We start from the raw sequence: 144,179 nt of genomic DNA, 5'->3' as shown, positions 1-144,179 counted from the left end.
CTTATTCGTTCAAAATTATTAAAGATTATATAAGCTTTTAGTGTCAAGTTAATACATTACAGAGTTCTAGGTTGTTATATAAGGATATCTACAAAAGTGTACTAACCATTCTAAGTTGTATGTGAATATCTCTATAATAATTGAATATTAGAACCCGATACTAATTAAGAAGTCTATCAGACTTTCTTAACATACAAGAAGACATACTTTTCATGTTTAGTTTAAGACTTTTTTTTCCATGTTTTGTATTTTTTTTGTTTTACTAGGGTTAGCAAGCATGCACACATACACTTGTAATGTATCAAAAACACATCAATTCTAATTTAAATACTCATAGCAAAAAAACAAAATATTTTCTATCGAATTATCCTTCTTCTTTTTTCTCCTTCTTATTGTTCTTTCAATTTCCTTGATCTTATATGGTATCAGAGCTTTTTCTTAACAATATTCTTGACTTCCTCATATGATCTCTCTTGCACATTTTAGTAATCAAGAACAAAACCCTACCTCTCCCTACTAATCGACCACCAAACTACAATAACATTCTCATTGTTGTCACTTCAAAATGCTAACCATTATATTTCTCTAAAACTAATGAATGAAATCTACTTGTTCTAAAAGGCTCAAATCAAGTGTGTATTTATTGGACAAGGCTTGTATGACTTTATTGATGGACCAAAACCATGCCTACCAACCCCTTTATCATAGAGCCCAATATTGATGAGGAGGCCTAGTAGACTTCCTAATCATAGAAAGAGATATGCTTTTCTTATTTTGTATTTTTATAGTTCTAATTTGAAATATATTTTTTATGTTTTGTATTTTTATTGTCTGTACTAGAGGTAGCAGATATATATAGACTTGTAATGTATTAAAAACACATCAAATCTAATGCATATCTCTTATTGGGATTAAAGATTAAAATGAAGCTGAGCTTGTAGATGTGATTAAAGTTTTTGAACTATCTTCTCCATGAGATGACTGTTGTTACTTATTTTTGGGTTCCCACACAAAAAATGAAAAAAATAAAAAAAAAATAATATATATATATATATATATATATATATAAAATAATATTCGGAAGGAATCCAAAAATAATAGGAGTGAAAAAAGGATGCTGGAACGCCCATAAAATGGCTAGGAATTGGTTGAGGAGGTTCAAAAATACAAGAATTGAAATTTGACATTATATTTGAGAGCCCTGTTGACAAGAAAAATTCAATTTGAGGAAGAAAAGTCCAAAATCAAATATTTATGGACTCAATTAAATTTTATCTAAGGTTTAATTGAATTTATGAAGGGTTTGATTGCAAGAAAATTTAATTTTGAAGTTAATTTAGGTTTTTATTTGAAGAAATTAAAGTTATAGGGTCCAATTATAATTTTGAAGAGTTGATTTGGTCAAATCAGGGGTTTAATTGCATAATTATTGAAGTTTAATAGCCGATTAAGGACTTAATTGAAACAATCCGAAACCAAGGATCAAACCGGAAAAGACGCTAAAATCAAGGGATCCAATTACAATTTTTCTGGGAGGCTTGATTACAAAATTGAAAAACATTCAATGACCAAATCAGAAGTATTTATTTGAATTTTGAAACGGCACCGTTTCTTGGACACAATTCATTGTCTCTTCCATGCAGCCGTTTTCAGCAGTAATGGCTGAGGCATTTTTTGCAGCATGGCGTCCGTTATGGAGCATGCTTTAAGGTTGTGATCCCTCTACATGCAGTTGACAAGCCGGCCATTACCAGCACAAGGCTCTCTCTTGCCTATAAAAGCAGGAGAAGAAGACTGAACCGAAGGGGGAAGAAAAGGAGAGGGAACGAGACAGTGAGGGGGGAAAAGGAAGAAAACAGAGGGGGAAGAGGGCAAAAAGAAAAAAGAAAAAAAAACACAAAAAAAGGATAAGAGAAAGAGTGGGAAGAATCCAGAAAGAGCATAGGGGAAAAGAGCAGGGGAGAATCCAGAAAGGGACGAACGAAGAGAAGTGAAAAACAAAAGGCACACCCTCGGCTTCTTCTTCAGTAGCAGTTCCAAAGCTTCATCGACTACTTTAATATAAACCGAGCATTTAAGAGAGAAAACCAGAGGCAGAAGCTAAAGAGAATAACGAACAGCTGACAGAAGGAAACACCAGAGATCAAAAGGAGAAGAACCAAAAAGAAGCAAACGAGGAAGGAAAACAGAGGCTGGTGCCTCTGCACGGGGAAGAAAAAGAAAAACTGCAGCAAACACTGCCCGCCACCGTCATAACCACCGTGAGCCATCGTCGGCTTCCTCTCCACTGCCACCAGCATCACTGTGAGCGTACGCCATTACCATCGTCTTCGACATCGTTTCTGCCACCAGGTTTGTTCTCCTCGGCTCTGATCATGCAATTCCATTTTTGCATTTTACTGTTCAAGTGAATTATAATTCACTTGAACAGTACCATTTGCATATATTATTGAGCATGCACGCGTGAGGAAGCTCACGCGTGCCTTTTGTTTTTGCAGTCGGGTCACTGGCTGGTTAGGTCTTCTGGGTCCAGCCTAGCTACATGGGCCGAGCTAGACCCAGTCTCAAAAAAATTTCCAAAAGTTTTTTTAAATTTTTTTATGATTTTCTCGTATATTTTTACTGCATTTTGATCGATATTGGTTTATATTTTTATACTGTAAAAATACAAATCCGGTATTAAAATACCTGGTTTTCATCAAAACAAAAAACAAAAAACAAAAAAAATAAAATGTTTTGTTTTCATACATACGGCTAAGTCTCTCAAAAAATAAAAAAAATTATATTGTACTTTCATACAACAAAAAAAATTTCAAAAAATATGTATTAGCATGCATTTTGGCTTTAATAACTAGTTTATTAAAGTCACGAGAACAAGGCCAATATTTCAAAAATTCCAAAAAAATTATTTTGTTTTCTTTTAGTATCTGGGATTACGATATTATACGTAAGACGTATTCCGGATATTAAATTCTTTTGTTGATGTTCGAACGGTTAAGTTTTATCCGATAAGATAAGGATCTCCTTACCGAAAAGGACTTTTCTTAAACCATAGACGGACCAACAACTAGAAAACACGACCAGACCTTAGATTTTTGCACACAATAAAACAATACAGCTTACCTTAGGTAGGGCGTATTTGAGGTGCTAATACCTTCCCTTTACGCAACTAGTTCCCGTACCCGATCTTTGAGACCAGTTAGGGTTCCTAATTATCAAAATACTAGGTGGCGACTCCCATTCTATTTTTCCACTAATAAAAAATAAGAATTCCATGTCTCCCAGTATTTGCCAGATAAATAGATAAGATAAGATATGAGGGGGATGTTTTCGCCAGCGATGCCGCACACATGTAACAATGATTTTATTAGAGCCATGTTCATCTTTGAATTTGACTCAAATATTATGGTTAACTAGATAGATATGCCATCTAATAGGCCATGGATATTTCACGAACTTTTCATCATTGCATTTAGATTTTCTTCACATTTAGGTTGTGTCTTTCTCTCATGTTTTGCACGATGCAAACCATATGGCTGATGGTTTTGAAAAATAAGATGTGACTAAAAGTTATAAATGTGTGAGATAGATTTTGAAGTTTATTTACTCCATAATCAATTCCTCTCTTCTCAATTTTGAGTTGTTCTCATTGATGTTGTTTAGGTTGTTGGTTTGCTTGATAATAGCTATTAGTATAGAAAACTTTATAGCAACTGCATCCTTTGTTATTGTGTTTTTTATTATGCATTTTCCATTGGTTCAGAATAACTACTGACCTATATAGATTCATAGATTTGTTATTGTCACTTTCTCGCCTCTCTTTTTGACTTTGTAATGAAATTTATTGCTCATAAAGAAAAATGGTACTTAGAAAAAATAATTTAAATTCAAAGTTATTAATTTAAGGGAAAACTACTCTAACTCTCCTGATATTTGAGCATGATAACACTTTATCTTTGTCTTTTTAAAAGTAACATTTTACATCCTACTATTTATGTAATTGATAACACTTTATATACCGAGTCAGATGCATGCACGAACTCATTCAATGAAAAAAATTCAAAAATATTATAAATATACTGGTATAATTAATCTAATGTCAAAAGAAACTGTATAAGTGAGATATTATAGATTTACGACTTCACTTTCAAGAATTTTACCAAATACTACAAATATCAATTTCTACAGATATTCTACAAATTGGTGCGGATGGAAATTGGTGCTAGGAAGTAAGGGCACTAAAGTTTTCTTTTACTTAATTCTTTCTCCTTTATGTTTCATCTCCATTTTCTCTATGAAACTGAGCAGGGTATGAATATAACTTCTTATTCTTTTTGTATTATCCCAAACAAATTTGTATTTGGCTAATGAAAACCCGCATTGGAAAATCCTTTAATTTTTTTTTCTTTGGATATTTCAATGATTGAGGTAGCACCATTGCTTGATTTGGCCATAAAAATAAAATAGACAGGAGGAGAACAACATAGGTAAGCTATTCTTGATCAACTTCAGTTTTTTTTTTTTTTTTGTAGAGTTAGCATTATAATATTTCTATAAAACAAATATTTAAAACTAATTAGTTCATGACATATATCATTTTATTTTAAAAATAAATATGTTTGAATAAGAATACAACAAAACTATAAACTAAGTTAATAAGAGCAACTTTTTTAAATTACATCATTCACAAAAGATAATTTAAACATCTAAATTCTTAAACACAAAAGTATATAACAATAAAGTATTAATTCTTCCAAATACATAATTTACTTAACAACAAAAAACACCTATCCATGCAATTACTTCCCGAATCAAGGGTGCGAGATATCCAGAAACACACACACACACTAGGTATGATTAAAATTTACTCTTTATGGTAAACAAACAAATTAAGAACTATAATCATTTAATGGAGTAGCTTATCTATAATATATTAATGTCTTTGTCAATCCTTAACTATGCATTATTTTCATTAACCATGAAATAATCTTCTCGACTCGCCTATTAGTTAGGACATTATTTTCATTGACCAGGAAATAATTTTTTGACTTGCTGATTCGATGGCACATTATTTTCATTAACCGGGAAATAATCTTTCGACTTGCCCATTCAACAAAACATTAATTCCAATAACCAGAAAAAAAATCTTTCAACTCTCCGATTCAACAGGGCATTATATCCATTATTTAGGAAATAATCTTTCGACTCACCCATTTAACAAGGCATCATTCCACCTTTTTATCTATAATTTTACACTAAAACTACAATAAAAAAAAATTCCTTCTAAGAATTATTTGAAATAACTATTAGGTTACTTCAAAGTGTTGAACACCTACTTGGTGTCTGTGTGTGCAAAGAGATCCTCAATTGTTGATTAAGTCCTGCAGTCTTCTCTGTACCAACACAAACAACATGTCATTTATCATTCGTAACCAAATGATAAAAATCTCATTTTATTTTTAAATCGGTATGACTTAATGTTAATCACATATTCCTTGATTTAATTAAGTCCCATACCCTTTTAATAAGCTTGATTGAATTCCTTTGTCAAGAAGAATAAAATTCTCTGTTTTTGATTTTTTATCTATATTAACTCCTTAATTATCCAACAATCCACTCAATTCGTTTAAAACTACCCACTCATACTAATAAAGTCCAAGTTGAAACCCTTTCTTCTTCTTTTTTCCCTCTTTTCTTGCAAAAATCATTATCCATATAATCTATCAACATCAATTATCTATAGTTTCATATAGTTTCTAAACAATTTTTATCAAAACTCTAGTGCCCCAATTTTCTTTTTTCTTTTTAGCCGACACCTATATATACAAGAAAACAAAAAAAAAATTCTTCTTCTTTTTTTGTAAATACCTTATCCATTCTATCTATTAATATTTATGAGCTTATAATTCCACACAATTTTCTAAACAGACGTATCAATTTTCAAAATACATAAATTTTTCCTCTTGGCCGAAACCAACAATAAAGGGGGAGGGGTTTTTGTTTCTTCCATTTTGAGATTAGATAATTAACCAATCATAGTTCATAGTTCTAAACATGGTTCAATCATAATTTGTATAATTTAAGTGATTAATACTACAAATCCCCAATTTTGCATAATAACAACAATTGAATTTCTTCTTCAAAACACATAATAATAACAATTTATCACTTTGAACATGCTTATTACCTTGGTTGGATAATGATTTAAGGAATGGTTGCAAGAAGAACCCAATTTCTCTTTTCCTCCTCATTCAAACATGCTTATTATCTTCATCGAAACAACCCTCCAACACTAAAATCACCTCTTGATTGACTAACTAGGTTTTAATCACCTTTAGGACAACTCTTTTGGTGTATTTTGCAAGAAATTAAGTAGAAAATCAATTAAACTCCCCCTCTCTCTTGATTCAAACCGCGGGCCAAAGAGAGAAGAAATGAGTTATTTATAGTCTAATTTGTCATATATTTGTACATTGGCCACTTATATTTTTCTATTTCTCTTTTTGCCCTAGTAATCCCCCTTCTTATAAATTTATAACATAACACCTTTTATTTTATTCAATTTCATCCTCCTTACATTACTTAGAATTGTTTTATTTAATCTATCCTCTATTTATTTTTGGATTAATAAAATAAAAATCTCTTTTATTTTCGCTCAGGTTATATTTTAACCAGGTTTTTACAAGTTAATTATAGGTTTTTATTTCTCACTCTCCAACTCCAATACCATTCTAATTGACAAAGGTCTATCCTTTCTCTTTATTTTTATTTCCCCTTAAAGTTTCTTACCTTTCTTGCATTTTAAATTTTGGTTTTATCTTTTTCTTCATTAGATTTCCAATTACCTAATATAAAAGAGCATAAATCTACTAGAGTATTATCTGCCACTTAATATGAACCTCATCACCACGTGGTCACGTAACTCACAACAAGATTGACAATGAATCCTGAAAAGCTGAAACAAGTTTGATAGAAGTATGAAACAATAGAACCCTGTTCTAAGGCACCAACACTAGTGGAATAAGAATCTTCACTCTACAAATACTAATTTTAGATAAAATTAGACACAAGACATGATTAAATGAACAATATTATTATTTTGTTGTCGTTGTTTAACTTATTAGCTTGTTTAGTTGAATAAGACTTGTATACATTTTGCTTATGTTAAGATTTTCTTATTGGCATTCTTTAGTGAATCGTGAAAATTAGGATAAGTGGCTGTTGATTTTTTGATAAAGAAGCATGTGAAGTTTGTCGATGCACATATTATATCTTTTCTTAGTAGTACGAGGATTCACTACATATAAGATACCTATTATTTTGTGTTGTGTCACATGTTTTGTTTCTTGGTTTAATTTAGTTTCCATTTATGTTTTGTTATATTGTTATTTCAAATTTATGATACATTATGAAATAGATAATGCCAATATGATCACCATCACCATCACCATGCAACAATCATTACTGCATCTAATTCATTTGTTTCTGCCAGTTCCATTGATAGAACATTATGGCACTAATAGAAGCATTGTTGCTATGATCATCACCAGTGGCGGCGGTAGGGGGCTGGCAGGGGCCCAGACCCCTGCAAGGAAATGTTTTTCCCAGCCCTTCCCTTGTAAATATTAATAATTTTAGTAAAAATAACTAAAATTTTAACTTTTTTAAAATAATTTTTTTAATTTGGCCCCCTAATTTGTTGTTCTTGCTCCGCCCCTGAATTCATCGCTACCATTTATTCTAAGCAGCAGCAGTAGCAGCTTGTCAACCCACGCCTACACTATTAAATTTGTCACTACTAGTCATAAGTGCGTATAATCTTCAATGTAGAGCTCATCTCAACCTGCCAGTTATATTATTGTTGAATGTTTTCACTTTATCATTGACCTATTCCTTTCTCTTATTAATAATTTTATGTTGATTGTTTATCTCAATTTTATTCTTATTGAATACTAAATAAATTCTTGAACTTGTGATATTTTCTCTTTTAGTAATTATTATTATTGCGTAATGAAATTTGTATTCAATAAACTGAAACTAACCTCAAATGAGTTTAGTTAGCAATCAAAAATTGAAATATTTTCTTCTTTTTCTAAAATGATTATGCATCTTCGCATTCTTGGTTTTTGTTTGTTTTATCCTTATTTCTGTGTGTTTTGCTTGGATGGTGTTGGGTAATGGGATGAAATTTTAATACCCATGTTGGGATCAACTTATATAGTTTCAGATGATAATGAAAAACTTGCAATCTTTGGTGGCACTAAGCGCAACTAATAGTGTGAAACTACTTTAACCTGCTAGACTAGTTGGCCTTGGCCACATATATGGACATTGTATTTCAATATCTCAGGGGTGTGTCAGTGGTTATGGACCTTGCAAATAACTATAGGTTTTCAAAGTTCAAGAATTTGGGCATGGTTGCAAAGGACTGAAGCATATGTCTTCTTATGGGTTGTTATTTCCTTATAGTGATTTATTATTAAAGTATGGAGTCATGGAGATTGGAAACCATGCAAGATTGGAGATGGTATAACAATTTGCTCAGAATGAACATCCCTTGTCAAGGTTGCGGTGATGTCTAGGCTACCATGTTAATTGTTTCGTAAGTTTCAGGTTGTTTTGTAAAAGAATGAACTGCTAGTTGAAAAGCGTTAAGAGCCTAATTGAGAAGAGAAGAGAAGAGAAGAGAAGAGAGAGAGAGAGAGAGATTGGTGTGTCTCCATGCTGGCTATAACCCGTAATTATTAAACTTATCAATGCTGATTTGAACCCACTTACTTAAAATATGAGATGATGTGAAACTACTTGTAATGAGACCTAAAACTTAATTGAAATAAACCTAAATAATATTGAATGAACCCCAAACATTTAAAAATAAAGGTTTTTTATGCTGTCACAAATAACTAAAGGGAAATAAAAGAGATAAGTCTGATTTCCCTAGTATAAAAAGATGTTATAACTGAAATAAATCTTCATTGTAACTTTAAGAAGAGTTTTCACCTCTAGATGTCTCAAATAGACTAGGAAAATCTGATATGAATGTGGAATTAATTATGTCGCCTCTTGCTTTTCCTTGTAATACTTGGACAATAATAAATACAAATATCTTTATTTGTTGCTGCCTTATTAGTTTCCTTCTTAGATTAGAAGAATCATTAAATAATCTTTCATAGCTTAGGAATCAGACCTGACCGAAATCTTCCCTTGAATTAATTAGAGATTATTTGCTGACATTGAATCCTTATAACATTAAAAAATATTGCCCAAACAAGGCTGCCATAGAGGCGGATATATCATGCATATGGTTAACATGGATTAGGCCTTTCCTGCACTTAGATTAGATGGACTAAAACCTTCTTTTGATGCTACAATGAACCTTCAAAACCAGCCTTAGCCAAAAACTTTGTAACAAACTCATTCATTGTCTTTTTTAATGCTTTTATCTTCGACCTTGTGATTGAACCAATTGAAACATGTTATGGATCCTTGATGGTGTTTTTCGGCAAAATTGCATCACCACTAATAAGGAAGCTCAATCTTAGAAGGATGATATAATCAAAATGTCATTTAAACCACTAATCAGAAAGAGGAGCAGAGTCAGATAGACATTTAAGTTGATTAGGAAAGCCACCATGTACATTTGATTTAATTTTCCTTTTCCTTTTATTATTTTTTTTGTTGTTTTTTTACATGATGTGAGAATATATGCATATACAAAAAGTCCTTGGTAGCTCTTTTTTTGAGTCCGATATTTTCTTATCATGTTCATTATTTGTTTTTAAAGCTTGATCTTTGGTGACATTTTTAGAGTCTTATATTCTATTATCATATTCATGATTTGTTTTTAAAGCTTGGTATACTCTAATGTTTACTCAAAAGGCTCTTAGTTCCTCTTCAATTTTTTTTTCCCAATTGTGTGTAAGCCTAGCTTTCTATTTGCCTTCTTGGTTTGTCTAAGTGTTTTGTTTCATGGGTTTGTAAATCAATTTAAGATTAAGAAAATTTGACATATTTGAGGTGGTTGATGCCATAATGTTTATTATTATCTAACTGGTAACATAGCACAAAAACATGACTAGTTTAATCTATTAGAATAAACCAAAAAATTAGTTTGGTTGATTAAGATGAATACAATTGATGTTTTATATACAACTATGAAGATTTCTGATTCAAACTATGCATGATCACTAAAGAAGTGGAATGATTCAAACTAAGTTGTAGAATTAAATTGAAAGAGAGAAAAAGAAAGAAAAAGAAAATTCCGCCACACACCACCACTAATGGAGGCAATCTTTGGTGGCCGAAAGAAACTGCACAAGCCATCATATTATAGTTGGTCCTCTCACACAATGGCACGTGTTCTCCGTGTGCCCGATATTTTTGTCCACTTTATTCATTTTAGTCCCTACTTCTATAATAACCTTTCAATTGAGTCCCATATTTTATCCCACTCGAGCTTAAGCCATTTTCTTTCAATTTAGTCCTTGAATTCCATCCAACCCTAGCCCAATGAAAATCCGATCGAGAAGAGAATAAGGGAAAGGGAAATAAAATGACAGACGACCAACCAAATTAACGCATTGTGATAGTGCTCATAGCTCGGGTTGTGAATTTGGCCTTTAACTCGAGTAGATCACGGGCGTCCAATATATCATCCTAATTTTTTAAAGTTAACCCACTTTTTATTGGTGATTTGGGTTGCTTTTGGCATATTAAATTGACTTGGTTACATTATGGCAACTCCAACCTGATTAATTTGAAGCTTAAGTTATGTAAGTAATCAGGCTTAAACAAGGTTTCAAAATTGAGTCACTGAACCAAATTCATACCCGCATCTAAACACGGGTAACGGAACTATTACTCCCTAATTAAGATGATGAATGCATGCATGGCAAACATCGCATAGATCAGCTGCGTTTGCCCAACACAAATCTTAATTTCATGTCAACAAGCGAGACTCCCATTTCATATCTCCATGAACGGTTCTCGACCACCGACGCCCGCGGGACATGAGATGAAAAGGTCCACACCGAAAGATTTTTTATGGCTGGTCTCTAAAATCAAATGACATAATTGGCAGGTGATTTGATATCACGACCCGCTAGCTAGCGATCTGCTGTAAATTTAAGCATATTTTTATGATTTGAGTTTCATTCTCTAGGCAAGATCGAGCCCTAAGACATTGTGATCCAGTGATTTGCCGGAAGCAACTCAATCTCGTGTGCCCTAGTACTGTTGGACCCGCTCCCATCAGTCTCATTGTCTTGTCCAGCAAAAAGGAAACATGTGCTCGGTTGTGAAGGAACATCTCTCTTTTAACTATTAGTTTCTGAATCAGTCACCTGCCATACATGTATACGCCGTATATACATGTATAATACACGACGTGGTATCAAGTGCAACGACAACATTTGACTGGTAAAAAAAATAGTCTACCAGTTCTCCATATTATATCAACTTCGATCCGCTATGGAATTTTTTTTTCTTTTATTAATACACCAATTAAAATATGGATAATTTTTTTAATAAAAAAATATTGAGCTCAAATAGACTTTTTTTTTTTTACTCAAAAAAATTGGGCCAAAAGTATCTGTTAAAAAAATGGCATAAGCTGGACATCTATTCATGTATAGGCAGTTCCAATAGGATAAAAATATATATTTACATAACAACTTTTCTTAGCAAAAACAATTAATGAATACACTCAAGAATTAAATAATTAAAAAGTTCAACAAAATTTCTATCCATGCCGTTGTGTCTATCAGTGAAGAATTCGTAAACTTTTTTCTTTAATTTGTGACGAAACTTGTTTAATAATGTACTACAATGTGGCCTATACATAATTGGTGTATCAAAATGGTTACACAGTTTAGTTTATTAGATAATAATATAAATTATATTTTAAATTTCACTTGATAGTTTAAATTTTTATGTTGAGATGATTTTTTAATATAGTATCAGAGTTTTAATAGCTAAACGGTCACGAGTTCGAATCTCACCATCTTCATTAGGTTTATTAGACAATAATATAAATCATATTTTGGGATCTTATTTAATTAACAACTTAAGTTTTTACATTGAGATGATTTTTTTACACGGTATTAAAGTCTTGATAACTAAATAGTCAAAGCAATTGTGTGAATATATAAAAATTTAAAATTTAAAAAACTTTCATTTAAAAAATTATATTAAAAAATAATATAAATCATATTTTTTGTATGTTATCTTGCAGCTTACGTTTAAGAAATAAATTCTGCGATATTGCCATAAATCTTTATAATATTGATGGCACGGAGTTCAGGTTTAAAACCTCTCTAGCTAAATCTTTTCAATGATTCACCATGAAAGCAAAACCGATTCCTGTCTAAACACAATCACCTAAATCTTATATTTTACTACTTTTTTACCAGCATATATATGTCACCCCAAACTTCAGAATCTTCTTTTCATCATAAACCCTAAGGAAATATTGATCTAGTTGACTCTTTTTTTAAAAAAAAATTTATAACGAGTCTAGTTCACTCGTTCACATCTGATTTAAGTCGGATATTTGTATGCTTTCCAGCTGAACCAAGTATCTGATACTGTCCCTCCCTCTTAACACAACTTATCTCTTGTTTCTTGCTGCATATCATGATGTAGTTGGAGTAGCTTGCTCTTGCACATGTGTGTGTTATTTTTGTTTCCTTCGTTACTTAGGCCTCTGACCCTCAGTCCCATAATTATTTTCATCATAAAAAAGAAAAGAAGAAGAAGAAGAAGAAGAAAGTCTCAATTATATGTCACGGCATGAGTTTCTACATAAGCACAAATTGAGTCATATGTTTGTGATGAACTCTTTATAATTATGAAGATAACGTTGGCAACTCAAGAGAAACCGTTGTCTACAGTCATGCCATTAATTTAATCTGCTGTAGTTCTCTGTTGTTTGAAATTTATTCTAGAATAAAACCTAGTTTAAACAAATATCCTACTTATATTAAGCCTCTATGATCAGTGTATGTAATCTCTTAATACTATGTTAGGGTAAATTTATTCATTGAAAACACATCAGATCAAATCTCTTTACTCTTTTCCTAAGGTTAGGTGTTCCCTGGCTGTTTGGGCAACACCAGGCGTCTTTTATATATGTAGGGCATCAATGTTGGACATGATTTATACGCATGCTGATATACTTTTCTTTTTCTAATAACTGTTTCGCGTGCTCCATTTTTCCCCTAAAAAGCTTCAATCACCACTTAAAGCATGACAGAAGACATGTAAAATGATGTTCTTCTGGTTTTGAAACAGATGGTCCAATGATTAAATTCAAAACTTTAAAATTGCAGGTCTCGGCTTTAAATGTTGGGGTGGATTAGAGAGTAGTATTCGTTATACTAGCATACCACTCCCACAGGTACTGCAGAAGAAAATAAACCTTTGGTTTTATTTTTTTTATTTTTTTGGTAAGCCATTGATTAAACAAAAGATGAATCTACTTACATTCTGGTTTGCCTTCACTAATGGAGCCTCTTTTTAATGAATTTACTTGACTTATCAGAAAAAACTAAAAATCACTGGATAATATTCATCATGTGTTATAGAAAAACTTTTATTTTTTTTAACATAATTATATGACATTAATATCTTTTTATGAGTAATAATTTAAATTTCATGACAATATAATTTGCTAGTAAAATCTTTTTTTATCTTAATAATATCTTTGATTTTAAAAAAATATATAATAGTTTTTTCAATGTTGATTATTTAATAAAAACTAAAAGCATTTATAAGACATCAAGTCGAGGTGACAGAGGAAGTGACATGGTGATAGGTGGCGACAACAGCATAATATTTAATACACTCATTTAATCTAAAAGAATCACTAAAAGCATTTCTTTTTACAACACGGTCTCGTATAAGGAAAGGAAAAAAATATAATAAAGAAAAAGAAAAAGAAAACAGAAAATCCTAGCCGTAGCATCAGTCGAGGTGACAGAGGAAGTTCCATGGTGAGAGGTGGCGACAACAGCGGAGGAGGATAGGCAATCAGCCACGACACGACGGAGCAACTTCTTTTAAAGAGGAAGATCTAAGCCTAGAAACAGCACCAAACTGGAGTTGCAGCTTGGAGCTACCGGGACCATTTCGTGAGGGACTGAACGTTAACAAGTCTCTGGGAAACCATCAGCAGAGTCTATAATTTAAATTAATAATTAAAAAGAGTGAGTCTTCTTCTGCCATCGTGAAGTAGTCTTCTCCGCATTTGTTTCTGGTGTGAGTGAATGGAGAAGGGAAAAGAGAGATGGGGAAAGGAATTAATTAGAGGGAGAAGGAAGGGAAGGATTGATTAATTAATTAATTTTTAATAATAATCTGGATTGATGAGGAAAAGCTTTATGAGGTGATATATGTATAATTAGCTGGCCTGTAAACAACATGTATTATTAGCTCTTTGTTCTGTTTCCTAGGTTGTCATACTCTTATCTACCATCGATATCAACAGATGAAGATTCATATCTAGAGACATAACTAGACCCACGAGCAACTAATTATTTGAAACCATTTTTAGACGGTGAAGGAGAGGCTTTGCTGTTTGAAGAAAAAACCTTGCGGGGATTTTTGGGTGATTTTTCTAGTGAGGACTTTGTTAAAATAACTAAGATTAAACATAAACAGAAGCTAGAATTTTTAATAATCTGTTTATTATGAAAGCTTTAATCTGTTTATTATGAATGCTTAGAGTTAACCTAAATACAAAGAAATTATATATAGGTTAAACCGAAAATACTATCTACCTTTAATAAATAAGACTAAATAAATATTATTTAATATCTCCCCTCAAATTCACGATGCAGCAGCTAGAAGCATCGAGAGTTTGCCAATTAGAAAACGAAAACGAGAAACCTTGTTAAAGAAATCTGCAATCTGCACGGAAGAAGAAACAAAAGGCAAAGTAATGGTGTCATGCTTGAGATGATGACGAGTACGATGACAATCAATCTCATTGTGCTTAGTTCGCTAATGAAAAACCGAGTTGTGAGCAATCTAAATAGAACTCTGGTTGTCACAATACATAAGAGTAGGATGAGAAAATGAAACTCCCACATCAGCAAATAACCAACGTAACCAAACAATCTCTTTGTTAGTAGATGTCATGACATGATATTCTGCTTCAGTGAATGATTGAGAAACAATAAAAATTTTTTGTTCTTCCAAGAAATAAGAGAATCACCTAAAAAGATATAGAACTCGGTAACAGACTTGCGATATGTGGGATCACTACCATGATCAGCATCAGAGTATGCACGCAGCTCCAACAAAGAGGTGGATGAAAGTAAAAGACTCTGAAAAACTGTACCTGAAGATATCGTAAAATACAAAGAACAGCTGCCCAGTGAATAGTAGTAGGAGAAGCAACAAACTGACTAACAACATGAACAACATATGCAATATCTAGACAAGTAATGGTGAGATATACCAAACTCCCAACAGTAGTACGGTATAAGGTAGAATATATCAAAGGTAAACCATCAGAAGAAGAGTACCTTGCGTTAACCTCAATAGGAGTATCTACAGTCTTGTTATCAGTAAGTCTAGCCCGCTCAAGAATATCTGCAACATATTTCGATTGAGAAAAATGGTAACCTCTATAGGTGAGTATGCTACCTCAATACCCAGGAAATATCGAAGAGAACCCAAATCCTTCATTTCAAATCATCTAGCCAATTCTGTCTTTAAAATTGAAATATCATCAATGTCATCACCAATAATAATCATGTTATAAACATATAAAGACAGAATGATACGACCTGCATTAGTGCACTTAATAAAAAGAGCAAATCATGACTACTAGAAACAAAGCCAAGAGACGAGATCACAATAGAGAATTTCTCAAACCAAGCATGGAGTGCTTGTTTGAGACCATATAATGCTTTCTTAAGCTTACCAACATATCCAGAGTCATGTGAAATACCAAGAGGGGGTGCCATATAAACTTCTTCTTGAAGATCTCTATTCAAGAAGGCATTTTTAACATCAAGCTGAGAGATATGCCATTGACGAATTGAAGCTATGACAATAAGAATATGAATAGTAGTTATTTTTGCAACAGGGGTAAATGTCTCCTCATAGTCCATACCATACTGTTGAGAGTATCATTTTGCAACCAGCCTAGCTTTGTATTACCCAATAGACCCATCAGAATTAGTTTGATCTTATACACCCAACGACAACCAACAACACTCTTACTAGGAGGTAGAGGAACTAGATCCCAAGTATCTATCTTATGCAAAGCAGAAAGTTCCTCATTCATAGCTTGTTGCCAAAGCGGATCAATAATTGTCTCTTTATAAGAAGATGGCTTAAAGAGACAATGAATAGAAGCTAAAACAGAAGTAAATGATGAAGAATAACAAAAATAAGCAAAATCTAGTAGTTTTGTGGACTTATGAATACGGATGGACTGACGGAGAGGTGGATCTACAATCTCAGATGAAGCTTGAGGGGCTGTAGTTGAGAATGGAGCTTCAGTTGTGCCAGAAATACTGAATGGAAGCGGCTTATTACTTATGCTTGGTTTGAAAAGTTCAAAGTTAGTATATACATATATAATTATTTTTTTAATATGTAATTTGATTAGTTTTTTAATTTTAATAAACTAATTATTTTTTGAAATTAACATGTAAGAAAAAATTTTATTAGGAGGAGGCTGACAACGATGTGGCCAGGAGAGTTTAAGAGAATCAAAGCATCATTAGGTAAGGTTGCGTGATTTCTTGTACAATGCCTAAAAAAAAGCAAGGAAATATACAAAATATAAAAGTCTTACAAGCTGGAAAGACATAGCCGTGTAGAGGGATTTAAAAACCTCTGTACATCATGAAGGGTATATGGAATGCTTATCTCTAGCATATGATGTCAGAGAGTTTCTTGAGGCAATCATAATCCGGTTCATAGAATTGGACCAAGAAGGTTCATGGTTCTATAACCACGTACACCAGCGAATCCATTTTGTTTGTTTCACTTGTAAAACGGATGGTATGATTTTGTTTTATATGATAGTTTTTTTTAAAAAAAAAATGTTATATTATATGAAAATATTTAACTAACAATAGCTTTCATTTGCAGACTATGGTGCTTAGGCACAATGCAAGACCAGTTGAGTTTTTTGTTGAAACCTACATGCGGAAGGAGAACAAATAGAAAGGAGTGCAACAACTTGTGGGTAGCCGAGCTGAGAATTTCATGGTAAATAGGATTTGAAGATTTTTTTTAGTTATTATTTTTTTATTTGATGACTTGTTTATTTCTTTTAGGAAACATATAACACCTAGTTGCATGAGAGATATGAAGACAATCCTTCGACCCATCCGAAACTCAATCCAAATTTATAGTTGGAGGCCACTACCAGAAATTCGTTTAATACCAATGGCATTACCGATGAAATAATTTTATCGATAATTTGCAGTCATAATTACCGACGGAATATTTTTTTTCTGTAATTCAGTCGGTATATACCGACGGAATACTTCGGTCGGTATATACCGATGGAATTACAGACAGAATATTCAGAATAAAAAAAAGACGGTTTGCTGACGTGGAAGTTTTTGCGGGCGATTTTACAGACGGAATCACCGAGGGATTCAAACCGGAAGCTCCGTACAGTGACATGATCAATTTACCATTAGAATTGCCGATAGAATAACAGAAAGATTCGAACCGGGATATCCTTACAGTGACGTGATCGATTCACCGTCAGAATTACCGACGGAATCTCCGACAGAAGTAGTCCGTCGGTGATTCCATCGGCAAAAGTTAATATATGACCACTCTGTCGACCCTCTCCTCTCCTATTTCTCCTTCTTCTTCCCCATCCCAACTCTCCCTTCCCAAACTGCAAGCAACCAGCCCCCCCCCCCCAAAAAAAAAAATCTCCCTCTTCTCAGCACAAGTCATATTTCTTTAAGTTTTGTGGTCACAACATCCGTGTTCTGATTTACCGACAAATTTTATCATTTTTTATAAGTAATTCTATCTTTTTTAATTTTAACATTTAAATGTCAATTTTATTGTTTTTTTAGTATATGTATTTTGTTAGTATATGTACTTGTTTTATTGTTATTTCTCAAACAAACTTGTAGTATATGAATGTATAATTTTGTACTTATTATGTTTTGTTAGATTTTGTAAAATTGTATTTGTTTGTAAATTGTTGAAACTTTATTGAATTACCGAATTACATGTGTTGTGGTGAAATAATTAATAGCTTATTTAACGGGTCCGTTTTAATTTTTATCAATACTATTGCAGAGTTGTAATTTCCATAAATTTATATGTTTAAATTTGTATAGATGTTTATAATTGATAATGAATATTTAATATTTATGAGAAGTTGTAATTAGTTTGTTAGATAATCTCGAGGTAAACCAATATTTTTGCAAATTTATTTACCTAACATAGTTAATTAATACATGTTGTCATCATAATTTTATAGAGGTTCGATAGAAGTCATGGATGATCGTTCATGGATGTATTGAGATTCACCCCAAGGATTGCAAAAATTTTACTGGAGGCGATATTAGGTATCCATGCAGGAAGTGTCAAAATAAAAAGTATCTGCATCCAGATGTTGTAATGATGCATCTTCTACATAAAAGGGTTTATGGAGAATTACCAGTGTTGGTATGCACACGAAGAAGTATTTGTTCGTAATAAGAGCATGGGAGAAAAGGTGGTTGGGTCAACTTCTAGTGCTAGCAACGTGCATGAAGTTGCAAATGACACACTAATCCTTACAGGAATATGGTTATGGATGCAATAGAATGAATCAAGGTAATGTCAATCAATGTCTAATCATAGAAGAGGAACCTAATGCAGATGCAGCTAGGTTTTTTGATTTGTTGAAAGATTCTGACGAACCATTATAGGATGGCTACACGAACCACAGTAAATTATCGGCCGTAGCACAGGTGTTCACCATCAAGTCAGATCACGGGTTGAGTGAGGCCGGGTGTCACAAGATTATTGAATGGGCGAGAAGCATTTTACCTGAAGGGAACAGGCTGAAAGAGAACTTCTATGCTGCGAAGTCCATGATGAAACCCCTCAATTTAGGATACCAGAAAATTGACATGTGCCCTAACTTCTGCATGTTATACTACCTTGAAAATGCTGAGATGACCGAGTGCATGACATACGGGCATTCCCGTTACAAACCTAGAACTGGCAGGGGAAAGACTTTAGTAGCATATAAAAAACTTAGATACTTCCCGATCACACCTAGACTGCAGATGTTATTCATGTCACCAAGGACTGCTGAGCATATGACATGGCACCAAGCACATGATGCGGTTGATGGAGTGATGGTGCATCCTTCTAACGGCGAAGCGTGGAAACGCTTTAACAGTGTTCATCCTCACTTTTCAGCTGACTCAAGGAATGTGCGTCTTGGGTTGTGTACAGATGGATTCAACCTATTTGGGTCATTTGTTGCTCTTTATTTTTGTTTGTCGGTCATACTCACAGTTTATAACTTGCCACCGGGAATGTGTATGAGGCCAGAGTTCATGTTTTTATCTACTGTCATACCCGGTCCAAGCAGCCCGGGGCGGAAAATAGATGTTTGTCTTCGACCGTTGATTGATGAGTTGGCGCAGTTGTGGTCCTCCGGAGCTCTGACTTATGATATATCGAGGAAACAAAATTTCTTTATGAGGGCAGCTTTGATATGGACTATCAATGATTTTCCAGCTTATGGAATGCTTTCTGGTTGGAGCACGCATGGGAAACTCGCATGTCCATACTACATGGAAAACAACAAGGCATTCACGCTAGCAAACGGAGGTAAAGCTTCTTTTTTTTACTATCAACGTCACTTCTTACCACTTAATCACAGGTATAGAAAGAACAGAAAAGATTTTTTTGTTGGCAAAGTTTAAAAAGATGTTGCATCCCCGCGTCTTTCTGGTGAAGAATTGCATGATGTTGTATCAGAGTACGGTGACATTGTGTTTGGCCTTCAATCAGGTAAGGAAAAGTTTCCTGATTTTGGTTTGACCCACAATTGGGTAAAGTGAAGTATCTTTTGGGAGCTTCCTTATCGGAAGACCAATCTGCTCCGCCAAAACCTTGATGTCATGCACATCGAAAATAACGTGTTTGAGAACATTTTCAACACCGTCATGGATGTGAAGGGGAAGACAAAGGACAATATCAAGGCTAGATTGGATATAGCTTTATACTGTAACCATAAAAATATGGAGTTGGTTTATGATGAGTCACGGGTCGCAAAACCAAGAGCAAGCTTCGTGTTAGAGAAAAACGCACAACTGCTAGTCTACAAATGGCTTAAGAGTCTGTGTTTTCCGGATGGATATGCATCGAACATATCAAGACTGGTTAATATAGAGGACTGCAAATTGTATGGAATGAAGAGTCATGACTGCCACGTGTTTATGCAAACACTCATCCCATTAGCTTATCGTGATTTGTTGCCAAAAGGAATATGGGATGCACTCACGGAGATCAGTCATTTCTTCAGAGATATATGCTCCAGCAAGTTGAATGTTGAGCACATTGAGAAGCTTCAAACGAATATCGTCGAGACACTATGCAAACTTGAGATGATATTTCCTCCATCATTTTTTGACTCATTGGAGCATCTCCCTATACATCTACCGTTCGAGGCAAAAGCTGGAGGACCGGTCCAATATAGATGGATATACCCATTCGAACGGTTAGATATTACAGTTGCAATGTAATTCATATATAAAAGTATTTTCTTTGTTTTTCTTAATTGAAAATATTTGATTAATTCAATGTAGGTACTTGTTCAATCTCAATAAAAAGGTTAAGAACAAGGCATATGTTGAGGCTTCGATATGTGAGGCCTATATTGTTGAGGAGATCTCAACATTTATCTCATACTATTTCGAACCTCATCTGAGAACGAGAATGAATCGCGTTCCACGGCATGATGATGGCGGTGAAGTGCCTTCCAGTGGGAACTTGTTAATATTCTTCAATCCTGGACGACCAACACCTAAAAATGTAGTAAGGGAAAGATATTTGTCAGAAATAGAGTTCAGACAAGCACACAATTATGTGCTATTTAATTGTGATGAGTTGAAACCTTTTATTCAGTAAGTATATATATGTACTACTAATTAAACTTTGTTAATAATATACTATTTATATATTGTAATATCATAAACTCATTATCACTTGCAGGCAACATCAACAATATTTGCTGTCCAATAAATCACAGCTGATCGAATCCCAGATCTTTCAATTACAAGATAAACAATTTGCCACGTGGTTCAGAACACATGTAAGTATGATCACAAACTCATTATCACTTGCAAAATTACTGTTTGCATGTCATTACGAAATTCTCGTTTACTGTTCATTAATGTACATTACATACAAGGTTTATCAAATTAGATGGAGTGCTGCTAAGTCATTGTCTTCACTAAGCCTGAACCCTGAAAGAAAAGTTAAGTGCTACAACGGGTATTTTGTCAATGGATATGTGTTCCATACTGAAGAATATGGGCATGGAAGAAAGACATACAACATCGATGTTTGTGTTAAGGGATCGACTAGTAGTGAGTTAGAAGTTGACTATTATTATAGATTAGAAGAGGTTGTCGAACTGTAATATCATAGCGAGCAAAATAAAGTATTTTTATTCAGATACTATTGGTATGACACGACTGATAGAGGAATCAGAGTTGATCCTCACTATAGTCTGGTCGAAATTAACTCAAAAGCTAGACTCTGCAACATAAACGATGTCTTTGTTTTCACAAAGCAATAGCAACAAGTTTATTACTCAAACACCCCTTCCTTTAAAAAGGATCGATCAAGAGTTGATTGGTTATCCGTTATAAAAACGAAACCCAGGGGTCGTGTCGAGGTTGTTCATGATGAGAACGAAGACACAAGTGTACGAGATGAAGTCTTTCAAGTTAGTGAGTTGGTTGAACCATATCGAGTTGCTCCTTTGATTGACTTGGAAGACAATTTAAATTTTCGTGTTTTCGATGATAGTCTTGTTGATGTTGACGCAGAGGAGTTGAATGTTGTTTTGAGCTCTAGTGGACAAGCAAATGTCGATGAAGATGATGATGATATCCATACTGAAGATTGCGATGAAGGTGATGATTGTTCAATTAACGACGAAGAAGAAGAAAATTTTGACTAACTATCAGAATGAAGCAATGTGTAAAACATTTTTTTTTCATGTAATATATATTATGGATGATATATTTTGTAACACAAAATATTTATTTTATAAGTTTGTATTGTTTAAACATTGTTGTTATTGTTTTGTGCGATGGACAATTTGTAATTTAAGTGTTTGCAGGAAGGTAAATAGGCAAAACAAACATAATCTTTCTTGTACACTGCACTATCACCGACGTCCATCCCGACGGATTACCGTCCGTCGGCATTTCTCAGTAGCCTCACTGGAAATGACACAATAATCACCGACGACTTTGCAGATGGTTTACCGTCCATCGGCCTTTCATAGTAGCCTCACTGAAAATGACACAATCATCATCGATGACTTTGCAAACGGATTTAGTCTGTCGGCATTTCATAAAGGGTGGTGGAAATGGCATAATCACCGACAACTTGGCAGACAGAATCCCGTCCGTCGGCATTTGTCGGCAATTCATGATCACCGACAAGTTCACCAACGGACAGTGCGAATTCCAAAGGGCGGGGCATTAGATGCATCTCTGACCGCGTACGTTTGCCGACGGACCGCAAAAAATATGAAGGGTAATTAAAAATTCTGGTGCGAAATTCAATATTTACCGATGGATTTTCGAAACATCACCGACGGAATAAATACAATTTACTATTATTTAAATGTCCGTCGATAAAACTACGCTATAAATCCCAGTGACCGCCCTTTCCATTCATTTTTTCGTCTCTTCATTTCAGAGTTTTGTTTTTTCCTTTCATTTCCTTCAAAATTTTTGTGTTTTTGGAATTAGAACTTTATTTGGTATGTATGTATATATTAAAAACCTTAGAACTTTTAGCAATTTTATTTGTTCTTTGTTGAATTTACAATTGTGGTGGTCAAACAAACATATAATTACTTCTTCAATGCTCTATGAAGTGGAGATATTGAAGGTTAGAGTTTTAGATATTGTCCTTAGATTTGCCATCAAATATTAATTTGAATATTGTTTATAGAGTACTAAAGGACTTGGATATCCTGATAAACTCGCGACCCATATTATGAGATAAGAATAACCCAATAGAGAAAAATTAGAACTTTAGAACTTTTAGCAATAACCTTGTTTTCAATTGGTTGTGGCTATTGTCAATATTTGCAGGTTTGAAAAGTTTGGGTAGTCTCTAGTATAGAGGAGGTGCTGCCGAATTTTTTTTAACAATCGAATTTAATTATATAATTATTCATATAAAATTGTGTAGATGCGTAGAACGAAATCAACAGCTCGTCGCTTACGTATGGTCGTAGCTAGTTCTTCTAGCAGCGAGGATGACATGTCCTTAGGTGCCAATCAAGAAGAGACACCTGCGCCGTCACCCGATGCTGCCTCTTCTAGCGCGGTTTCACAGCGCAGAGGTGACGTGCCTTCGTAGTGGAATGAATTCACCCATAAGTTTGAGGCACAGTGGAAGGACGACCTTTCAATGTAAGTTTGTTTCTGTTTTAGTTTTTTTTTTTAATTATAACATAATTTATGAACAACTAATCAATATTTCATTAATTTAATTTATTTTTAGGTTCACAAACATTGAGGCCGCCCGAGTAATATCATCGGCGTTTAAATCATCGATGGAGATTCCATTATTTCAATGGAGTCAGGTATCCAGACATCCTGAATGGATACCTCAAATCGATGCATGCTTTGACAGATTTGAGGTTGGTGTTAATTTCTAATTTCCAACTTATTTCTAATAAATTATCAATATAATTATAAATAAATTATTATTTTTATTTAAAATTAATTATTTATACACAGGACAAATTCAGCTGGGACAGTGCGCATGACACTGTTGTGAGAGGAGGGTGTAGGATAATCACGCGGCAACTAGGTAACATAAAAAAATACAATATTTTTTTTAAAAAAATTTATGTTTCAAAATCTAATCTCTTGCTATGGAAGTAGGTTGCATGATTTTTGGTATGAAGTACAAAAAAAGGCAAAAAACAAACGCGAGAGATAACGGTCTCCAAGGCTGGAACGACGTGACGATTTTGAGGGATTTCAAACCGCTATACATCCTGGAAGATATATGGCCTTAATATCTTGCGCACATGATATCTGAGCAGTTCACATGACGCTCACAGTCCGGTGCTGGCAACCGGAACCAGTCAATTCATGGTTCGGTGACAACGCACACCGGCGACTCCGTTCTATTTGCTGTACATGCAAAACGGATGGTAAGATTAATTTATATGAAATATATCGTTAAATAATTTGTTGTTACTTAATTAATTATTTTCCTTACAAGCTACGTCTCTTGGACGTGAGCTGAGCCCAATGGAGCTGTTTGTTGAGACGCACATACGGAGTCAAGACCGCCAAAAGAGGGTGAAAGAGTTCGTTGACAACCGCGCTCAACACTTTGTGGTATGTTTGTTCAAACATTTTATTTCGTAAGTTATTATTTTTATTGAATTGAATATGATAATTTCTTTTTTCATTTTCAGGAGACCTATAATAGCCGGTTGAGGGAGAGATATAGGGACGATCCTTCAACCCATCTGGATTTCGATCTGGATTTGTTGATGGAGGTAGGATCGTCCGGTGGACCCAATAAAATCAGGTGTACAGGCTCTCCAACACTACGGCCGAAAACTTGCAGCCGGCCCGTGGTGTCTCAATTGTTAGGAGCTCCCAATCAGTATCGAGCATCCAATCTAAGGAGTTCTTGGACTTGCAGCAACACACGACTCAGCTCTTCGAAAAATACAAGCACCTATCGGTGACTTATGAACAACACACGGCTCATCTCACCGAGAAATACGAGCAACTCTCGGCGAATTATGAACAGCTTCGCCAAATGGTCATGAACATGGCATCACAGAGTGGTGATACACATGCGCCTCCTTTTTTGTCGTATAACAACCAGCCTCCTCCTCCTCCAGCTCCGCCATTATGTTAATTTAATATTTTTTTTAAAACACATTCAATTTGTAATGAATATTATTTAACTTTATTTTTTTGTTTTTGATGTTTAATAAAAAAAATTATTTGCATAATTGGTTTTTTTTACTATTAATTTATATTATTTTATATTATTTATTCTAAATAATTTTAAAAACAATATTTAAAAATAATCACCGAGGGATTTACAGACGGATTGTATCTATTGGCATTTGACAGAGAGCGGGAAATGCCAATATCACCGACGACTTTATAGACTGAATATTTATGTCGGCATTTCACAGTAGCTTGGTGCAAATGCCACAATCACCGATGAATTTACAGACAAATAAATTATGTCGGCATTTCACAAAGTGGTGGAAATGCCACACTTACCGACAAATTTACAGAGGGAAACCGTCCGTCGGCATTTAACCGGGAGCTGAAAAATATTTACTGGATATGCCACTATCACCGATGGAATAAATCCGTTGGTATATTTCAAGCAGGAATATTTTTTTTGGCGCGCAATTTCTGTCTGTAAAACCATCGGCAATTGTTTTTTTTACCGACCGACTTAGCAATGGAATTAGGTATTACCGACAAAAGGTAAGCCGATGGACGTTGTCCGTCGGTAAAAAAAATACCGACGAACTCTGAATCACAGACCGACAGAATATTTCCATCAGTAAAACTGTGAAATCTTGTAGTGGGCTGGATCTATCAGTGGACCCTATACAAATTGAGTTTACAATATCTCTAACACTATGGCCAAAGATATGGGAAGGGGTCATAATGTCTTGACCATCGGGACCCCATAATTTGGACCGGGCCAGCAATCATTGGTCGTCCATACAATTATTTGAGAATAGGTTAAAGCTAAGACGGGCCAACTTAGAGTTTAGATGACTTAACTAAGGGATAAATTGAATATCATCTGGCAGTTGCTGGAAACTCTCCCTGGTACATGTACTACACCTCGTTGCCCTTTTGGTTTCGGTGAAGATCCGCCTTCGTCTCCTCCTCCATCTTTTATTACCTACATAAATTGTGTTTAATAATATTTTTTAAATTAATAATACATATAATACCAATGTTTAATTTTGTTATGTTTAAATTTTCTTTTTTTATTTTATTTCAATTTTGTTTTAATTTTTTTGTATTGTTTGTTTTAATTTTTTTTTAAATAATTACATATAATACCGATGGAATTACTATCAGTTTATTCCATTGGTAAAATACATATAAATGTAATTCTCTGATAGATTAATTTTATGGGTAATATGCTTATAATCACTGATGTATTTACTGACGGTTTATTATGTCGGTAACATACATATAAATGTAATTCTTTGACGGATTAATTATGTCAGTAATATACCATAATCACCAATGAATTTACTGATGAAATTATTGCCTATAAGTATTCTTGTTTGGCGCAATAATTTTGTTGGTAAATCTATGATGATTATATTCCTGATAGAATAACCAACGGAATAAAAATCACCGACGATATATTTTTTTGACAATATTTTTATATCCATTATTTCTTCAATAATTGTCCTTCTAACGGAATCAAGCTTTAAACACCAACATAATATTTCCTCCATATTTTGTTATTTTTTGGTAGTGTCTGTTAATTATAATCTTTTACACATAATAAGAAACGGCTTCCATTTGAAAAATGAAGAAATCACATGGAAAATGCAATTATCCGGGTCCTCGGCATATTTGTGTCCATGTCCTAGCATGATTATGGTTTTGTCGATCTTAAGCGATTATCTATGAGATTTTTCCGTAATGCAACCAGATTTCCCGAATTCCACCACATCTCGTTTCGATTTGAGACCTCTGCTTTTTGGCAACTACTCCAACATCGGACCTATAAGAAAGATGCCACGTTAAAATAAAATATCTGAATTGGTTCTGAGTTTAAAGATTCAAGAATAATACTCCAACGATCAATTATATTATAGGTTGATCACTCTTCTGATATTGTTTTCTCTTCTTTATTCACAAGCATAATTGACTATCAATGGTGATGATGCGACTGTCCCATATCAACTAGAAAATAAGGATCTTGAACACTTGTAAATACAAGATTCAATTTCTTTTTAAAAAACCTCTTTTCAGAACAAAATTCACTATATAATTCTAGTGGGACAATATTTCTTAGAAAACCTACCATGTATGGGTGTTGATATACATCATTATTAACGTTGTTTATAGAAACATTAGTTATGTATGACTATCGAAACCCCTTGCCTGGAGACTATAATGATATAACTATCCTACATTAACTAGAAGACGAGGATCTTAGTCGTTTATGAACATAAAATTCACCCGTTTATTTTTAGAACAAAACTTACTATATAGTTCGAGTGAAACAATACTTTTTAGGAGACCTACTATACTGGGTCGAGCATACATCATAAAATAGCAACATTAGATGGACATGAGTGTTGCAAAACAAGCTCCCCTTGTATCATGCTGAGAATTTGCTGTACATTTTTCGTAATTTATTGCATAAACCCCCTCAATAAGGCAGATCACATGGTCTGTTTTCCTTTCACCAAATCAGACGGCTGAGGCAAATCCTACGAAATCACCTAATACCCAACAGCCATACGATCTGTCCCATATCCAACTTATGGTGCTGGCCTTTAATTCTGTTTTTAGGAGGCAGAGTCCCCACTTGTGCCTCTCATGTGACCGACCACTAAGCCTTGTTTGACCTGTCATTGCACCCACTCTGTCCTTCCTTTGCTTTCTTCTCTATGTTTGTATTAAAAAAAATGATTATATATACAAATAAACCTTTTTGGTCACCGAAAATTATAGAGTTAACAAACACTATATAACACACTGAAACCGTCGAGCAAAACCTAACCAAAGTTCCAAAGACGAATATTGCAACCCTTGCCCATCACCAAGAAAAACAAAATGGCACAACCTCTTGGACTAGAAATCACAGAGCTAAGGTTGGGTCCACCGGGCAGCGAAAATGGACCAAAAAATGAAAAGAAAAGGGTTTTCTCAGAGTTGTCCGGCGAAGCAAACAGCACAACCGATGGGCGAAAAACCCAAACAACGAGTCAAGTTGTGGGGTGGCCACCAGTATGTTCCTATCGAAAGAAGAATAGTTTCAATGAGAAAGATAGCCATGAAACTTCAAAAATTTACGTGAAAGTTAGTATGGACGGAGCTCCTTTTCTCAGAAAAGTTGATTTGGGCATGCACAAGGAGTATTCGGATCTTGTTGTCGCGTTGGAGAAGTTGTTTGGCTGTTTTGGAATCGGTAAGTCCTCTACAGTGCTATTAATATCTAGTTTTTATGCATGGTATACACATTAAGCTTCCTTAATTATACCTAGCTAGCATTAACTACTGTGAACGTTTAGCTAGAAGACAAGGTAGGCCAGAGTTTCACATCCATAGACCATGCAACATTATATGTATGTATGTATGTGAAAGAAATACATACATTGAAAAAATCCATCATTTATGTGTCATGCGCTAAAATTCACACAAGAAACATAAGGACCTTTGCCGAGCAGGCAGTCATTATGGTAGTATAGACAAACTGTAGTGGAAATAACTCAGATAATAATAGCTTGAGAGGTCGTACAATATATGTGAAAACCAGCTGGAGTACTACAAATATGTACATGCACACTTTCTACAGTATATATATATATATATATATATATATATATATATATATATATAAGATTGCTCACAAGAAATTTGAAAGTAAATAAGGGAACAAGGTTTATTATTTTATGATCCTTTAAAGAAAAAAAGGTAAATGGCCATTATAATTATTTGTAAAATAATATTATTGGCAGGCAAAGCCTTGAAGGATACAGACGACTGCGAATACGTTCCCATATATGAAGACAAGGATGGAGACTGGATGCTAGTGGGAGACGTGCCTTGGGAGTAAGTCTCTTATCCAACCAGTAGTAACACCGCCCTTTCTTTTTTTTATTTACTTGAAGAACGACATATAGTAGCGTTCAATCAATTGTTAGAGGAGCTGATTGCCTGGTGGCCGGAGCATATATGCTCACTAGGGATGAAAATCAATTTTTCAAATTATTGATGGGAAAGGATAGTGCTGATATTAGGGTTTGTAAGAGGTTGCTTGATATTGAGTTTGAACTTGTTTTTTTGTTAAAATTTTAAAAAATCATTTTTTCAAATTAATTTTTTTAATATTTTTATATCGTTTTGATGTGTTGATATCAAAAATAAATTTTAAAAAAGTATATATTTTAATGTATTTTCAAACGAAAAATATTTTAAAAAGAAATTATATCATATTCTCAAACACCCTCTTGGTAAAACAGTTGCGGTGAGGTAAATTTAGAAGTATTTTTGGATCATTTTGATACTCTAATATCAAGAATAAATTTTAAAAAATAAAAAATATATTTTCAAGTAAAAAACACTTTAAAAAACAGACATTAACGTATTTCTAAATACTCTAAAAGCTGAAACTGCTATGGTAAGGTAAATTTCTAACATTTGTTAAAATATTAAGGGAAAAAAAAAAAGAAAAATCACCACGCCAATATATTCCCTTCAAACAGGTGTGTCGGAAGTAATTAAAAGGTTCATCATGACCAATATTTTCTTTCATTCCATAGCTTTGACTCCAACCAAGTGATGTGGTACTGTTCTCCCTCTCCTCCTATATATGATTTCGCATCCTAATTATCCCCTTAAGAGTCACATGTCCATTGTTTTGCTTCTGGAAGATGCGTCCCAATGTTCCTTCTCTGTCTCAACATTTGCGTGAATTACAAGCCAAATTGACCCTGTAATTTGATTTTTACTCTTGACTTCAACCTTCCTTCCTACACTCACTGCTCTTTTCTGTCTACTGTGTCCAAAGCAGACGACAACATGTTTGTAATGATACTTTCTTGAACGTAAGCTCCGCGTGAGAATTTGTATTAATCAACGCCATCAAACTTGACTCCGTGAAATTCACATGTTACCCTACTGTACTACAGCACTTAGGAAAGTAAATGGAGCCTCATTATTCATTTCAAGCTTTTTCTTCTTTCTTCTTTTTTAATTAAGCCTTCCTTTTTCTTTTCTCACATTATTTTTTTAATAATAGTTTGTGTTATCTTTAGACCAGTCAAATTGACTGGATAATATCTAAATAATTTTTACATGATTTAATTTTAAATTCGAGTTATGTAAGGAGTCAAGTTGAGAGATTTTTTCTGTCAGTTTCATTTTTTTTTCTTAATTTCATCCTTAAATTTTTTTACTAGTCGCTCGGGTTGTTTTTGGACTGTCCAAGTCCACTGGGTTATGTCGGGGCTACTCTTACATGGTTTAATTTTAAACCCGGGTTAGACAAGAAATTAGATCGAGAGATGTTTTTTTATCATTTTTATCCTCTAAATTAGGTTTAATAACAATACTAAATAGTTCTTCGGAGTTTATATTTGTTTGTTAAGTTCAAGAAAAATGTATTTCGACCATAAGATTTTACATAATTTTACATAAGATTTTGCATCACTGCTGGTCATAATTTTACTAAAATTATAATTACCCTTACTTATTGCTTTAGAAAAGAGATGAACAGAAGGAAGAGAGAAAAACGAGAAATATTTTTTTTTTTCATTTTCTTGGTGTGATTGTGATTCTCTGTCTTATTTCTCTATTTTACTCTTCTTTATCTCTCTTCTAATATCGTAAATATTGATAGTTACACTATAAAATTAATTTGCATTGAACTATATATTTAAGTAAAACTCTTGTTGCCATTGGAATCTTTGACTCTGAATAATTTCTTAATTAAGTGGATTGTTTATGGTTAACTACTGTGAGCAATGTAGGGTTTTTCTTTTGAAATTGTTGGGCCACATACTGCCGACAAACGCAACTTCCTTATAATTGTGTTGGGTAGATGGCGATGATGTCCATAATGTCAAGGCATCGGTCATTATTATGGAGTGGTTCTTGCAACATTTTCTTTCAATCATGATAATTTATTCTTAAAGTTGTACAATAATTTGTTCTTCGCTTGGTTTATCGATCTATGTCAATTTTATGCCAATGTATTAGACATATTCCAAGAGAATATACCAATTAATCACGAATAATTAAATTAAGGAAGCTGCTCTATCGAAGGATGGTGGGATTAATTTATTTTTCCTGCGATTTATTTATTTATTTATTTATTTTACAGGATGTTTATTGAGTCTTGCAAGAGGCTAAGGATAATGAAGAGGTCAGAAGCCAAGGGTTTTGGACTGCAGCCAAGAGGTGCTCTTCAGCAGGGAAATATTTCAAAAGATGATCGTGACTGAGAAACCACACAAAATATTGAATTCGGAAGAATTTGACTGGACTGCCTTCTTCGTAAAGAAAATTATTTCTGTTTAATTAGTGATGGTCGATTAAGATCAAATCACGGTTCATCATCCAGTTATAACTGTGAGGCCTATTTTTATATATGTTTAAATCCGGAGATAAAGAACTCTAGATAGGAAAGACAATCTGCTTGTTTATGATCATAAATTCATGCTGTTATATTTGCTGCTGACATTTTTTCTTAAATCATGAATTGCTGCTTCCAGGGGGACTTTCCTTTTCTGCTATTATTTATAATTAACTTTGTCGCCTATCAATCCCATTGTTCATATCTTCCCACGGGCACTCATTTTCATCAAAATCAATCATAAAACTAAATTAGATATGCTAGAATTGTAATAATTCATGGGTTTTAGGCACATTTTCATCAAAATCAATCATGAAATTTAATTAGATATCCTAGAATTGTAATTATACATGGGTTTTAGGTACTCATTTTCATCAAAATCAATCATGAAATTTAATTAGATATGCTAGAATTGTAATAATTCATGGGTTTTAGGTACTCATTTTCATCAAAATCAATCATAAAATTTAATTAGATATGCTAGAATTGTAATAATTCATGGGTTTTATAGTTTTGTAATCATACCAGTAATTTCTCATCATTCAGGCATCAAACATCATTTGATTTATATGTTGTGATTAAAGAACTGGTCAGCATAATCCAGGACAGAAATTCAAGCTCAATAGCATAACTGAAAAGAACCTCATGCAACTAAGCTAATTAAGGGGAGCATTTCTAGAACAAAGGCCCATGTTCTCATGTTCCGATACATGAATTAGTTGCCTTCGAGAAGATTAAAGCACATGATTATGTTTCTTGTCCATCCACCAATATAATATAATCTTTGTTCTGGGTACAGAATATATCTAATATATCCATTCTCACATAACTAGATTCTCTTAATACAGTTAATTACTAAATTAACTTACTAATTAATTATGGTTCGATTCCGACACATATAAAACATTCAAATGTGGACCATGTGGAGGTGATCAGTTTGGTTAAGGAAGTTGAGGGTCTTGGATATTAGTTAACTACTACACTTATATATATATAGACACACACACACACCCGTTGTCTGTTCCTATACTTTTCCTTGCACTTGTGAGTTCTTAATCGACTGCGCAGAGATGGTTTTTTGCTGGGGCTTTGACCGTCTCCTTGCAATGAATTTAGCTTTCCAATATATGAAAAGAAGGAAACAAGGAGTAGCTTTTTAAGGCTTTCGTGCGATACTTTGCATGAAGTCTCCTGTAGTTGATTAAAAGAATAGTTGATGCCTGCCAATTTGTAAAGTGTGTTGCTTGAAGTAATGGGTAACGTTCACTTTGCAATTTCCAAAAAAAGAAGATGAAGACGCTCGCATTGTTTATTATAACAGCTTAATAAATTATGGAGGAGGTATGTATAACAGTTTCATGACTAATTAAGTGACCAGGAGAACTGAAAGACATGACAGAACTAAACAAAATGATGAATCAAGTTAAAAACAGTGAGATCACAATGTTTACGAGGAAGATGGAGTGGGGGGGGGCAGAAACTGGTCTGGGTGCCCATGCAACTTGCGGGCAGATCAAAAATTGATTCAATCATTAAAAAAAAAATGGGTGATGTGAATTTGTTTTTTTTTTTTTTTTTTTATGATGATGAAAAATATGGAGTGTTCATTAAAAGATTAGTCAGTAAATTCAATAAAATTAATTAATCATCATATACATTAATAATTGTTAGAAAAATAGACTAATGATAAATAAAAACTAAACTAGGACTCCAGACGACATATGCATGCAAAGAAACATGATATATATATATGGCTGTTGCATTTCCCTCCCTCTCCTTTTATATATATATTTCCAAATTACTCCATGGATGTCTTTCTTCTTTAAAAGGGTCTCTTCTTGGCACAAAATTGTCTATATTAAAAGAGTTTAAAAAAAATTAATTTTTTTGTATTTTTTTTATTTTAAATTAATTTTTTTTATTTTTATATCGTTTTGATGTACTTATATATAAAATAAAATAAATATTATTTTAATGTATTTTCAAGTAAAATTTACTTTAAAAAACAACTATAAACACAATATCAAATGAGCAACATCAAATTCAGTGAACAAGCAATCACAAAATGTAGCCTTTCTATTTCTGATCGATACTCTGTCGATTTATCCTTAAATAATAAATATAAGATACCATGTGATGATTGTTTTTTCAATAAATCAGGTTGGATTTGATTTTCTCACATAAGATTATTTTTGTCAATTTGAATATGAATATTTAATGAAAAAAGAATAATCTAAAATAAAATAACAGAATAAATCGAGAGGAATTAGACATATGAGAACATAATGGAAATAAAACTAAAATATGAAGATAAATTGAGCTAATTCATCCCCTAATGATAAAACTTGTGTGCAAAACAGGGTTATGAGTCATGACCAAATTGATTTGATCCAAGTAGCATTGTCCATTTTTATTTTTTACCAATATAAGAAATTTCATTGTTAAACAAGAAATATAAAGTGGGTTTTATAGCCCAAAAAATAAAGCGAGGATTATAGTAAATAAAAGAAAAAATTGGAGCAAAACAATTATACATGATACAATAGAAAAGAGTCGTGTATTAATCTCATATCTAGCTCAATAATTATGCTAACTTGTAGATATTTCTTTGTCTGGTTTGAGCGTTCTTGTCAATCTAATTACTTTCATTTCTGTTTAGTATTGCGTTTTAAATAAAAATTAAATAATTTTTTAAAAAATAATTTTTTTATTTTTTATATTATTTTAGTATGCTGATATCAAAAATAATTTTTAAAAAATAAAAATATATTATTTTAATATATTTTCAAATAAAATTTACATTAAAAACAATCACTCCTCAAATATCAACCTTGAGGGATAACTTAACTGATCAGACTTTCAGTTTATTCTTCAATTGTCACGAATTCGAGTTCACTCATAGTCATTAGAGATTTATATAGTCGTTAAATTTAGAATCTATAAAATTAATCATGATAAACACAAACTAATCCAAACACTCATAATAATAATAATAATAATAATAATAATAATAAAATCTCAAATTCCACTGCAATCATCTATAGACTAGATGTATGAATCTAACAAAGAAAAAGAAAAGGAAAATGGGGCCCAGTATCAACAAAGAAAAACATGACCACATGGTTGTTTGCGGGACCCACATCCTAATTTTGATATTTTTGGGCGGGTCTTTCTTTCATTTCTTTTCCGGTGGGCAGCACATGGACTTCTCTCGAAGAAAAGTTGGCTTCAACTTTAAGAACCCAGACATATGGGTCCCATGTTCCTCCTTTTAAACGACCTTCCTCGCACGAGCGAGCGAGCGAGAGCTCAGCCCTGAAGGTGTTGCTTCTGTACATGCAGATTAATGACGTCTTCCACTTACAAACACCTTTTTTTTTAGTGCTAAAGGCTAAAGAGCTTTAAATTCTGCCTCTCCTTCATCTGTGCCTCGCCAATACCATATATACCCTCGATGGTGGTAAAATTAATACAAGATTAGCTTGTGTGAGAAATTTGTTCTTAAGAATTATTATTTTTCTATGATAAAAATATTATTAGATTAGTTTAAAAACGTGTTTCTTGCATTGGTTTAGTTTATCACATTTAATAAATATTTCTGAATACCAACTCAAAATTCGAATCCAAAAGAAATTATTCTTAAAAAAGTCAAATGGTGGTTTGTAAAATTTAAATTGAACATTTCTGGGAAGGAAGTGAATTACCAGGATCCCAATAAAATTAATAATTAAAAGTCAAATCTAAATAAAATTAAATAGCATAATTCAAAATGATTGATTAAAACTAGTCTTCCAATTGTTGAGAATCACGAGGTTTGAGGAGGGTATTCTTGTGCTAAGAATTTCTTTTTTATTTAATCATAGGTTAAAAAACTCTTAATAACACAATTATGACGAGATTAAGCTTTAACTATTTGACCAATATTGAGTGAAGAGAGGGATTAGATTCCATTAACGAAGGGAAAGGAGAGGGAAGGAGTTGAACCGTAAATTCAACGTTTTAATCAAGTAAACCACAATCAACATTTATATATAAAAAAAACCTGAACTTGACAAATGAAAACGACCCGGTCGGACCAACCGACCACACGGCCCAAACTTTAATGCACTCAAAATCACAGGCAATCAACTCGTATATATTCTGTCACCTACATATATGGACAAATCGCAACCGCTCCTTCTTAATACACGTGTCCATAAGAGAGTGGTTAGATAATCGTGCCGGCCAGCTTCCTATATTAACCCACAAGTGCCAAAGTTGTTGAGTCACATAATTTAGAAGTGCCTCCCCTTTTCATTTCAACACGTTAAGTGCCCTCCTAGAATTCATCGTCGCGGATAGTAGCGTACAGAAAATGTCACCGGAAAATGGTTCAAACTTGCTGGAATCCGATGCGGCCAACGTGAGTTTCAAGGAGACAGAGTTGACCTTAGGGCTGCCTGGTGAGTCTCGTGGGCTAGCATTAATAGAGAAAACAAGTGGCAAGCGTGGGTTTTTGGAGACTGTTGATCTAAATCTTGGAAGGTCATCTAATGTTGATTCTGATCATAACAAATATTCTGGGGAGTCCGAAACGGATGTGCCAAACACGGCTAAGCCTCCGGCAGCAAAGTAAGATATAAAGATTATTCATTATTACATCTCTTCTTACAGTCATATTATAAAGTAAATCAGAGCTAATTCATTTTTGTCCCGTGGAATCAATAAAATCATGTAAATCCATTTTTTTTAGCTGCATATAATGATGGCCGTGTTTTTTTCCTTAATATTTTTGAATTCTTTCTCGATTGCACCTCATAAATCCCTGAAGTCACCGAACTATTTAGAGACAAATATATATATATGGTAAATAATTAAGAGTAATTAAGTCTTGAATTGATTATGGGTTGATTTAATTATAGAGCACAAGTGGTGGGGTGGCCACCGGTGAGGGCGTATAGGAAGAACGCAATGAAGAGCTGTAAATACGTAAAGGTGGCTGTAGATGGAGCTCCATATTTGAGAAAGGTTGACCTGGAGATGTACAACAGTTATCAGCAGCTCTTGAATGCCCTCCAGGACATGTTCTCTTGCTTCAGCTTCACCATCCGTATGTGCTCCATGAATTAATAATTAAGATTCAGTATTTTTTTTTTTTCATTTGCAAAGGGCATTTTAGTCATTTACTTTTTATTGAATTATTGTTGCAGGCAACTATTTGAATGAGAGGACAATTATGGAACAGGAAGTGAATAATGGAGTAGAGTATGTCCCTACTTATGAGGACAAGGATGGCGACTGGATGATGCTGGGGGATGTACCATGGAAGTAAGTTTCCCAAAGTGCCCTTGAAAATTCATAGCAATTTTTTAGAATAGTTTGCTTTTGGATTTTGAATATTTTTTTTATATATTTTTAAATTATTTTATTGTGTTAATATTAAAATATTTTTTAAAAATAAAAAGATATAATTTTAATATATTTTCTGATAAAAAAAAAAACTCTCAAACACCCTAAAATAACCGTAGATAATCAAGATTTTTTTTTAACAATCAATGCTTGAATTTCCATGTATTTATGTTTAACAATTTTTTTTATTAATATTATTCACAGAATGTTTGTTGAATCATGCAAGCGTCTACGGTTGATGAAAAGCTCAGAAGCAACTGGATTTGGTAATTTATGAATTTCCTTGTCTTTCTAGTTGCATCTATTAATTATTTTGTGCATTGAGAGTATACTTCATGATTTTGGAGCACGCGTGATCAACATGATTTATTTACTTTTTATTGATGAATAAAATCATAATTTATAATTGTTAAAAACTAAATCAAAATAATTTTTTTGACATAATAAGATCGCGTGATATATATATATATAAGTAAATAAATTATTGATGTAGAAAAACATTATTAATAATCGAAGCGAGATTAACCCATGTTTTGTCATAATCTTATAGTAAACCTGTAAAGTAATCCTTTCTTTTTATTATTGTTACAGCTCCAAGAACACCTTCAAAATGCTCAAGCTCGAGTTGATGATGAAGCCAGTTTTTATAAGAACATCCTTTGGAACCATGATATAATTGCTGTACAGAGGCTTTTTGTCTTCGTTTTTACCTTATACCATTAGGTTCTAGTTGGAGGTTTTCATTAGAAATAGAGAAATAAGAGAGACCAGCCAATACATGAATTGCATTATAGTCTTGGTGCATGAAATTGATGATGTGGACTCTCCCAATTTTCAATATTTTGATATACCTTTTCGTTGAATGCATATAATAATATAATATGGTGTTTTTTTAGATCAATTTGGATTCTTGCTACTGCTGTTGCTGTGTTTCTGGTTAATAAAATGAAAAATAATTTTTTTAAAAAATTGCCCATCAATTTATATGAAACCTTTGTATGATCTACTATTTTAAATATATTTTATTTTATGAGAGAAGCTTGATAATGATGACTTTTCCCTGCAAAAATATTTGAAAAAAAACATGAATTTTGTCTTATTTTTTAGGTTTGAATGATTTTGATTTTTTTGGATGATTTTGAGGTATTTGGAGATTAGTAGGTGGTATAGAAAGATTTATGGTTTTTATTAGGTGTTTTTGAGTGAAAATAAATTTTCAACTCAAAGAACTCTACCTCATAATTTTTTAACCATCACTATAGTGGTTGAATTCTAAGTTTGAACATAGCAAGGAACTAGTTTTTTTGCAATATATCACATGTTTCTTTATTTTTAAAAAATTAACGAGCCGACAATATGGCCATGCATGCAAGCCTAAGTGGCCTAGCCTTAAAAAAGCCTCGGTTGTGTGGGTCTAGATCAGGCATGCACTACAATTACTCCCCTCAAAACACACACACACACTAACTGAAATTGATTTAATATGTTAGCGTCAAAATATTTTGCTATACCTTTCGTTGAATACATATAATAATATAATATGATGTTTTTTAGATCAATTTGGATTCTTGTTACTGCTATTGCTGTTTCTGGTGAATAAAATGAAAAATAATTTTTAAAAAAATTGCCCATCAATTTATATGAAACCTTTGTATGATCTACTATTTTAAACATATTTTATTTGACGAGAGAAGCTTGATAATGATGACTTTTCCCTGTAAAAATATTTGAAAAAAGACATGAGTTTTGTCTGATTTTTTGGGTTTGAATGATTTTCGTTTTTTTGGATGATTTTGAGGTATTTGGAGGTTAGTAGGTGGTATAGAAAGATTTATGGTTTTTATTAGGTGTTTTTGAGTGAAAATAAATTTTCAACTCAAAGAACTCTACCTCATAATATTTTAACCATCACTATAGTGGTTGAATTCTAAGTTTGAACATAGCAAGGAACTAGTTTTTTTGTAATATATCACATGTTTCTTTATTTTTAAAAAATTAACGAGCCGACAATATGGCCATGCATGCAAGCCTAAGTGGCCTAGCCTTAAAAAAGCCTCGGTTGTGTGGGTCTAGATCAGGCATGCACTACAATTACCCCCCCTCAAAACACGCACACACTAACCGAAATTAATTTAATATGTTATCGTCAAAATATTTCTAAAAAACAAATGTCAACTTCAATTTAAAAGAAAAACAAAATATCATTTTTTTCCGGCCATTCAAGTTGCTTAACCTAAGCTCACATGCTTGAGTTTTTTTAAGACCTGGATACGCTGGGCACTCAAGTATGTGATGAATTGGCACATAACGGAGGCTTTTTTAATTCACCAAACTTGATACGCTGGGCACTCAAGTACGCTGGGCACTCAAGTATGTGATCAATTATATGGCCATGCTTGATACGCTGGGCACTCAAGTATGCTTGAGTTTTTTTAAAACCTTCAAAATTGAGTTTTTGATGGATTTTTTTGTTTTTTATTTCAATTATATCATTTAATATTGGAGTGATGGTCTTTATCTTTTATCATATAATTAAAATAAAAACTTTTATTGAACCTATTGGAATCCATAACCCAGGACACAAGTTTGGTGAATTAACCCAGATTAGCTAGAATTGATCCAATACATCATCGTCTCAATATTAAAAAAAATATTTCAGTTTCAATTTTTTTAAGTTAAACCCCTTTTTAATGATCGTCTATGTTACCTTTAAACTCGCATATCTAGTCTTTGTTTTATATGTCATTTTTTGTCCTTTGATTTTTATTTTTGTTTTTATTTTTGAACTCCCCCAAGTCGACTGGATCACTTTAAAGCAACTTCCATTTGATTTAATTAGAAACCCGGATTTGGCAAGAACTTGAGTTAGGAGTTTTAAAGTTTGATTTGTTGAACTAGATTTAATAATAATATCAAATAACTCCCCGCAACTTAGATATGTTTTTTTATTTTATGTTCAAGAAATTTTTAGTCCAACTCACGAGACATAATGCTTGAACTAAAGTAGTCTAATCTAAAAGACTAAAACTACCTCTTTTTTAATATGACATTCTATACATGTGAATTCTATTGAAAAACTACCCTTTCTCTTTCCGTTTCATGTTAGCTATTAATTGATCATTCAAAAAAAAATTATTTTCGATTGAAACAATTGATCCACATTTGAGTATTCTTGAATGCAATCGACCAAACTTAAGATATATAAGTTGTGAGTTAACTTTTTGGTATGAATATCAGGACCAAAAGGATCAATTTTATATTCAATTCGCATTCACATAATAGCTTAATTACTAGGTTATTTTTTTGTGCTACGCGGCATGTGGAACCAAAAGTTTTTTTTACGCAAAAATAATATCTAGATCATGAAAAACTATTTAGCATTATTATTAATTTCAATTTAATGTAACTTGTTGACACTAATAACAACAACTTTCATCTCTTAAAAGTGGTCAAACCAAACACCTTCTCTCTCTTCACCATTTAAAGTTGGCTTTCTCTCTCCTCTACTTCACCTATATAATGAAATGTTAAGAAAATTGATTTTTAAACCAAAATTGAAGTTACATAAACTATAAAGATCACGAATGAAGAAAAATGAAAGTTAGAGGATGAAGAATAACTTTTCCCCTGAATTTTAGATTGGTCATAAGTTTTCTCTTTATTTCACACTTTGATCCTTTATTGTTGAATTTTTATTTTCTTAACAAATTTTGATAAATTGGTCATAAAATTTGGCATCTAAAGCTAAAATAAAAAAGAAGAAGTTGAAGGCTAAAAAAATAATATCATTCACTAGTATAGTGAATTCCCTATGTGTTTTAGTTTTTGTTACTAGGTTACTTCTCACGCTATGCTCAAGTTAGACTAGAATCTTTTTTATTTAAAAAAATAATCGGTAAAAATATGGTTTGATATTTTTAAAAAAAATTAAAATTCCATCTTTTTTTAAAAAACACATTGAGAGAACTTGATATTGGATTGACTTGTATCAACTTGAGTTACCTCACCAAATATATAATATGAGTTATGAACCTCAATGATCACTAACTTTTTTTTATTTAATTTTATAATAAAAAATAAAAAATAATTTAAAATTAACCAAATATTAAAGAATAAATACAAATACACGGCTTGGTCTTGAGGTCAACTCAAAGACAGAATTGGAAGATTACGAACATACAAAGCGTCTTTTCCTGCTCCCTAAGATATATGATATCACTATCGAAATCCAAAAGGACTTTAAATTGGAGTAATCTGTGGATTCATCTACTACTGGTAACCACGAAATGAATGAATGCAGCTTCATAGGTTAAGCTCTACAAGACTACAAACAAAGCATAGTTTCACACCATACACTTGGAAAATGCCTGGTCAGTGATCACCCTCATTTCATTATCATGTTGTTTAGAAAGGATTTTTAAAGAAAGGCAATCGTGCACGCGTCTGCTTAGGTTTGGGTCTTTTAGCTACGAGGATAATCTTATAAGAAAAAAACCTGAAAAAATCATGAAATTAAAGGTTTAACAGTTTAATATCGAAGAATTAATTTAATTTTTTTTAAAAAAACCTAAAATAAATCAAAGTTAAATTAGACTAATTTTTTAAAATTATGATTTAAGTTATGAGATCAGATTATCTCATAAAAACAAATTCAAAAACAAAATTTCAACAAAATACCAATATTAAAAAACAAAATTAAAAAAAAACAAAAATAGATTAGGCGAGCGCGCCTAGACCTTAAGAAATCCCAGGCACATGGTCCTGGGGCAGGCATAGAATCCTTGAAAGTATTTAGTTTTTTTTTAAAGGATGGATGACATGTTACTCGTCTCTAAATTTTTTTAAAAAAAAAACTAGCGTGTCGCCTACTACTACCCAACCAAGAATTTGGTCACCATTATGGTGGTTGAAGAATTGAGGGGTGAGGTTTTTTGGGTTGAAAATTTGTTTTTCAATCTATCTTTATCTAAAAACACATAATTAAATACCATAAAAACCTTCAGAAACCACCTATCAACTTTAAAAAAACTCAAAATCACCAGAAAATAAAAATCAATCAATTCAAAAAAATGAAAATTAATGGATTCAAAAAACTCAATTTACTTTTTCAAGCATGTTTATAGAAAATAAATCAAATATTAAATAATAGAATTTTTTTTTAAAAAAAAGCAGACATGCATGCCTAATCCTCAAAGAATCCTAGGCACATGAGCCTAGGGCAGGCTTGCAGTCATGGACAATATTTTATTGTTCTCTTTTGAGCATGTCATTTGCTTCTTTTTTTTCAAAACAAGAAAAAGAAAAAGAAAAAGAAGAAATAATTGACGCATCGCCTACTACTACTATCCAGCCCAAAATCTGGCCACTACTTTGGCGGGGGGATTTGGGTTGAAAATTTATTTTTCAACCTATTTTTACCCAAAAACATGTAATAAACACCAAAAACAAAAATCAATTAATTAAAAAAAATCAAAATAGAACTCGATCTCCTTTTCCAAGCATGTTTATAGAAGAAAAAAATCACCACCATCGAATTCTCCTCGTCGAATAGAACATATTGACACTAAAAACGACAGGTTTCATCACTGAAAAGTGCAAAAACTGATGACTTTCTCTCTCGTAGCCTTTTTCAAACGACTTTCTCACTCTTCTCTCTAATTCAGGGATTAAAATATTAAGAAAATGAACTTTCAAACCAAAGTTGGAATTTAGAAAATATAGGGACTCTAGAGGAAGAAAAAGAAAAGTATGAGAGGGAAGAATAACTTTTCCCCTTAATTTTAGATTGTCCATGGTTTGTTTTTTAAACATTTTGATCTCCTTGTTTTGAATTTTGTTCATTCTTAAACAAATTAATTATCAAATTGGATATAAAAAACTTCAATCAAAAAATAAAAAACAAAAAGCCAAGGACTGAAAAAAAAAAAGTTTCTCAGATTGAGGGGGAATTAATCAGTGCCTGACAACCATTGGCATATCAACATTGACCCTGCGGGATAGAACATTAAACATTATCATGTGGAAGACAGCTCTTCTAAGAAGATGGACTAATATAGCTGGATTTTTTTGAGATTATTATTAGAAAAATATTGAAGAGGGGCCGTCCAAATTCGCAGTCCCTTCCAAATTCGCAGAATTGTGTGTTCTTCTTCATCCAATCATCAGCACATAAGAGATCAGCACTGTAGAAATGGATGCACCATCACAGCAAGAGATGTCATACTATGATCACGTTAAGAGACGCCACGAGGACAAAGGCTGCCTCTATGCCTTGTCAGTATATCCATCTTCTTTCGTTTTCTTTCTAGCACCTTTTTTTTTTCTTTTGTTCTCTTGACTGGTTCATATCCAGTGTACTGTTTGATTGGTTTTTTTGTCAGTATATCTTTACTTATTCATGGATTTTGATGATGATGCTGTTGTGCTTGTGATACAGCTTCTTCGCTCTATGTTGCTGCTGTTGCTGCAGTGAAACTTGTGACGGTAAAACTTGTGAGCTCTGTTGCCTCAGTGGTTGTGAGTGCTGTGTGCATCTGTGTGCAGTGTCGCTGCTGTGCTTAGATCACTAGTCCAAGAAATGGAAGTAGTATGAATTTTTTCCCCTGAATTTTAGATTGGCAATGGTTTTTTTTTTTTAACATTTTGATCTCCTTGTTTTGAATTTTGTTCGTTCTTAAACAAATTAATTATCAAATTAGATATAAAAAACTGCAATTAAAAAATAAAATGTCAAGGACTGAAAAAAAAAAAAAACTTTAGCTTTTGTTATAATAACTATTACTATAATTTGTCATTTTAATTACTTGTTAAGCAAATAGGGCAAGAATGAATGAAGAACCTCCCTTCAATTCATGTGAAATGGAGAGCAAGTGGAGCTTCTTCACCAAACGAGTTGGAAGCTCATTCTCATTCTAGTAAATCTTATATTTCTCATGTTGATCCTCCTCTGCAAAATTTAACTTTGAAATGCCTTGATCAGCCACTAATCTATCAAGCAGGCATAGTATAAGCTCTCTCTTTTTTAATAATTAATTGGAAAACATTTTTCCCTCTCTAAATGCTAATTTCTTATCCGTTAATTGGTATTCTAAAGTGATGCTCAACATTAAAAAGTCGGGGAATTAATCAGTGCCTGACAAGCGTTGGCATATTAACGTTGACATATAACTGCCTGCGGGCTAGAACATTAAACATTATCACGTGGAAGAAGGCTCTAAGGCTTTTTTTTGAGAAATTATTTTCTAAATTTTTCTGTGTTTGTTTGCCATTAAAAAAGTTGGTTAACGAAAAACACTTTTCAGTCGAAGAAAAATTTAACTTGGTTTCCATGAAAGTGTTTCCCTGAAAAATTTGGGCGGAAAATACTTTCTAGAAGTTGTGAAAAATTTAGAAATGTCATATTATTTGCTAATTATATCAAATTTGGTCATCAAACTTTTGATTGATATATATATATATATATTGTTTTGAATATTTATTTTTCAATTTCATCTTTTAAAATTTAATTTTTATATTAACTTTGGTCCTTATTTTTATAATTGTTATTTGTTTTTTCCTTATCATTTTTTTATTGAAATTTTTTATGTATCAAATTTGGTCCTCGTTCTTTTGATTGTTACTTATTTTATTTGAAATAATTTATGAAATGTTAATTATTATTATTTTAATTTCTTCATCTTTCATTTTTTTTTTAGATTTGATCTCTATTATTTTGATTATTATTTATTTTATTTGAGATAATTTATGAAAGTATATTTTTTTTCAATTTCACTCTCATTCAACTTTTTAATTTGTAAGATTTGTTCCTCATTATTTTAATAAACTTGAGAAAAATAAAACATTAATAAGTTATTTTCTATCTCATTTTCCATGATATAACCAAACACTGGAAAGTGTTTTCCAACTTATTTTTTTATTACACTGTCAAATATCAGAAAATAATTCACTTTTATGAAATTTGCTTTTCAAAAAAAAAAATTTCAAGAAATAAACAGGTCCAGTAAGATGGAATTCATTTCTCGGATATAGCAGTATTTTTTTGAGATTATTATTAGAAAAATATTGAAGAGGGCCCGTCCTAGCTACTCTCCAACAACTACCATAATAAGGTGGATAGGCAAGTCTCAGACCCTCTATGTTAATTACTGCCTATATGTATTTTGGAGTCCCTTCCAAATTCGCAGAATTGTGTGTTCTTCTTCATCCAATCCTCAGCACATAAGAGATCAGCACTGCAGAAATGGATGCACCGTCACAGCAAGAGATGTCATACTATGATCACGTTAAGAGACGCCACGAGAACAAAGGCTGCCTCTATGCCTTGTCAGTATATCCATCTTCTTTTGTTTTCTTTCTATCACCTTTTTTTTTCTTTTGTTCTCTTGACTGGTTCATATCCAGTGTACTGTTTGATTCGTTTTTTTGTCAGTATATCTTTACTTATTCATGGATTTTGATGATGACGATGCTGTTGTGCTTGTGATACAGCTTCTTCGCTCTATGTTGCTGCTGTTGCTGCAGTGAAACTTGTGAATGCTGTGTGAAGTGTTGCTGCTGTGCTTAGATCACCAGTCCAAGAAATGGAAGTAGTATGAAGATGAAAGTAATTCCATATTTTCCATGTTCCGTAATTTTCCAATTGTGTGAAGTCTCATCAGCTTGTTCGCTCTATGTTGCTGCCGTGAAACTTGTGAGTGCTGTGTGCAGGGTTGCTGCTGTGCTTAGATCACTAGTCCAGGAAATGGAAGTAGTGTGAAGATGAATGTAATTCCATATATTTTCCATGTTCCGTAATTTTCCAATTGTGTGAGTCTCATCAGCATGTAAAAAGTTGGTTCTTTTTCATGTTATTTCTTTGAAACATTAGCTTCGTGATCCATGTGAGATGTGTTCGATCACCAGTTAGGTCTGTTCGTTGATTGAAGTATGTGTTTTAGGGGATAAACTGCGGAGTTTTTTCTTATAATTCGTAAAACAGAGCGGAAATGGTGGCCAAAATTCGTTCCAAAATAAAATCTACCTCTTGAAATTGGGAGGGAGCAGTGCCAACCTGCCAATTGTTTGTTTGAAGTGAGATTACCACTTGTTCCATACAGATGAATGTTTTCACCAGGAGAAATAAAGATGTTACAACGACTGTTCACGTTTTACCCATTGCACTTGGTGAAGACGGAAAAGCTTCATTTGTAGACCTACCAGAAGCTTGATGACTAGGCAAATTCATGGGAAAAAAAGTGATTTCTTGCTGCCTTGAGCAAAGTAGGAATTCTTGGTGGGAACTGCGTGCCATCCGTGGCATATTCTGCCAATTCCATAGACACCATGATCTCAAGTCCAGACAATAACACGAGGCTTAACAAGATTTTCCATTCATTTGAGCAACCATGTTATGTTACATTGTACAATTAGATTACATTTATGCATTTACATATGAATGTTCCCCTTTAATGATACAGACAAATACAGACGCCCATGCAAAAAATTGCATGACACCACTTGAAGAAATCAAAATTGGCCCTTCAGATCAATCTTCGCTCTGAAATAGTCATCTAATTACCTAGGATAGGATTTCTTCCTTCATCAATTTCGATGAGGAGGAGATTCTCTGGATGTGAACCCCTGGGTCCTTCAGCATAAAGGGTGGGAAGGTAAGCCTTGTATGCTGGTAGGTAACGAGAAACGAAATCTTTGACCTGCAAATGAACACCATAAAAAGCTTCAGCATAGAACACGGACTTCACTTTAAAATCTGTCAAAATAGTTTATTATGTTAATGGAAATGAAGGCATACCTCTTCATCAGTCATCCCGGGGTTGCCTGCCTCCCTCATGGCAATCTCTGCCTGCAAAACCCCATGACATTAGTCAAAGATGCAGCTTATGAGATGAGTTCTTTGATGGCAGCGTGAAATCATGTTAGATTTAACAAGAAACCTGCAAACGCCATTGGTTGACACAACTAGGGTCCTGAATCTTGATGACTACCCATGCCTTAACGAACTTGTCCCATGCATCATAATAAGCTTCAAGATTCTTATTTACGATCTCTAGCTGTCTCAAAAAAATAATGTAAGCTTAAGCTACAATTAATGGTCAAATACCATAAGAAGAAAATGACCTGTATGAAGAGTATCCCGAGGCACTTGTAAATAAAATTAACCTGAGGATCAACTGCTTGGACGACTTCCACTGGAAGTGGTTTAAAACCAAGCATCCAACCTTCAAATAGAACCACCTACAGAATTATCCAAAGCACGTGAGAAAAGGATCATTTACAGATTTCCCGTCTTCAAAATAGAAATAAATAACGAACTGACCACTTTGGGTTCTGTCCCACCCCCACACCAAAATGCAATCTTACTTCTAAACCCAACTGCTGTTGTTAACTTGGATTCAAAGCTATTGTAATGATGAATATATTAACAACCAATTTGACATGGTCAGGGTGCTGTATGCTCTATGTTTTCTTTTTTGAGCCAGTGAAAATTCATGCCAACTCAAAAGCACCTATTTTGCCAGCTATAAATTCAAGATTTTCTTACTGTTAATGGTGCTTCAACCTCTGGCCATGTTGAAGGATCAGCTCTGTCACCTCTTCCACTGTATGCAGACTACAAAGAAGAAGAACCTATCATTAACAACTCTAGGCTCAATTAATCGAGAACAGAGCAAAACTAACACTACAGTAAACTTACTTTATCATATCGAGGCAGCTTCATGTTCATACCTGAACACTTGATATGGGTACCAAATCAAAATAAGATACCAAAGTGCAAAGAAGATAACTGAAGCAAACTCTTACCTGCTTTCTTCAGTTTGCTTAAAGCAGACAGTGTTTCAATTGAGAATGGAAGATCATGACTCCCAGCATTTCCTCGAAACTGGAAATAATCAAAATAAGAAAAGAAAAGAAAAGATAAAACAAGACAGAAACCAAATTGTTTGGTTTTCTGATGATTAAAAACATCTCATTAACTTCTTTTATTTGACAATTTTTTATAAAACATGTTGATTGCTACCTCTAGAAGCGCATTTCCTGGATTGGCTTCTCTTAGATTGGCCTGGAATTCATGAAAATTTGCGTCAGCAACTAAAACATGAAGATAAAGCAAGGAAATGCAAGGAAGTCCCTAAAATTTACCTGACCCTCTGCCGTTAAATAAAAATCATCTATGGATAATGTTGCGGACTTCCTGATAGGGGAAGGCAACAACTTTATTAAGAACTAACTGACAATTGAGAAATAATTTACAGCTATTACACATACTTGTATGATAGCATGTACCTGCCAGTTGTCTGGAAGAGATAACTAAGAGCAAAGACAAGTGTGGTCTTTCCACAACCTTGTGGAGCACTAAAACCAATCTGCACCAAACCAGATGTCAGCATCATGAGATGAAAAGAACTGCATAGCAACTAGCATTCTTTGCAGCATGACTGCATGGCTTAATAAATACCCTGCGGCCTTTCTTTCTGAAATATGCTAACGGAATGAGAGCTAGTGTAGGCACTTGCATCAGAATTGAAAACAGTTACAAGGAAATTACATGCGTACCACTAAAGGAGGTATATGTTCCGAGTCTTTGAACTGGGACACGTGCTTGGAAATCTTATCTTCACACCATACAAAGACCGGTATATAATAGTGATACAACCTTGCTTTCTGAGGAGCAGTAAGGTACAATTCATTAAGCTGAAACAATCGGCACAAGCGCGAGCCATGTGATAACCACTTGTCGATGGAGTCAGCAATCCTTTCTGAGGTCAAACCCAACTTGCTTATAAGAGGACCCGAGCAAATAAATTCGTAAAGGTCCTCCACGGGAGAGACTTGTGCAGGTGTTGAGGGAAACACCGAACACAATGGACCCTGCATCCTTTTATTGCTGGAAGTTGAGTTCTGATGCACGGAGCTGCCTTGAATCCAGGAATATCCACTGCCTGCACACAGCATTAGAAAGATCATCGTATTTTATGATATTCTTCATGCAAAACGTCAACAAAGAAAGAAAGCCCATCTGTCCAAACAGCTCTACAATCTGACCATTCAAATGCATAGACAGTTAGTAAGCCAACAGCATCACACACGACATGCAAAGAATTCATGTTGCATTTCCTTTCTCTTTTTTTCCTTGTGAGAATACTACATGGAAATGAAATCCTTGAAAGTTTTAAAGAGACAGGAGACAGAAAAGGGAGTGACACTATCTATATTGAAACCTTAACCTTGTAACATGCAAACTAGATTGGATCAGATATTGTAAATTTCCGCAAATATTGAGGTAAACAATCACTTCTTTCGACATCAATGACTTCCTCTCCTAAAATTTTAAACTGGGAATCATCTTTCATTTAATAAAATAAAAAAACTAATGACAAATCTTCTTCAGTTTCTAAGCTTTAATAAAAACTAAAATAAAAAATAAAAAACAGAAGCCCATTATCATAATAAAACGGTATTTAAAGTATTAAGTGCAAAAAAGAAAAGGAATGGAAGGTGGGAAATTAACCTGACTTGGAGAAGAAATGGGTATCCATTTCAGAGAGCTCTCTCTTTGAAGATGATTTTGATTTGGTTTGAGAAGAGACAAGAGAGAAGTGATAAACACGAGGGGTTGGGAATTTTTTATTACTGTAATAGTTATTAGAATAATAATAATAACAATAACAATAATTGTTAAAATAATTATTAGAATTAAAAAAGAAGAAGAGGAGGAAAGAAATGAGAAGGTAGCGCCTGCGCCGGCGGAAGTTGATAAAATATTGAAAACCGCCATTCTCTCTCTCTAAAAAGCTGCGGCTCAGATACCGTAGTCAATCTTTTAATTTTTAGGAGCACCGTTACAAAACCCATGCATCCTTTATTTTATCATTTATTTCTAATCCTGTAAGTTTTGTCATGGCGTGCACGGTGTTTAGTGCTCGGAACTAATCCTGTATGTGTTGTCATGGCGTTCACGGTGTTCAGTGCTCGGGTTTTCCTTCTCATCAATGTTTTTTTTTTTAAATGTATTGAGATAAATTATAAAATTTAAAAATTTAAAAATTATTATATAATATTATAATCACTAAAAAAAATTAATAATTTATAAAAATTTAAATAAAAAAATTAGTTTAATATAAAAAAGCTGGGTTGATTTTTTAAAAAACTTTTATTTCTATTTATTACTTTATTTAATGTTTAAGAAAGATGTTTTCAGTAAAAGGTTTTATTTTATTGAGCTAAAATCTAATCATTTTAAGGTTTAAGTTTTAATTGTTTATTTATTTTTATTTTATATCTTTTATATCTGGGGATATGTTTTACAGTATAATTTTATACCCTCAAATATTAAAGTCTATAACTAATTTCTGACATTTTATTTTGTTAATTCATTTAATTTTGTAACAGGGATATGCATTACATTGTAAAATTCATACCCAATATATTAATTAAACAAATTATTTTTTGTGGTATTTTTGAAATGTTGATCAAATCCTTATAAATAATCATAAATTAATTATAACACTCACTAATTGATTTTTTATATTTTTCAAAGTATGATGAAAATTCAATTTTTTTATTTTTTTATAAAATATACATGAAATATTTTTTAGAATTCAGTTATATGCACACAAATAAAAATAAATGTGTTTTTGTGTTTTTTAACTAAGGAATTGTTTTGATTTTTTTGTAATTTTCTGAAATTTTGAAGACAAACATGTATATTTAATATCAGGCCAGTATCTTACAGTATAAATTTACAGCCTAAAATTAAATGAAATGGTTGAGAAACATACGAGGGATTCATAAATAATTTTAAAATAGTACTTGAATTTTTTTCAGAATTCTTGAAAATTATTTGGGGTTTGTTCGGCAAAACACTAGAAAAAAGAAAAGAGAATACCGCTGGAAAATTGATAGGGCATGTTTGTAAAACATATTTTAAGGACCAAAAAAGGCATTTTTCTTCCTTTGTAAATTTTCATTGAACCAAACATAGCCTTAGGCAATAAAAGGGCTCAGCCCAGGCTCTTCCAAAGAAAAACGTATGGCCATCTCTTTTTAAACAAACAAAAAGCCTTGATCCAGGAAAAGAAAACGACCCAAAATCTTTTAAAGCTAAACCTAAACAAAAATTAAGCATGAGTTTGGCCACAATAGGATCAAAATGACTGATTCTGCAAACAAAAACTAAGATCCTCCATATCCTTTGGAAACAAACATTGCTATGCCCTTTTAGGATGCTAGTTTAATCAAGGCACATAAAAGAAAGAGTTATTTTTCAAACCCTTTTCATGTCAAGAGAACCTCCATACGAAACTAAAAGAAATCAAACCTTTTGCCTCCAAAGCTTTAACAACAAAAAAGGTCAGCGGGCCTGACAATATTCTTGGTTAGAGTAGATCCTAATTAATGCCCATGGATTGATCATAGGTCACGGTGCAACTGCTGAAGACTTTGTTGATGGAATTCTCGTCCACAACGCTGGTGCAGAAGAGAGGAGATCACGACAGCGAGCTAGAGGAGGAGAGTCAGTGCTGTGGAGATGAAGAGTTACTGGACACTGCATGGGGTTGGATTGAAACTGGCCCTCTGCTGGCAATGGGAACCTCTGCTGGACTGAAACTAATTATCCGCTTAGTAATGGCGTGATTCCACTAGACGTGCAGAGAAGGTAACACCGCTGGAAGGAGGAGCTGTCATGGCTGGTGCTAGTGCAAGGAGAAGCTGTTTACTGGAATGAAGACTCTGCTCACGTTTGAAGCTGCTGGAGTGGTTAAGGAGGTCACGGTGGTGCTGGGGAGAGGCTGGTGGTGGTGTTGAGGAGGAGTGCACAGGAGGCTGAAAAGTGCCCCGCCTCCCCTGGTTTAAGGTTTTTGAGCTATTTTATAGGCTTTGGATCCTATGAGATGGTTCGTCTTAAACCATTAATGTTTGGGGATAGATTCTGGACATTGATAGAAGCTAAGCTTGTCCTGCTTTGTAACCGGTAAATGATACAAGGCTGTTTTTATAGGTGGGGTAGCACTGGATACTGTTTTTGAAAGAGAATTTACAGTTATTTTTTGAGCAATCGGAGCTGTAATTTAACTTAAAAAGTGAAGTACAAGTAATTGAGTGTAAGTTAGCATAAAATAAGGGTGATTATTTTTAGTTCGGTTCAGTTTTTATAAAAAAATAATAAAATCAAAATTTTTTTAAAAAAACCGAAACCGGTTCAAACCGACCGGTTTCGGTTCGGTTTTTTTGGACAAAAACCGGTTCAAACCGGTTTGCTCGGTTTTTTCGATTTAGCTCGGTTTTTTCGATTTGGCTCGGTTTTTTTCCGGTTTGGCTCAGTTTTTTCTGGTTTTTTTTTTGGGTTGGGTTCGGTTTTTTTGATTTCAAGCTTATAAATCGAAACCGAACCAGTCAGGTTTTTTAAAATTTTAATCGGTTTAATCGGTTTTTTTCACGGTTCGGTTTTTTTAGTTATTTTTTTTCCATTTTTCTCAGTTTTTTCGGTTTTTCGGTTTTTTTCTTACCTCTACCATAAAATATGTGCGGTTTGCTGAAGAGATGAAGAAAAATTAGGGCTGAAAGGTTCTTGCACATTTTTTTCTTTTGTTTTAATGGGAAGAAAATAATGAATAATAAAATTATAGTATTTTTTAATTTGATTTTGAATCTTTTGTAATGGAACCCTAATCAACCCTCATCTTTTGAGTTCGTTGCAATTTCATCCTTAGCCTTTTTTAATTGAATCCTCAAATTGATGTATTTTTTACAAAGTGATCATTAGTCTTAAAATTCTTCAATTTGACTCTCAATTAATCTTTAATCTTTAAATTTCTTTCAATTGAACCCCTCATTGAATCAATTTAGCCTTTTCAAGTTTTAATTGTGTCCCTAATCTTTAATCTTCAAGATTCTTCGTGAATTCATCCGAGTTAGGCCTTTAAACTTAATTTTTCTTCAATTAAGTTTTTAAATAAGTCAATTAAACTCATCAAAGATTTAATTAAGTCCTTGAACTTAATTAATTCTTCTGGTTTTAGCCAAATTGACTTTCTAACTTACTTTTGCTTTTGATTAAGCCCTCGATTAAATCAATCAGGCTCTTCAAGAGTTCGATTAAGTCCCTGAACTTAAGTATTTTGTAAGTCTGCCCTAATATTCAATATCTTTCTTTAATTTGATCTCAAATTCTCATTGTTTTCTTCAATTAGACCCTCTATTTTTGTCATTGGGCTCCTAACCTTGGTCACTAAGTTCAATTTAGTCCTTCAACTTTTAATTAAGTCCCCCCTTATCCATTTTTCTTTTTCTTTTTTTGATAATTTTTGGGAACCCAAAATTGAGTTACAACAAGTGTTATCTTGTGAGATATTGAGATGCTATAAGTTTCAGCTATAATATCCAGTCTATCAAAAGAGTAAATTATGATAACAAACATCACACTTATAAACCTTTGAGTGTTAGTATAAAACTCTTGGTTTTCGTGGGTATTTTCACCAACAAAAAAAAATTGAAGAGGGCATATCTTCAAGTGATGTAAAAATCTTAGTGTGGATTCACCAAGTGGTCATTGTACTCTAAAACTTGAACAAGTTAAAGAATACAATACTCAAGTATGATTTGGTACTTGAGGTGTGAATGTAAGCTTGCCGAACCATGTTAAAAATGAGTTTGCAAATTTTCTCTCTTATCTTTTTATTTTAAGCACTTTAATTATATTGTTGATTATTGTGTTTATTTAAATTAAATTGTATTATTTGCTAATATTAGTGATACACTTAATCCACCTCCCACCTCCCTTTAAGGTGTTATAATTGCCTTAATTCTAGAATATCAACAAGTCCTTCCTGAAAATTGTTTCCTAATAAGTTGAAGAGCTGGAGATTACGAAATGAACTTATAGACTTTGAAACCTTTCCGGTGAAAAGATTATTTGCAAGAAAAAGACTTTCTATGTTGAGGAAATGCTTTAAGAAACTCAAAGATTTTTCAAGTTGAGGATGAGCTATGTTTTGTTGTAATGTAATGTAAATAATGGAGTGGAAGGGGTATTATTATCTTTTTGTTTATTTTCAAAATCTACTTTGATCAAAGTTGCAAAGTGTAATACTCAAAAACATAGTTTCAAAGTGAAGAAATGACCGAACCATAAGATGATCAGAGTAATTTACTCTAAAAAATATTTATCATGATATTTAGATTATTATTAAATTTTATTGTAGTTCTCAAATAATATTATAGGTCTTTAGGGGAATGTTAACAATTTATTTTTCAGTTATATTGTACCTAATATGCAAAAAAAACAAAATTAAAAATGATCATGAATAATCAACGAAAATTTTTATTTTTAAAATTTAATAGATTTTTAACATCATTTTATCACCTTTTTTTTTTACCTTCCATCACATACAAAATATTGAGAGATTATTTTAATATTTTCTGAAAACTTGCTTCTAAGATTATAATAGGTTTTTATTTAAAAAGCAATACATACAATTAAAAAAATGCTTTTGTTAAAATAATAAAGAAATGAATTAATAAGAAAATGAAGTTTAGATTGAATAATTACATTTTTCCTACTTATTTTAAATGGTTGAAAATTTGATAAACCTTTATTTTAATTGTCATCGCATTTTATTCATAAAACATGCTCTCTGTAAAAGAAATATAATGTTTTTAAGAAGACTAGGACTTTTTTATAATGATATTGTCGATTGCTTTATGGATAATTATGTATTGACCTAACATATATAATTTTTAAAATAATATTCTCATTAATATTTAATGAAAATAAAATATTTAATTTTTTATTTTACATAATATTTTGAAATTTTTTGTTCTCATTTTATTAAGATAGTTGCATATAGATGATCAATTCATGAATTTTTTAAGTAGAAACTTGCTTTCACTATCATAATGAAATTGTTTCTTAAAAAATAATTCTCCTTGTAAAAAAACTTATTTTCATCAAAAGTTCAAGAAAAATAGCTTTTATTGAAATGTACATTTTTTTCTTTTTATTTCAAATTGTTATAATTTCTTCGAACTTTATTTTTTTTATTGTTGTTACTTTTTATTCAATGAACTATGCTGCTAATAAAAATAATAGTTTTTGTTATAAAAAATACATGAATAAATAAAAATAATTTCGATGAAAAAATTACATTTCAATTTATAATTTTATTTGTTTTCTTTCACACAAATATTTATTTTTATAATTATTTAATTAAATAAAAAATAGATTCCATAAAGCAAGGTTAATTAACCCGGCCAAGGCCATGACCTAGGTCATGGGTTGGGTGGGTAAATCTAGTTTGACTCGGGTTAATCTAAAACGTCATTATTTTGTTTTTATAAAAATGTTAAATTGATATTTTTGAAAAAAAAAAATCAAACTAAGTTTTAGCCAGGTCTACTGATTGAAGGGTGTACGTGTCAAGCTGATTAGCCCACTTAAGTAATCTCTGACCTGGTTTACTTTGAAACTTAACTAGGTTTAGTGGCCGAGTCAATGGGTCATCATGTTGATACGTCAGGCTTAACTAGATTTAACATTGCTAAAAGGTTCCATGTGAGAATGTGTGAGGAACTATTAAATTATTTAGATTGACACTTTTATATATGCCCCTAAGTGATGTGGATTAGTCGACGAACATCAAGGACCCATTACACATTCCAAATAGGCCTATCACAAGGTACAAAGTGAATGCATTGAAAAAAGTATTGAATTGACTGGTTGTGCAAGTTTTGGCTAAGATTGAACTTAGAAATCATTTAGAGCATCAAAAGGAGGTCTTGGTACATTTAATCCATGTACAAGATGGACCAATCCACACTTATTTGGGTCATGAAGTTTCAACAACAAGGCTGCCAATTTTGTATCAATTTCAGCCATCTTTGTTTTATGATGTTTACATGTGTTTTGTGGATTCCTAGTTAGTTTTGAATTTCATATTATGTATAAGAACATTAATTATTTCATTTAAATATTAGGATTTATTATTTTTATTTTATTTTTCTTGTTAGGTGAGGGGAAAACATAACAAAAGAAACAAAGTAATTCAAGCTAACTTGGGAAACACATGTTGCTGCACAAAAGAGCATTAAATGCAACATCTTTTCCTTCCAAAAAAGAGATAAATACAAGGTTGAGATTAGAATCATATTCTAACTTGGAAACCAAAGGGGCGATAACTTTCCTTTTAGTTTCTAGGATTATTGGGCAGCATTGTTGTTACTCAATTTTGGGACCCCACGTGCTGGAGACGGTGTATACTTTTTTTGAACAGAGTGTAGGAGTTTAGCTCATATTTGCCAGAAGATTGACAAAAGCACAGAAAGAAATATTTTGTTTTTTGAAACCTTGTTTGAGCTGTTTTCTGCTCTTTTTATCCTTCCCCTTTACTACCAAAATCATCAGGTTTTATTAGGTTGATCAGGAGTCTTCATAATGCTAAATTCATTCTTTTTTATCTGGTCTTTAAGGTTGAATAAATCCCTCAGAATTTGCACTAAAAAATAGTTCTGCTGCTGTCGCAATTTTTTGGTTCCAACTTAGGCTCTGATTCTGACTCAGTTTCGTACGATATCTGACCATCCTAGGTATATCGTGTCACTCATTACATGTTGAAAAATTGACGTACACCTTTATTAGGTCCTAGGGATCATTTTTCTTAGAGCAGATTCTCAGTCAGATTTGGATGCTCAGTATTGTCAGATCAAGAACCTTTTGACCAACTAGATTACTGTCAGTTTCTGTTTTGTAAAAAGATTTTATCTCACTTCGACTCCTTCATCAAGGTTGTAGTCCTAGACGCGTAGATGAATTTGAGCTTTTGAATCACTTGATTTCGATATCAGAATCTCAAGATATTCCCATTTGAATATCTAACGTGAGGGCAGAAAATTCTGTCGCGGGAAGGATATAGCCCAAGTTCGCGGGAATGATTCGAAGGATTTTTTTTGGACCAAGGACTGAATCGAAAAGTGTTAAAATGAGGGATTGAATTGAAGAATGATATTGAAAGCTGGAAAGGGGGGTTGGATCATCATAAATGACAGGATTTTTACCACACCGAATAAGGAAAATAAGACCTTGCATGCACCCTTACCCATCTGATTTCTTTCCTTTTTTTTCCTCTGCAAATTTCCTGCTGGTTTCCATGTTTGTCTTGCTGATTGGAGAGCTTGAGACCACGTTTTTATTGACTCATTTCAAAGGGAGCAGCTGGCCCTATGGAAGGAAAGAAAAGAGCCACACCATCCTCTAACTAGGAAAGAAATCAGTGCTGATCACAAAATCAGAATCAAACATTCTGGTTTCCTATTTCTGCTCACCCAAGAATACACCCTAGAGTTAATGTAATATTTGTTTCCTAAGTAAAGCCCTGTATAGGCTATATAGAAGCCTCGGCTGCTGACCTAAGGAGAGGTGAAAAAACGCAGAAAGAAAGAGCATAAAAAGAGAAAAAAGGAGAGGAACGAAAGAAAAAAAAAGAAAGCAGAACGCCACTGTCAAAAGCAGAAAAAAACACAGAGGCAGGGGCGTGAACTCAACCAGCATAGCACGTTTTCATCGTCGTCTCCCTCATCATCTCCACAGAGAGCATCAGCAGAAGGAAAGAAAAGGAACAGAGAACCGGCGTGGCCATCGTTTTCAGTGTCCCCAGAAACAGTGACCACCGGCTGTGCGCAGAAGCTGCAGTACCGTTGTCTTCATCCATCTCAGTTACCAGAGAGGGAGAGAAAGAAAACACAGAAGACGGGACAAAGGAGGGAAAAAAAAAGGGAGAAAGCGCAGGAAAAACAAAAAACCATAAACCAGCAGGGACTGCCTTTCGGTCTTTGCTTTCATTTTTTGCATATAAAATCTGCAGAACAGGGAAAGAAGAAAGTGCAGAAAACCAGTAGAGAGAAAGAGGCACGAAGATTGCAGAGGTGAAACTCAGAAGAAGAACGCCAACAGAGAATAGGGGGAAAGAACTGAAGCAGACGGTAGCACTGATCGACTAGCCAGCAAGCCTTCAAACATCGCCGTTGTCCTTTCGTTCCCAGGTCTGTTCTCTTCACCTCCCGCACCATGCATTCTTTTTGCTTTGTGTTTGCACTGTTCAAGGGAATTTTAATTCACTTGAACAGTAACGTGGTCTCTTTGCATGCATTTTGCCTTGTTTCATTGAGAAGACTGCGCCCTTTTGTTTTTGTGTCCAGCCGGGTCATTTGCTTGGGCAAGTGACCCGGCCGGACATGCTGTTTATTTTTCTTTAAAAAAAAGAAAGAGAAAGAGATTTATTTTCTAGAATATTTATTTTAAAGTCTGATTTTTTTATGTTGTAAAAAATATATACCAATCTCGTATTTAGAATACCCGGTTTTCGACGCAACTGCGGCAAATATACATATATATCAAAATTTGTTTTCTTGTGTGTTGCATACGGCCAATACCCTAACATGTTTTGAATGCTTTTTTTTTATACAAAAAATATTGGAAGTTTTAAAAATGTGTTTTCGCATGGATTTCTTAAACACCAAAAGATTGTTTTCTTGCATTTCTGGATTTTACAACATGTTTGTAAAACTCCAAAGGGTATTGGCCAATATTCCAAAAAATACAAAAATCTTATTCTGGGGGGAATTCATCTATTATTCACCGCTAATGTTTGGATAAAGAAATCCTTAAAGGACGAATATCCAAAATATTATTGGGAATAATTTGTTATTATTCACTGTTAATATTTGGATAAAGAAACCCGGAGTGGTAAATATCCAAAATAATTTTCTAGGAATAATAAATCCGCACACATCCTTGAAAGAAGCCTTGATTATAATCGAGGACATTTCAATTTTTTACTCCACGGTTTACGAGCCGTGAGAGTATAAAACACTAAGGTAAAAATAGGCTTTTAAAATGCCCTAGATTTCTAAATTTTTGTCCCTCCTCCTTGCGATTTACGAGTCGCAAACTCTTGAAATACCAAGGGAAAAATGAGCTTTTAAAGCACATGGAATCTTCTTGGATTTCTATCTTAATAAATTTAGTTAGAATCAAACTTAGAAAAACTGATGGAATTAGAAAACACCAACACCATAGCAATTTTAAGACAAACCAAACACCAAGCAGCTTACCTTAGGTAGGGCGTACTAGGGGTGCTAATACCTTCCCTTTACGCAACCAGTCCCTTGCCTTAGAATCTCTGAAAGACCAGTTAGGGTTCCTAGTGACCATAATACTAGGTGGCGACTCCCTTTTACACAAAAAAACAAATAAACCGAAATCAATCGAGGGTCGCCGCGACGCCGCAACCCGCTCGCGAGGGTGCGACAAGCATCATAGGCTATAAATAAGTCTTATATTATACCCACAATGTTTTCTTTTCTTTTTCTCTTCTCACATAAGAACAAGACCTACTTATGAACTTTTTTTTATTTTTCCTTCTCACCACAAACCCTTCACCCCAACTTCCAATCCAATCATCTTGGCTCTTATCTCATTATATCTATCATTCCTTAATTCATTCTCGATATTTCATACCACTAAGACATTAATTAATTAATTTTACATCCATCTTAATAATTAAAACATCAAGGCACTTACATTAACTCCATAACAACCAACACTGGAATAAATATAATTATACATAAGTTAAGTCCATTTATATAGTTACTACTCAAATTGCAATGAAAAATATAATAATCATGTAAGACAATAGCGTTATTAAGTTTTAAACAATAAATACATTATATGACCTTAATTAATCAAAGATCATTGTTAGTTTTAATATGAGGATATTTAAATTACATTTCAAAATAGAATGTTCAAAATTACGATCTGAAAGTTTGATATTACAACTTGATAATCTATGATTTCTTAAATCTACAAAAAAAAAACTAATAATTACTCATAGTGAGCTTGTGACTGAATTGTAACAAAATCAACAATATTTATTAAGTCACAAGTTAATATCTCATTTATCACTTAAAAGAAATAATGAACTTTTTATCTAGACTATATTTAATTTGTTCTTTATAATTGTCGCATCTTCGCGGCGGAGCGGTGACCCTCGATTGATTTCGGGGTTTTTGTTTATTTGTGGATAAAGGGAGTCGCCACCAAGTATTATGGTCACTAGGAACCCTAACTGGTCTTTCAGAGATTCTAAGGCAAGGGACTGGTTGCGTAAAGGGAATGTATTAGCAGATCTAGTACGCCCGACCTAAAGTAAGTTGCTTGGTGTTTGGTTTGCTTTATAATTGCTATGGTGTTGGTGTTTTATAATTCCATCAGTTTTTCTAGGTTTGATTCAAACTAAATTTATTAAGATAGAAACCCAAGGAGATTTCATGTGCTTTAAAAGCTCATTTTCCCTTAGTATTTCAAGAGTTTACGACTCGTAAATCGCAAGGAGGAGGAACAAAAATTTAGTAATCTAGGGCGCTTTAAAAGCCTATTTTTGCCTTAGTGTTTTATACTCTCACGGCTCGTAAACCATGGAGTAAAAAAAATTGAAATGTCCTCGATTATAATCAAGGCTTCTTTCAAGGATGTGTGAGGACTTATTATCCCTAGAAAATTATTTTGGATATTTACCACTTAAGGTTTCTTTATGCAAATATTAACAATGGATAATAACAAGTTATTCTCAATAATATTTTGAATATTCATCCCTTTAGAATTTCTTTATCCAAACATTAACGGTGAATAATAGATGAATTCCCCCCAAAATAAGATTTTTTATTTTTTTAGAATATTAGCCAATACCTTTTGGAGTTTTACAAACATGTTGTAAAATCTAGAAATGCAAGAAAATAATTTTTGTTGTGTTTAAGAAATCCATGCGAAAACACATTTTCGAAACTTCCAATATATTTTTTTATATATAAAAAAAAGTTCAAAACATGTTAGAGTATTGGTTGTATGCATGAAAACATTTTTTTGATATATATGTATATTTGTCATATTACGTCGAAAACCGGGCATTCTAAATTCAAGATTGGTATATATTTTTTTTACAACATAAAAAATTCAAACTTTAAAATAAATATGCCAGAAAATAAATATCTTTCTCTTTCTTTTATTGTTTTTCAAAAAAAAAAAAAGTAAGTCCGGCCAGGTCACTTGCCCAAGCAAGTGACCCGGCTGGACACAAAAGGGTGCAGTTTAAAGTTTAAGGAAAGCTGGTGAGTACTGTTCAAGTGAATTAATTCACTTGAACAATACAATAACAAAGGAAAATGCCATAAGAAAGACCTCGTTATTGTTCGAGTGAATTATAATTCACTTGAACAGTGCAAACACAAAGAAAAAATGCATGCAAAGGGTGAAGAGAAACAGACCTGGAGACGAAGAAGCTGCAGCAACGTTGAAAGTGTGATGGTTGCTCGGTCTGTGTTTGTCTGTTTCAACCTTCTTCCTTCTGTTCTGTATTTGCGTCTGTTTTTTGCTTTTTCTTTCCTCTGCATCTTCGTCACTTTCTCTATTGGTTCCTGCACTTTCTTCTCCCCTGTTCTCTCTTGCATTTTTTGTCTTTCTTTTTCTGTTTTTCTGCCTGCTCTTTCTTTCTCTTTTCTGTCCTGCTTCCCTTCTTCTTCTTTTTTTGTTTTTCTCTCTTTTTAGGTCAGCAGAGGCAGCGTATATATAGTCTATACACAACTATTATTAGAAAAGATTCAATGCATTAATCTAGGATGCAAATCCCAGCTGATTTGTAGCCAAATAATTAAAATGAGGAAACTACAATATTGTCATTGATTATGTGTTGATTCTAGTGATTTCTTTCCAACATTAACACATCATCCCAGCCATCTATGTTAGGGATAAAATCCCAGCCATTAGATGATGGTGAGGTTCTTCTCTTTATGGCATTTTGCAGCTGTCAAAAGCTATTGTTTCCTATGAATTATAGCTGCACAAAAAACGTGATTTTCCTTATTCGGTGTGGTAGAAATCCTGTCATTTATGATGATCAAGCCCCGTCTCCAGCTTCCAATATCCTTCTTCAATTAAATCCCTCATTTTAGCACTTTTCAATTCAGTCCTTGGTCCAGAAAAAATCCCTCGAATCAGGCCCGCGAACTTGGGCGAAAATCCTTTTCGTGGCAGGAATCCCTGCTTTCACACTAGATATTCAAACGGGAATATCTTGAGCTTCTGATATTGAAATGAAGCGATTCAAAAGCCCAAATTCATCTATGTGTCCCGGACTACAACTTTGATGAAGGATTCAAAGTGAGATAAATTTGTTTTGAATAACATAATTGCAACCAAACTAGGCTGGAAACCTTCTCGCAGCAGGATTCTATGTTATCACGCTAGATTTCAAATAGGAATATCTTGAGCTTCTGATATCGAAATCAAGCAAATTCAAAAGCTCAAATTCATCTACGTGTCCCGAACTACAAATTTGATGAAAGATTCAAAGTGAGATAAAATCGTTTTAGATAACAGAATCTGGCAAGGATCTGGTTGGTCAAAAAGGTTTTCTTGATCTGACAATGCTAAGCATCCAAATCTGACTAAGAGTCTGCCCTAAGAACAGTGACCCCTAGAACCCAATAAAGGTGTAGGTTAATTTTTCAACATGTCATGAGTGACATAATATAGCTAGGATGGTCAGATATCGTACGAAACCAAGTCAGAATCAGAGCCTAAGTTGGAACAAAAAATTACGACAGCAGCAGAACCAGTTTTTTTTAGTGCAAATTTTGAGGCATTTATCCAACCTTAAAGACCAGATAAAGAAGGAACGAATTTAGCATTATGAAGACTCCTGATCAATCTAAGAAAACCTGATGATTTTGGCAGCAAAGGGGAAGGATAAAGAGAGCAGAAAACAGCTCAAACAGGGTTTCGAAAAAAATATTTTTTTCTCTGCTTTTGTCAATCTTCCAGCAAACATGAGTTAAACTCCTACACTCAGTTCAAAAGAGGTATACACCGTCTCCAGCACGTGGGGTCCAAAAATAAATAACAACAATAATCATCATAAATTCATTCAAACCTAAACAAATATTGTAATATTCATAACTTAAATAATTGTTCTAGCATTTCCATGTTAAAATCAACATTATGATACTCTCTTTTAAGTACTCATTATTTCAGCATACCCATCTCAATTGCCAATCAATTCGGGATTCACATTTAAAAACCAATGATCTGGTATTGTTTAATGTATATCAATCAATACGGTCAACTCATCTTAGTTGCCAATTAATTCTAGAATTCTCATTCGAAAGCTAATATTATGGTATTCCTTAATGAATACCATTCAATCTGGTCAACCCATTTTAATTACCAATCAATCCGTCATTCTCATTCGGTAGCCAATAATATGGTATTCCTTAATGAATATCAATCAATTCTCTCAATTTACATATCTTTCTTTCCATATACACTATCAATATCACTATTCACATTTTCATGGATTTACTAATTCACAAGTAAAGTTTGCGAGAAAATTATAAAGAAAATTACCATAAGGTATGGAGCACTTACCTGCTGTTTGACAATGAGCGACTCCTTAGCTAGCTGAATCACCCTAACGATCTCCCCTACATTGACAGTTTTTTAAATCAATTATTATTGTATCCATAAATATTCCTTATTCATCGTAACATCTATTTTAACTCCATTCAGTTACTTGTTTACAACTAAATTCTTTTTTTTTCAACTTATTTGATACAATTATGATTTTCATATAATTATTCAATATCTGACTCTTTCTTACAAAGTTAATCATATCATTTTTGGAGGAAAAAAAAAAGGTATATATCCCTTTCTAATCATCATCCATATATCCTAAATCATTAGTAAACAAAAATCAATTTAGGTACCAAACAATTCACATTTTCTTCAATTCTTCATTCACTTTCAACAATATCCTCCTTTAATTCACATAAAAGTTCTTATTACATCAAATAAACATGAACTCCATTTCATCTTGCTTTAATCTCAAACACAACCAAAATCTCACTTTTATTCAACCAAAAATTCATATTTGTCACATAGAATTAGAATCATTCATCAAAATCTTTATCTATACATTCAATTATCAAAATTACAATAAACTTACAAGAATAACATTATTGCATTAAACCTCTATTTTGCCTCTAAATGGTCGATCCATAGCGCTTCCCTACCCATCCAAATTTCTTTGTTATTTCAATATAAATTCACTTCCACAACAACCTACAAGGATCCTAGAAATCTAATTTCTAAGAAATGCACTTTCCCCTAACTTTATCTCAAGAACCCTAATTCAATTTTGATTAATTTTCTCGAAATCACTAAACTCTTGTTAGAATTGATACAAAAGAGTTTCAAGCACCTTAATTGGTTGCAAAATGTATTTTGAAAGTCGACCCATCAAGATTTTCCCAAAACTTCTCTCTTTTCCCTTTCTTTCCTCACTTTCTCTCTCTAATTGAATCTTCCCTCTCTTTAATCTTCCTCAATTTTTAGTGTGAATGGGTTTTTCTCTCTCTATTTTCTCTCTTTTCACTCTTACCCAGCACTTTCTAGTTTTTCAAGGTGAAAGGAAGGAAGAAGAAATGAAAATGCTCTCATTCTCCCTTGCCTGCACCCTGTCAATTTTAAAGGGGTAGTAGCTAAAACGATCTGACCAATTTATTAAAACAGTCTAGCTACTTTTCAAAACAGCTAGACTATTTTTTATTCTAGAAAAATAGACATTTTCAGCCATAAACCTTTCTTTTTTTATCTCCTTAACTCTTTTTTCTTTTCTTTTCCTTTTTTCATTTCATTACACCATAATTTCTATTATGTTATTATTTTCAATGTATCTCGGGGTTTACATCTTCTCTTACAGTAAATTAGGCTTCAATTGAGTATGTATTGGTCATATCTTAATTATTAATTTGGGGAGATTTGTTGTAAAGGTCAAGAAAGAAAACCAAATGTAGAGTTCGAAGATATCTATAATGCTCTGGGGTAAAGAAACCTAGAAGTTATTTTTTTTGGCATCTTTAATTGTTGAGTAAAATCAATGAAGGTTATTTACTTGTGAATTATATTAAAACCAAAAAAAAAAAGTTTTAGGGATTTGTTTATAGAGGATTTGAGAGGGATAGTTTAGTCATTTCGTTAAATTTTAAAAAATTTATTAATCAAGATGTAAAATCTAATTTTTCAACTATAATGAATAATCATAATTTAGACCAAATAACATGATATTACAAATGTAATTTTCTATTATTTATCATTATTTTAAACCGGTACTAATTAAGCATGTAAAGTTAAATTTTCTAAAGTATAAAAAAATTGTTATCATTACATGATATAGGGGTGAGAAAAAAAATCAAACAACTGATTAAACCGAGAAAATAAAAAAAATAATTGAAAAAATAGAACCAAGATAAAAAATCAAATTAACCAATTAAAAAATCACAAAAGAGTTCTGGTTCAGTTTCCAAAGTCTAAAACCGATTGAACCGAACCGAACTGATTCAACTAGGCCAACACTTGAAAAAAAAAGGTATAAATAGGATTATTTTTTTTACCCTAAATCTAAATTAGTATTCCCTAAGACAAAATCAACCACCCTCTCTTTTTGCTCTCGGCATCTCTTTTCTCTCCGATTTTCCTCTATGTTCCACAATTGTTAAGCTTTATGCTTCTTGGTCTTCCTAATCAAAGGCACGCCCCTATTTACTTTTGCTTTTAACTTTTTTATCCTCTTTCTTTCTATTTCTCACATAACCTTGTAATTGTTATATAATTTTTCATGCAAATATAACCGAAGAAGATTATTCTATTGAACCGGCAAAAGACCTTTTTGTGTTCTCCTTGATGTTGATCTTATAAGGACAACAATTAGGAATCGTGTTTAGTTATTTATTGAAGAGACCAAGTATAAATACACCAGGCACTCGATGGATGACGAGGATCTATGTAAATTATTTGTAATTGGTTTCCTCTTCAAATAATAATGTTTTGACGATTTTACATTTCAATAATGAATATCTTTTGATCTTTCCTTTGTTTTTTTTTTCTTCAATCAAATGACTTTTTTTCTTTCCTTTTGTTTCATGTACCTTTTTGCAAAGTTTAATTTTTGAGCAAAGATCTAACAAAAAGAAAATTGAAGTTGAATTTCTTGATATCATGCATGTTTAACAGGTTTAAGAAAGAGTCATGCTTGTTAAGAAAGTCAAAATGTCGATACCTCGGAAAATAGGCACAGAGTTGAGAAAATAGAAAAGCCAAAATGTCGATATCTCGGAAAATAGACACAGAGTTGAGAAAATAGAAACAAGATAAAAACATAAACCCTGAAAAATATGGCCAATGAAAAAGCCCAAAAAAAAGCTCAATTAAAATAATTTTGATTTGAATCAGTTTGAAAAAGAAAAAACCAAACCTAGTTAATTCAAACTGATTTTTAATTTTATATAAAAATTTAAAAAATAATAATTTCAGTTTAGTTATTTGTTTTGGTTCAAAATCACACCACACCGAAATTAAGTAGCTATAACATAATATTTTAAGTAAATGTCCCCTAAAAAAGTTACACTTGTTATTTTCTGGTGGTTCGGAGAAAATCTTGTCGTTTAAGATAATGGAATAGTCCTGACACGTCGTTTACCGCTTAATCTAATCTGCCCACCAAAAAAGGGTCTCTGCCTTAAGAAAGGTAAGAGAAGAGAAGGGTTTTTCTCTCCGCAAGGGTTTTGCTGGATTTTCTTCTCTTCAATGAAATAAATCGAAGATGGCTTCTTCCATGGCAATCCGTTGTTCACAGCCACCAAAACTGTTTTCTCTCCACTCTTCAAGGTACGCTCCCTTCAACACTTGAATAACAAAACCCGAATCCTTCCTAAAACCCTCTCCACTTCGGCTATACCAAATGTCTATCGAACAACATCACCTCCTTCTCATTCTTCTGATCAAAGATTTTACGGAGACGAGTTGGGAAACCCTCCTCCTCCTCATCATCATCATCATCATCATCATCAGTCGACCTCACAACCTGGAAACTTCATTCTCAATCAACGGACCCAAAATCAGCAATACCCTCCTCCAAACCATTATAATTATCCAAATACGGTATACCCTAATCAGGGTTGTGCCTATCCTAATCAAGAAGGATATCCTCAACAACACCAGCACCAGTATCAAACCCCTAATCCATGGAATCAGAATTATCCTCAGCAGGATAATCAATGGAATCAAAATTATTCCCAGCACCAAAACCCTCCTCAGGTTAGACCTAATGTTCGGGGGAATTATGGCCACCCCGGAAGCCCAAATCGATGGGACAACCGAATCAGGGATACCCACAACAGAGAAACACTGATCAGTGGGCCCCACGTGTGGGTCCGGCCAATCGACGACAGGATATGAATGTTAATGCTAGTGTTAATGCTCATGCTAATGTTCCAGCTCCGCCTCCGCCTCTTTCGGTTTATGACTTGGCGCGTTTGTGTCAAGAGGGTAAGGTTAACCAAGCTATAGAGTTCTTGGAAAGTCCGCTTGATCCATCAAAGGCTGTTGGGAGTTTGGGATTAGTCCAACTCTTGAGCATTATTTGGGGGTTATAGATGTTCTTGGAAAGTCCGCTTATCTTAACGAGGCTGAGGAGTATATTGAGAAACTTCCATTTGAACCCACAGTGGAAATTTGGGAGGCCTTAAGGAAATATGCTCAAAATCATGGAGACATTGATCTTGAAGACCAGGCTGAGGAATTGATCATTTCCCTTGATCCATCAAAGGCTGTTGCTAATAAAATCCCAACTCCGCTAATTAAACTGTGGTATAGAGAATTCCCTTCAAGTGCAAAGAACAGGGGCCAGTGCTCTCCTTTGGCAGATTTGTTGTACATTAGTAGTTGTTTCTCTCCTTTATTCAAAGCAATTTATTTTTTTTAATTGAGCAGAATAAATCATCTGAAAGAAAGTGGAACATTTAGGAGAACTATGTAGTAATTTCTTTGCAGTCTTTTCCTTTTAAAACAGATTGCAGCACTTTTGCTGTGAGTTAACTTAATGCTCCTCTATGGTTTATGCAGGTGTCGATGCTTGATGGTTAGTTTTCAATTGGAAAATTTGCATGGTGTTTTTGGTGGTTTCAAATCCTGTTTCCATGCCTTCCCTGCTTGAAGGTAGTCACAAATAGGAAAAATGTCTCTGGTAAACAGGTAACATTTCTCGTGAATTGATGGGGGAACTTGTTATATAAATGTGGTGGGAAGGGAATGTAAGGACCAAGGAGGATTATTTGAAGGTTTTCTCTGCTTTGATGTAATTAGCATACAGTCTTTTATGATTTCTTTTTTATTGATATGAAACAAGTCTTAACTGTCGATGAAAGCAGTGTTCGATAAAGAAGAATAATCCATTATTTTTGGCCTTCCTATCTGAACAGAACTTATTTCGAGTTTCACATTATACTTACTTGAAGACTTAAATGAAGTGTACATTATTTATTTTTTTTCTCCCCTGGGATTTGCTTTTACGCATTCATGAAGCTGTGAGAGTGGTTTATTTACTAAAAACAAACAGAGTTTTGCCTTTCATTACAGGCCAAAATGAGAGTGGGTTTTTTCAGTCTGAGCTAAGCCAGTAGAGAAAGGCTAGACATGGGTCCTGGGTCTGTATTTTTTTTTTTTTTTTGGGTAAAAAAAATATGTAGATGACATATAACGAAAAAGAAAAGAAAAGAAAACAAACAATTCAGCAAATAACATGGGTAATAACATGTGAGTCAAATAGAGTAAACCCACAAAACTCATGTTTTAGGTTATGAGATCGGGATAATTTGATAGAAATAATTTTTGAAGAAACCATAAAGCTAATTTTTTTTAAAAAAAATTAATATCAAATAATGAAATCAAAAAATAAAATAAACCAAAAATATATCGACCTGTATTATCTTTTTAAACCCTCGACATGAGTTATTAGGTAAGTACTATATATGGAAAAACTACAAAGTCTAATCTCGGACAAATCAAATGCTGAAGGATGAAATCAAGAAAAAAAATCAATTATACAAAAGGACCTAAAAAATAGCAATTAAAAAAATAAGGGTGAAAATCAAAATAAAAGATAAATTAGAGCACATTAATTGTTTTTTATCAAAATGTTAAATTGAAAAGAAAAATAACTCTAAAAAAATCAAAAGAATAAAAATCAAATTAGAAAAAAAAAAGATATAAATCAAAACGATCAAATTGGAAAAACTTATACATGACAAATTAGAATTGAAGGATCAAATTAAAAACAAATAAAATTTTAAATCATATTCCTAAACAATCCTTTAATAATTAAATCATCGTGTAAAAAAATAAAAAATTAAAAATTAAAAAATATGGGTCGGCTAAGAAACCAACACCTTGTACGAATACCTTGAACGAACCAGGAAAGACAGAGAAGAAAGAGGTATCAAGAGTAACAATTCCATAGAAAATTTTCAACAAGGCAATTGGAATCCCTAATACCAAAAGCAAAGCCAGCCTTGTTAGCATTTTCTGATTCAAAGTAAAAGACGTCTGATAACAAGTCCAGAAGTAACAACCACAGACAGATATCAAAATAAGCTCTACCATCCAGTAACTAACAAGAGACAACCAAAGCATCCCAAGGAAATCATGCTAACAAGCTACTACTTCAAAGAAATAATTAACTAAACTGGGGCAAAGGCTGCCGAAGTTACATTTCACCAGTTTTGCATCATGTCTTCCACTATTTACAGTCTAACAAATAAATTATCTGTTGATAAGAAGCAAGAGAAAGAAATATCGATGGTTTTACTGAAATCCATAGTAGCATGACAGCCCTGGTTTTAGACTAGATACATCCTTAAAATTACCCGAGTTGGAAACACCAAAACCTGATAAAGATCATCAAAATCTATACACAAATTTAGGGGACAAAGAAAAAAGGATCAGAATGTATATATTGAGTAAAAAGGTTTCAGATTATATATCATATACAATCTCATGAAGGATATGACAAAAGCCAGGAGGAACTTCTTTTGAGATGTGTGTATGTTAGCAACCACTTTCAAAAACGTGGAACCCGTCTGTTTATCTTCAGAATAGTGTTTCAAGCAGTTTCGGAGAAGACAAAGCAGACACAGATTTGAACTGCCATGAGAACAACTCGATTAGCAATTGGAATGAGATCAAACCACAATGCAAGTGCATTTACCATGGAGCCTGATACCTTGTAAATTTTGTAACACAAAGGAAAACACGTGAAGCTGACACAGAAGATGCAGAAAATAAATAGAAAGGTAAAATAAAAAGCAATCTAAGTCCCTTGAGCAGTACTCGTAGTTTATACCTTCGGTTGCCTATACTTCATGCGTATGGCATTCAGAGGACACCCACTGGTGTTCAGTTGTAAATCTTGCATTGCAAGAACTGTAGTTTTAAGATCTGACGCCTTGTAAGAAGTATATTTTTCTAGGGTTGGACTCTGTCAAATACACAAAAAAAGTCAGGCTCCAAATGCTTAATCTAAAACAATATCGAAACACAGATGATAGGAAGGAGAATGCAGACCCATGGATGGCTTGTCTGATCCAGAGTCCACCTGGCAAGAAATACAGATGATGCGGCAATGACAGAAGGAAGAAAATTCAAGAAACTGTAGTCAACTAATGTCAGTTCTGCTAGGTAATCAGCCAGGTACTCTAGTTCATAGCTAGGGCTCTGCAAATGTGCAATTACATATGTAAATGTCACTTTTTAATTAACAGAGGCTAGTATCTTCTGAAACAAACTGGATATGAACTAAACCAACCACATTACCTTGTATGATGCCTGTGCTGCACGTAAAAATCTCCTGAAAACAAAGAAATTTGCAGAAGCAACTGCATTATTGATACTGAAATGATTTCTTGTAATCATAAATAAAAAGGTGAAAATTCGATTAGCTGAAGCACCTCAGAAACGTTTTTGCAGTGGGAGCAAATATTTGAAAGCCAAAAAAATTTAACACTTGAGTCTCCATCCTTAGCACCTGCTCCAGACTTTGGTCAGGACCAACACCAAAAATATTCCAACAGGGAGGCAAAATACAAAAAAAAAAAAAAACAAACAAAGAAAGAAAGAAAGAAAGAAAGTAAATGTCAACTCGTATTATACAAGGGTTTTGTATTACTGTTTTACATTTTTTAATCCAATCTCAAATTTCACATGTTGTTTAGTCATTTTTCTTCCAGACCACCAAATCAGCACACAAATGAAGGAGAAAATGACAGAAACAGGGTTATATGATTCTTCATATCAATTTTTAAAGAGCTGGCAAAGGTACGCAAAATAAGAAAGGACTGACAGATGTGATAGATTTGAATAGATGGAAGACATAAACTAAAAGGAAGATGATATTCGCTTCACAGCTTCAGTAATTCATGCACTCATTTGGCAAACAAACAATGATGACATACCTCATGGCTCGTGTATGTGTTGTCAGTGATGAAGCAAAATTCTTCCACTCGCGGCGAACAAATCTCTTCATATTTGCTTCAGGACACAGAGTAATACATTTAACGTCAAACTAAACAAACCAATACCAGGTAATTTACGGCTCTGAATAATAAAATATTTTCACCTCTAGAATGGATATTTCAATTAGCTCCTAAACTAAGAAAGAAATTTTTTTTTTTTTTTTTTTTTTTGCTATGTGCACCCAGCCTTTCATTAAAATCTCATGTTACCGTTATGTGCACTGAACATTGCAAAAGATATGAAGAACTTACGAAGCTATTAGCATGCAAGTGATACCAAGTAGTTGAAGTCTCTGTCTTTCAATGTAATTTTGAGAGAGAAACCTATCTATGAGATATACTGTAAGGTAAAGCGTGTCTGGCACTAACTTATATTCCTCAGACACCTGAAAGCAAGTTCAAACAGATCTGTGAATTATTTGTTTGGAATTCATAATTCATATAAAAACTATATGAGTTTACAGATCCAAATCATTCAATTGATTATGATTTTATGAATAAAATAAACTAAATGACTAAGTTGGAGGGTGTGAACTATAAAACTGTTACAGTACATTGAGAAACTATAAAAGGTGAAAATTAAGATAAAAGAGTTTGTTTCCATAGAGTGCATTCAACACAGAAATGAACTATGAATGATAGTTACAGTTCAAACGAAACATATTTATAAAGAATAAAAAACACAAAGCATACAGCATACAGCATCAAAATACTTTTCCACATAAACAGATATAATCTGCAACAACCTTTTCCCAAACATAGTGGATGCCTAACTAAAACTTTTGCAATAATATTATTTCGTGGAGAGTGGTCTAATTGAAAGGAAAAGAAAAGCATATGTCAAATACACAAACGTTTACATACTACGTTACTAACAGCTGTTATAGGGTCAACAGTTACATTGATGCTATTATGGTTTCAAATCCCTATAAGGGTAGTTCAAATTAATCTGAAGCTTTAATCGAATATAGTATTTCAAAAAGAATTAAAAAATGATAACTTGTCAAATTTTGTTTTTATTTTTTTGTCACAATCTTCTTATGAGAACTACCTTTGTTTCTTTGACATTCATGGCACAGACCTTGGATATGCATTATGCCTCAATGAAAAATTGACTACTTGAGTTTAATTTAGCTTGAGTTTGAGGGAGTTGGACATCAAAATTGCACCTGTTGATGAATCCAAACACGCATGCATGCAAGTACACACACATTCATACCTACATATACATGTGTGTGTGTGCGTGTATAATCCTGAAGTGTCACATTGAGGATTTCCCTGCTCCATGCATAAGAGAAATAAGTGGAAATTCTGATACAAAACACTGACTCGAAAAATGGTTGCCTATCTAGGAACGATGCACGCAAGTACACCCACATTCATATATATAATCCTGAAATGTCACATTGAGGATTTCCCTGCTCCATGCACAGAGAAATAAGAGGAAATTCTGATACAAAACACTGACACTCGAAAAAATGGAAAAATGGTTGCCTATCCAGGAACTATGGTTGAAGGATCTAGAAGACATCATGAAATATAAATTGAAAGGAAGACTCGGGAACTAAAACAAGAGCTGCTGCATCTAGAAAAAAAGAAAAAGAAAAAAGACTTAAGAAGGGCTAGAAAAATACAAAATAAAACAAATATGAGAAACTGAACTAGAACATGAGTATGATAACAGATTTCTTTTTATATGAGAAACAAATATTGCTTCTTCATTTTGAATTTTCAGTCAATGAATGGAGAACTCTCTGGATCATGAGATGTCACTTCATGCTTGGTATAAAGATAATTAGGGATTAAACTCAATAAAAATATAGATCAAAACTTAAAAGGATTGGCTTTCTCTTCATGAGTAGACCGTGTCTTCCTTCCCGTAAAGTATGCCTTGGAAGATCCTTTACTAATTCTAATTAAACAAATATTCTCTTTGTTATCTAAACCATCTAGTGAATGAGAATTAATCCATTGAATATGATGGATTAGAAAAACCATAAACAATAAGTCAGACAAAGTAAGACTTAAACTGCAAAGAAATAAATGCTGTACAAGATCTTGAGTAACTTTTGATTAAGCTAAACATTCATCTAGATTGAAAGGATAAGCCATGTTATTTATCCTTAACGACGAGCTTAATTTTTTTAGTTGAATATAGATTATAATAGTTTTTTGTGAGAAAGATGTGCATCTCTGCAAGCACGAATAGAAGTATAGCATCATTGATGGTATAACAAACAATCTTTTCTTATCAAATAACAAACAGCCAATGTAAATTGCGAAGTCAAAGCAAAACATCTAAGAGCATAACAAGAATAATCTCAGGCAATGAAATTACACTGACCTCAACAAGCCAATCAATTAAAATCCCTCTCATACTTTGAGTGATGTCTCGTTGCACTGTTTCCATAAAATTAGGAAGAGACCTTCGGACAAGCTGCAGAAACAGAGTAATAAACAATAAGCTAACATCAGTATTTACCAAGAGGGAAAAAAAAAGAGAGCTAGTGAATGTTTCCTCTTTCAAAGTCTCCACATATGGCATTAAAAACATGGAACATGCATGGATAAAAGCTTTAAAACCTTTTGTTGAAAAAAGATTTGCGTTTGCATTCACAGAGAACGAAATTATGAAAAAAAAAGAGTAAAAAAAGGAAGGGGTAGATAAAGAATGAGAATTTTTTTGCATATAAAGTACAAACCTCAGCAACACGTAAATTGCTATAGATATCAGCAGCGTAGAGGCTGCAAAGTTGAGGATCCTTGTGATTGCTATCAATGTCTATAAATTCTTGATCACGTGATATCTTCTGATTCTCCGAAACATTACATTTCTCTGCCATGACCATTTGAGAGAAAAATATCATTACCCGCTGCATGCATGCATACACAACAGAAGAAAATTTGGAGAACATTACTTTAAGGTAGTAGTTTATTCCCGTAAGTTTGTGTGACTCGTGATATTCCATTTTAGCAACTTCTATTGAATAATACAAACTAGGAAGTCTTACCTAGCAACCAGTGACCCAAAATGGATTTGACCTCATAAATTCATTAGATGCATGTGGCTGAAGAAGAGGATTACTATTACGATAACTGTTTAGCTTTAAGAGGGTAACAATCAAATTCCTCGGTACCGTCTTTCTAAAGAAAATCTTTGCATTTAAACTTTGCGGATCAGCTGTTCTAAGCATGACGGGCATAACACAGTGGTAGACAGTATGCAATCAAGTTAAAAGAGTCAAAAGAGTTAAACAATGGTAATTGGCTTAAGCGTTTCTGCCAAAGTTCTTCTTAGCCACATTTATTTTTAATAGATACCAAATTTAATGTTTTTATTTTGAGACCTTGAACTCCATGCAGCAGCTACTGCTATAATGAACTTAAGCTTTTAGAATTCGAATTTGAATTGTTGCTATAATTGCATGCCATAGATTGCCTGTTCAACAATTGATGGACACCATTACATAAGCATCCATTGCTGTAAAGGAGGAAACGACCAGACTTTGATTGCAAGACTTCCTCTGTCAGACCCTAAGAATTTGTTCACATAACCACTTTGTCCTCTGGGCTCTCCATTTGACAAAAGCCAATGAACAATAGTACCACGTAACAGCTCTTTGACCACTTTTCACTACTATAACGAATTTCACTTGTTCCATTTTTATACAACTCTGCTTCCTGCTTGGTCCTATGAGCTCTCAATTTGACAAAAACTCATGAATAATACTATAATTGTACCACATAACAGCCTTTTCACTACTATAATGAACTTCATTGACTTCATAGTATCTCATTTATATAGAAGTAGGTTCAAAGAAATAAATAAGAACATTGTTACATAACTCGAAGACTGCATCAATGGATGTTGAAACAGGACACCGAGTACACAAACCTCCAACCAAGATGCACCCCTTTGTTTTCCCTTTTTATCACCAAGTTAAAATGAAGGTATCCATCAAGATTGCCATGTTTAAAGCGAAGAGTTTGAGTAGAATCTGACCTTTCTTTGGAGAATTATGGGGATGTGAAGGCACTCTCGAACACTGATTAGGAAGCTGAGGATCATCTATGCCAACCCCCCTTATGCCACTGGGTTGAGAAGATACATCTTTTTCTTGAGTACTTGAGCATACAATTTCAGAGTAAGGTACTCTTTTTACTTCTTGACAAATAATTTTTTTCTTTGAATTAGCTCTAAGATGTCGGTGTTCTAGGGAAACTGAAGGGGCAATTTTTGATACTTTGAGCTGACCCTTTTTAGCTATCTTAGCCTGACAAGCAGCAGAATTAAAGAAGAAAATTTAAGATTCTAGATTTAGGAAAAAAGAAAGAAACGAATTCATGACAGATGGGGTCTAATTTTCAGGAAATGCAGCAATGTAGTAGACATTTTCACGTGAGCAAGAAACCATATCCTGTTCATTTAGCCCCTTATATTATAATCATGAAAGAGAAGTAGGTACTAATTTTTCATTTGCTAAGCCAAATTTTGTCCTCATCATGTCCTTTTTTTTTCTTTGCAGCATACAAGATCGATTTAGTACACAAGAAGGTCCAGAATAGACATTAGCAATGCACAAAAGGACAGCACATCCACCTGAATTTTAGTTGCGCTGAAGCAACTCGTATACGAATTCTCACAGCAAACATTTGTGACATCCTGAAGCACTGCTCTCCTCTTACGTTGATTACCTGCATTAGCAGGTCCACTAGTGTTGTTCTCATCTAAGGCTGCTCTTTTTGGATTTGCTCGCAAAATCCTTTTCTGGTCTTGTTTTGAGGATGCCTTTAAAGGTGGCATCTTCCCAGAAGCACGCAAGGCAGCTGCTCGTGTTACTGGACCATTAAGTTGCCTAAAATTAGAAGGAAGTGTGTTTTCCTTCTTCATATTTACAAGCCGTAGATAAGAACAACACAAAGCATTAACCAGAAAGTAGGCAAGTAACCTGCAATAGAACGACCATATCAGCACAATCATCAAGATATTCTAAGCCAAGAAACTCTACATATTGAGGCATCACTTAGATAATCTAGAAATTATGAGCCATAACTTATAAGCAATGGGAATGCACGTCAGAAGAATAAGGGATATTTGTTCCAAACGAGACATCAAAGAATAACCCCACTCGCCACTTTTACTATAGGCTCATTAGAATTTTCATCAAAATTATCTATAAATCAGGAAATTTCCCTCAAATAGATACCATCGTCAAGAAACAAAACCTGCTATTTTGTGTGCATTTCTGAATAAAAAGAAAGAAATAGAATCTGGCAAAAAATTTTATAATGTGCATCTGAGCACTTTATCAAACATAAACCGAATTGCCAAATCACACAAAAAAATCATAAAACCTTTAGATCTACACAGATCAAGTAAAAAAAAAAGTCCGACTCCAATTGCATGGAGAAATATTGTGTGAAAAGATCATTAACAATTCAAATTTCATGGATATGTATCTGGAGTTCAAGTTGAAAATTCTCAATGTACCCAAAAGTTCTATCTTCTTGAGAAAAACTTGCCCTAAAAAAGATTGAGACTGCAATCACCAAGATACAGAATCAACAAAATTCACATACATTACTTAATAATGGGATATAAATCTTATACATTACTTAATAATGGGATATAAATCTTAGTGGCAACCATGAAAATAAAGGCAAAGCGTTCTTTCCTTGAAAAATCTTGAATCCCAAGATTCTACTAAGCAAGCTGGTATCTGTATCCAAATTCCAAGATTTTGAATCCGAATTTCAAGACTCCAACTTGTAACACACAAACAAGAAACAAATAAACCTTATGTTTCCAAAAATAAAATTCTGAATCTCATTGTCTTCTCTTTCCTTTTCTTTATTTATTTTGGACACCTTGGCCATTTCAAAAAATAAATACAATTCCTAATAAAAGATATCAACTTCTTCTTCTATAAATTTACCTGCAAGAAAACACTCAAATTTCTTTCACTTCTCCAGACTTCCTAAGAAAAAAAAAAACAGAAAATGCTGGTCAATAAACAAGCTAGTTGTGCCCCAAGAACCCCCCCCCCCCCAAAAAAAAAAAAAAAAAAAGCCTATCTTTTACCAAAACCCATGTCCAAAAACCTTCAAAATTTCACAAATTGCAAATAACCCATTAAACCCGTATAAATCTAGCAAGCCAAAAACCAGATAATCGCCAAAAACCCGAAGAACACAGAAAAAGACTACACACGCCGGCAACAATCATATGCATCGTGGTGAAAATGTAAGCTTACAAACTCACAAATGTGAATGTATAGATTAGAGACCTGCAGTTGTGTGCTATATCTTCACAAATGTATATCTTCACAAAGCAAAGGATGTAAGAGAGCAATGAAGAAGAAGTCAGGGCGGGACAGTGTTGGGTTTAAAAAACATGAAAAATGGCATTCTAGTTTCTCCGAAATGATGTAATATTTTAATGTTGTTGATGTTCATTTATTACTTCCAAAAAATATTAACAAGATATCGTTATTATTTGACTGAAAAAGTAAAGTCCGAGAATTGTTGATTTTAATTTGACTGGATTATGAGAAATTCCTTTAAGAATTTAATTAGCTGACCTTTTGAGATTTTGAATTTAATTTTTTAATTACTTGATTGTAATTTGAAATTAAGGTGTTTTTATTATTTACAATTTTAAGTTAGACACGGAATAGTCGATAATTTAGTTCCGTTATTTTTTAAAGTATTTTTTTTAATATATTAAAATAATATTTTTAAAAAAATTTATTTTTAATATAACACATTAAAAAAATTTAAACAAATAATTTAAACAAAGAAATAATAATAAATAATATTTTTACCGCAGTATCTAACATCCCTAAATGTAATCATAATATTGATGATGATGATAGCTGTGTTTTACAATAGAGAAGAGCGGTGGGTGGTGATAATAGTATGAATTTTTTAAAATGATGGAGAAAAGGCAAGGACTGTTTTTGGAGCCGTTGAAAGATATTTGTTTAAAAGCGAAGCTTAAAAATGCACTTGCATTTTAAATGATGTAAGAAAGAAAAAGCAGCACATAAACTCCCTCCCTCCATGAGCTCTTCTAACCCTAGGGTTTTCTTTTTTCCGGCAAATAGAGTTGAATCCAATTTTTGTTTGTAGGAAAATACCAACAATTTGATTGAACATTTTGAGAATAAAAAGTCCAGATTCTGGTATTAGAAGGCACAGTAGTAATTTTTACCATTCTTGTAGAATTATGTTACTTTCTTTTAGCAGAAATTAAAAATAAAAATAATAAATCATCATGTTGTTATTGTCAATAGTATAATTTGATATGTAATTTTTTTAATAACGGAACAATGGTGTTTATCGAAGATCCGGTTCTAATTTAGTATGTATTCCGTATTATAATAGTTTTTGCAGCTGAGGTTTTAAAAATTAGATATTATTTTCAAGATATAATTTGATATGTAATTTTTCTTTTCTTTTTTCAATAATGGAACAATGGTGTTTATCAAGTATCCGATTTTAATTTAGTGTGTGTGATTTGTATTGTGATAATTTTCATGGTTGAGATCTAAAAAAGTAGGTTTTTTAAAAAATAGTTTTAATTGCAGTTAAAAATTATAGGTTTTAAAATATATATTGAGTTAAAACTATTGCGTGATGAGTTTTTACATGTAAAATAAATAAATAAAATATATCTCTATTTAACTTTTACAAACTAAGATTTAAAATGTAATTATATATGAGATCCAGTATTAGAAAATAGAAATTATTTAGTAAATCAAACTATTTTTTCTCTATGACTGGAGATTGTTTGGCATTGTATTTTTATCTGCGTTTAAGTGTTTTGATGTTTTCTAATTATTTTAATGTATTAATATTTAAAATAAATTTTAAAAAAATCCTTTAAAAAATATATTTTGCCACAACACCAAAACACCAAGAAAATAAAAAGGAACATAATGGCATTACATTTCTACCTGTGTTTGAATATTTTAATATTTTCTGATTATTTTAATATTCTGATATTAAAAAAAAAAAAAAACATAAAAGGAAGCGTAGAGGGAAGGAGTTGGATCGATCAAACTGAAGGGATTCAAAATTTGAAATGGCAACGGGAGATTTTATTACAAACAAACACGTGAACAACCAGCTTTATGCATTATTAATTAATGTCTTCAACGTGAGCTGTCCCCCACATGATGGGTGAGAAACCTTTGTCGTTAAACCCTCTGGAACTTTTAATTAAAAGCTTACTCCCACGTCCCATTCGAGTTTATCAATTATACGCATCTTTTTTTTTTTAGAAAAAAATATAGTAATTTCATTAATACTAAATAAAATACAAATAAACTATTTTTTATATATAATCATAGAAATTATTTGTTATTTGAATGATTTTCAAGACAATAATTAGAATCCTTTCAATTATTTAAACGATGAAAAAATCCTTTGAAATTCTTAAATTGTGGCTCTCTATGTAAAAGATGATTACACGATGGATCGCATTACCAGATCTCAGTTGAGATAATATTACCTTTATTAAAAAGAAAAAAAAAAAAAAAACCTTTACGAACAAGAGATTACGACACGGGATCATATAGATTTAAATAAAAAATCTAGATCTATAGACACAAAATAAAAAAATACTAAAACAATGATTAAGAAAAATTAAGGGATGTGATGACTGTTTCAAAAGAGAATAGGTTTTATATATTTTTTTATTTTTTAGAAAAAAAAAGGTTATATTTTTACTGAAAATGAAACTATGTTAGTATCTCAAGATTTAAGATCCAATATATCGTATAATTATGCGCTTTTTAATAATTAAATATCATGCATGCTATAGAAGTAATTATATTTTTAGTCACTTCCATGGCAACTCAAGGATTATAAGCTTCCATGCTCACAAAAAGTAAATCGCGCCACTTGAAAAAACTGTAGCCACCATGATTGCACGGCCATTGAATTGTGATCGTCATTCGGTCATCGGATCCGTCACAGATTAGGGTTTTCAGGTGGAGGAGAGGGGGAAGTTTTTCATGCATGAAGAATTGATGCACTTGAATGATACAATCAATAAAGTCCAAACACCACTCATGTGATGAACCAATTCAAATCTATCTTCAAACTTTAAATCCTATGCATTTTTTCCCGGTCACTAATTTTAATTACTTCATTTTTATATTTAGATGGTATTTAACATTGCAATCCAATCATACTTTAAAAAAATTATTTTTTTTAGTTTTAGATCATTATTTTTGTATTTTTAAATCGTTTTGATATTCTGATATCAAAAATAAATTATATAAAAAAATATTATTTTAATACATTTCTAAATAAAAAAATAATTTTAAAATAATTTTTATTATACTCTCAAATAAATATTTAATATGAATTCTTAATTAAGACAATACACAATAATATTCATGAATGTATGTTGGTATGCGATGGAAGTATATAGTAAATAATGACTTAATGGGAGCATATAGTGTCAATCGTAAAAATAATATGAGTATATAGTTTGAATATGTTTTATTGAATTTTGTGATAATTAAAATAAAATTTAGTAAGAAATCCAATGATTTAAATTATGGAGAGAAAAAATATTTTTAGTTAAAATTCCTTTTTTTATTCGTGTATTTCTTTTTTATTTTGACAAAAAAAAATCTCTTATTACCAGCAACATGATTTTTGAATAAAAACTTAAAAACATTAAAAAATATTTATAAGAATTCCATTTATTTAAATTAAGGAGAAAAAATATTTTTCTTTATTCATGTTTTTTTTACAAAAATATTTTTTTTATTAGAAGCATGATTTTTTAAATAAAAACTTCACGAAAACAATTATAATAAATTGTTTAGTTCAATTTTTATACCAGCATAATATATTGTATACACGTTATAAGCAGAATAATAGTAATAGTATAATAAAATTAATTAACTTAGCATGCTCATAAACTAAATACAAAAGAACTAAACTAGATGGCATAAAATATAATAATTATATTTACTTATTTGTTGAAGAAATCCGGGAGAAGAGGTATATAGCTCAAATAACAAGCAACTAATTTGATCATCTTGAAATTAGTTTTTTTCACTTTGTTATTAATTTTTCCGTCAAATAAACCTGCCAGGAAGAAGCTCTGAGTAAATTTTTATTGCAAATTATCATTTCCATTCAAATACCAACTCACAAGCACAAGAACCCCGCCATTGTAAGACTCTTGTGAATTGACTGTAACAATTTATGCCATGACTACCAAGAATATCACCATGGATGTGGAGGAGGTGTAAGGTTTTCACACGACCATCCAAGAATATCACCATGGATGTGGAGGAGGTGTAAGGTTTTCACACGACCATCAAGCCGTCTCAGATTGCGAAGATAATATCATATAAAAACAGGTTTTCAACCGAAGGAAATGTCATAGCTAGGAAGTCAATTTCCACCCAAAATGCAGCTAAGTCGAGAGGTGTAAAAGACATCAGCAATGGCATCAGTTCATCATCTTGAAAGGGCTAAATCTTAAACCTGAAATACATACCTTAGGATTAAAATGAAAATAATCAAGCACTGAACTATATGATCTCGTCTACTGAAGCTTTATCAATACACACATATGCATTCACACCCAGAATAATCGACTAAATAAGCAAGATTGTGCTTTCAGTAAACAGCAACTGACTGAAACCAACTTTGGCTGGAATGCCCATTGAAATCTAAAACAGACAAAACCAAGAACTCCTTTACCCATTTCGGGGAAAAGGGTAAGCTGTTCCACTTTGATGACAGAAACTCCAGTACTTTCCATAGCAGATTTTGCTCCTCCTGTTGAAACTATAGAGTACCTTCAATTTACAAAAAAAGACCAACCATAAATACACTAAAAACCGACATCCTGAAAAAAAAAAAAAAAAAAAGGCCTCGTTCACTTCATAAACACAAATTTATGAGGATTTTGAACGAAGAGACAGCTAAGTTTTGATGGGTTGGTGGTTTGAACAATGTAGGAGTAAGATGAGAATAATCAATGGGGGTACCGAATAACCAATTTAGGTCATCATCAGATTAATTGAGATACATCGGTCTTTTTAGATATTAATCACAATCATTAAATAGGTGGCTCAGTAATAAGAATTCATGATCAAGAGGTTTGTTTCCCCTGCAATCTCAAATTTAAGCCCTGTGGTTGTTAATATTGATAGTTACTGAAGGTTTACCTGGTCATTAACTTCAGGACCCGTGAGGATTAATCAAGGTGCGTGCAAACTGGCTCGGACACCCTCACGTAAATAAAAAAAAGAGTAACGATTAGCTTTCATTATTTAATAAATAATTTTCAAAATCTATTTTGAACTCTCGATGAAAATAAATCCATTTATAGAATTATTAGAGTAATTTTTCCTAAAACAACGCTTCCAAAGAAAAAAAAATAGAACTATAATTCAAAGAAAAAAAATAATAAAATGAAAAAAATACTAATTTGATTCTTGTCATGCTAAGCCGACACTTATGGTTTAAGACTAAAACCCACTTAGCCATAGCTCTCTTCCCTCTAAAAGTTTTGCTCTACAAACCCAATTTTAACTTTCTCACTTTCTAGTAAACAAGACATAAGATACTCTTGTAATTTTTCAATGTGAGATTGATTTTTTTTTTTAAATAAATAATATCTTTAAAATCAAATTTTCATTCATCCATAAATAATTTTAAATATCTTAATGCTCCATGTTAAATTACTTGTGATGGTGAACCGTTTTCAACAAAGTCTTACACTAAATTATGAGTAGACTCCACATTTAAATTAGCTTTAAAAGTGCCCATTAGCCATATTTTAAAACCAAATTTCTAAAATCCTTCGTATGAATGAAGATTATTTAACTAGTATATAAAAACGATTTATAGAGAGAAAATGAATTGATAGATTACTATATCATGATAGTTAGTTTTTTTCTTTAAACTTTTCTTAATGAATTAGTATTGGATTTACTTGGCTAATTAGTAAACGTGATATCTTGAATTATTCAGCCTTTCATTTAGTTCTCTTCTTAGATTTTTTTCTTTGTTTTTCATGGTTGTATTTAGTTTAGCCATGAACAACTTTTTATTTCATGAGTACTTTAAAGAACTCAACATTTTAAAATTTTAAAAGAAATAATCACATTTCTTACGCAAATATATGATATTTTATTCGAAATATTATGTTATACTCTATTTTGTAAACAAAGATATGAAAATCATTCAGAGCATAATTCACTTTTATCACGTTACAACTAACATCCTTTATTATTTATGAGTGCTCTTGATAATGATGTATGACTTAGTTTTTTTCTTTGAACCTAGATTTAAGGATCTCTAATCAGGTAGGTAGAGTTACAATCATTATAATCTTTCATCATTAAAGGCAGACATCCTAGAATTTTTTTTGTTCAATGTTTGATATTTGCAACACCTAAATCTTTCATATCGAACTTAATAAGTAACATTTTCTTTATAGATTTGATTATGCATTCAATTCTGCCTAAAATTAACATGTCGTCCATATAGAGATATACAACGATATGATCCTTGTGTTTTATTTTATATAAAACACATTTATCAATCTCGATGATTTTAAACCTATTTAACAATATTACCTTGTTAAACTTTTTATACCATTATTTAGGTGATTGTTTCAAACCATATATGACTCGACAATATTAAAAATTATCTTTTCTTTCCCTTTAACAATAAACCTCTTGGGATATTTCATATAGACCTCTTAATCTAGGTTTCCATTTAAGAAAGTTATTTTTGTATTTTGATATATTTAAAGCATGTTAATAACTGTAATGACTATTAATATTGTATGGAATTTATCCTTGACACAAGTGAGTATATGTCAAAATAGTCCAGAATTTGTTGTTCTTTGAATCATTTGATAACGAGTCTCCCTTTTTTATTTATCAATAGTTCCATGAACTCCCATCTTCTTTTAAATATTCATTTATGGCCTAATGGTTTAGTTCTAGGTGGAAGATCCATTAGTTCCAACGTATTATTTTACATATTAGATTTAATTTTACTATTGAATACCTCATTCTAATAGAAAGCTTTAAAATAAGACATTGCCTATGAATAACTTCAAGGTTTATATTTCTAACAAGTAAATTAGAAAATAAGGCCAATTTTGTTTTTGTTATTTTATACCCTCTTACTATTTCTCGATTCAATTTCATCATCTTATATTTTATAAGACTACTTATGCTTTCCTTCCTTCCTTCATCTTCTTAAGTGGAAGAATTTCTTATGCTTTTTTAAAATGAAACACATCTTTAAATAATACAACATTATATATGATCTATAATTTTAGGTCTTATTTTGACCTTTTATGATAAGGCATTGCTACTTTTATAAGAAATCCTCACACTATAAGTATTTATAAGAATGTTTTCTACTTTTTATCAACTTACATGATGTATGTTCTAACTTCTTAAGAGGCACTATTCCAAGTATATAATTGGTAGTTAAAATTATCCCTCTCTATAAGTTGTGAGGTGCTCTTAAAATTACCATCATAAGCGTTCATAGTTTCTTTTAGAATTTGATTCTTATGTTCAATAATACTATTTTTTTAAGTGAATAAAGAGCGGTAGTTTGATGAATAATACCATTATAAGAACAAAATCCACCTAAAGATGCTTCGTATTCTCCACATTTATTACTTCTTACTACCTTTATCATTTTTATAAGTTGATTTTGAACTTAATTGTTGTAATGTTTAAGCATTTCAAGAATATCATCTTTTCTTTTTAGCAAATAAGTATAACAATATTTTATGCAATCATCTATAAAACTATTATAATATTTTTCTCACTTCTAGTTCGTATAAATGTTTAATCTCCAATATGATTATGAATTAAATCTAGATGTTCATTACTTCTTTTAACTGTTCGAAAACAAGTCTTTGTAAATTTCACATCTACGCAAACTTTACACTTTTGATTTTTCTCAAAAACCACAATAGATAATAATTCAGTATTAAATATTTTTTGTATAAAATTATAATTCACATGTCATAACTTATCATGCCAAGTATCGCAAGACTCAAGCGAGTAAAAAAAAAGAGAGATACCTCTTTTAAATAAACATCACTTTTAGTAAGTACACATTTATCACTTTCAAATACTAATTTGAATTATTTTTGTTTAACAATGAGTGAGACACTGATTTTTTTTTCTAATGTCAACAATATAAAACACATTTTTTAAGGTGAGAAACTTTCCAAACATCATCTCTAGTATGACCTTTCTAATGCACATTTAAGGTTGAAAAATTCTTCATATACAATTATTCACAATATACTTCTTTGTAAGTGGAGAACATTCTTTTCTTAGCACATACATATCTTATAACACCAATATCAACCCATTACTGTTTACAATTATTAATCAAGTTGACTTTGAAGATGACTATAAATAAGCTCATTTTTTACACTTCATATGAGAGAGAGGTTATCAACTTTAGTGATATTGGCTTGAGCAGTCATTTCTCTCTTAAGGTTGTCTTATTGACTCCTATTTATGCAATTCTTATCTTGATGTAGATAAAACATTTACCATTAAATGTTTTAGCAATGCCTTTTTCCTTCACAAAAAGCTTATTTATTTATTTGTTTTAATTGGTCTTTGCCATTTGTTTAACAATGTTTGCTTTAAGGGCTACAAATAAAGAGTTGGCTCTCATTTTGAATAACTTATTATCCTCTTCTAACCTCAACCCGAGAATGAGATCTTCAATTCCTATCTTATTTTGCTTAAGATTAAGATAGTTCTTGAAGTTTGTTTAAAATAGCGGTAATTTATCAATAATAGTAGCCACTGGAAAAGATTCATTCAAAACCATTATTTCATCATGAATGTTATGCAATGTGAGTTGAAACTCTTGAACTTAAATCATTATAGTTCTTGAATCAACAATCTTAAAATTAAGAACTTCACTAATTATGAACTTTTTCATATCAGCTTTTAAGATCCAATAAAGCCTTATACTTCCAATCTAAAGCTTTTCATAGAGACTTTGCATTATTGATTGAATTATACACATTATATAATGTGTTATATTTATGCATCCACAACTACAATAATAGTGGGATCATATTTATCATCTGATAGCTTTGATGCATATCTAGTAAAAAACTTTGTCAAATTTAAAATAGTTAGATAGTATAATATTTTTGTTGTTGTCATTTTCAGTTTAAATCATTGAACATTTTAGGTTTTTCATCATACATTATATATGGTACTTTGTTTGGAGAATAATTTTTATCAAAATCTTGAACAAAATCGTGAGTGTATTTAAATTGGTATAAAAAATGTATATTAACTATGTGTTAAAACCAATTTGTTAACAAATTTATCATGATGTGAAAAACAAATTTCAATTAAAAAATATATGCCTTTATAATTTTTACGTGACTATATATTAAAAAAGAATAATTAATTTGAAAAAACTATATAAATGTTTTTTAATAAAAAATAGCAAAGGAGATATTTTATTTTTGTTGAATATTCATGATGAATTTTTTTAAAATATATATATATATATATATATATATATATATAAGTTATTTTATAATTATTCATAAATTAAATATTCATACTATCATTTATTTGAAAATCCTGGCAGATGATTTTTAAAATGTAATTTTAATAATTTTGTTTAAAGTTTTTATTATAAAATAAAAAAAATTAAATAAATGAATAAATATAGGTAAAGTTCAAAAAGAATCCAGCATAAGCACTTTTTTTTTTTAAATTAAACAGATGACATGTCTTTTGCTTAATTGTGTTAAATGAACGAATGACATGTCATCTACTTGAACATATAATGCGTTTTCTCCATAACAAACATCCTACAATGAACTAGTCAAATTAAATTAAATTGTCTAACCTGCAATTGAGATTATGGTTCTAGTTAGTTTTAATAACATTGCTTTTTAAAATTAATTTTTTATTTAATCAAATGATTATAAAAATAAGCACTTGTATGAAAAACAACGAATAAAATTATTGAGGACAAATGCATTTTTCAATCTAAACTTCATTTTCTTATTAATGCATCTATTTATTATTTTAATGAAAGCATGCTTTTTTTTTAACTATAAGCATTTGTTAATAAATTAAAACCTATCATGATCACAAAAGCAAGTTTTTTTTAAAAAAAAATTAAAATAATATTTTCATATTTTATATCTGATTAAAGAGAAAAAAAAATATAAACTTTATTTTCTTATTAATGTATCTATTTATTATTTTAATGAAAGCATGCTTTTTTTTTTAACTATAAGCATTTGTTAATAAATTAAAACCTATCATGATCACAAAAGCAAGTTTTTTTAAAAAAAAAATTAAAATAATATTTTCATATTTTATATCTGATTAAAGAGAAAAAAAAATATAATAAAATTATGTCAAAAATCTATTGAAAATTTTTAAAAAATAAATCTTATTTTCATTGAATATCTACGAGCAATTTGTTTTTGGCACATTAGGCACATAATAAATGAAAAGGAAATTCTTTACATTCCTATAAAACCCATAATATTATTTAAGAACCATAATAAAATTGAATAATAATGTAAATATCATGCCAAGCTATTTTTTGTAGTGCATTTTAATCAAAATCTAAAATAAAAATCTTGAAAAAAAAAACTATAGAAGAGAGTCAAGTGTCAAGGTCAAATAGATGAGGTTCGTGTGTTTTGCCCAATAAAAAAAAGACCTTGCGCTTGTGGGCTTGCAAAGTCAAGCTAGTGCACTTACTCTTTCTTTTTTAAAAGTTGAATTACATGTCATTTACCGTTTTGTTTTATTTTTTAAATAATAAAGTAGACATTGTGTCATGTTTCTACCCAGATTTTGAACACCGGAGAGGTGGCTTGAAAATCAAGTGAATGTGTTTTGGATTAAAAAAATATTTTCAATTTATTTTCACATATAAATACCTAATCAACACCCTTAGAATCTTAATAAATCAATTTCTCAACTCAAAACACCTCTAAATCAATTCAAAAATACAAATTTAAATAAAAAACTTAATCTTGATCTAATTTCTTCAGTAATATAAAAGCTCAAAAAAACCTTAAAGATATTCTTTTCGTTAAGAGCAATATATTGACACCAAATCTGTCTTTTTTGTTCAAAGAATCTTTTTAACCAATCATTTTTTTTTTCTTTTTTTTTTTGAGGACTTTCTCTGCTCTTTCAAACTCAAGAATTGAAATATAAATAAAATAAGATTTTGGACCAAAACATAAAATTTTCAAACTAAAAGAATAAAAAAAAAACTAAAATTTTTAAAGGCCAAGATTTCGCTTCATGAATAGTTTGAAAAAAATCATCCATTTTTGTCTAATAGTCAAATTTAGTCCCCCTATTTCTTTTATATATAACTAATAAATTAATAAATAAATATATATATAATTACAATAATGTTTGTCTTCACTTGCATGATAGCAAGACAAAGAGAGCAGAATAATTAACCATTCATCCAAGCCGAGAGAGAATCTGCTCCTTTTCTTTCCAAGAGTTTTTCCTCAACACCGTGAGAATCTCATGAAAATCCAGATTAAGCAAACCATGTCATGAGCCAGTAACATGAAAATGATGAAATTAATTTTTTTTGTGTGCTAAAAACAGTATTGTGGATTCATTATTGTAATTCCAATTACGAATATAGAAATACATTAGTTTTTGTTACAGTAATTGTGATACTTTGATAGTTTCTTTTACATATAACTAATAAATAAATAAATAATAAATAAATATTATTACAATAATGTTTGTCTTCACTTGCATGACAGCAAAACAAAGAAAGCAGAATAATTAATTATTCATAGAGAGAATCTCTCCTTTTCTTCCCTTCCGACAATACAAAATCCAAGAAGTTACCTTGTCTTTTTTGCAAGGCTCTGATTTCATTGCACCCAAAATCCTAACTCCACTCCTCCACACATTTTTGTTATACTTTTTTGTTTCCCGTTTATTTGCAACTCTCCTTCACTTTCTCATTTTTACTCTCTCAAATCAAATACCCGAAATTCAATTCCCAACAAAAAAGAAGAAGAATAAAACATCATCCAAATCCTTCTCTCGTCTCTATTTTTTATTTATCATCAATTCCCTTAATTGTATCCTTTTAATTTGAATTTCTTAAAAAATAAATCTCAGGGAATTATTTTACAGGCACGTTTATAGATCCTCTGTCCTTGTTAATTGTAACCTGGGAAAAAAAATAATTTTTAATGAATTGACAGTTCAAGTGTAGTTGTCCCAGATTCCTGGCTCGATATATATATATATATATCCGTGTCACTAAAATACGAATAACATAGAGATTGTGATAAGTCCAAATCTGAGTATTTTATACTTAAAAGTAGAAAACTTGTTTTTAACGTACCGTAAATGCTGGGTTTTGGCTGGCTGTGACAGAGTATACTGATTTTTGTCAACGTTTAAAGTGGTAAGACCGTAGGAGGAAAAAAAATTACTTGGCCCAAAAAGCGTTAATGCTTTTTGGCAGTTAGTTGTGGAGTATTATTCTACAAGAGTACAAACTACGAAGACTTGAGTAGAGATGATGGCATCTTTTGTGTTAGATAATAGTTGGGGTTGTTGAAGCCTGCCTAACTCATCTTCATAACCCAATCTTTTCTTTTTCTACCTTATAAAAGCAAAACCCATCGTTCTCCCTTGGCCATTTTATAAGAAAAACGTTGACAAATTTGGGGGTGTTAGAGGGATTTGGGGTTGGTGGTTGTAGGAGAATTGCGCTGAATCAGAGTTCATTTGTGGGATTTTTGTGAGATATTCTTGGTTGGTTCTGGTCTGAAAGGGAAAAGGAGAGATGGGTTCCTATGTAAAGCTTGCTAAGAGAGCTGTGGAGACTGAAATGCCTATCATGGTTCAGGTATTGATTTACTACTATCTCTTTTGGATTTCTGGGTTCCTTTGGTTCTTGTCAAAACACAAAGATAATTACCTATGTGATTCTGTCTGGTTATAAGTATGCACACCAGCACATACATGTTAATTTTGCATATGAGTGTGTTGTTTGTTGGGGACAGTGTTTTTATAGCGTGTGCGAGAGAGAGAGAGAGAGAGCTTCATGGAGAGAGTGGGGATTTGTTTATGCTATGGACACAAACGTCGGTTATGTATATATGCGTGCTAATGGTGGTTTGGGTAAATTATTTTGTTGGTATTATATAGAAAGAAAGAGTGAAAACCTTGATGGTGCAAGTGGGGAGATTATACCTTATGCATAGATTTTCATGTTATATGTTTTGCAGATACAGGAATTGGTCCGAGGAGCGAAAAATGCTGTGTCCTTGGCCCAGGTCTGAGTTTCCCTTTCCTCATGTTTCTTTATGCTGCTTTTTTTACAGTGTAAAGGTATTGAAATAGGAGAAGAAATGGTCAAATTTTGGTTTTTGATGCTAGATTGCCACATTGTTTTTGTTTCTGTCTCTTAAGTGTTGTATAAATGGAGGTATCGAGAATCGGGACCAGTGAATTTTCTTCTTCAAGAAAGAGCTTGTTTAGTGCAGATTTTAAGGACTTTTCTGTATATTAAACAGTAGAGCGAAGATTATGCATAAATTTGTTTGACAATGCATCTAGGAAGACTTTTCTCCTACAAAATATAGGAAAAAAAAATCTGATCTCATACTATGAAGTGAAATCATGACTATTGGAATACCACTTTGTAAAAGTTCTCAATCACATGCAGCATTATCGGATAGTCAAACTCAAAGCCTTTGATATGCGATGTGCTCTGTATTCTTCATGTGCTCAGCATAGATTGCATAGTCAAATTCTTTTTGCCAAATTGCTAGGAAGGCAGTTTCACATTTAGAAATGTGTATCAATGATGTATATTTAACTTTAATTTAAATCTATTTGTTCATCAACTAAATTGTGCTACTTTTACTTGTTTGTGCCTTCATCATTAATAAGGACTAAATATAAATGTTTTTTCTTCCCCTCATTGCATTAGACACAGAAAAAGTTCTTTGGTGATCAATTCATTTGTTTCATGTGGTACAGGGAGTAGTTTATTGGCAACCACCCAAACAAGCATTGAATAAGGTGAAAGAACTTGTATGGGAGCCTTCAATTAGCCGTTATGGAGCTGATGAAGGTATTCCTGAACTTAGGGAGGCATTGACACAGAAGGTATATAATTCAGAACATTCAGCATGTTTCCAACTGGATGATTTATGTTATGGTTCTGGTCATTGGCATCTGAAAGGCAGGCAGAGTTCATTTGATTCTCTCAGTGCTGCATTTCAACTGTTTATACTCATGTTGTAATTGTTAGATATGTAATTGTTTTTGTTATATGGTCATTTTTATCTGTTATCCCTTCTCTATCACTTTTGTAACTTTACTTAATTGATTTTGCAGTGGAATCGTTTTCTTAGTTGGACACTTGTATTTCTGGAGTCATAATAATCTTACCACAACTTACACGCCCTTCTATTGGAAATTTGTTAACACATTATCCATTCTTTTGCTCTTTGCTTTGCAGTTACAAAAGGAAAATAAGTTGGTGAAATCTTCAGTCATGGTTACTGCAGGTGCAAATCAGGTGTTTCCAACTATGACATTCTTAAATATACGTTACTCATTCCCAAAAGCATTTAGGTTTAGGAGAGGAGGACAAAGTTAAAGATGTCCATAAAACTTTATTTTCTAGTCTATTATTTAATTGACTTGTAGAAAATAGTTATTCTTTCTGTTCCATGGCAAGATGTCTCAGTTCACATATGTTCAAGAATATGAATTATTTTTACCTTCTCAATTGCAGGCATTCGTAAATCTTGTTCTTGCATTATGTGACGCTGGGGATTCTGTGGTTATGTTTGCTCCATACTATTTCAATGCATACATGTCTTTCCAGATGACTGGCGTCACTAATATACTGGTGGGTCCTGGCAACCCAGAGACACTTCATCCCGATGCAGGTGAAGTTCCGTAAACTCTCATTGCATAGAACCTGACTTTTTGTGATAGTAACATAGAGCTCTTGTTTTAATGGTGAACTTGGGTATTTTATGTTAGAAATATTTGTCACTCATTGGAAAGGTGCTTCATAGTATCCTGTTACACTTCTGTAATTAAGAAGTAATGTTGATCACTTTTGGAGTTGAGCTTCAAGGAGGTGTGACTTTTTGTGACCGTAGGTACTGATTGATGTATGCTCTTGAAGTCTATAGCAGTACCCATCAAGTTTTACAAATGATTTTCCTTGCTTGCATTTTCATTATGAAAAATTTGAGTTGTGATTATGAAAATTTAAAACCAGCTATTACATTTGTGAAACTTCAGTGTGATGCATGTTTCCTTATCTTTCTAATCCGCGTGAATCATTTCAAGATTCTGGCTATATTCCCGTACCAATACTCTACACCATTATGACATGAAACCACAAAATTCCACATTGGATTTATTGAACATTAGTTTGGGTGTAGAAATCTCTCTATCTATACATAGTTTTTTGAGGGTGTGCTTACCCTGTTTTAAAGGGCGTTTTAGAATTTTGAAGTGCGGTAAGTCCTGTCATTCAGTATTAATGTTTTAGACATATTTCAGACAGAATGCTAAAGATACATGGATTGTGCTCCTCACCTGTTATATATTTCAAACAAAATTTAAGGATGCCTGAGTTTTAAGCTGTGGTAATGTTCAGTTTTTACTCCATTTCATATGTCTCTTGATTGTTATTGTCAAGTAATACATGTCCTAGAGGAAAAGTATGTCAATGGCAGCTGACAATATTAGAATATTTGAGAAAGAATTATATGAAATTGATGTGCATTTACAGAAAAGTCATGAGTAAGCACCTCTCTCTCTCTCTCTCTCTCTCTCTCTCTCTCTCTCTCTCTCTCTCTCACACACACACACACACACACACACACACACACACACAGCATCTTGGTTGGTCATTCATCGGCATTTCTTTGAATTTCAGACTGGTTAGAGAGAACATTATCAGAAGCAAAACCTGTTCCGAAGGTTGTCACAGTTGTTAACCCCGGTAACCCAAGTGGGACCTACATTCCAGATCCCCTTCTTAAGGTTCTCTCTCTCTGGAAGATGATCTTGATCATGCGTTGAGAATACTTTTTCTTAATCCTGTTGCTTTTAAATTGTTCAAATTATTGCTAAGTGGGACCTTTTTTGTTTTGAGCAGAGAATTTCAGATTTATGCAGAGAAGCTGGATCCTGGCTTATTGTAGATAATACATATGAGTAAGTCTTTTCTGTTTTCATCAATGCTTTTGATTTGATTTAAAGGTGATTTTGTCAATGTTTTTGTTGTGCTTGAATATATCCGAATGAAAGTTAGTTAGAGGAAGTTTCTGAATTCCTAATTAGCATTGAATTTCTTTGAAACATGATTATTATATTTTCTTTGAGAAATGGTGCATAATACAGCTTATCGGCACACTTTGTTTGTTTGTTTGTCGGTTTCCAACTAGAAGAAAAGTGTAGGAAATAGGAATAGCAATAACCTGGTAATTGACTGATGAAGTTTTCAACATTTCATACTTACTGACTGGAGAATATTGATCTTCTCTGAAATGTATTTAAGAAGTCCATATTTTCTACTTATTATGCCAGGAAAAAGCATCGGTGTGCTTTTTAGTCCCTCTCTAATCAATTTAACCTGGCCTGTGTTTAGCATTTGGAAGGATGGACTGGTGTAGAAGAGTGTGTTCCCCTCAACTAGTAAGGAGACTAGTCCAAACTGTATGTTTTGATACTTCCAATTGTAGGAAAAAAAAGAAAAAACAAGAGGATGAAAACTTGGTGAGAGGAGGAATACCCAAATGACACTTTAAGTCAAAATGGGGAAGGATGGAAAATCTTGAAAGCAATTAAGACTTTGAATTTTGGGTGACCTCATCAGTGGAAAGAACTAGACATCAAGGATTGAAGCAAGAAGAAAAGAAGGTTTCATAGGCAGTTACTTCCCTGAATTTCATGTCATGCTGCATGCTCTTGCTCAAGGAAATCCATTTTAAATTTCTTCTTTACAGTTGCAATTGGTTCAGTTTTTATTTCCTTATTGATACATTAATTTTTTTGGGAAAATAAATATTTTTCCTAGTTATTTTTTTTCTATTCTTTTTATATTTTTTTCTTCTGATTTGAAAGGACAATATTACCGGGGTTTTCTAGTTTTTTTTTTTTATATATATATATATAAAGGGTCATAATAGTTTTTTGACAAGTGAGACAAAAATAAATAAAATTAAGTATTTTGAAAGTCTTTCTATGGTTATGATGTTTGACTCCTAACATATCCCATTACCCTCTCCTCTGTCACTTATATAGTTGTTTGATATGATATATGGTATCCTACTTTTACCTTGCAACCTGCTCAGCTAATGGATCGTGGTGTGGTATTATAATCTAATGTAGATATGAAGGGTTTTTCTGGCCTTTTATTTCACGAAGAGTTGTTAGGATGAAGCATGTAAGCTTGAATTCTTCGTGTATAGGTCTCCACAAAACACTGTCAACTATATTTGTTGGTATCATGTAATCATATAATGTTACACACTGTTTAGAAGCAGTCCAAAATTGATGTGAGATTCTGTACTTCCAAATCAAAGTTATCGTCTTTGTTTACCGTGCTAAGAAGTTTATGGTACCATTTATGAATGTTAACGGCTTTTCCTTGTAGGTATTTTATGTATGATGGTCTAAAACACTCGTGTATAGAAGGAGATCACGTTGTCAACATCTTTTCCTTCTCAAAAGCATATGGAATGATGGGATGGCGAGTTGGATATGTAAGTAATGCCCAGTATCTCTCGTTGTTATCAATTAGGAATTGTTGTACAATAGTATTATCGTTGTATAAAAACTCTGAAAAATTTTGATTTCTTATATATGAAGTTTTATTTTTCCTTTTTATGACTCTAGTTTTTCTGAAAATTGGAGTATTACTACTAGACAGCTCTTTTGTAGATGCATTTTTTTTTGTCACGAAAAAGACAACTGTGCCAGCTAAATTATGTAATGGCTGCATGCAGATAGCATATCCATCGGGAGTGGAAGGCTTTCAAACTCAACTTCTTAAAATTCAGGACAACATACCAATCTGTGCTTCAATACTGTCTCAGCACCTTGCTCTCTATTCCTTAGAAATGGGACCTGAATGGGTGACCGAGCAAGTGAAAGATCTCGTCAAGAACAGGGATATAATTCTGGAAGCACTCTCCCCTCTGGGCGAAGGTGCTGTGAAGGGTGGAGAAGGAGCAATTTACCTATGGGCAAAGCTTCCAGAGCAATACGTGGATGATGATAAAGTTGTTCGCTGGCTTGCTACAAGGCATGGGGTCATTGTGATTCCAGGAGGTGCGTGTGGATGTCCAGGGCACCTTAGGATCTCATTTGGGGGCTTGACAGAGAATGACTGTAAAGCTGCTGCAGAGAGACTAAGGAGAGGACTGGAAGATTTGGTAAGCAATGGGATTGTGCAGTGACACTCAGCCCTTTTCTTCTCTGAATACATTAAAAAATGGAAGTCAGATGGGGCAGATTGGCGCAAGGTTTTACGACGGGCGTTTGTGCATGCATTGGAATAATAGGAGGGTGGTGAATTAATTCTATGTTTTTAGGCTGATAGTTATGTTGTGAACAAAGGGAAGGTACTTTATCGGCGCCGGCACATTGGCCATTGATGTTTAAAGTAACAGTCGCGGAGTGGTTTTTTATAATATATAGCAATACTACTTAGTTAAGTACAGCGTTACGCTCCTGCAGATTGAATTTCAAATTAATTTTTAGCATGATAATTCAATATGAGAATTTTTAATCAAGAATTGAAAAGCTTATGTTATGTTGAATTGAAAACTATATGATAATAAAAGGAGTTAACTACAAATTAAGAGCTGTTTATCTTTATTGTAAGGAGCAAAAATACGTTTATATGTAAGTATTTTATCTAATGTCTTGGGGTGCTCTATGAATTTTTTTTTATTTAGTTATATCTCAATAAAAATAGATTTTTATAAAAAAAATTAATTATTTAAATTCCATAGAATTTTTTTTTTAGTTTAAATTCTCCTTTTCTTATTAATGCAAAATTTTTGGAACAAAAACAAACAAACAAGCTATATCTATCTATTTATCTATTTACAAAATTAGAAGAAAAGGAAATTATCTTTTTAATCAAAACTCCCTTCTTCATTTATTTTTTTTAACAAAAACATTTTTTTTATCTCTTAAAGAGAGTCTTACATTAAAAAAGAAAACAATCAAATAAAAAATTTCTGAAGAAGCGTTATAAAAAGAAAGGCGACAACATGCTTGACCCATAATTATAAATCCAAGAGCAATTTTTCTTTTTTTAAAGTGTGGATGACACGTCCCCATCTAGATAGGCAACACATTATCCGTTTACAACTATTTCTAGTCACCGAAAGTTGCTAAAAACTAAGATTTGAATCATTTTCACCCAAAAACATTAAAAAAAAAATCTATGGACCTCTAAAAACCCATTTATAATAGCAAAATACATTTTAATCAATCTATAATGTAAAATCACAACATTTTTTTCTTAAAAAAATAATTTTGAGATCTAATCTACTTTTTCTGACATCATCAAAGGGATAGAAAACACCCCCGTTGAGTTATACTCTTAAAGTTAAATTCTTAGACATCAAAATCAAATTTATTGGTGTCCAAAATTCGACTACCCGTGAGCTTTATCTCTCCATAAATTTTTTTCACCTACCTTTTCTCTTATTTATCAACTGTCAATAACTTAAACGTGACAAAAATAAAGTTTATGGTCAAAATAAAATAACTTCAAAGAACATGGATGAAATATATAAAAATAGAAACTCAAGAGATCAAATATAACTTTTGTGGAAAAGAGTCATGTTTTTTTTATGTGAATTTTGATCCTTAATCTCAATTTATTTTTTTTAAGCTAAAACTCTATTTCTTGAAATTTATCATTAATTTAATGTTGAAGCATTATACAACACTTTAGGCAAGCCAGAGAAATTAGCTCAAAACAAATTCTTGCACATAAAACCATAAAAATATAGCTTCAAATGATAAAATCGAATAAAAAAATTCAATGATTGAATTATAAATTATGAAAACTACATATACTAAAATATAGAAAATTAGCAAAAATAGACAATGAATGAACAACGAATGTGAGAGTGTGAAAAGTGTTTAAAAATTGAAGGGATCGAAAATATAGAAATTGAGAAGTAAGAGGACCAAAACTTGAAAGAAGAAGTAAAGGAAGCATCATGAGGACCGATGATAAGAAAAAGGAAGGCAAAAGAGAAGAAAAGCTAGGAGGGACTGGATTTAAAAACCTTGGGATGGATACATAGGTTTTTTTTTATAATTATAATGCAATTAAAATAAATATTCATCATAAAGTAAAGTAAATGATTTAAATTCTAAAAGAAAAAATGCATTCCTGCAATAAAAATCATATTTCTTATTTATGCATTTATTTTTTGTTTTGGTAAAAAATAAATTTTTTATTAATAACATATTTTTTTATATAAAATTTAAAGCTAGTTAAAAGGAATATTCGCTATAGTTTTAACAATTTAAATTGAGGGAAAATATGCATTCTTTTAATAAAAAAAATCTCATTTCTTATTTATGCTTTTTGTTTGTTTTGATGAATATATGTCTTTTTTCTTAATTATTAAAAGCATGTTTTGTTTTGTTTTTTAAATAAAATCATTATGATTTGGAAAAGAAGTTTAGATAAAATAAAACATGTCTTCACAATTTGACCACAACCATTTGAAAATGTTAAAAGAATAATTAATGTGAGAAAACTATAAAAAAAAGTGACAATGAAAAATAAAAAAATATATATTATTTTTTCATTAAATATTCACTAGTAATGTTTTTTTTTAAAGCTTTGGATGTTAGGTTAATTTTTATTTTCTTATAAAGTAATTGTTAATGTTATCATAAAAGCTATAATTTTAATTAAAAATTATAGAAAAACCGGATAATTATTGAAATATTATTTTATTTAAAGAGTATTTCATTATAATTATAAAAAAAATAAAACAATTAAAAATTAAATAAATAAGAGAGAGGGCCTAAAAAACCAGGTCAAACCATCGTGCTTAGCATGTTAAAATAAACCAAACACTTATGGAGCTAAAAGGCTAGCCATACATACGTGGCCTATTAGAAAAAGCCCAGAAGACTCTTAGACTTCTTTTAAAAAACACGAGATGACATGTCTGCGCATTGCCGTGGGCTTATAAAACAAATTCACTTGATGATGTTATAATTGTGAACCAGCGCTAGATAAGTAATTGAAATTAAAAGTATGATGAAGCAAATATTTCATGACGGAAAAAAAAGTTGTGTTGGTGATTAAAAACTTAGAGACTGAACAAAATGATTTGTAGCAATCCACAGTGTTTTGTGAGGAAAGATACAGTGCTTTCGCCACATGATTTAGTTTTTTCAGTTAATAAAAAGCAAAAAAAATTACAAAGTTAAATTCTCTACCAACTTAATATAAAAAAAAAACAAACAAAGATAATTTTGGAAGGAAAAAAACTCATGAGAAAAAACATTGCAGCACTTGACAATGTTTTGTGAGGAAAACTATAGCGCTTTTCCCAATAAAATAAATAAAAACCATTTAGAGAAATATTGTAGCAATCCACAGTGTTTTATGAGAAAAAGTGAAAAACTACAACGCTTTCCTCATATGATTTAGCTTTATTGTAATTATAATTCTTAACCAACTCAATATTCAAAAAAAAAATCGACAAAGATAATTTTGAAAAAAATCATAAAAAAATTACATGGGAAAACACTGCAACAATTCACAGTGTTTTAAAGAAAAAAAATTACAAAGCTAAATTCTTAATCAATTCAATATTAAAAAAAAATTGACAGAGACAATTTTAGAAAAAAAAAATAACAAAACAAACACTAAAAAAAGAAAAACAAATCATGTTGGAAACACTGTAGCAATTCACAGTGTTTTGTGATGAAAGCTACAGTGCTTCCCCACATGATTTAGCCTTATTTGTAATGACTTGTAATTGTAATTCACAAACAATTCAATATTAAAAAAATAAAATTGAAAAAGTTAATTTGAAAAAAATTATAACAAAAAAAAACCATGCGGAGAGACACTATAGCAATCCACAATGTTTTATGAGCAAAGCTACAATACTTTCCCCACATGATTAAGCTTTATTACAAAGTTAAATTTTAACCAACTCAATATTAAAAAAAAAAATCGACGAAGATAATTTTGGAAAAAAATATTACAAAAAAAAAAACACAAAAGAAACTGGAAAAAAACCATGTGAGGAAAAACTGTATCAATACATAGTGTTTTGTGAGGAAAAACTTGTATTTACTTGTAATTGCAATTCTTAATCAGCTTAATATTTAAAAAATAAAATTGACAAAGATAATCTTAGGGAAAAACATAACAAAAATAGAAAAAAAACCATGTGGGAAAAAACACTGTAGCAATCAACAGTAATTTTCGAGAAAAGTTACAGTGCTTTCCTCACATATTGTAACTGTAATTTTTAACCAGCTTAATATTAAAAAAAAAAGAAGATAATTTCGGAGAAAATCATAAAAAAACTATGCGGAGAAACACTGTAGCAATCAACAATGTTTTAAAGAAAAAAAATTATAAAACTAAATTCTCAATCGGCTCCATATTAAAAAAAAATCGACAAATATAATTTTGAAAAATAAAGAAATAAAATAGAAAAACTATGTGGAAAAACATCGCAGCAATTCACAATATTTTAAAGAAAAAAATTACAAACCAAAAATTTTAACCAGGTCAATATTTAAAAAATAAAATTAACAAAAATAATTTTGGAAAAAAAAAGAAAAAATAAATGAAAAAAAAGAAAAAATAGGAAAGTTGAAAAAAAAAAGTAATTTTGAAAATTTGTTTTTTGAAAAAAAACGAAAAAAAAAGAGAAAAGTTAGCAAAAAAAAAAAAAACACTGTGAATTACTATTGTAATCCACAGTGTTTTGTGTGTGGGATTGGGGGGAACAATGATTCCCCACACCATTTAGAGTATGTTATAATAAGCAAACAACACATTGTATGTTGGTGCTCTTTTTAAAAAAACATTAATGGATGATGAACAACTTATTATCCTGTTCAATTAAGATATTATTTGTTTTTATATTTTAAAAATATTTTTAAAAGAATTAATTTATTTTTTATTTTTTTTACTTTAAATTAATATTTTTTAGTATTTTCAAATCATTTTGATGTGCTGATGTAAAAAATAATTTTTTAAAAATAAAAAAATATTATTTTAATGCATTTCCGAGTGAAAAATACTTTAAAAAACATTATTTTTTTCTTTACTTCAAATTAATAATTATAACAACCTACGATGACTTAAAAAAATTAAGAAAATAACATATTGGATTTCAAAATCCCAATTTGAACACATTTTTATAATTACAATACCTTAAATATATCAAATGAACCTCAATAGTTCAATTTAGAACTCCTAAAAAGCCATCTAAAAATATAAAATTAAATCGAATCTAAACAAACTTTGCAGGTGATAATCAATTTTTTTCGGCATGATTAAAGACCAAATCACCCCATCAAAATTCTTTCTTGAAGATGAACTTGTTTATACTTTATACTAAGGTTGATATTTTTTTGCGATCAAAATATGGCTGACCCAAACACTTCTATCTCTACGGCCTTTTTGGCGACTTTCACTCTCTTCCTTTAGTTTTCAATGACCAAAATTATTGAAAAATAATGTTAATGACAAAACAATACATCATCCACCTCTATTATTTTTTTTAAATAATGCCGAAGATGTGTCATATTCCTGCAATCATTTTTTATCAACATAGTTTGCTCCAATGATAAAAAAAAATTAGAGTTTAAGTTTTTGGACACAAACACCCCAAAAACCCCATTCCTAACAACAAAACAGATTTCAAGTGAATAAAAAACTCAAAATCAAATAAAATTAAAAATGTTTTTGAGTTTTGACCTAACTTATCAGGAATAATTGTTGGTAAAAACAACCTTCACTAAATTCTCCTTTAAAATAAGAACTCAATGACATCAAAATCATAGTATTTGGTGGTCATAATTTGATCATCCGAGAGCTTTCTCTCACCTCTTCTATTTTCATTGACTTTCTCTTTTATGTTTTTTTATGCCAAAACACTAATGAATTTTGTTTCTCAACGTTCCAATGAAAAGACTAATTTGATTTAAATTGCTTTAACAAATATTTATTTTTCTCAACAAATATTTAACAAATAATTAATATGAGACAAATTTATATATATCTTCTTTAAAATTTTTATATTTTATATAATTTTAAATAAATTTAAGAGTCCTTATAATAAAAAAAAGTTCCTTGTGACAAAAAGAAATGAATTTTAAATTAAGAGCAAAATAATTAAGATTGCTAATTCAATTTATTTTTATATGTACTTTAAATTCAAAATAATACAATTTAATTTAATTATACTGTTTAGTAATTTATCTCAAATATAAAAGAATTACAATAAATTATTAATTGAATTTAAATTTGTTTATGAATTGAATTAAATTCCACAAGTTGATTACAAACAAATACGGACTAAATACGAAAAAGTGAAAATTGAGAAATTAAAGTGAATTTGTCCGTGCCTTTTCGGAAAAGCAATAGAGAGAGGTGGAAGGAGGAATGGTTCTGATTTTTCATAAAATATCAATTCTGGTCCTTGAGATTTGAATTAATCTTTTAAGGACAAATCAAAATTAAAGTTCACCCATCTGTTTTCAATCTAACGTCAGAATATCTAAGGAGAAATCGAGTAATTCAAGAGCATACAAATAAAAAAATCCCATTAAATTGTAGGGATGAAATCGAGAAAAAATAAAATTCAATGATGGAAGTGCAACAATAGATAAATAACATTTTCTTCGTATCTCCGAGTTAATTTGATTTCTCGTGGATCCCACCCCATCGTCTCCGATATCTCCACAACACAACGAGCGAGAAACGACCCCGTTTATTATGCTATCTATACCGGTAAAGAATTTTTTTAGCTCACCTCACCTCACCTCACCTCACCTCACAGCCAGTCTCCTCCTCCTCAACGGTAAACTATACAGTATTACAACTCCAGGACTAGAAGAGTCAACTAACCAACTAACCGAGCAGAAACAAACTAGAAGGAGAAGCAAAAGCAATTGAGTGTTTCTCTGAGATCGATCGCCCAAACTAGCTGGAGGCTTGAGTTAAGAGGTAATATGAAAGGCTAGCAATTAGGGATTCTATTGAATAAAAAAAAAGGAGGAAAAATGGTGGGAAGTGCGAGTGGGAGCTCAACAGCAACAGCAACGGCGGCGTTAAGGGGGTTGCAAGATCACTTGAAATTGGCAAGAGAATACGCCCTTGGAGGCCTCTATGACACTTCCATTATCTTCTTCGACGGCGCCATTGCTCAGATCATCAAGTACCTAAAGCCCCACCCCCCTTTCTGTTCTTTATATATAAATGGAAAATTTATGGATCTAAATTAGTAAATTATTACTATTATTATTAAATTGAATGCTACAACGATATTTTTTTTTAGGCACCTTACCACGCTTGACGATCCATTAATTCGTACCAAATGGATGAATCTCAAGAAATCCCTTTCCGAGGAGACTCAAGCTGTCAAAGAATTGGATGCTGAGAGGAGAGCTCTTAAGGAAGCTCCTGCTTCCAGGCGCGTTGCTTCTCCCCCCATTCATCCTAAATCTTCCTTTCTTTTCCAGCCTTTGGATGAGTACCCTTCGCCTTCTGCTGCTCCCATCGATGATCCTGATGTTTGGAGGCCCCCCAGTCGGGACACTGCCAGCAGGAGGCCTGCCAGGTCTGCTCAAGCGGGTATCAGGAAATCTCCCCAAGATGGGGTCTGGGCTCGTGGTGCTTCCACAAGAACTTCTACTACTGGACGCGGTGCGAAAACGGGTGGTTCGGGTAGGGTAAACTCGGGAGTCAGAGCATCGACAACCGGAAAGAGAGGCACTTCCACTTCCACTGTCACTGGAAAACCAGGAAAAGGAGATTCAGCTGTAAGTTCTCCTATCCGTGGTAGTAGAAGTATTTGCAACATTCTTCACTATTTATTGCACAGAAAAAAAGAAAGATTGTTTACTGGCAGATTCCTGCATTTAGAGTTTGCAGATTCTTTTCCATATGATGTTGTGTTATAGACTTTTGTTGGATGCAAATAGGCGAAGGCCGTAGAGGGGGCTATGGTAAAGGGCTGGAAATGTATTTTTGTACTTGCTGCATGTGTAGACACTGGATCAGACAGTAAAAAATGACCTTTATATTGTGTTGTGATTTTAATTTGATGTTTAAATTTATGGCTCTATCATCTGGAAATGCCTTTCATCCCAGCTTAATGTGGTAGAAACTCTATATAACTATTAAGCTTTTGGATGGTCCTGGGGATATGTTGTGTTAGATTTGGAACTTCTGTGGTGATAATATATTTGAATATAAATAACAAATATAGGCAAGTAGGAAATAATACTTGTGGTAGAAGAGAATTTGCTTAATTTGTTGTCTTTTTGTCTTTTACTTATTTTTGGAAAGTCTTTATATCCCTCTCTTTTTCTTAAGTAAGGTCTTGAATTTAGTGAATCTTAGGTGATCTGGAGCGGAGTAGAAGAGTTTTTATTGGTCTCTTTTGTGGGGTTTGGAAGGGAGAAAGATCATAATATTTTATGGAGATGTGCTGTTTGTACAATCATCAATCATTTGGTGCATTTGGATGGAGAGGGATGAGAGGATTTTAACTACCATTTCTCATTAGAGCATCTGGTGTGGGATACAATAGTCTTCTTGGGTTCTTTGTAGTCTCATGCTTTTGATGGCACTTCTTTAGCAGATATACATAGGGATTGGAGTGCTATTATTTTGAACTAGGTTAACGTTTCTTTTTGCTATTCGGGAGGTTGTCTTATTTTCTTTTTGTGTATTATTCTTTTCCATCATTGTAATAATAAATTTTGTTTTTAATCTAAGAAAAAGAAAAAGAAAAATATATGTGGTTGTATTCTGTTAAGTTTTATCCTATGAGGAGTTGGTCTTCAAATGTTTCTCAGGCATCCATGTAGCAGTTCTCCACAAATGCAATGCTCTTTTACTTTATACCTTTTCAAACAAATTTAGTTTTGATTTCAGATGTTGACAATGCCTTTTTTATTATAATCAGATGGATTGCACTAATACCTTTTCATGGGGTCTTTTCTCTTTTCACTTAAATTTTTTTATAGGATTTGTGGAATGTTTAGTCTATATCATTTTTTTTCACTTGGTGTCACACATGGTGATTTAACGTAAGATTCCATGTAATAAGAATGATGTGAATTATACTTTATCATTGTTATTTCATGTCTAGATTGTTTTCATCATGTGAACTAATCTGCAAGTGCAATTGTTAGAATGGTGATGCTGAAGATGGAAAGAAGAGGCCGCAATATGAGGGACCCGATCCTGACTTGGCTGAGATGCTTGAAAGGGATGTCTTGGAAACTAGTCCTGGAGTAAGATGGGATGATGTTGCTGGACTAAGCGAAGCGAAACGTCTTCTGGAGGAAGCTGTTGTCCTTCCTTTGTGGATGCCTGAATATTTCCAGGTATTCTTACATGGTTGAAGCTGTATTTCAATTGTATTTTGCATTCTCATCATGTGTGGATTCTAGGTTCTTTATGTTATTCCATTCATCATGTTTTCTGGAATTAAGATGATGTCTTACCATATGCTGGAAGATGTTCTTATCGACATAGATCGTTTGTCTAAATAATGTTGCTGGTCTTTTCGTTTCTAGTTTTAATTATATTTTTTTGTGGGCAGGGAATTAGGAGACCTTGGAAAGGTGTGCTTATGTTTGGCCCTCCTGGTACCGGGAAGACATTACTTGCTAAAGCTGTTGCTACTGAGTGTGGTACAACATTTTTCAATGTTTCATCTGCGACATTAGCTTCAAAATGGCGTGGGGAGAGTGAACGAATGGTTCGATGCTTATTTGATCTAGCACGAGCTTACGCACCAAGTACAATTTTCATTGATGAGATTGATTCTCTATGCAATGCCAGGGGGTGAGTTTTTCATCCATTCTCATGAAGGTTGAAGTTTCATTAGACTGTATGATTGCATGTTATATACCTACATCTTTCATCATGTTAGTGTTTGTGTCTTCATTAAATTCTTATATTCCTTCGATGTGCATTAACCTCTCCCTCTCCCTCTCTCTCACACACACACGCACGCGCGCGCACTGATTTCTTCCTTCTCACGAATTCAAATTCTTGAAGTTGTTTGCTCTGCTTTGAAAGAACTGATTGTTAAATTCATATATTTTTTCTATTATTAGATTGAATGTGGTTTTGTATGATTTCAATTGTTCAGGGCTTCAGGGGAGCATGAATCATCTCGAAGGGTCAAGTCTGAACTTCTGGTCCAGGTAGATGGTGTAAACAATAGTTCCACTGGTGAAGATGGCAGTCGGAAAATAGTGATGGTTTTGGCAGCTACTAACTTTCCTTGGGACATAGATGAAGCACTAAGGTTTGTCGATTGTCGTCTCATAAATATATTTGAGATTTTTTGCCTTCTGAAATTCTTAAGATTTATGCTAAATGGCAATCTGCCCAAGATGTTATACAGCATTGTCATTACTCTGGCTTTATCTAATGTGATGTAAATGCAATGCAGGAGGAGGTTGGAAAAGCGTATTTACATTCCGCTTCCAAAATTCGAGAGTCGTAAGGAGCTTATTAGGATCAATTTGAAAACCGTTGAGGTAATTGACTGTGCCAGCTGATATTATATTTTGCCATATTGTTAGATTAAGTTCTTTCTCCATTTCGATTCTTGGTATATATTACAGATCCTGGATGAAGGTAATTCATTCTTTATGTTGTTATGGTTAGGCCAGACTTTACTTTTTCACCTGGTGGTATTGATCTATGATATTTTTTGCTCTTTCCTTTGTTCTGTTCCCCTTTTCTGTCAAGAAAATGAAAATTGTGAATATAATACAACATTACCTTTTGTGATATCAGAATGAGAGTAGGTGAAATTCACTCTAACACCATGAATAAACTGTAACATGGAATTCACTTATTTCATTTTATGTAGTAAAAATCTGTATTATGGGTTTGAAGGAAATTCCTTCACTTGGTAATAAACCATGTAATTGAGCGAACACTCGGGTTAAAGTGCCATGCTAAGCACCATAAGGTGGCAAATGGAAACTAAAGGTGGACAATAGCTGAGTGGGGTTTTGCATAATTCCAATTTGAATTATTTTTAAGTGAAAGTTTTGGTTCTAGTTTGATTTTATTGAGAAAAAGTAGGATATAAGTAAAATCCGAGGTATACAAATAGTTTGCCTGATTTACTTGTCTGGTGCCAATTTCACTCAATTGTTGTGAATAATGAAGAGTTGAATGAAAGGGCTGTAATTTTAATGATCTACATAAAGGCCTCATAATAATTTTATTTTTATTTTTTGAACTTGTCTTTTATGAGAATCTCAAGATAGCATTCTCTGGCATTTGTAAATGTTCTGTGAGGATATTTGTTACTAAAGAGAGTGCCGTGCCAGAAGGTGCAATGATTAGCCATTTTAGATTTATTGCAAGAATTTCTGATCAATGTCTTTAGGCTACTCATTTAGATGCTCTTGACTTGGGGTCATAAAACATGTATTGTATCCAAACATTCACGAGAGCATATTTGATCTATCTTCATAATTTCATGCGACAGCATTGATGCTACGGCAACCATTATGATGATTTTTGATTATGCCTTGATTATAGAATGCCTTCATATTTTCATTTCTTGATCATATGATCTGCACTTCAAGACTTATCTGGCTGAATCACAAACTCATCCTGTCTGCGTGACCTGTTGTCATTTTGTTCAAAATACATTAAGTTTGCTTTCCAGGAATAAGATCCTTGATTTATGTAGAGGGTTTGTTTCCTTTCCCTTGTTGTGCTGTGTCTGGTGTTGTTGCTGCAAAGTTTCCTTGCAAATGACACTCTCAACCATGCTAGTCTATATGATGCCTTCACTGTGGAGTGTGGAGCAAAGTGCTAAATTGATTAACAATGTTATCATGCAGGTGGCAACCGATGTAAATGTTGATGAAGTTGCTCGCAGGACAGAGGGATACAGTGGAGATGATTTAACGAATGTTTGCAGAGATGCTTCTTTAAATGGCATGAGACGCAAGATAGCAGGAAAGACGCGAGATGAAATTAAGAACATGCCTAAGGATGAGATTTCAAAGGATCCTGTTGCAATGTGTGATTTTGAAGAGGCCTTGCGGAAGGTTCAGCGCAGTGTTTCTCAAACAGATATTGAGAAGCATGAGAAGTGGTTCTCGGAATTTGGATCAGCGTAAGGGCGATGAAACCCATCTTGAGACTCCTTCTGGTTGGTATTTTCATCAAATGTTTTTCACTGGAGGTGATAGTATTTTGGCATTGATTTCATTGATTGTAACCCATTTGTTGGAAAGGGCTGATATCATTTTGCTATTTTGCATCTGTAACCTCCCTTTTGTAATGTAATCGAAATTCCTTACCAAATATTTTTGCCCATTTGGCAAGGATTGATTGCTGATATAACCAATACACTAAAATCATGCTTAACTACTCGACAGATGCTCCTTCCTTGCTGCAGGTTGTCCAGCATTCCTCTTCGCTAATTAAACAGAAAAACTGTCGTGCATGCATTTAAATTAGATGAATTTGATAACTGTGAAAATTTATATGATGACCTAAAACATGATCATGTTAGAGAAATTAATCTTACATTTTTAGCAATCCGCAGAAATGTCAGAAGATGGATCTCCCAAGAAGGGATTTGAGTAGTTAAATACAACTTTATGCTCCATCTTGTCGCGGCACATAATTTGGATTATTTGTTTATATCATAAGATCACTGTTTGTTTATATCACAAGAGCATTGTAAAGGGAAAATGTGCTTAATAATTATCTACATGCCGGTGGAACTATCTAATATTTCCATCCAAAATAAATTTTCAAAAAATTATTTTAATATATTTATGAATAAAAAATATTTGAATTCCAATCATTGTTAAATTTCCAAACAACTGCCTAAATATATATAAAAGAAAGGGGATTGATTGATTGCCTGCAAGGATTGACAAGCAAATTAAGCTGGAACGATATTCTCAATTATTTTAGCCTTTTCATTCACAGAATTTGTCTCTCCTGCGTGGCTAAAATCGACGTAGAAAGACTATTCCCTTCCCTGCATTGCTTGTCTCGCCTGTAGGGCACCCTACATTGGTCTACCATGACACCATGTTGCCACACTTGTCCCAAGTGCAACACATTAAGGAAAAGTACAACTGCTACAATAATAAACTTGGGCAGCTTAACATATATCATCGAAATTGGGAGTTTAATTTCATTTTTAAAAGTGTTGCAGGGAGTTATCTCATCGAATTATTCGAAGGTCCAACCATCTTTAGCTATGAAGGGACATCAACAAAATTATGTATTTTCAACTTGAAGTTTTTTTTATTAAGTAAATATAATTTTTATTTCAGAAAATTTATTTATTTTTGAAGATTTTTAATTAAGTGAGGGGTTTTAGACCATTGTTTAAATAGCGTCACGGTTCGGAGCTGATTTTTATTTTTAAGTTTTTCAAGTGAAAATATAGAGAAGAAATTACTTAAATGATTTACATTTTCATAAATGATGAACTATATCTATCTAAATCCTTATCAAAAGCAAATACTTATGGTAAAAGTAGTATCTTTTGGCATGAGGAATGTTAAATTCTTAAAGAATACAAAAATGGTAAAAAGCATGCCTGATCCCATATAATTCTGAAAAACAGAAGCTAATATAGTAAAGAAAATAAATAAAAAAGGGTTCGCTGAAAAGGACTAGAATGCCCCAAGTTTAGTAGAAGAATAGGACTATAGTGAGTTTATCAATGCTTTTATATTGGGAAAACCTGCTTTAAATACTCAGAAGGCACCACCAAGCTCTTTCCATATTCCAAAACATGGGGACATTCAAAATCCATCTTCTTCTCTTTTTCCTTATGGCTGTGACAGTAAGTAGTACATTACAAGGTAATTCATGCTCATGCAACGATATGTGTGTGTGTGTATCAGACCTTTTTTCCCCAAAGAAATTCAGGTTATTTGTGCAGTATTGTGTTGAAAGTTTTATTTGTTTTGGTTATGGAATTACTTGTGGTTTAAACGTTCTGATTGATTATATACTGATGGCGGTGATGATTTTCTCCCTTCTTTTTATGTGTACAGGTGATGTGTGTGCATTGATAAATTGTGGGCACGGAACATGCAAGGCTTCTAATGCTTCACTGCTAGGTTTTGAATGTGAATGTAATTCTGGTTGGAAGAAAGAGATTGGCCCTTTGACCTTTCCCTCTTGCGTTATTCCCAACTGTGAGTTCCTCTCTCTCACTCCTATCTGTGTGTGTATCTTTGAGTGAGAGGTGCTGATGATCGTTTGAATGATGATGGTAATGTCTGCGTCAGGAAGTAGAATTTGTGCTTGTATACCGTGGATTTTTAAGTACTTGAAGAGTTTATGAGCTGTTCTCACAGTGTCATGCTTTGTTTTTATTTATTTTTGTTTTTCGATTCCATAGAGACTAAATCCCAATCCCATATCTGTTTTTGAATCTTTATATGGCAAGATAAGAGCAACAACCAGATGACTGTGTATATACATGCAGGCACAATTGATCTTGGATGTGGCAATGGAGCTTCACCTCCACCTGCAGCTTCTCAACCTCCACCGTTCAATCTCTCAAACCGTAGATATCATTGAACGTTAGCATATTTGTCACTGATTTTGTGAACACTACGGATCTTAAACCAAGACATTCTGTTTTGCAGCCTGTAACCTTGTTTGGTGTGGTGATGGAACTTGTGTGGCTAATGGAACTGGACATATATGCCAGTGCAACCAAGGTTCTTCAAATCTCCTTAACGAGACAGACTTAGCTTGTTTTAAACAATGTAAGACACTTTCCTTTCCACCATAAATGGCTGAACCTATGCTCTGGCTTCTTTAAAATACTGTATGTGTTTGCTCATAACAATTTAGAAACCAAGTTCTAAATTCTGTATGCCAGGCTTCCCTTGGCAACCAAATTATGTTATCATCTTTCAACCATTGTTAAACCATGGTGGTGTCCATGTGGTGATTAACTTGCCAGAGAAGGGAAAATAATTTCGAATCTCGCAATTATCATTATCAAGTGATTCGGAGATTTAACATTGACCTTTCTGTGGGGAAGTGATGTGATAACTTTGTTGTGAGGCTCCATGACTATGATTTTGAACATTAGATTATATTGGCCTCACACTTTAATTTTTCTACCAGGCTCTTTCGGAGAAGATTGCATTGGTCTTCTGCTCGGCATGTTACTATCTCCACCTTCAGTGCAACTGCCACCGCCAACGCCAGTGCCGCCACCACCACCACCTAGCAGTTCAGCCTCGCCAAAAACTAATGGTATCATTCATCATTAAATAATCAATTTCCTTTATTTTTTATTTTTGGCTCCACACAATTTCCAATTTTTTCCGACAGTTACAAAGCATATGGGCTCTCAGACAGGTATCAAGAGTACTTAAGAAATCACCACTAGATTATCATACCGAAGCCATGAATATGAAAATGAAAACCAGCAACGTGCTCTTGATTCGTGCTTATCTTATTATGAGGTGGAAATGTTATAACTTTTTTAGCTGTTTTCATTTAAAACTGGGGCAAAGGACCTGAGATGCATCGTGCATCTTAGACATGGGTAATTCAATTATTTTGCTGATATACCTGCGTGTATAAAACATGTGCATGATCATGAGAGTGGATTGCTCTTTAAATTGTTTCTTTTTCTTGATATGAACATCTCAAACACATTATCCATGCTATTCTTATTTTCTATGACTAAACTGAGCAATTAATGTGACAGGGCCAACAGGCTCGACCGGAGCAACGAGTTCCTTGAGGAATCTTCATGCATCATCAATGATATTGTTAGCAGCAACTTTGCTAACATGGCTATAGAGAAAATAACAGATGCTCAGCATGATCAAAACATTGTATACGGAAATAATGGCTGATCGATTAGGCAGCTTGTCAAGGCATCATTACTGATATCTAAACTGTTAGGAGGAAGCAGTGGCTGTTGTGCTCTTATTGCTAGTCGTGTTCGAAACATCATTTTTAAACACAATATTTTTACCATTTTATAGTTGCTCAGGATCTTTGAACTTTAAAAGCTAAAGTTCCATATTGCCAATCAATCAAAATCCCAAATATCAACTTCCTGTGCTGCATCAATTTGATTGCTTTTATTGTGGCTGCTGGGGTCTGTTTGATGATCTGGAAACCTCCAAAATGCAAATGCAAATGTTGTACCTCATCTTTACAGTGGTGATCAGTAGGAATTATATAGCGTTTTCACGGGAGAGGTTCATGGCTACGTGGAACTCATAGTTCTAGCTTATGAGGAAATTGACTAGTCTGATTGTAGACCTTGTTAGAGCTCTTTGATTCTTTCCATTGAGTGATTCTCCCTTCACCTTCTTGTTTAGAAATCTAGCATTCAGCAAGACAAAGACTGAGCTTGGGCACGTCTCGAAGGAGAACAGAAGAAGGGATGCTTTTCATTCTTAAGTGGAAACGAAATCCATACTGATGAGACCATTATCCCACATCGGTTAGGAAACAAGGGCCTTGGTTGCTTATATGGCACCAAGGACATCTTTTTCATTGTGAGGCGTCTTTTAAGAGACAAAATTCGCTGGAAGTCATGTGGGATAATACCTTGTGGCGGGCCTACCATGCTGCAGATATGGACACACCCCGTTAGTTGGCGCTGTCTGTGGAAACGAGTCATGTGCTCTACCCAAGCCCTCGTTTGGGGTCTCTGATGAGGACCATTATCCCATATCAGTTAGGAGACCAGGACCTTGGTTGCTTTTATGACACCAAGGACATCTCTCTCATTGCGAGATCTTTTTTAAAGGACAAAACCCACTAGAAGTCATGTGGGACAATACCTCATGGTGGACCTACCATGCTGCGGATATGGACACACCTCATCACATACCAACGTTAACTACTAACATTGTGAGACATTGAGTCCTACATGTGGCAAAAAAATGAAGTAATTACTTATTAAATAAATAAACATATGAAAAAAGAGAAGTTAAAATATAATTTTAAGATATTTTCGTTCTCATAATTTCAATAACTAAACTAGAAAATCATTTGCTGAAAACACAAAAATCATTTCTCCCCACCTTCCCTGCAAATTTCATCTCTTTTGATTTTTTTTTTATTTATAAAATATATATTATGACTAGGAGTCTAGCAGAGATTACAAAACATCATATCCTCTTATCTCAACCCACTTGTATTAATATTTATTAAATAGATAAAAAAATAAGAGAAATAAAAATATTTTTGTTTTAATGATTTTAATAACTAAACTAGAAAATTATTTGCTCAAAACACTCAAATCTTCTCTCCCCATCTTCCCTCCAAGTCCCTTTTTTTTTTTTTTAAAAAAAAACATATTATAACTAGAAGTCGAGGAGTAATATACATTCATTAAGTGAGCCGATTACCTCTCTTACTATATTTGGAGAGGCTACAAAGCATCATATCCTCCTATCTCAACTCACTCCGTAACAATACTCATTTAATAGGAAAATATAAGAAAAAAAAGAGAAATAAAAAATATTTTTGTTCTGATATTTTTAATAACTAAACTAGAAAATCATTTGCTTAAAACATAAAAATCATCTCTCCTGGCTTCCCTCCAAATATCACATCTCTTTTTTTCTAAAAGAAAACATATACTATAACTAGGAGTCTCCCTCTCATCTCAACCCACTTTATACCAATACTCACTTTATAAATAAATTGAAGAAAAAAAAAATATTCTTTTTCCGATGATTTTAATAACTAAACTAGAAAATCATTTGCGTAAAACACAAAAATCACTTCTCCCTACCTCCTTTCAAATCCCATCTCTCTTTTTTATCTTTAAAAAAATATATATACTAGGACTAGGAGTCTAAGAGTAATATATATTCTTGAAGTGAGTTCATTACCTCTCTTTTTATACATTAACAAAAACCTAAAAGAGATAACTAAAAATAACTAACTGTTGGCTAAGATACAAAACACTATGTATTAAAATAATATAAATATTTTTTTTGCCCTTCTCAACAAAAACCAATGACCTTACTATTAAGGATAATATGGTCTTTTTCGCATGATCTGGTCATCATCAGATTAATTGGGATATATCAGTCTTTTCACATCTTCTTAGCATAGTAAAGTTACTTAATCACCCTTAAAAAAAAATCAAATCAGCATCCAGGACTTTTTAGTGTTTTTTTTAAGCACAATAAAATAACTTAATTACCCTTAAAATTAAAAGTTATTAAGCTGATGTCTATGGATTTTTTTGTATTTTCAACATGTTTTTTTGGTTATAATAAAGTTGATATATAGGAAAATTGGTATTTTAATAAATATAAAATATTATTTAGAAAATAAAAGTGGTTGCACGTGCCAACAAGTGGAGTTATCTCGGTCTCATATCCCGGGTCGTGGATTAGTTGAGTCAACCTGGGTTGACTCAAGTTTTTTTAATTTTTTTTAATTGATTTTTTTTAGTTTTGCCTTTCATCATTTAGTTTGCTTGAGAGTTGAACTCCATTATTTTATTTAATATTTTTTTGTATGAGGTTATCCTGACCTCACAATCAGGCCATGAATTTAGCATACTGACTCGAGTAAGATTTTTTTGTTTTTTTTAAATTGATTTTTTCTAATTTATCTTTCAATGTTTGATTTACTGATAATTGAATTTGAGTTTTTTTTTCTCTTTATGAAGTTATCCCATTTTTATTTGACTTTTGCTTTGTTATCAAATGACATAATTGAAACCTTTTAAGAATATCTTTTTATAATATTGGCAAGCATTCATTTTTTCTTTGTTAGTCATTGTTGTTTGTTTTGTTTTTTTAATTATTGTTGTTGGTTTTTTTTATAATCATATTATTAAATTAATTGAGCTTATTGAACCCATTCAAATCAATGACCAAGGTTCCAGTTTTTTGTTACTATTTTAAAAACACTATAATCGCCTGGATATCCTTTTTTAATGTTAAAGAAATTTGACCCGAACCGTGGTGTATCATGGGACACCTATATAGTAGAGATTACAAAGCATCTTACCCTTTTATCTCAACTCACTCTATACAATACTTGGTAAACATAAAAAAAGAGAAATTAAAAAATATTTTTATTTTGATAATTTTAATAACTAAACTATATCACTTAAACACAAAATAATCTCCCTAGCTTAATTCCAAATACCATCTCTCTCTCTGTCTCTGTCTCTCTCTCTCTCTCTCTTAAAAAGACATCTTGCTATAAATATTTCAAACACATTATCCATGTTATTCTTATTTTCTATGATTAAATTGAGTAATTCATGCTAATAGGCTTGATCGAGGCATCAAATTCCCTAAGGCATCTTTATACACCATTAATGTTATTGTTAGCAAGAACTTTGCTAACATGGCTATAGAAAAAAATGAACACTACTAGAAAATTAGAAAAAAATAAATAAAAACACCGACAAAAAATATTCTATAACTATTTACCAAAGAAAATAGTAACGATGAATTTTCATAAGTAATTTCTGACGAAAACCATGACAAAATAAAAAAATAACAAAAAAATATTTCATCGGCATTTTTATTGGTATTGCTAAGATGTCAAATTTTTGATGGAATTGTAATTGGAAATCCTGTCGATGATTTTAAAAGAACTAAAACCTGACAATTCTTCTTTTCTCCCAACCATTTCTTCTTCTTCTTCTTCTTCTTCTTCTTCATTTCTTTACAATTATAGCAGATCTCCTCCATACCAATTCCAATAGCCACCCTCCCCCACTCACAAATCCGGTGCTAGGAGTACCTTTCCTCAACCCATCTCAAGTTTGATTTCTTCTTCTTCTTCATTTAATAAATTTAAGGCTTGACATTGTTAAATTCTAAGTTAGGGTTAATATATATATATATATATATATATATATATATATATATATATATATATATATTTTGATAATGTTATTGTGGCAATCTATTTGTTTGAATAATTAAAGAATTTGAGGCAATTTAGCTAATTTTGCGGTGTAAATTGTTGTTTTTGTTGTATGAAATTGAGGTAGTTAATGAGTTAGGCTTATTAAAGAGGAGAAGGAGGGTTATATTAGATTAGAGAATTAAGGGTGAGAAGTCTAAAGCCGAAGAGAAAAAAAATAGAAGAGGGAAGGTTTTTTTTGTTGTATTGGATTTTATTTTATTACTGCAAGCCACAAGGACAAGAGCATAACATGGTTAGAGTTTAGTTTAGAGAGAGAGAGAATCACATTATGCAGCTATGTTGTTGGTATGAGAGAGAAAAAGAGATGATTGTGAGAGAAAAGAGTGTGAAGGGCATGATAGGAGGGAAAAAAAGGATGAAGATACAATTAGATATGGAATATTGTGGATTGAATTACAATAAAAACAAGTAACAACATGTAAGAGGAGAGGAGGAAAGAGTAAACTACTTTTGCTATTTGCTAAGTTAACTTTTAGGCAATATGTTTTGCTTTTATCATTTTATGTATGTTTGTTTGCTTGAATGAATGAATAAGGTGATGTTTGTTACTTGTGTTTTTCTTTTTCCTTTTTATATGGTTGTTGTTAGGCTAGAAAGTAGTGAGGGATTTTTTATTAAATCTTTTTTTTATGTTTTATTTTATTATTAAGGAAATATAAATACTTTTATACTATATATTAAATCTTTTGGTAGCAATTTTAAACTCATTTTCTATTCGGCTTTGATTTTCAAATGAAAAACTAAATTCTGATGTTAATTGTTTTTAGGACAATACTTTACCCTTATAGTTAGGGAAAATTTTCTTTTATCCATAAATATCCTGATATTATATTTCCACATATCTTCAACATTACTAATTTGAATTTACCAGATTTCAAGTTTTTAATGGTCTTTAGTTATATTGCTCTTTGAATTTACCAAGTTACTAATTTGAGGTTGAAAGTTGCAAATCCAGAGAAGGATATAAGGTTGTGAGGGTGGGAAGTTGTTGAAACTATTATGAGACTTATAAAATGTTTCCTCTTACACTTGATGAAAAGTCAATTGTTCAGGTCATTGTTGCATGCAATAAATTTGCAGTCTAGTTATTGTTGCATATATAATAGAGTATTTTATAAGTTTATATGCATGAGGTATAAATAATGTTTTCTTCAACTTTGTGTTTGATAGTATGTTTTATTTTTTAAATTGTGTTCATTGTGTCCTTTTAGATATCATATATTCAAGAAAAAAACAAGTTAAAGTCTAACAAGTGCGTTATTGTTTCATCAAGTAGTAGTCTCAGTGATCGTGCTATGAATCTAAGTGATGATTATGAAGAGACACCTTATGTAAAAGTTACCAACCAAGGCTTAACCATTGAGGAAAATAGGGCAGGCATCCCTTATTCGATAGAGTCCATTTCACACAAAGTTATAACAGAATGGAGGGTGAACTATCTATGTAATTAATGTTTTGTTGCATGAATTTATTTATTTGTATTAAGTTATTTTAAGTTTTACATTACATAAAAATGACATTAATGAAATGATTTTCAGGTTTACCAATATTAAAGGTGCACATTCTATCATCTCTATGATGAAGTGGTCGTTTGAAGAACCATTATTTTAATAGAATCAACTTCATGAGCATCCTAAATGAATGAATATGGTAGTTGCTTGGTGGAGAAAGTTTAAGGTTATATAATTAAATAATCTTCACTTTAAGTTACTAGTTTTTAAAATTTTAAAAACTAATTAATGTATAAAATCAATAAAGAAAGTTTTTTGGTACAACGAGAGCAATGAGGCGCTTGTAAGAAGAGTGTGAGAAAATTACAGTGCAACTAGGTAAATTTAAATAAATTAATATTATATTATTGTAACATTTTATTTCCTTGCCTTATTTTTGTTTAATAAATTTCTATAACAGGTTACGTGATTTGTGGTATGATGTCCATAAACAAGCAATTAGAAAAGCTTACTCTAATGACGCTGAGAAGATATAAACCGAGGCATGTCACAGAGAGTAATTGGATAATGTTTCAACAATTTATGGAATTAGATATTTTTAGAAGGTGCTTCAATCTGGTACACAAAATATAAACAAAGAAACTCATGGTTCCATGAGCAAGCACCAGATGAGCGATTATATCTTTCAACCATGCAAAACGCCTAGTAAAAGCTTGTTGTTATATTTTTTTTTCTTGAAGTTTTAATTAAGTGTTTATTTATAAGACTTTTAACAAACTATTTAGTTTGTAAGAAAAAACATCTTAGGTGCGTACCGGCTCTAATAAAATTATATGAGGAAAATTTAATAAAGTAAAAGGATATGGGAAAAAAGAGAAAAAAAAGTTTATCAATACAAGAGAGGAAGTGTTCATTGTAAGTTTTTTGATATTTATCATTATCTTAATAATGATTATAATATGAAATGCAATTGAATTTAAGAATTTGACCTTTTTTATTTTGTTTCGTAGGAGATATATAACGTCAACATAGCTGTGAAATTTAGCGAAAACACTTTCACCCATCCTCCTTACGATCCTCAACTGTGGTTCGAGTTTGCTACAACTAACGATCTTGATAAGAGTTAGGTTTATGGTATGCTTATGGTATCGGTTCGAGAAATGAGAGCGGGCCAAACTATTTCAATTGTAAACACACCATATTTCAATTCAAATAAAGCATCACAAAACTTTGATGAACTAGTCTAGAAAATGTTTTAGGAGCAACTATTAGTTGAGATGCGGAATATGAGAACAAAAATGAGAGAAGATTTGCTAGCAGAAATGAGAGCAGAGCTCTACCAAAAACTAGGAGTTATTTGGATTAGATGAGTGCATTATGAGTATAGTGCATTATGAGGATACCTTTTCATCCTCGACCTGGACCTTTTGGTTCAAGATCTTAGAAATTTTAAAGTAATGTGAGCTTTGTATAAGTATATTTTGTTTTGGACATGCAATTTTGTTATGGTTTATTGTGAATTATGGTTATGGTTTATTAATTGTTGTTGTTGTTGAGTATTTATGTGAGAATTGCAAGCTTGAGGACTATAACAACTAATAAAAAAAATGTGAAAACACCGATGGATTCATTAATGAATAGGTAATTTCATTAGAGTCTTTGCACATATTCTAGAACTTTTGAAAAACATACATGAAATTTAGGGATTTTTGACATAATAAACAACAAAAACTTTTGTTGGCAAATTAGTTACCAACAAAGTTTTCTGCAAAAAATAGTTGGCAAAAGCTGATTTTTTAGTGGGACTATTCCATTGCCTATTTCATTGGCTTTCTAAATTGCCAATGGAACTAAAATCTCTAATGAGATATTTTCTAATGACAATTTCCCGTTGGCTATGAAAATACCGATGGACATTTTGCCTAAACACAAATGAAATATTCCATTAATGTTTTCTAATTTTTAGGTAGTGGACAATTGCTCATTATGATAATATTGTTGATATAATTTTTGTGTCCAAAATATTGTAAGAGAAAATAACGGTGGATCAATTAGGTAGCTTATCAAGGCATCATTATTGATATCTAAACTGCCAAGAGAAAGCAATGACTATTCTAGATATTTTGCCTAAACACAAATGAAATATTCCATTAATGTTTTCTAATTTTTAGGTAGTGGACAATTGCTCATCATGATAATATTGTTGATATAATTTTTGTGTCCAAAATATTGTAAGAGAAAATAACGATGGATCAATTAGGTAGCTTATCAAGGCATCATTATTGATATCTAAACTGCTAAGAGAAAGCAATGACTATTCTATTTTTATTGTCAGATGTGTCTAAAACTTCTTTTTTAAACACAATATCTTCAGTTTTTTTAGTTGCTCTAGCTCTTTAAATTTAAAAGCTAAAGGTCCATGTTGCCAATTAATCATCTTTGAATTCTCAATCCCAAATATCAACTTTTAGTTCCACATAAATTTGATTGCTTTTATTGTGGCTGCTGGGGTTTGTTTGGTAATATGGAAAACCTCTAAAATACAGATGTAAATGTTGAACCTTATATTTATAGTGATGATCTGCGACTAGGTTTTGAAGTTAATTTTTAACATATTAGAAGAATACACAAATGTTACGATGCATTTTATTATATCATGTTTTTTATAATTGAAAAATGTGAAAATTCTATTCATGTTTAATAAAATAAATTTTTAAAAATAGATGAATTGATTAACTGTGAAAGAGTTGTTAATGCTAATTAAATACTAAAATATCAAGCCAATTAATTAATATAAAATAAAACTCAAAGCTAAAATCTACAGTAAATTCACTATGCATACATACACAAAACAATATGGATTGCAAGAGTTTTTTTCTTGTTATTGCAAAAATCTTAAGACAAGGAAGGAAAAAAGAGGGATGGAAATAAAAGGTCACCAAAGCCAAATTGGGAGTCCAACAATGACACATACTGCCTTGAAAGAAAGATCTCGACAAGATAATGCCAATAACGCTAAATAAGACCACCATTTGGTCACATAGGTGACTGCACTATGGAATGCAAGAGTATTTTTTTTCCTGTTGTTGCACAAATCTCAAGATAAGGAAGGTAAAAGGAGGGAGGGAAAGAAAAGCTCACCAGAGTCACATTAGGAGTCCAACGATGACACACATTACCATGGAAGAAAGAGCTTGACAAGATAATGTCAACGATGTCAAATAAGACCACCATTGAGTCACAGAGGTGGTTGCACGCACCACCTTAACCTCAACGGTCTCCTCAAATGCTGGCGTGTGCAATGCACGCCCAAACATTTCTTCTTAATTCTTTTCTTTTTTATTTTGTTGCCCCAATTCTTTTTATGCCATTTCAATATGGTCATAGATTTAAGACTTTTTTTTTTTATTTGATCCCCAAAGTTTTGATAGCTTTATAATTTAATCATAACTTTCATCCTTTTTAAAATTTTTTATTTTCCCTTAATTCTTTTATTCCATTTCGCTTTAGTCACAAATTTAAGCTTTTTTTCTTTTTATTTGGTCCATAATCTTTTGATAACTCTGCAATTTAATCCCGTATGGTCATAGATTTAAGACTTTTTTCTTTTGATTTGATCCCCAAAGTTTTGATAACTTTATAATTTAATCATAACTTTCATCCTTTTTAAATTTTTAAATTTTTTTATTTTCCCTTAATTCTTTTATTCCATTTCGCTTTAGTCACAAATTTAAGCTTTTTTTCTTTTTATTTGGTCCATAATCTTTTGATAACTCTGCAATTTAATCTTGAATTTCATCTAACCTACAACTAATTAAATGAAAGAAAAAGAAAGAGACAGATTGTTCAATCGGGTTAACTCATTATGTTCGTGTCAATTACTCGGGTAGTAAATCTTGCGGGTTAACTCGAGTCAATACAATATGTCATTGTCTTTTCATTTCACTCTTGAAATATTTTTTACGATTTAATATTTAAACAATCCTTTATTTTAAGTTTAAGCTTGATAGGGTTATGTAGAGGTTGCGTGAAATTTTGTTTTTTTAACCAGATCACCATTTGAATGGAGCTACCGATTTGTTTTTGATCCGCTAGGTCAAACAAGCCATATTAACTTTTTTGTTTCAAGACTTTTTAACGCTTGTGGTGATCGATTAATTTGTTCTAATATACTGGTCAAGTTTGTAATCCTTATTTTAAATATTTCATTGCCTGTAGAAAAAATAACGACACTTAGTTTTTTATATAATAATTGACTTTTAATCTAGCTCGCAAGAAAGCGGGGGTCTTGAGCCGGTGCACAAGCCTACTATTTCTTCTGAAAGAAAAAGACGTTTGAGTATGCAAATACTTAACACCCACTTTTCTTTGAATATATGTGTTTTTAGCCTTTTTTAATTTATCTAAGAAGTTATTTTTTCTCATCATGAACAAAAAGAAATTTATATATATATATATATATATATATATATATATATATATATATATCATACAAATACATTTTACCTATATCAAATATAAAAAATATAAATATAAATTGCAACAATCTCTTTGAAACATTTTAAAAATATAAAATATTTTTAAAAATAACTACTATTTGAAAAAAAAAAGTGAACAAAATAATTTGAAAAAATTGGAGAAAGAAAGAGGGTATTAATTTAAATTGAAATAAAAAATTAATAGAAATTAAAAAAAATACATATAAAAGAAGGGGCATTAATTACAAATTTTGAAAAAAAACAAGAAGAGAGAGGCTAGGTATTGTTGGGCCTAGTAGGCCAAGCTTGCGTGCATGACCAACTACTCGATCCTAGGTGTGCTTGGGCTTAGAAATCTAAGCCCCTGTGCCAGGGCTTATTTTTTTCTATAGTAAAGGGTAGATGACATATCGTTTGCCCTTTTTTATTTTAAAAAATAAAAGTAAACGATGCATTGTTTGTTGCGACAGAGAACGTGCTGTCTACTGCCCAGGTTTAGGCTATCAAATGATTTAAAATGAGTTTTTAGGCCAGAAGTTGAAAACGCCTAAAAACTCATTTTAAATCATTTCTTCATATGAAAACACCTAAAAAACACTATAAACAGTTAAAAACAAAACTCATTTATGATCTTAAGATAGCAAAAAAGGTTAAAAATCTAAAAACAACTCAAAACCATAAAACTTCCCAAGCCCTGATCGACTTCTTCCAATAAGTTGAAGGCCAAAATAACCACCATCGAACTCCACTCGTTAAATAAAACCTTTGATGCTAATGTTGGCTATTTTGGTTGCCAAAATCATGGCCACCGATAATTTTCTCTCTTTTAAATTTTTTTTTATAACTTTCTCTTTCCTCTCTCAAACTTAAAATTAAAAAATAAATAAAATAAATTTTCAGATCAAAATAAAAATTAAATTTTTTTTTGGGATTAGCCATGTATTTTCTTTGTGTTCTACATTTTAGTTCTTTATTTTTTAATTGATATTTTATGACAATGTCAAGCTTAATCTCATCTAATTAAATCCTAAAAGGATTCAATAGAAAAATACAAAAACAAATTCAATGATAAAAAAAAAGAGATAAAAAATGAAAGAAAAAAAAGAGTTACTTGATTATTGAAATAAATAATGAAGCGCCTGTGATTTTACCCAAATCTTTTAGTATATTAGTAGATAGTAAATGAGCACTCCTTACATCACTTTACTTCCCAACATTTTTCTTTCTTGATAAAAAAAAGAAAAGAAAGTAAACCCTATTTATCTGTTGCCCACATTCAACATTGTCAAGATGGTGGCCCATCGGCCTATCCGTAGACAACGAATCAAATCGTCCTTTCTTAGACCAAAAGGCTATCTTAAAAATTAATAGTTTTTTTGGTATTTTTAGGTCATTTTAACGCATTCATAATAAAAATAATTTTTGATTTTTAAAAAACTATTTTAATATATTTTTAAAAACAACCACAAAACAAAACATTATTCAACGTGGACTGATTAAATAAATAAAAAATAAAATTAATTGAAATTGAATTGATGACCATTTATCTCTTCCCTCTCTCTCTCACTCTCACCCTGTCTATGATTTGATGTCACCAGCAAACCTGTTAAAATTGAAGACTTTTACCGAGCTATGGTCAAGGGTAGTGCAGGTGACAAGGAGCCTGCAACAGAGCAGGAACTTGACAGGATTGGAAAACAAACCAAACACACACATCAACTGATTGGAAAAAACAGGCGATGGCGGTTATAGGTCAATAATTTATCATCACGGACGCTGAAGGAGGAATCATGTGGCTCTTGGATTGGGAAGGTGCATGAGATCTTTGACGGTGAGGAGGCTTCAGTATATACAATGTCTTTAACTCGCTTGACCGACAAGGGTAGGCCGGTTTGAAAACGCGGTTTTTTAATTGTAATTTTTTTTATTTAAAATAAATTTTTTTATATTTTTAAATTGTTCTAATGTACTGAAATTAAAAATAATTTTTTTAAAATAAAATAATTTTATTTTAATACATTACTAAAAAAAACTTATAATGCTCCGTAATTTTGTTCCTATGTAGTTAATTTATAAGCCTGCTGGCAAGGCAATTGCTGTCGGCAAGCGGCAGTTCACTTCAGCACCACTTTTTGTTTTTTTTTTTCAAGCAAGTAAAATAGTATGCACTTTGACCAGTGAACAAGGTGGTGGCCCATGGCCTTATCCGCATTGTTTCAGACATGAATTCAAATTGGCCCATGAAAATCTTTCTGTTCTTAGCCTAAAGGCTATCTGATCATAATGGTAATAAAAATCCCTCCAAAGCAATTAGTTTTTAAGAGAAATTAGAATATAATGATCACCATATTCACAATTTCTTATAGCAAACATTGATGTTCTAATAATTTGACATTAAATTGATGTTTTTCTTATATTTTCAGAAGCAGGTAGTGGGGTCTTGAGCAATCTTTATTTTATATTCTAAGCTTTTTATTAAGTAAAGACCATTTTTATTTTATAAAATATAATTAATAAATATACAAGTTTTTATTATTGCGTTGGTACCTTGAATCATTGTCAAAGTTATCCATATATTCTGGTCGGCTATGAAACCAAGCTATCCAAAATAAAAAGACAAGGAAATTTGAATCTTTTCACAGTGGACCAATCTTAACCATGCTGAACTGGTTGGACAAAAACAATCAATGGAGGCTTGAAGTGAAAGTACAAGCAGCACTAACCAAACAAAGTACGTGTGTTGCCTTGGCTACTACTAGTGGACGGGACATGTGCCCGAGGAAGACCCCTTCTCTTGCCATTGACCCAAGAAAAAACCTAACAATATATATATATATATATTAAATCAGTTTATACACATATCAATTAATTTTTAAAATTTTTAAAGTTAATTATCATGTAAATTTCTAGTGCCCTTAAGATTTGTGACACTTAAATTAATAATTTCTGAAAAATAACTCTAAGATTTGACCAGTTGAACTATACCTTTCATGATTAAATTCTAATAATATTTTTTTTAGATTAATATGAGTATTTAGAAGAATTTGCTCGTAACTTTACTAATTCTATATATTTTAAAGTTGACGGTCCTGAAATTTATAGCATTCAACTGGTGGATTATATAAATCTTAACAATATCTTGCAACGAAGGGAGGTGGCTCTTCCTATGAAAGCTGTATTCTGCAATGTCTTCACTTAAGCCTGTCAAAATCACAGTTCCGTGATGTGAAAATTGATAATGGAAATACAACTAAGTAACCTGTGGAAGAAGATTTGTGAGATATACTCTTCTTTGGTTTTTTTTTTCTGATACATCATTGTCTTGTGGAGGCCTATATTCCGTGCAATCTCAACTCATAGTTATTAACCCTTCTTTTGTATGCTTCAATAAATAATAAATAAGGAAAGTATATTCTAATTTAACAAGTAATATTTCTCTTAATACATTTGGTTACGAAAATAAAAAATATTGACAAATTGTTATAGATTTCTTTTTTTTAATGAAAACTGATATAATCTCATTAAAAATTAAAAGTGACGAGCCAACAAGTTAGCCGTTGTATAAAGTCAATGTTGGCAAATTGTTTTTGAGCTTGGGAATAGACAATTTAAGCCTAATCACGTATATCAGGTGTTTTTTTTTTCTTCTCTTTAGTATACACCTCATAAGAATATTTGTTAATCTTGTACTTAATTTCCCAGTATACTATGTGTCACCACTGAAGCAAATGAGGGTAAGAACTTGGGACTAAGGAGTTTGCTCTCCTTATAGTCTCAAGTTCGAGCCATATGGTTGTTAATATGATGACCACTGGAGGCTTACATGGTCGTTAACTTCAGGGCCCGTGGGATTAGTCGAGGTGCGCGCAAACTGACCCGGACACCCACGTTAATAATAATAATAAAAAAAAACAAAATTGAGAGTTGCCCCTTCCATAGTTCATTTTTGTTATATATATTGTCGAATCATACTTGCTTATGTGTGAAGTAGAGGTGATTGATGTTTTTTAAAAGTATTTTTTATTTGAAAATATTTAAAAATAATTTTTTATTTTTGAGATTAACATATTAAAATCATAAAAAATATATAAAAAATAAATTTAATACATTTTTAAAATGCACTAAGAAAACAAAAGTGTAACACGCCAGAAAAACTTGAGCCTAAAAGTTGCCTTTCACTAGGGCTATATAAACCAAACAATATGACCATAACGCAAAAAGCTGGAACATTGTCTTTAGAGCTGCCATTTTTACGAGAATCTAATAAATTAGTATTTGATAAAAGATAAAGGTGAGAATTAACGATTTAAAAAAGATTATGTTTCATGTGTGCTCATATAAACCCAGATATAATGTAGCATGATAGCAAGGTTAATTCTGGAAGTGTCCTTGGGATTTAGCATAATTTATCTTAAACTCTATCTAACTTTAGTACGAACTACATAGGTAGTCTGCAACCAAGCCATGCTCCAAGTCATTTTTATTTTAATTTAAAAAAAAATGTTCAAGCTACATTATTATTTTCAAAGAAATAAAAAAAATTTAAAACCTGGATCAAATTGAGGATTTGCTTTGAAAATTTAGAGGGTCAAATATGAAAATAAAAAAGAAAAGAGAGAAGAATAAAGAAAAGATCATCGGTATCAAACTAGAAATTAGTAAGCCACACAATCACCCATGAATAGAGGGAACACCGAGAAGATTTGAATTGCTATTGTGAAAGACATCGTTTGGTCATTGAACGCCCCCTCACGCATTTTAGAATAGCGTGTGCACATTTCATACGCTAGCTCATGCAACATGTGCCAACTTGTTTTATATATTTATTAAAATACCAAATTCTTCCTCATTCAATTTGATTATAACCATAAAACCAGGATGAAACATGCAAATAAACCCTTGAATGCTAATTAAATAAATTTTGCTTTTAAGAGTAATTTAGTTAAGATTCAAAAAAGACCCTAAATATCAGTTAAATAAATTTTTTTAAGGGTAATTTAGTTATTTTATTGTGCAACAAGAATATGAAAAAACCAAGTTATCCATGATCAACTTAATAATGACTAATGGACCCTGATAAAAAAAATTATATTATTCTCAATAGTAAGTTCATTAATTTTTGTTATGAAGGGAAAATTCATCATTATATTGTTGCAATTAATAATAAAATATGTATGGACTTACTATAAATAATGACTAATGGACCCTAATAAAAAAAATTATATTATTCTCAATAGTAAGTTCATTAATTTTTGTTATGAAGGGAAAATTCATCATTATATTGTTGCAATTCATAATAAAATATATCTGGACTTGCTATAAATAATGACTAATGGACCCTAATAAAAAAAATTATATTATTCTCAATAGTAAGTTCATTAATTTTTGTTATGAAGGGAAAATTCATCATTATATTATTGTAATTCATAATGAAATATGTGGACTTATTATAAACGTTTGAACACTCTTAGTTTTTTTTTTTTTTTAAAAAAGAAGTTGTGATTCTTGACAAGAGCATGGAGAAAAAAACACTTATTTTCATTTTTCCATGATTTAGCTATATATATATTTTTTCTTTTTAACAATAAGAAAGCTCAACCTGACCTTTAATGAGGGGGTGCATGTAATTGGGTTACAAGTTTCATAAGTATGCACACAGTATTTGATTATGAAAAAAAAAATTTATATACAAAGTATATATATTTTTGTGTTCACATTTACACATTTTCCCATGATTTAACTATATCTGTTTTTATTTTTGTTTTTATATATGTATTCAAAAGGCACAAAGCTAAGCAATGAAGGTTGCCCTTTCACTACTCTAAATAACAAAATCCCAAATTGCACACAAATCTAACACACAACATCCACCGGAAGCTATGGTTTGCCTTTCTTTTCTATTTTTTGAGTGATTATATATATATATATATATATATATATATATATATATATATATATATATATGGTAAAAGACAATATAGCACAAACTAGAAGCAATCAAGGGAAATATAGTTAAAAAAGCACAGCATTGTCTCATTGTTTGTAATATCTTGATGGTAGTGGTGATGAATGATGCATGTTAAAACAAATGCTAATTGATTAATAGTCGGTTTGTTTTATTGTGAGGCTATATTTAAAAAAAAAAATTATTTTTTTGTTTTAATTTTTAAATTATATGACAAAATCGTAACCATTTAATAGGTGGTCTAGTGGTAAAAGCTTGGGACCAAGAGGTTTGTTCCCTCTGTGGTCTCAAGTTCGAGCCATGTAGTTGTTAATATGATGACCACTAGGGGCTTACATGATCGTTAACTTCAAGATCTGTAGGATTAGTCGAGGTGCGCGCAAGCTGACCCAGACACCCACATTAATAATAATAAAAATATATGACAAAGTCGTATTTATTATTGATTAAATGATCAATCATTTAAATTAATTTACACCACTCAATTTAAATAACCAGACAATAATATAGATAAAATATTGGTTTACCAAATCCTTCACACACATAAAGTCTTTATCTTTGATTGCTTTCACTTGAATTGCTTGGACGTACATCTCAATCAACACATGTGCAACTTGTCCAATGATAGCTCAAATAGTTTGTCTTCTTCAATGGCTCTAAACTAATTAATGACATTAGCTTTGTACTATGTGTTGTAATTTTGAAACCGGAATCTATCCAAGTCCTGATATGACAAGTATTTTCTCAAATTAGCAAAATGAACAAATTTATTTTTCAAACTATTATAAATAAGAAAATAAAAATAGTAGTGATGCATGTAGTGCATGACTACATATACAACCTACTAAAATTCATAGTGCGCATATAGCACAAGCATAACTAACAAATTCTCATTCTTGCATTCATTTTCCAAATAATTAACCCCAACAAAGGTCAATATGTATTTTTATGAAGATCAAATGGCATGAAAAAAAATAAAAATGAATCTAATGGTTACAAAAAAAGATGACATAGAAAAAAAAAACATGAAAGGAGAGAGAAAAGAAAAAAAAAAGAAAAATAAGGCCAATAAGATTCAAAACTTTACCAAAAAAATAACTTGTTAGACCAAACATAATCAATTTGCCCAGTTCAAACCCAAGTTAGCTCCTAATTTTTTTTTTAATTTGTTGTTTTCTAACCTTTGCCTACCTGATCAGACTCAACTCTAAAAAAATAAACCACTAAAGAATAAAATTTAAAATTTTTTTGGGATTGAAACGAAGAGGCGATGCAATATTGTGTTGATCCTGCTCAACCTAGTTTAACCTGTTAAATATATGGTTTGGGTCATGCACGACTACAATAAACTAACCTTGTATGACAATTTATCCCATTTATTTCTCTTCCCATCTTTTATCCTAGTTGGGCCTTGATTGAGCTCGGGTGGGATGAAATATGGAACTAACTTGAAGAATCATTTAAGAATTAGGGCCCAAAAAAATAAATAAATTAGAGTTATCAAAGAATTAGAGAAAAAAAAAAAATTGGTTGATCAGGGAGCAAATTAGAAGAAAAAAAAGGATAACGTATGCATTTCACATGCTGGTGTGTGAGAAAGCCCCACTACATTCAAGCAACGCATGAGGCTTCCTCCGAGTTCCGTTAATGGCCTTCCTAAGCGGCGTTGTAATCATTATGGCAAGGTCTACCTCCTAAAGCAACATGTATCACTGGTGAGTCGACAGTGTGGCTTTAGTTGCTATTGTTTCTTTCTTTTATTTTTCTTCCTTTTCTATCTCTCCCTCAGTTCAATGCAAAAAAAAAAAAAAATGTTGTCATTCATGGTAGTTTGTGAAAGGGTCTATAGTAATTCTTCCATAAGATTTAGTTTTTTTCTATAATTTGGTATGAAAATAAAAAAAGAAGAAGAAAGATTGACAAGTTTTTATAGAGTGTTTTCTTATGAAACCGATATAATCATATTTACAAGTGACGAACCAACAAGTCATTAGTTGTATAAAGTCAATGTTGACAAATTGTTAAAGAGTTCTACTAGTTTATAGAGTCGCACTACGTTACAGCTTGAATAAAAAAATTAAAAGTAAAAAAACATTCATGTCATAAAAAACTATTTGGTATTATTATTAAACTCTGTTCAACGGGTTAATCTTGAAATCTCTTGATCTGACTCCTAGCCTAACCCAGGTTAAAAATTAAAATGTGTGCGAGTTATCTTGATGTGATCTAGTTGACTTGACAGGTTCAAATATAACCTGAATAACTAGTAAAAAAACATGGTTTGTCTTTAAAAAATTATAATTCAAGATGATATTTTTTTTAATATTGAGATGTTGACGTATTGGATCGACCTGAACTTCACTAGATTTAAGAATTGTGATTTTCTTTTAACTAATTTTTACTTCGTTATATAATAAAAAAAATAGATGTTTATAAAACCAAATACAAATTAAATATCAGAATGTTTATTTGAAACTGCAATAATCTTATTGAAAGTAAATTAAAATAATTTATGAAAAAAATTAAAATCAAGCAAATATAAAAGGATAAAAAAAAAACAATGAAAGGAATAAAAGAGAGAGGGGAATGAAAAAAGAAAGAAAGAAAGAAAGAGCCCACCAAAATCATGCAAATGCTGAATAATAAAAGTGAAAAAAAGAGGATGAAAGTTCAGAAAAAGAGGAAAATGCAAAAAAAGGGGTTATCTCCTTTAATATTTATATTAACATTGAAGGAGGTGAGTTGGAATCCGAGTAATTGCCATGGGAATAGACAATTTAGCCAAATCACGTATTATATGTTCCCCCCTATTTTTCTCTCTTTAGTTTACACCTAATAAAATTATTTGTTATTCTTGTACTTAATTTCCCCGCATAATACATGCCACCAGTAAAGAAAATGAGAAAGAAAACTGAGAGTTGTTATATATAATGTCAAATAATACTTGGAAGTGGCAACATTGAAGGCTAAAAGGTGGAACATAATGCAAACAATATAACCATAATGCAAAAGGTGGAACATTGTCATTTTGAGATTCCATTTTTATAAGAATCTAACAATTTAGTATTAGAAAAAAAAGATAAAAGGAGAGAATTTAAAATTTAGAAAAGATTATTTTTATATGTGCTAAAATAACACCAGAGATAAAAAATAATTCAACAAATATATGTGGAATTGAGCATCATTTATCTTAAACTCTATCTAATTTTTAGGAGTGTTTGTGATAGTAGTAGATGTTATTTTTCAAAGTGCTTTTCATTTAGAAATTCATTAAAATAATTTTTTATTTTTTAAAATTCATTTTTTGACTTATACACACCGAAATTATCTAATTTTTTTGAAAACTTAGCAAAACAATAATTGCACTGTTGCACTAAACGATACCTTAGTATGAAAGAAAAAGTGATTCTGACAATAAGAGAGAGAAGAAAATAAAATAAAAAAAAATATAAAAGAGAATATTTGTGAGAAAGCTTCTCATGCAAAGCGTGAGAAGAGAGTTCTTAATTACTAATATATATATATACTTTACAACCTAGGAGAAATATTCAGAAGGAAAGTTACAAATAAAGTAGTAAATTTGTACAGGTTGTAATTTCTATCTTAGTGATGTTACATAACTATTTTACAGGAGTAAATTGCTGGAGTAGATTGCTGGACTGATTTCCCTATTATGTAGTGATTGGATTCAACAAGACTCCTTGAATTACTCTTCATGATTCTTCTATTTCTGGAAAGACAACCACATCTTGGTCAAATGCCTTATCACTCCATGTTGTAGACTCAAGATGGTTGTTAGTGGGTGGATTATGTTTAATACCCTCCCTTAAACTATGCTGAGGCTGAAGGCAAAGTTTGTTGCGGAAGTGGTGTAAGACAGCTTTACAGAGGGGCTTAGTAAAGATATCCACAATCTGTAGAGTAGAAGAAACATGAGGAGTAACAAGAAGACCCATTGAGACCCTTTCACGAACAAAATGGTAGTCCAATTCAATGTGCTTACTTCGAGCATGAAAAACAGGATTAATAGTCATATGTAATGCACTTAAGTTGTCACAAAATAGAATTGGCGGTTGTGATTGAGGAACACGAAGATCACGTAAGAGAAAAGTAAGCCAAGTTAATTCTGCAGCAGAGTTGGCCATAGCACGATACTCGACCTCAGTGCTTGATCGAGAAATGGTTGGTTGTTTCTTGGCACACCATGATATAATATTCTGCCCCAAGAATGTACAAAAGCCAGTTGTGGATCTTCGGGTAGTTGGACAACCTGCCCAATCTGCATCAGAGAAACCACAAAGATCAAGTGTAGTATCACCAGTTAAATGTAAACCAAAATGGATGGAGCCTTTGACATATCTTAAAATACGACAAACCATTTTCATGCTAGCAAGAGATGGGGATTGTAGAAATTGAGAAACATAATTGACACAAAAGGAAAGGTCAGGTCTTGTAAGGGTTAAATATTGTAGGGCACCAACAATGCTACGATAAAAGGAAGGATCTGAATAAGGTGTGTCATCATGAAGACCTTTAGTTTTAGACTCCATTGGCGTGTTCATGGGCTTGCAATCAAGCATATGTGCTTTATCTAGAATTGAATAAGCATAGTGAGCCTGAGAAAGATGTAAGGAATTGTTACGCCGCTGAATTTCAATCCCAAGAAAATGGTGTATGGAGCCAAGGTCTTTCATTGCAAATTCAGAGTGTAAGAGTTGAATAAAATCATTAAGTAACCGTGAATTGGATCCTGTCAAGAGCATGTTATCAAAATAGAGTAGTAAAATTAGTGTACCAAGTGATGAGTGCAGGATAAAAAGTGATGGATTAACCAAACTACAAAAGAAACCATGTGCAAGCCAAAAAGACCTGAAACGATCAAACCAAGCTCGTGGTGCTTGTTTAAGACTGTAAAGAGCTTTTTGAAGTTTACAGACATGAGAGGGAAAGAGTGAATTGTGCATACCAGGGGGTTGTTCCATAAAAATATATTCACTTATAAAACCATGTAGAAAGGCATTTTTGACATTGAGTTGTCTTATGTCCCATTGGTGAACTAAGGCCAGACTAAGAACTAAACGAATGGTACCTGGTTTGATAACTGGAGAAAAGGTTTCTGTATAGTCGACGCCATCAACTTGATGATACCCTTTTGTGACTAACTTGGCTTTTAGCTTATCAAGGGTACCATTAGCAGTCAATTTAGCTTTAAACACCCACTTTGATCCCACCACATTCATATAAGGTTCTTTGGTTACTAAGGTCCATGTTTGATTTTGACGTAGTGCATCAAGTTCCTCAAGCATGACGCGTTTCTAGCCATCATGTTGTAGAGCCATTTTGACATTACGTGGTTCTTCAGGAATATCACCACGTTCAAGAACTAAGGCATAACGTGGATTTGGTTTGTGTATGCCATGTTGAGCTCTAGTGACCATAGGATGAGGTATTAGCTGTACCTGTTCAAAATGTAGAGGAGTGTCAGAATTTAAAGGAGAAGAAATGGGTGAGGAACTACCTGTATCAGGTATTATGTTAGCTGCAGGAGATGGAGGTGTTGCATTCATTGAAGTATCATCATATGGTGCAGAGTCTGTGACAATTAGTTGTTGAGGTGCAGGAGAGTGGTCATGATCAGAAGGGGAATTAGATGGAACATTTCGACCACTGGAACAAGTGGAGTTGAAGATTCATGCAAAGGATTGCATGAAGGTGCATCTACTGGTGGAACAGTGTTTATCACCGTAGGTAAGAATGGAAAAATACCAAAGGATTTAGTGGAGCTAGTGTGTGAAGAAGGTTGATTCTCTTTCTTCCTACAAGGGAAATGATTTTCATCAAACACCACATGTCTCGAAAGAAACATCCTATGTGTTTTCAAATCAAGACAGCGATACCCTTTATGTTGGTTACTATAACCTACAAAAATACAAGGAACAATTTTAGCATCAAATTTATTTCTCTTTGTATTCCATGTATATGGATAGCATCGAGATCCAAACACACGTAAAGTAGAGTAGTTTGGGTGAGAACCATATAAGCGAGAGTAAGGAGTATCAAATGCTAGTGAAGAAGAGGGCAAACGATTAATTAAAAATACTGTTGTAACAAAAGCCTCAACCCATAGAAACTTAGGCACACTGCTATGAAAAATCATAGTCATCCCAAGTTCTCTAATAGTGCAATGTTGTCGTTCAACAATCCATGTCTGTTCGGGAGTATACGGACATGAGAGATGATGAATGATTCCTTGTTGCTGAAAATGAGATTCAAGTCTTTTATTTACAAACTCTCCTCCGCCATCAGTATGGAAAATTTTGATTTTTTTGTTAAATTGTCGCTGTACATAATGCTCAAATGTCAAATAAACATAAAAAAAATCAGATTTAGTACGAAGAGGAATTATCCACATATAATGAGAATAATCATCAACAAAGCATGCATAGAATCGAAATTTGCCAAGAGATAAAACAGGGGCCGGTCCCCAAATGTCACAATGAATTCTTTTAATAATATCAGTACTAACAGAACTAGATGAATTAAATGGTAACTTGCTAAGTTTGCCCAGTTGACAACTTTCACAAAGAGTATCAACTCTTTTATTGGAAAACATCAATTAACTTCTTGGTGCGCAAAATCTTGATGGGAGAGTTTTGCGGGTGTCCAAGATGTTGGTGCCATAACTCCTCGGTTCCTGAGTTTTGCCTATTGGAGAAATTTGCATCCTTCATCTTGGATAAAACATAAAGGTCTCCTTTACGCTGACCCATTAGTAGGATGCACCCTGTTACTCATTCCTTAACATAAAATAGCTCATCAGTAAATTCACAATTCAAGGGGTATTATCGTGTTAATTGACTAATGAAGAGTAAGTTCCTTGTTAATTTTGGGACTAATAAGACATCACGTAGCATCAATTCATTCTTACCATCAGAAACTAAGGTGTCCCCAATTGCATCAATCGTAAAGGGAGAGCCATCACCAATAAATACAGAATCACAACCAACATATTTTTTGATATTAGAAAGTATACCTGAGTTTGCAGTCATGTGATTCGAAGCACCAGTGTCAGTAGTCCATTCAATATCAGCGATTGTGGTGTCCATTGTAAGAGCCGCAATTGCTTGAGGAAGTTTATCATTACTTGATTGTTCTGGTAGACTCCAACAGATTTTGGCTATATGGCCTTGCCTGCCACAGAGCTGACAATATTCATTCTTGTATACCTCTCTCTTTGTAAGTGTCATGCGTCATTTACCAGGTGGTGGTGGTCGAGAAACACAATTGTTATTTCTTTGGGATGATGGTTGTGAGCCTGAGTTATTACCTGCAAAATTAGAATATTGAAAACTATTATTTGTAGCATGAAATCCTCTGCCTTTTGATGTGAATTGATGGTTGTGAGGACTGCGATTATTATGATTGTGTTGCTGTTGTTCATGGTTGCATTGTCCATAAAACGTATAAGATGGAGAATGTGATGCTTCAATCCATGAATTTCGCTGTTCAAAGCCCAATAAGAGTGATACAATTTCTGAGTAGGATGGCATTGGAGGTTTAAGCATTATGGTTGTGAAAGATTCATATTTTGGGCCAAGATTTGCAAGTAAAGAGTAAACTTTTGTTTTGTCGGGTATGGGGTTGCCTATGGCTGCTAGGTTGTCACATATACTTTTGAATTTTCTCAAGTGTTCTGCTAAGGATTGACTTGGTTCCTTTTTGAGGTATGTGAGTTATTGTCGGAGAGTAAATTCTCGTTCTTGGGAGTCTTGGGCATATGCTTCTTTCAAAGCATTCCAAACTGATTGGGATGAATCAAGACCAATAACCAGACCCAAGGTTTCTTCTGTAAGTGTCCCGATGATCCATCCACGTAGGAGACAATCTTCCTTTCTCCATTTGAGAAAATCTTTTGAGATTTGTTGTTCTGTTGCTTCACTTGTTGATGTCCTTTCTGTTATGACAATATTGGTGTACATGGTAGGTTTCATTTTTTCACCTGTGAGAAGCCCGACCATGTCTTGACTCTTGGCTAAAGCAAGCATTTGTTCACGCCACAGAAGGTAGTTTTCTGGTGTGAGTTTGAGGGTAACAAAATTGGCAACATTGAGAGAGATTGTGGAAGCCATTGAAAAAGAAGAAAAAATGGAACTCTCTTGTCTCACAAGAAGCTCTGATATCATAAAGAAAAAATATAAAAGAGAATATTTGTGAGAAAGCTTCTCATACAAAGCATGAGAAGAGAGTTCTTAATTACTAATATATATATATATACTTTACAACCTAGGAGAAACATTCAGAAGGAAAGTTACAAATAAAGTAGTAATTTTGTATAGGTTGTAATTTCTATCTTAGTGTTGTTACATAGCTATTTTACAGGAGTAAATTGCTGGAGTACATTGCTGGACTAATTTCCCTATTATGTAGTGATTGGATTCAACAAGACTCCTTGAATTACTCTTCATGATTCTTCTATTTCTAGAAAGACGACCACATCTTGCTCAACTGCCTTATCACTCTATGCTGTCGATTCAAGATGGTTGTTAGTGGATGGATTATGTTTAATAGAAAACACCTCTTCTCATTTCCCCATGGTTTAGCTAGAAAGTTTTTTTCTTTTTTGCAATAAGAAAGCTAACCTTACGAGGGGATGAATGTTGTTGGGTTACAAGTTTCCTAAGTTTAACTATATTATTTCTCTTTCAACATGTACTCTCTCTCTCTCTCTCTCTATATATATATATATATATAACAATCCAAAGAAATCAAGAGAAATACAAAAATAAAAGAGGAAGAGGCTAGAGTTTCTTGATACTGCATGATGTGATCACAAATAATCTAAAGGAATAGTTTTAACCTAAATACAAAAAGAATATATATATGCTAAAGTAAAAAGAAAATAAAAATATTATTCTATCCTTAATAAATAAAACAAAATAACACCTTATTTCTCAACATTGCCCTCAAACTTACGATACGACAACTAAAAGCATCGAGAGTTTGCCAACTAGAAAAAAAAACGGGAAATAAAATGCGACTTGGTAAAGAAATCTGCAATCTACAAAGAAAAAGAAACAAAAGGCAAAGTAATGACGCTCTGCTTGAAATGATGACAAGTAAGATGACAATCGATCTCAATATGCTTAGTTCGTTCATGAAAAATTGAATTGTGAGCAATCTGAATAGAACGTTAGTTATCACAATACATAGGAGTGGAATAAGAAAGGGAAACTCTCATATCTGCAAGTGACCAACATAACCAAATAATCTTTTTAGTAGTAGATGTCATAACACACTATTCTGTTTTGTTAGAAGATTAAGAAACAATAGATTATTTTTTGATCTTTTAAGAAATAAGAGAATCACCTAAAAATATACAAAAACCAGTAATAGACTTGCGATCTATGGGATTACTGCCATGATTAGCATCAGAGTATGCATACAACTCCAAGGAAGAGGTGGATGGAAATAAAAGACTTTGAAATACTGTACCCCGAAGATATAGCAAATTACAAAGAAGAACTGCTCAATGAATGGTAGTAGGAGAAGCAACAACTGACTAACAATATAAATAACATATGCCATATCTAGATAAGCAATGGTGAGATATACCAAGCTTCCAACAATAGTACAATATAAGTAGGATCTAACAAAGGTAAACCATCAAAAGAAGAATACTATATGTTAACATCAATGAGAGTATCTATAGTCTTATTATTAGTATGTCTAACCCACTCAAGAATATCTGTAACATATTTCGACTGAAAAAGAAGATAATCTCTAGGTGAGTAGACTACTTTGATACCTAAGAAATATCGTAGAGAACCCAAATTTTTCATTTGAAATTGTCTAGTTAACTCTTTCTTTTAAACTGAAATACCATCAATGTCATCACCAGTAATAATCATGTCATCAATATATAATGATAAAATGATATGACCTGCATCAATGCATTTAACAAAAATAACAGAAACATGATTGGTAGAAACAAATCCAAGAGAAGAGATCACAACAGAAAATTTTTCAAACCAAGCATGAGAAGCTTGTTTAAGACTATATATCGCTTTCTTGAACTTGCAAACATACCTAGAGTCATGTGAAATACCAAGAGAGGGCACCATTCAAAAAAGTATTTTTAATATCAAGTTGGGAGATATGTTATTGACAAATCGAAGCTACTGCAATAAGAGTATGAATAATAGTTATTTTTGCAACAGGAGCAAATATCTCCTCATAATCCATATCATACTGTTGAGAGTATCCTTTTGCAACTAACATAGCTTTGTATCGCTCAATAGACCCATCAGAATTAGTCTTGATCTTATACACCCAACAACAACCAACAACACTCTTACCAGGAGTTAGAGGAACCAAATTCTAAGTATCTATTTTATGCAAAGCAGAAGGTTCCTTATCCATAACTTGCTGCCAAAGAGGATCAAGAATTGCTTCTTTATAGAAACAAGGTTCAGAGAGATAATAAATAGAAGCTAAAAAAAAAGAGATGAAGAATAATAAGAATAGACAAAATCTGGTAACTTTATGGACTTATGAATGCATATGGATTAACATAGATATGGATCCATAATCTTAAACGGAGCTTGAGGGGCTATAAACAAAAGGGAGTTTCAAATATATCAGAGAGTAAAGTATTAGTACCTGCAGAATGATTAGTACACATTGGTTGAACATGAGAAGAGTTATTTAAAGTACTAGGAACCTGAGATGATAAACTATCAGAATCCGAAAAAAAAAAGGATCTATACGAATAAGATTAGATCTAATCAAGCTATAAGTAATGGATAAGATAGAAAAGAAATGTATATGCCCGAGAAAGACAATATGACGAGACATATAAAGTTTCTGAGTTATTGGATCAAAACAATAAACCCCTTTTTACCTTCACTATAACCAAGAAAGACACAAATAACATATCGAGAGGACAACTCACTGCGTTCTACATGAAAATGAAGAATGAAACAAATACAACCAAGAACTCTAAAGAAGGAATAATAAGGGGTATACCCATATAACTTTTTGAATTGAAAAAAACCTGAAATATAAAAAGATAAAATTATATTAATTAAACCTATAGTAGTAAGAACAGCTTCTCCCCAAAACATATTAGGAATAGAAGCAGACAATAAGAGAAAATGAGCAGTTTCAATAATGTGCCTATGTTTTCTTTCAATGACGTCATTTTGCTCAAAAGTATCTGTACATGAAATTTGATGAATGGTTTCATATAAGGCAAGAAACGCATAAAATTTATTAAAGGTGTATTCCTTACCCAAATCACACCTAAAACATTTGATAAAGCAAAATATTGAGTTTTGACAAGAGTTTAAAAGATTGTATATATCTCAAAGAATTCAGAATGATATTTCATTAAATAAGTCCAACAATAACGAGTATGATCATCAATAAAAGAAACATAATATCGAAACCTTCCTTTTGTGGCAACAGGAGAAGGTCCCTATACATCAAAATGAATCAAATTAAATGGAGAAGAAGAAGTAGAAATACTTCGATTAAAAGGTAAAGTGAGAAATTTTATCAGTTTACATCCACTACAATCAGAAATATCACAAGTTTGCAAATTTCCTAAAGCTTATATGGATACCAAAAATCTCAAAAGAGAAGACGAAACATGACCTAGATGAGAATGCCATAAATAAAAACTAAAAGAAGAAGGACTCAAATGAATAGATACAAATCAACACTAGTAGTAGCAGCAGCACTAGTAACTGACACTTTTAACTCATCTAAAATATATATTCCTTTCTTCTTACGACCTGTCCCAATCAGCTTCTAAGAGTGCAGATCCTGTACATAATAAAATAAAGAGAGGAAAAGATGACTAAATAATCACTAAAATAATATAAATGACCAATAAAAGCAGGATTCAATGTGAGTTTCAGAATAAGATAAACATTAGAGAGAGACAAGTGAGGTGTGATAATAGAACCAATACTTACTAAGGGTATGGGAGTGCCATTAACAATCATGACAGGAATAGAAGGTGAAGGGGACACAAAAAAAATATAAAGAATCTAGAGACATGATGTGAAGCACCAGAATCCAAGACCCATTCAGAATATAACATATGTGAAGAACTATGAGGCAACCGGCATATGAAAGAAAAAAAATATAACTTGTGGTTGTAAGGAGAGAAACTTTTGAAATTACCCAACTAAAGTACTAGGATCAATGAAAGGACCTGATAAAACTACCGCTGTAGTAATGTGGGTGGTGATTTGTAGCCCTAAGATGGTTTATGAGCATTAAATTTTGTCTGGCTGTCAGACTTCCAAGCTTGATTTTGTTGTCTCAACTTGGGACATTAAGTCTTGCAATTACCTTTTTGCTTACAAAAACTGTACTCGTTAAAGGCAACCCTTGTGTAAGGTTTATTCTGATTATTAAAGAATGACTTAGAACATACTGCTAGCACAAAAGGATTTGAAGTATAAAGAATTTTCTTTTCAAAATAAGATTGAAGATGTATTTCTTTAACTAATAACTCATTAACAATTGAGTCAACAGAAGATAGTGGGGAACGATGCAAAATTAAACCTCTAAGTCCTTCAAAATTACTGCGAAGTGTCGTTAAAAACTGTACCAATCGTTGCTGCTCTCTACGAGCAATATAGGCACCATATGCCTTTAATTCTGCTGATTCTGTAAGAGACAATTGATCCTAAAGATCTCTCATAGCAGAATAAAGCTCTTATTTTTCTGGTGAAGAGCTCGTATGTCATTCTCTAATTGATACTATTTTGCAAAATTTAATTGCATGAATAACCTTTGTTATCTCATACTTCGCCACCTGTGTATTTATGGAATGCTCAATAGAATTGTTAATCCTAGTAATAATCTTTGCAATGTTTGCTTTCCAAGCATCTATCAAAGCAGCATAACCCTCATCAGTATTCCTAGGTATCACGGAAGTTCCACCAACATATCCTTACATATTTTTACCCTTAAGAAAATTTCTCATCACATAACTCCAATACGAATAATTCTTTCCATCCAACTTCATACTCACAAACTGAAACTTATCATCTCTTTCAGTAGTCATAATCAAAAAAAAAAAAAAAAAGCAGAATGCAAAAGAAAGGAAAACAAAATACTAGATTGTAAAAACTGAACAAACATCTTCTAGAAGTTACACAATCACTCCAAAAAGAAAATCAGGGCTTCACCCTAAACCCCAGCAGTTGGATCCATAAAAGTTGTGTTTGAGATTACACCTCATTCCATAAAACCATGCTTTGATATTATGTTAAACAATAAAAATAAAATAAAGAGAAATACAAAAATAAGATAGGAGGAGGCTAGAGTTTCATTGATATTGCATGATGTGATCACAAATAATCTAAAGAAATAGGTTTAACCTAACTATAAAGAGATTATATATAGGCTAAACTAAAAAGAAAATAAAAATATTATTCTCCTCTTAATAAATAAAACAAAACAACCCTTTATTTCTTAACAAATTTCACCCAAGTCCTCTTAGAGTTTGAACTAAATTTTCACTCAACTCCTCTTTGAGTTCGAACTAAATTTTTTTAATGATGATTCTAAGTATCTTACACCTAGTGAGGCGGATTTTTTTTAAAGTAATACTAATAAGCCCCCAACTTATTATGAGTTTTCTTTGTTATTTTTTAATGTGTTAATTTTTTAGAATACGCTAAACTTATCCTAGTTTTAATAAATTAGTCCCAACATTTTTTAATCTGTTAGAACCAATTAGTTAAAACTAAGATAGCAAATTGTGGGGACTAATTGTTAACATTAAGATAAGTGTGTTCTAATTAGAGAAAAAAAAGTGATACTTCAAGGACTGAATTGTGAAGCAGAAAATAAATCGAAGGTTGATTTGTAGTTATTGGTTTTTTTTTCCCTTTGATTTTGAGAGGGGAGAGGAACGAAAACTGCTTCTTTAAAATCACATAGAAAAAAGACTTGTATTATTTGACGTAAAAACTGCTTTCTAGATGTATCTCGAGTTCCTAGCAATCAATGAAAAGAATATTGAATATTATTTATTTTGGGTTCATGATTGTGTAACGATTACTATACATAGATGCATGTATTTGCTTCTTCGATGAATCTAGGTGGGATGATTAGAGATCCACTAATTTGCCTCTCTTTTTTTGGAAAATGTTGCTTTATTCTAAATTATTAAATAAAAACAAAAACAAAAACAGCGGCGTATAGCAGAATGTTTCGAGCAGAAACATTTGTTCAGGGACATGATATTTCAATTGTTTTTTCTTGAGTCGAAGCATCACCAGAGCGGCAAGAACCATGAAGGAGTTGAAGAAACAAAACTGCAGTCTCTGTTCTTATTTTTCTCTTTATACGTGTACTCAAAAGACACAAAGCTAAGCAATGAAGGCTTGCCCTTTCACTACTCTTAAGTAACAAAATCCCAAATTGCACACAAATCTAAACACAACATCATCCATAAGAAGCTATATTTCTATATTTTTGTGTTTACTTAACGTACATATCATTAGATGTGATCATTTTCGGTTTGGTTTGGTTTTTTAGAAGAAAAATCGGTTCAAACCGGTTTGGCTCGGTTTTGTTCGGTTTGACTCGTTTTTTTTTTGGTTTTTTCGGTTTGGGTTCGATTCGGTTTTTTTCAGTTTCAGGCTTATAAAACCGAAACCAAACCGGTCGGTTTTTTCAAAATTTTAATTGGTTTTTTTTACGGTTCGATTTTTCCAGTTTTATCAGTTTAATCTGATTTTTACTTATCCATGTATAGCATAAGAAAATACAGCACAAACCAGAAGCAATCAAGGGAAAGCTGGCACAACCTTGTCTCATTATTTATGATATTTTAGTAGTGGTGATGAATGATCTATGGTAAAACAAATGCTATTTTTTTTTCTCTTGAAATCCCAATTGATCAAATAATGAGGACAATGTATGGCTATGTTTAGTACATCCCATGAAGTGACATGAATACATCACGGTTTTAGTCAACAAAATCGCTACACCCTGCATAAAAGAACCAAAATTGACCGCTCAATTCCAATAACCAGACAACAATGTAGATTAAATATTAGTTTATCAAATCCTTCGGCTAAAGGCGGTTCAGTAATAATTGGGTTTTAAATTATTTTTTATTTAAAAATATTTTATAAATTTATTTTTTATATCAACATATTAATATAAATACAATTTAAAAATATTAAAAAATAAATTTAAAATAAAAATAATAAACTTTTACAAAAACACTTTTTAACTATAAAAATAAACTGTGGTGTAGATTAAATTTTAGTTTATCAATCATTCACATTTATTTTAAGTTGGTTTTACATCGAAGTAATAATTGGTTTTTAAAGTATTTTTTATTTAAAAATAAATTGATATAGTATATTTTTTAATTTTTTAAAAATTTATTTTTAATATTAATATATCAAAATATTTAAAAATATAAAAATAATTTTTAAAATAATTGTTTTTTTACAAAAACATTTTCTATCTGCAAAAATGAACAGGTGTGGTGTAGTCTTTATCTATGACGTAGATCTCAATCAACACATGAGCAACTTGTTCAATGATAGCTCAATTAGTTTGTCCTCTTCAATGGCTCTAAACCAATTAATGACATTAGCTCTGTAATTTGTGTTGTAATTTTTAAAAAATGACAGAAAAAAATAAATGAAATTGAGTGAATCAAGAAGAAATAAAATATAATAAATCAAATTATGATGAGATACGAATATTTCATATTCTTTCCCAACATGTGCATGTAAGCACGGTTGCTTGTCTTATTGCTTGTAATTTTACTGGTTCATGGCCTTCTATTGCTTTCCAACAATCCTTATCGCAGAAGCAGACCTTGATAACATAGCGTCAAGCCTTGTACCGAAAGTTGCAAGAATAATAACATGGGAGCAACTTATGATTGAAAACGATGCTGTCCAATTAGGTCGAGAGCAGGAGCCTCTTGTTCTTTCATGTTTATGCTTGAAAAGAACCATTAGGTCTCCAAGTAGAAAATCAAAACAAATTAAGTCGGAGGCTAATAAACTAAAAGGGATTGATATTGAGGCTGTTTGCGAGAGGGGTAGAAGTTGTTTTTTAAAGTGCTTTTTATTTATAAATACATCATAATAATTTTTATTTATTTATTAAGATTTATTTTTAACACTGACACATCAAAATAATCTAAAAATATAAAAAAATAATTTAAAACTAAAACAAGTATATTATTTTTTGAAAAGTACAATTGAACCATAATATCAAACGTGATGGGCCAAAATACTATAGCATTTTCATTGTAGCATGCACGGTTGACACATACACATTTTATTGCTCATGTCATCATTCATTGCAAAAAAATTCCAATTCCAATTTGATTTTTATTTTTTTATTTTTGAATTATTGAACTTAATTGTTTTACAATTTCATCCTTATAAATCATATTAGCATGATTTTATTTGTTGGGATCGGTTTTGCTTTGCATGATCTCGTGTATGCGAGATGCTAGAGTATTCCGAAGTTAAATTAAACATCAATATTATGAAATAGAATTTAAAATTATAT

General features: G+C 32.1%; 7 protein-coding genes and 3 long non-coding RNA genes across 15 annotated transcripts; 8 read left to right on the top strand and 2 right to left on the bottom strand.

Annotated features, from left to right (window-relative positions):
- The first annotated feature begins 27,958 nt into the window (after positions 1 to 27,958).
- Positions 27,959 to 31,744, top strand: LOC7490982 (auxin-induced protein AUX22). Its single transcript, XM_002299590.4, has 3 exons — positions 27,959 to 28,416; positions 28,967 to 29,060; positions 31,333 to 31,744. The coding sequence occupies exons 1-3, from the start codon at positions 28,062 to 28,064 to the stop codon at positions 31,451 to 31,453; spliced, it is 570 nt and encodes a 189-aa protein (XP_002299626.1). The 5' UTR covers positions 27,959 to 28,061; the 3' UTR covers positions 31,454 to 31,744.
- Positions 31,745 to 35,827: 4,083 nt separating this feature from the next.
- Positions 35,828 to 37,873, top strand: LOC7490981 (auxin-responsive protein IAA1). Its single transcript, XM_002299589.3, has 5 exons — positions 35,828 to 36,195; positions 36,486 to 36,673; positions 36,774 to 36,891; positions 37,177 to 37,238; positions 37,564 to 37,873. Exons 1-5 carry the CDS (start codon positions 35,939 to 35,941, stop codon positions 37,599 to 37,601), a joined length of 663 nt encoding a protein of 220 aa, XP_002299625.1. The 5' UTR covers positions 35,828 to 35,938; the 3' UTR covers positions 37,602 to 37,873.
- Positions 37,874 to 42,405: 4,532 nt separating this feature from the next.
- On the top strand, positions 42,406 to 43,725 carry LOC127904923 (uncharacterized). The gene is made up of 2 exons (XR_008058354.1): positions 42,406 to 43,245; positions 43,409 to 43,725. It is a non-coding gene; the product is annotated as an uncharacterized LOC127904923 (long non-coding RNA).
- Positions 43,726 to 44,563: 838 nt separating this feature from the next.
- On the top strand, positions 44,564 to 45,850 carry LOC112327492 (uncharacterized). The gene is made up of 2 exons (XR_002981763.2): positions 44,564 to 45,294; positions 45,460 to 45,850. It is a non-coding gene; the product is annotated as an uncharacterized LOC112327492 (long non-coding RNA).
- A 474-nt stretch (positions 45,851 to 46,324) lies between these two features.
- Positions 46,325 to 49,892, bottom strand: LOC7490980 (D-glycerate 3-kinase, chloroplastic). Of its 3 annotated transcripts, none has more exons than XM_052450095.1 (12): positions 49,481 to 49,892; positions 48,526 to 49,009; positions 48,256 to 48,335; positions 48,112 to 48,163; positions 47,990 to 48,031; positions 47,773 to 47,851; positions 47,666 to 47,697; positions 47,513 to 47,581; positions 47,089 to 47,205; positions 46,905 to 47,021; positions 46,763 to 46,813; positions 46,325 to 46,664 (listed from the first exon to the last, which is right to left on the bottom strand). In XM_052450095.1, exons 2-12 carry the CDS (start codon positions 48,934 to 48,936, stop codon positions 46,521 to 46,523), a joined length of 1,194 nt encoding a protein of 397 aa, XP_052306055.1. In that variant the 5' UTR covers positions 48,937 to 49,009; positions 49,481 to 49,892; the 3' UTR covers positions 46,325 to 46,520. The 3 variants fall into 3 exon arrangements, with proteins under 3 accessions (XP_052306055.1, XP_052306054.1, XP_002298133.2); XM_052450094.1 differs by having other exon boundaries at positions 48,526 to 48,911; positions 49,481 to 49,888; XM_002298097.4 differs by having other exon boundaries at positions 47,131 to 47,205; positions 48,526 to 48,911; positions 49,481 to 49,875.
- Positions 49,893 to 66,558: 16,666 nt separating this feature from the next.
- Positions 66,559 to 68,378, top strand: LOC112328246 (uncharacterized). Its single transcript, XR_002982985.2, has 2 exons — positions 66,559 to 67,791; positions 67,976 to 68,378. It is a non-coding gene; the product is annotated as an uncharacterized LOC112328246 (long non-coding RNA).
- A 1,187-nt stretch (positions 68,379 to 69,565) lies between these two features.
- On the bottom strand, positions 69,566 to 77,919 carry LOC7490979 (cyclin-A2-4). 4 transcript variants are annotated; one of them, XM_024606226.2, is made up of 13 exons: positions 77,681 to 77,919; positions 77,355 to 77,396; positions 76,019 to 76,367; positions 75,422 to 75,692; positions 74,121 to 74,254; positions 73,763 to 73,855; positions 71,671 to 71,804; positions 71,359 to 71,434; positions 70,855 to 70,931; positions 70,721 to 70,754; positions 70,472 to 70,621; positions 70,251 to 70,385; positions 69,566 to 70,051 (listed from the first exon to the last, which is right to left on the bottom strand). In XM_024606226.2, exons 3-13 carry the CDS (start codon positions 76,307 to 76,309, stop codon positions 69,998 to 70,000), a joined length of 1,449 nt encoding a protein of 482 aa, XP_024461994.2. In that variant the 5' UTR covers positions 76,310 to 76,367; positions 77,355 to 77,396; positions 77,681 to 77,919; the 3' UTR covers positions 69,566 to 69,997. The 4 variants fall into 4 exon arrangements, with proteins under 4 accessions (XP_024461994.2, XP_002298132.2, XP_024461995.2 ...); XM_002298096.4 differs by having other exon boundaries at positions 77,706 to 77,919; XM_024606227.2 differs by lacking the exon at positions 77,355 to 77,396.
- Positions 77,920 to 90,009: 12,090 nt separating this feature from the next.
- LOC7490978 (aromatic aminotransferase ISS1) lies at positions 90,010 to 96,202 on the top strand. Its single transcript, XM_002299586.4, has 9 exons — positions 90,010 to 90,351; positions 90,734 to 90,781; positions 91,491 to 91,619; positions 91,975 to 92,034; positions 92,254 to 92,410; positions 93,418 to 93,524; positions 93,640 to 93,698; positions 95,140 to 95,248; positions 95,492 to 96,202. The coding sequence occupies exons 1-9, from the start codon at positions 90,289 to 90,291 to the stop codon at positions 95,942 to 95,944; spliced, it is 1,185 nt and encodes a 394-aa protein (XP_002299622.1). The 5' UTR covers positions 90,010 to 90,288; the 3' UTR covers positions 95,945 to 96,202.
- Positions 96,203 to 102,440: 6,238 nt separating this feature from the next.
- On the top strand, positions 102,441 to 108,156 carry LOC7490977 (katanin p60 ATPase-containing subunit A1). The gene is made up of 7 exons (XM_002299585.4): positions 102,441 to 102,943; positions 103,064 to 103,547; positions 104,928 to 105,122; positions 105,341 to 105,585; positions 105,896 to 106,054; positions 106,202 to 106,289; positions 107,619 to 108,156. Exons 1-7 carry the CDS (start codon positions 102,789 to 102,791, stop codon positions 107,898 to 107,900), a joined length of 1,608 nt encoding a protein of 535 aa, XP_002299621.3. The 5' UTR covers positions 102,441 to 102,788; the 3' UTR covers positions 107,901 to 108,156.
- Positions 108,157 to 109,509: 1,353 nt separating this feature from the next.
- LOC7490976 (uncharacterized) lies at positions 109,510 to 112,192 on the top strand. Its single transcript, XM_002299584.3, has 6 exons — positions 109,510 to 109,613; positions 109,809 to 109,952; positions 110,246 to 110,326; positions 110,409 to 110,531; positions 110,899 to 111,030; positions 111,491 to 112,192. Exons 1-6 carry the CDS (start codon positions 109,544 to 109,546, stop codon positions 111,583 to 111,585), a joined length of 645 nt encoding a protein of 214 aa, XP_002299620.1. The 5' UTR covers positions 109,510 to 109,543; the 3' UTR covers positions 111,586 to 112,192.
- Positions 112,193 to 144,179: the final 31,987 nt, after the last annotated feature.

Source organism: Populus trichocarpa, chromosome 1 (genome assembly GCF_000002775.5).
Source record: "Populus trichocarpa isolate Nisqually-1 chromosome 1, P.trichocarpa_v4.1, whole genome shotgun sequence".
Lineage (NCBI taxonomy): Eukaryota > Viridiplantae > Streptophyta > Magnoliopsida > Malpighiales > Salicaceae > Populus > Populus trichocarpa.
Note: the sequence above shows the minus strand (reverse complement) of the source record. Positions and strands in the feature narration are given on the sequence as shown.

Coding starts and splice junctions, on each gene's coding strand:
- LOC7490981 (XM_002299589.3), top strand. CDS start 35,939: ATGTCACCGGAAAATGGTTCAAACTTGCTGGAATCCGATGCGGCCAAC. Junction 36,196..36,485: donor GCTAAGCCTCCGGCAGCAAA/GTAAGATATAAA, acceptor ATTTAATTATAG/AGCACAAGTGGTGGGGTGGC. Junction 36,892..37,176: donor CTGGGGGATGTACCATGGAA/GTAAGTTTCCCA, acceptor TATTATTCACAG/AATGTTTGTTGAATCATGCA.
- LOC7490980 (XM_052450094.1), bottom strand. CDS start 49,508: ATGGATACCCATTTCTTCTCCAAGTCAG. Junction 48,032..48,111: donor ATTTAACGGCAGAGGGTCAG/GTAAATTTTAGG, acceptor CATGAATTCCAG/GCCAATCTAAGAGAAGCCAA. Junction 46,814..46,904: donor TCAACCAATGGCGTTTGCAG/GTTTCTTGTTAA, acceptor GGGGTTTTGCAG/GCAGAGATTGCCATGAGGGA.
- LOC7490976 (XM_002299584.3), top strand. CDS start 109,544: ATGGGGACATTCAAAATCCATCTTCTTCTCTTTTTCCTTATGGCTGTG. Junction 110,327..110,408: donor ACCGTTCAATCTCTCAAACC/GTAGATATCATT, acceptor TCTGTTTTGCAG/CCTGTAACCTTGTTTGGTGT. Junction 110,532..110,898: donor CTTAGCTTGTTTTAAACAAT/GTAAGACACTTT, acceptor TTTTTCTACCAG/GCTCTTTCGGAGAAGATTGC.
- LOC7490978 (XM_002299586.4), top strand. CDS start 90,289: ATGGGTTCCTATGTAAAGCTTGCTAAGAGAGCTGTGGAGACTGAAATG. Junction 92,411..93,417: donor GACACTTCATCCCGATGCAG/GTGAAGTTCCGT, acceptor TTTGAATTTCAG/ACTGGTTAGAGAGAACATTA. Junction 95,249..95,491: donor TGGGATGGCGAGTTGGATAT/GTAAGTAATGCC, acceptor GGCTGCATGCAG/ATAGCATATCCATCGGGAGT.
- LOC7490982 (XM_002299590.4), top strand. CDS start 28,062: ATGGCACAACCTCTTGGACTAGAAATCACAGAGCTAAGGTTGGGTCCA. Junction 28,417..28,966: donor GTTTGGCTGTTTTGGAATCG/GTAAGTCCTCTA, acceptor TATTATTGGCAG/GCAAAGCCTTGAAGGATACA. Junction 29,061..31,332: donor GTGGGAGACGTGCCTTGGGA/GTAAGTCTCTTA, acceptor TTTATTTTACAG/GATGTTTATTGAGTCTTGCA.
- LOC7490977 (XM_002299585.4), top strand. CDS start 102,789: ATGGTGGGAAGTGCGAGTGGGAGCTCAACAGCAACAGCAACGGCGGCG. Junction 105,123..105,340: donor GGATGCCTGAATATTTCCAG/GTATTCTTACAT, acceptor TTTTGTGGGCAG/GGAATTAGGAGACCTTGGAA. Junction 106,055..106,201: donor GACATAGATGAAGCACTAAG/GTTTGTCGATTG, acceptor AATGCAATGCAG/GAGGAGGTTGGAAAAGCGTA.
- LOC7490979 (XM_024606226.2), bottom strand. CDS start 76,309: ATGAAGAAGGAAAACACACTTCCTTCTAATTTTAGGCAACTTAATGGT. Junction 70,755..70,854: donor ACTGCAAAAACGTTTCTGAG/GTGCTTCAGCTA, acceptor CTTTGTTTTCAG/GAGATTTTTACGTGCAGCAC. Junction 70,052..70,250: donor TGAAGTATAGGCAACCGAAG/GTATAAACTACG, acceptor TTCTCATGGCAG/TTCAAATCTGTGTCTGCTTT.